At 36.0% G+C, this 144179-nt stretch overlaps 4 protein-coding genes across 4 annotated transcripts; 2 read left to right on the forward strand and 2 right to left on the reverse strand.

The window, feature by feature from the left end:
- Positions 1-24600: 24600 nt before the first annotated feature.
- Positions 24601-26319, reverse strand: LOC141659811 (uncharacterized). Its single transcript, XM_074466736.1, has 3 exons — positions 26222-26319; positions 25276-25785; positions 24601-24991 (listed from the first exon to the last, which is right to left on the reverse strand). Exons 1-3 carry the CDS (start codon positions 26317-26319, stop codon positions 24601-24603), a joined length of 999 nt encoding a protein of 332 aa, XP_074322837.1.
- Positions 26320-73460: 47141 nt separating this feature from the next.
- Positions 73461-75294, forward strand: LOC141661398 (transcription factor bHLH61-like). Its single transcript, XM_074468400.1, has 4 exons — positions 73461-74144; positions 74489-74659; positions 74756-74923; positions 75047-75294. The coding sequence occupies exons 1-4, from the start codon at positions 73476-73478 to the stop codon at positions 75131-75133; spliced, it is 1095 nt and encodes a 364-aa protein (XP_074324501.1). The 5' UTR covers positions 73461-73475; the 3' UTR covers positions 75134-75294.
- A 1444-nt stretch (positions 75295-76738) lies between these two features.
- On the reverse strand, positions 76739-80364 carry LOC141723404 (uncharacterized). Its single transcript, XM_074525191.1, has 2 exons — positions 79310-80364; positions 76739-77737 (listed from the first exon to the last, which is right to left on the reverse strand). Exons 1-2 carry the CDS (start codon positions 80288-80290, stop codon positions 76991-76993), a joined length of 1728 nt encoding a protein of 575 aa, XP_074381292.1. The 5' UTR covers positions 80291-80364; the 3' UTR covers positions 76739-76990.
- Positions 80365-85053: 4689 nt separating this feature from the next.
- Positions 85054-117346, forward strand: LOC141659812 (uncharacterized). Its single transcript, XM_074466738.1, has 8 exons — positions 85054-85469; positions 85645-85719; positions 87079-87283; positions 96003-96167; positions 96216-96422; positions 97347-97353; positions 97594-98788; positions 117007-117346. Exons 1-8 carry the CDS (start codon positions 85054-85056, stop codon positions 117344-117346), a joined length of 2610 nt encoding a protein of 869 aa, XP_074322839.1.
- The last annotated feature ends 26833 nt before the right edge of the window (positions 117347-144179 follow it).

A 144179-nucleotide genomic window follows, 5' to 3' on the forward strand; every position in this document is an offset into this window, starting at 1 on the left:
GACTAAGGAGAAGACGGTGAGAAGACCTAGGAGCACAAATACAACAAAGGAGAAGAAAAGTTTGTTTATACCTGTGATTCTCTAATTGAGTTGTAATATTGGATGCTAGTTTTCTTGTTTGTTGAACCTATTACTGTAATATCCGGGACATAGCGTGTAATTATTTTTATTAATAAATAATTATTAAATGATTATTATGTGATTTTTGGTGAATTAGTTGATGATTGGTGGTGATATGTGGATGTTTATATGTGGTAAAGTATAGGTATGTTAATTTTATTATGTTTAGAATAAAATATAGATAATTATGGTATTTTTCTGGTATTTTTGGGGTGTTATATGATTTTATATTGATTTATGAATTTATTAATTATTTTCGGAATAATTACAAAACTATTTTATAAAGTTGGGAATCATCTAACTTCAACCGTTTTTACGTTTTTACAACCCGAAACTTTTCCAAAAACTCCTTCTTAACCTAATTTGGTAATTCCGGACATTTTCCGTGTTTTAACTTTTTTGATCCGGATTACGGTTTGACCCGTGCGCGGCCCGACGCAAAATTTTCGATACGATAATCATTTCGATAAATCAACAAAACCCGTATTCTCAAAAGACGGGATAATATTACATTATTTTCGTATAAAGTGTTTTATAAAAAGCCCGATTTGGATAATTATCCAATACGGGATCAAATCGGATCGTTTTTGCAGTTACTTAGCGGCTAAGCAACTAATTTATCGATCCAATACGATCCAACACGAACCAATATTCCATAAATATAAATAGCCCTGTTCTTATTTCATTTTATTCGTATAATCATAATCAATCAGTAAAAATATAGAATTTACAGAGAAAACCCTAATTATTCATTACGTTCTTAAAAATCAAACTAAAAAACGAAGACGTTACCGAACTCGGAATCGAGCATGCCATATATCAAATCGAAGCTCTCGAAAAGCTCTTTCTGAATCAATCATCACTGTTGGTGCAGAAATCGAGGGTATTTTCTTATTTAATTATTTTAATTTAAATTTAATTATGATTAATATATGAATTTTTAATTTTGATGTTTATCATATGATTTGATGATTGTATCTTGTAGATAATTTTGTTCTGGTCATTTTGGTATATTATATGTTGAATCTGGAGTTCAATAACAAATAGAAATCTGGGTTTGATTCTTGAATTATAAAAATTAGGGTTTATAAGAGGTATAAATGTTCTTAATTGAATTTGGAAGTTTTTGATTCTGGGGTTATTGGATGAATTTGATGATATGAATAGCTTCATCTTGAATTGTAGAATCGATTCATGTGTTTAGTTTCACCAAACGATTGATAAATAATTTAAATCGAAGTCTTATTTATTTTTGTTTTATTCATTTTTAATTTCAATTTTTCAGATTATTTATGGTATGTCTGTTGATTTTGGTCTTGTGGGTAGATTGTAGGGATTATAAGCTTTGATTTAATATAAGGATGGTTGAATTTGGTTCGGTTTTTGTGCAAATCAAAAATTCGCCGGAAAAGCTTAGAGGAAGCTTCGAGTTTAGATCGGTTTTTATGATTAAGCAATCGATGGTTGTTGTTAAGGTTGTTACTTGTGACCTGGATGCACAGATACTTGCGACTACAGTATGTGTAGTTACTTGCGACCTTGCCTTAGAATCTTTCTTCTGCAAGATACTTGCGACCACAACATATAGAGATATATTTTTCCGGTCATCTTCTTCATTTTTCCGGTTTGGGGGATCCGATTGGGTTCCTCATGACCCGTTTCTCTGAATATCCGACCCAGTTTCAATCCATTTCAATTCTATTTTAATCTATAAAAACTGTTTCTGGAAATTTCTATTTAAAAATAATTCAAAATTCATTATTTCATGTCTAAAATTCATTTTTTATACCAAAATTCATTATATTAATTCTAAAAATTATGTTTATTTCAAAAATAAATCTTAATTAATTAATTCATTTTAGTTAATAATTAATTATTTAATTGATCAATTAATTTAAATATTAATTGATTGATTGATTTAATTAGTTATTAATTAATTTTAATTGATTATTTAATTAGATTTAATTATTTCTTTTGATTTAAAATTTTCGAAAAATAGTTTTGAACTTTAAAATATTTTTCTAAATTATGTTCAAGGCTCGATAATTATTATTAAATTATTTTAAAGTCAGATTCGGGTGTTCGAACCCTATTATTTAATTATAAAATAATTCGGAGACCCGTTTTAATTCCGAAAAATGTCAAAAATTCGTATTAAACAAATCGTTCGTTCGTTTAATAAGAAAGGAACGCGTCTAGACTCAGAAAAATATTCTGCTTCCATTAAAAATACTTTCGAGACAAAAAATCTTTCGTTTCGAAAGGTCGCTTAATTTTGTTAATATTTTTTAGTCACGTAATTATCGTAAAATTATATTTCGGCTCGATTTCAGTTTTGAACATACCGAGTCGAATGTTTTGACAAACTGAGTTATATGTTATATGAAATATGTGATACGTGCCTTATGTGTTTACGTGTTATGTGAATTATGAGTCCACGTGTCGATTAAACTTTATATGATTAAAGATGATCCTTATCTGTTATTATCGGGCGGGTAGACGATAAGGATAAACGTATAGACTGGACAATTATATATTGTCAGTTAATTGAGTGGTATCTTTTATGATAGATACACATAGCTCGAGGCATTCAAAGCCAGACATAGATTGTAAAAGTAAAGCCTGATTACGTGTAGTAATGAAATGAGTGGATTCAGATAGAGATAAACCTGAAATGATGATTGACAAGAAAGGTCAGGTAGCCTGCCAATGAAAATACAGATACATCAGGACTGAGTGATATGGCAGATAGTTAAAGATCAGAGGATTATCAATTGAGGCAAGTATTCCTAAACTTTCTTATGATATATTACAAATACTTCATTCCTATTCTAAGTTCAGAATAGTTAAATGTTTTTTATATTTCGCCGTAATTACTCTTATTTATGCAAGTACCTCTTTGATCTTGTTCCTTGATTATTGATTGACCTCTTGAGCAAATACCCATTATTTCGGGTTATTTGCGAACCCTGAATCATGATATTTTAAAATCAAAGTAATTTGACATCAAAATACTCTACGGACTAGATGGTTACGATGAGGGCCAGGAATGAGCTGGACCCTAAGGGCCATGGATGGCTGGACCCTTGATTTTAGGCCATAGTGCCTGGGTACCCTATATGTTGGTGGGTCTATGCAGTTGGGTATAGATGCATATGTTGGTTCTAGTGTCCAGTCTAATTTATTGTTGATCACCATTAATGGCATTCCTTCTTGGAAAGTTTACGATTGCAAAAACAAACAAAGATTTGATTCAAGAAATGAAGCGGTGAAATGTTCAATATTCTTTACGGAGAAGTGTGATTTATGATTAAAGGCCAATGAGGGCCGATGTTTTTATTCACTCAACTGTTTTAAATAAAGAAAGATGTTTTGAAATCATTTGAAGATTGTTTCCAGAAGTTTCTTTGATCTGATAACTGGAAACTAATTATGATACTTGCTGGGCATTTTTGGCTCACTCTTGCTTTGTGAATTCTTATTTCTTTCAGTATCAAATAAGGACAAAAGTGAATAGCTCTTAATAGACAGCAAAAGTGGAGAGATCCCAGCTGAAGGAATCTGGAGGTGTCAGAGTGAATAATACGAGGAAGTTAGGAAGAGGTAATAAAATTGTATGTAGTTATTATAATTTTAAAAGGTTAGATTCTTGTTTCATACCATAAACTGTAAGCGATCCGGAATAATGAGGGGTTATCTGTATATTTATTTTAATATACAGGTTTATATTTTTTAAATTTGTTTAGTGACACCCAATCATGACCCCGGATTTGGGGATGTTACAGTTGACATCAGATCCATAAGTTATTGGTCTCTGAAATAAGAATAGGTGGAATTAAGATAGGATTGACAGGTCATATAAGATAAGGAAGACCCTAAGTATACTCATTTTGAGTTCGAGTTGAGTGTGCATTAAGAATAACAGATTCGATATGGATTAGTAAGATAGGATATTGTTAAGATAAGTGGAAGGCGAATATATTCACGATATAGATATATTTAGTTCCCAGATCCTATAGTTGCGAAGAGTTGATAGCTCGATGGAGACTGCGTAAATTACCCTACTTTTCATATGGTTTTAAAGGAAAATGTGATTGATTTCTGTGATAATTTTGTACAAGGAAAGATAGAAAAGTTTTAGTATGATCCGACTTAAAATTATGTAGTAGGACAAGCTTCAGACTGGAGGTTATGAGTTGATTGAAGCTGATGAAGAGCCAACGTCGCAAGTTTAAAGGCACCACTGTGGCGAAAAGCTTCTTACCACTTTTCGGGCGCCGCGCAAGGAATGATATCTACCTTATTATATATACTGAAGATTAACAAGAAGATACACTATTATTTATGAATAGAATGTTGAATTTCGTTAACAGGTTGTAAATATGACATCAAGGATGACGATGAAAATATCAAAAATAGTACCAGATGCCAGCACTGGAGTTAGAGTTATGAATAAAGGGTATGCAACGGTAAATGAAATTTTTGCCGACTAATGAAGGTGAAATGAACCCAATAAGGGGTAGAAGATATACTGAAGTGGATGGACCCTTAGGTGGTTGTTTCTTCAGTTAGATACATTGTTGTGGTTGAGGAGAACAACAACCAACTCATATAGTAAGGACGACCAGATGTTTGATTTTCAAAATTCTAAAACAAGTTTTCGAAAAAGACTTTCTTAACAGAATTTCTAAAAGATCTTTACATAAAATGAGTTTTAATATTTGGTTGTCAAATTACTACTTGAGTTCTTATTGTTATAAGTATTAGATTACCTGGAAGAGTACTTGATTGAACTCAATTGTTAGTTCAGAGGGCCAAGTAGACCCGTTAATACGGAGAAGTTTAAAAAAAAATTGAAAGAAAAGTGCAAACCTTGTCGAATAGTATCAACAATCGAATCAACGTGTGGAAACGTTATTTATTCAATTTATGGAATTGTTAAAGTTTAAAATGAGTTCGTTAACCCGAAAGAAGCTCGAGGATGATTGAAGAAAATAGAGGAATCTTCCAGACGATTGAAGAAGAATAATATTTCTATCGACGGAGTCGAGGCGTTGCAGGATCAATGGTTACGCTACGCGACATAGAAGAAATTAGAAATTATGATTATAAATTCCGTAAGAACGCGATTATGGTCTTATTACTAAAGTATCAAACATGGAAGCATGACGCTAAAAATATAAGACTTACATGGCAGGGATGAAGTAAGAAGTTATGATGGCAAATTTAACGAGAAGACAATTACGCTCAAATTGGTAAAATGTTGAAGGTATTTTCAGAGGATATTCCAAATCTATCATTTGATGTGGATCTGGAATCTGTTACTCGAACGAGCCCTGAAAGTATGCATAAGGGAAACGTATATGGCAACCAATGGTGTCATTCTTTTCCACGACTGCGTATAATCTTCTTGATTCTTGAATACGTGTGAGCTTCTCTCAGTGATAAATATATGAGAGAAGAAGGAAAGAAAATTTATTATATCCCTTTCAAATTATTTCTCTTCTCAGAATATTTCTTTTTGATGCAGTGTTATGATATGACGCTTTATCGAAATGATGAAGAGTCTGGTGGGAGGCCACATAATCATGTGTTGTATGCCATATAGTATGAAAGACTGGCCATCTTGAGTACAAATATGGTAGTCTCATTCATATCTAAATCATCATTCATTTTTTCCTCTTCAATTGTGACTTATTGATTTATGGATCCTTCCGATTGTTTTCTTGTACTCTTATTCTTTACAAAAGGTTTCCAATCAGAATCACATACACAAATTCTCTTCTTGTGTAAGGTCTATTCTTTGAGCATTTTAAAAGAAGTGAAATGACCTCGTGTAGCAGATGGAGTGACATGTTGGGTATGAATAATTACAAGCCAATAAATGGTGGAAATTTTCGTGCAAAGAAGAATCACTATACCAATAACGTGGTTGTTACGAAGACATCAAATCAGAAGCAGAAATCTGTATACATGATACATTTCAAGTTTGAGATTTTATCATGAATTAGAATAATTAGAAAACCGTATGAGGTAATTTAACCATAGAAATAAGAAAGCAAAGTTATGTATACTAGACGAGGCAAACGATTGACGGGACAACAGGAGTAGATGAAGGAATTCTTAATAATAACCAGACAATCGATTAATACATTGTGAAGATGAAGCATACCTCAATCATGTGGGAGATACTTGTCATGAAGGTTCAAGATCAAAGAAATTCTAGTTCCAAATAAATTTTGAGCGTGTTCTTCAAGGAATTGTTAGGTTATTCAACTCAAGTAAGTGAGTTATGGTAAATTTGACGCCCATAACCGAGTCAGCGACGAAGGTTCTGTATAGGAAAATATAAATAGAGATAAAGAACTGGTGATCCAACTGCGTCAAATCTTTTAAGAAGTAACGCTTAAAACCAAATAAGTTTTCGTAGAATATGATAGTGTGGATTGAGACCATGTGTTGGTTATCAGAAATTAGACAAGCTAATGAAAAGAAGCATATATTCTCAAGAGTAGTAGATTTGTTTGATCAATTGAAAGATGTTGTATAGGTTCTTAAAAGTATCCATATACAAGTATGAGCCGTGGAAAATAAGATTAAAAGATATCTTTAGAACGGATTTATGAGCAGGTATAAGTGATAGGAATTGTTAATTAGAGAACTTAAATTGAAAAAGGAGCTAGAAGAATCTTGGAATAAATGAATAAAGTTTTTGAGAAACAGCTGAATAATTTTATATTCATTAGTGGAATTCTGAGATATTTTGAAGGAATAAATGAAAGGTATGGTTATGTCCCTAGTTTTATAAAAAGATGTATAAAGTTATTTAGTGACACCCAATCCTGACCCCGGATTTGGGGATGTTACAGTTGGCATCAGATACACAAGTTATTGGTCCCTGAAATAAGAATAGGTGGAAGTAAGATAGGATTGACAAGTCATATAAGATAAGGAAGACCCTAAGTATACTCATTTTGAGTTCGAGTTGAGTGTGCAATAAGAATAGCAGATCCGATATGGATTAGTAAGATAGGATATTGTTAAGATAAGTGGAAGGCGAATATATTGACGATATAGATATATTGAGTTCCCAGATCCTATAGTTGCGAAGAGTTGATAGCTCGACGGAGACTGGGTAAATTACCCTGCTTTTCATTTGGTTTTAAAGGAAAATGTAAGAACCCTGATTTTTGTAATATTTTAAAACTTCTGTGAATAGTAACTTGAGTTGATTAAGTAATACGTATGGGGATCATCATAAAATGAATAGTGGAATTTTGAGAATCCGAGATCATATTCTTGTTTATCGAGGAAAATAAGTGAATGTAAAAGCCGACGGAATTCGAAGATTCACGATTATAATACGTGTTTTCATATCTGTAAAGAATGGCGTAGAATCGGGAATACTACATGAAATAAATGATATATCAAGGTGTTTCTATGATCAAGAGAATGAATGGAATTGGTTATAGGATTATAAGCGAAAAAAAGAAATCGCTACGAAACAAGTCGTTATACATGGAAGCTATCGGAATGGAACGACGATTGCGTTTACGATAAATAAACGAATGAGAAATTAAATCCCATGAAAGTTGGCCATGCATAACCAAGTCCTAACTAGTAGTTAGGAGTGTAACTAGATGATTAGAAGCTAACTAGAATAGTTAGTGGAATAGTGTTGAATAGTGATGGGAGACAAATAAGTACACAAGCCATACTTCTCCCTTTTCTCACTTCACCACACAATCAAACCAACCCATACCTTTGCCAAATTATTGTCAAATCTGCTGCATACATCCCATATATTCATTATACACTCCCACACTTTAGCCACAAAAGAAAACAACCCTTTTTCCCTCACTTAAAGCTCTCCCATTTTTCATTCCAGCAGTTCGGATTTTCTGAGCAAGGGAGAAAGAAAAATTCATATCAAAAACAATACTCATTCAAATATCATGAAATTTTTACCATAGCTTCTATATATCATGGGTAAGCTTCGTTAAAAATTTCAGCCTCAAATTATTTTTTTTCAATTTTATAAAAATGTTTGAATGAGGTGCTGAAAAGTAACTCCGAAATTCTAACTTGTTTCTTGGTTTTGTTTCTTAAGGATCTAGCCCTTCTAAGTGTTTTCTAAGCAAACCAAGCCTCAATAATCCTAGAACTAACCTTACTAGTGTCAAAGAAGGTATAACTTTCAACCCTTTAAGGTTTTATGGTTGGTTTTAAGAGTTATGTTTGTTGTAGTGTTAAGATCCAAAGGATTGTGTTTGTTTAAGTTTGTATTGATTATGTTCTTACTAAAGGCTTGAGATGTTGAGTAGTAATCCATGTATGTGGTACTATATAGAGCATATAAGGTGTATGTGGGTGGATCTTGAGAAGTACTTGTGTTTATGATGGTTAAAGGTAGTGATTGTGTTAAGATCAAGTAGTAGAAATTGAGTTTGGGCATTCTTGCACTTGATCTGTTTTCTGCAGGACATTCGGCCATGAAAATGGTTAAAATTTGAAAACCACTGGCCATTAATAGATAGATCTTATTTTTTAGTTTCTATACATGTGTAAATCATCATGAGGAAATTTACGGTTTAGGAGTTATGGTCGTTTTAGTATAAAACATTTCTGCGATTAGCCAACTGCACTTAAGTCCACTTGCATGGTGATTTTAAAGGACTTAAAATAATTTCGAGATTCTGGAAAAATTATGAAAAATGGACATAACAGTAGAGAAGACTTTCCAAAAAGAATTTTGAGAAAATATTAATTTTTCGATTTTATAAAAATGTTTTGGTAAAGCGAGCGCAAGCGAGAAACGCATAAAAACCTAGTTTTGACGCGCGTTTTCTCACGTTCGAGCTTAAAACTCGAAATGGACTTTCTAAACTGAACGATCGATTTCAAAACTCGACCATGTTATAAAGTGAGAATATAAGTGTTGAGAATGTGAAGATCGGAAATTCGTTATACTTGAATATAAATCGATTTCAAAACTCGACCATGTAAATCTTAATAAGAGCGAGACGTTAATCGCGTACTAACTTAGACCGTTGGTTCTTGTTTATAGATCGCCAACCAAACACCAGAGACCATACCACTTCGATTACTCGAGGAAAGTTTTCGAAACCCTATCTCATACTATCCATGCTATATATATACTGTTGTGATATTGATGTCGTGATTTACAGTTCAAATATATATGCTTGTCTATGATATCAATGCATACGAATTATGCGATTGTTTACGAAAATAAATTTCGTTTTACATGAGTATGAGAAATTGAAACGTATTTCAAATATAATATATGATAATGAGAGTCGGAGATATTTTAATAACGATTTAATTCCGGAGAGAGCCGGACGCGAAAGATTTCTATTTCGATAAACAAAGTAGGTTTGTGTAATATATATATATCAAGCGAACGATTGAGATTTTGACTTAAACTTCGAGAAATATTGGTTTATTCATCTAAGGGACACCCTTACTTGATTGATTATTTTATAAAGCGATACTTAAGGGATTATTAAATATCCAGAAAGTATTTAAAAATGTACTGAATAGTTTATAAATTATTTCATGTTATTTAATAAAGATTTAACTATTCAAAGAGCAATATTAGGATACCAAATCCGGTTTTGATTATTTGATTAAGGTGTCTCCATTCGTTGGACCTTATTCAGAAATATTTTGTATTTAAGGTTTTTATTAATTCATTGAACCTTATACAGAGATGTTTTATTTATAAGATTTTATCAATTTATGGAATCCCTCTTAAATTATTATGAGACCTTAGATATTTAGTATCTTCGGACTTCTAAAAACTTATTTAAAAATAGACATAGTTCCCAAAGGTACTTTCTAAATTATTCAAAACTCTTGAAAGAGATTAATCATTTGAAACGTATCAAAACCTTTGGGAACTTAGTCTAGAAGCATAAGAGTTTTGCTTCCTCGTTCAATAAAGAACAAGTGAGTAATATATGTGTCACCCTACTACAGATAGGGATTTGAGAATGATTTTAAATTCAAAACTCCGACAACTCCCAAGGATCAATTGAGTTAAAAGTGATGAATAAATCATCTTATTTACTGGTCAACTTTAAATGACCTATTCCTTCGAAAAAGGATTTTGAATTCAAAGTGATGAATAAATCATCTGATTTAAAGGTCAACTTTTAACGACCTATTCCTTCGAAAAAGGATTTTGAGCAAAAGATATAATTGTTTTGGGACTGGAATGTGGCCTGCCCGGCACGGAGTGGTATCGGGCAGTGACCAGGCGCGGAGTGGCGCATTATGCAAGCGCGGAGTGGCGCATTGTACGGTTATATGGTCTATGTGACCATTGACTTTCGGACTTGCATGGCAATGGGCAACCACCGTGTAGTGTCTTGATGAGCCCTAAGGCGGCTAGGTTTGTATTCCTTCTACTAGTAGAGAAAATTTCGTATTCGGCTGATCACCGATACGTGGTTTATTCCAGTATAGTCCCTTTTCTTCCATTTTGGAAAAAAAACTGTTGTGAAATATACAACAGAGAGCCGATAAGGCTGAGTTTTAAACAAGGATATTGATGAATATATATCAAATCCATTTGAGAAATCTGTCGATAAGGCTGAGTTTAAATAAGGATGTTGATGATTATATATCAAATCCATTTGAGAAATCTGCCGATAAGGCTGAGTTTTAAATTGGGATGTTGACGAATATATATCACACCCATTTGAGAATTTTGGTTCGAGTAACATCTTGAGATTTTGAAATAAAATGAGTACGAGTATAAAATGATTTTGAGAAAGAGATGAATACAAGTATTCAGTAGATATACTATTGTAGTTGATTTTGAGAATACTATAAATTTGACAAGCATATAAACTTTCAGAACGCTTTGGAGATACAAAGTATAATTATTGGTTTTATTTATCCTTACATACTTAATTATGGGGATATATACCTTGCTGAGCTATAATGCTCACCCTTGCTTTTATATATCATATCACAACAGACTACCAGCATGGATCAGACCAAGACTGCTGTCCGTAGGCGGGTAAGGAACGCTCGTGAGTTCCATAGGCTTTTTGCGCGCCAGCCCCGTCAGGTAGATAAGTGGAGATGATTTATTTGATACTGTTTCCAAGCATATAACCTGTGTGTGTGTGTGAGTTTGAATAAAAGTTCGAGTAATATTATGAAATGAGAATTATTTAATTGATAAGTGATCGTAACGACCCGAATTCACGACCTTGAATTTGGGGGTGTTACAGAAAATGCGATTGATTTCTGTGATAATTTTGTATAAGGAAAGATAGAAAAGTTTTAGTATGATCCGACTTAGAATTACGTAGTTGGACAAGCTTTAGACTGGAGGTTACGAGTTGATTGAAGATGACGAAGAGCCAACGTCGCAAGTTTAAAGGCACCACTGTGGCGAAAAGCTTCTTACCACTTTTCGGGCGCCGCGCAAGGAATGATATCTACCTTATTAGATATACTGAAGATTAACAAGAAGATACGCTATTATTTACGAATAGAATGTTGAATTTCGTTAACAGGTTGTAAATATGACATCAAGGATGACGATGAAAATATCAAAAATAGTACCAGATGCCAGCACTGGAGTTAGAGTTACGAATAAAAGGGTATACAACGGTAAATGAAATTTTTACCGACTAATGAAGGTGAAATGAACCCAATAAGGGGTAGAAGATATACTGAAGTGGATGGACCCTTAGTTGGTTGTTTCTTCAGTTAGATACATTGTTGTGGTTGAGGAGAACAATAACCAACTCATATAGTAAGGACGACCAGATGTTTGATTTTCAAAATTCTAAAACAAGTTTTCGAAAAAGACTTTCTTAATAGAATTTCTAAAAGATCTTTACACAAAATGAGTTTTAAAGTTTGGTTGTCAAATTACTACTTGAGTTCTTGTTATTATAAGTATTAGATTACCCTGAAGAATACTTTATTGAACTCAGTATTGTTAGTTCAGAGGGCCAAGTAGACCCGTTAATACGGAGAAGTTTAAAATTTTCTCGAAAGAAGAGTGCAAACCTTGTCGAATAGTATCAACAATCGAATCAACGTACGGAAACGTTATTTATTCAATTTATGGAATTGTTAAAGTTTAAAATGGGTTCGTTAACCCGAAAGAAGCTCGAGGATGACTGAAGAAAATGGAGGAATCTTCCAGACAATTGAAGAAGAATAATATTTCTATCGACGGAGTCGAGGTGTTGCAGGATCAATGGTTATGCTACGCGGCATAACAGAAATTAGAAATTATGATTATAAATTCCGTAAGAACACGTTTATGGTTGAATTACTAAAGTATCAAACATGGAAGCATGACGCTAAAAATACAAGACTTACATGGCAGGGATGAAGCAAGAAGTTATGACGGCAAATTCAACGAGAAGACAATTATGCTCAAATTGGTAAAAATTAAAGGTATTTCTAGAGGATATTCTGAATCTATCATATGACGTGGATCTGGAATTTATTATTCGAACGAGCCCTGAAAGTATGCATAAGGGAAACGTAGATGGCAGCCAATGGTATCATTCTTTTCCACGACTGCATATACTCTTCTTGATTTTTGAATACGTGTGAGCTTCTCTCAGTGATAAATATATGAGACAAGAAGGAAAGAAAAATTATTATATCCCTTTCAAATTATTTCTCTTCTCATAATATTTCTTTTTGATCGAGATAAGCAGTGTTATGATGTGACGCTTTATCGAAATGACGAAGAGTTTGGTAGGACGCCACCTAATCATGTGATTTATGCCATATAGTATGAAAGACTGGCCATCTTGAGTATAAATATGGTTGTCTCATTCATATCTAAATCATCATTCATTCTTTCCACTTCAATTGTGACTTATTGATTTATGGATCCTTCCGATTGTTTTCTTGTACTCTTATTCTTTACAAAAGGTTTCCAATTAAAATCATATACACAAATTCTCTTCTTGTGTAAGGTCTATTCTTTGAGCATTTTAAAAGAAATGAAACGACCTCGTGTAGCAGATGGAGTGGCATGTTGGGTATGAATAATTACAAGCCAATAAATGGTGGAAATTTTCTTGCAAAGAAGAATCACTATACCAATAATGTGGTTGTTACGAAGACATCAAATCAGAAGCAGAAATCTGTATACATGATACGTTTCAGTTTGAGATTTTGGCAGGAATTAGAGTAATTAGCAAACTGTATGAGGTAAATTAACCATAGAAATAAGAAAGTAAAGTTACGTACACCAGACAAGGCAAATGATTGACGGGACAATAGGAGTAGATGAAGGAATTCTTAATAATAACCAGACAATCGATTAATACATTGTGAAGATGAAGCATACCTCAATCATGTGGGAGATACTTGTCATGAAGGTTCAAGATCAAAGAAATTCTAGTTATAAATAAATTTTGAGCGTGTTCTTCAAGGAATTGTTAGGTTATTCAACTCAAGTAAGTGAGTTATGGTAAATTTGACGCCCATAACTGAGTCAACGACGAAGGTTCCGTATAGGAAAATATAAATAGAGATAAAGAGCTGGTGATCCAACTGCGTCAAATCTTTTAAGAAGTAACGCTTTAAAACCAAATGAGTTTTCATAGAATATGATAGTGTGGATTGAGACCATGTGTTGGTTATCAGAAATTAGACAAGTTAACTAATGAAAAGAAGCGTATATTCTCAAGAGTAGAGGATTTGTTTGATCAATTGAAAGATGCAGTATAGGTTCTTAAAAGTATCCATATACAAGTGTGAGCCGTGGAAAATAAGATTAAAAGATATCCTTAGAACGGATTTATGAGCAGGTATAAGTGATAGGAATTGTTAATTAGAGAACTTGAATTGAAAAAGGAGCTAGAAGAATCTTGGAATAAATGAATAAAGTTTTTGTGAAACAGCTGAATAATTTTATATTCATTAATGGAATTCTGAGATATTTTGAAGGAATAAATGAAAGGTATGGTTATGTCCTTAATTTGATAAAAAGATGTATGCTATGTTAGTTAGTAGTATATGTATATATATCAGTATGATATGTTCCTAAGTATGATGAAATGATGAGATCATGGTGGTGGATTGATATGGTTGGTTGGTTGTTTGGTTGATTGTTGGTGTCGGCTTGAGTCCGACTGGTAATCTATAATATTAAAGAGATGCTGCCCAAATTTTTAGAAATACCCTACTTTTAAAGGCAAAAGTATACTTCCGTGTGTTATTAATATTCCTGTTGATACTCCAAATGATTGTGATCTCGGTTCCTGAAAGAAGTGGTTGTAGCCAAACTGACTTTATATAATTGGTCTCTGATTTCATTTAGCTAGTCATCACTTGGTTCGATTGATCAATTAAAAGAGTTAATTGGTCAATTTTACCAACTTATGGTCAGTTAGTTGGAAATCGATTCCAATTAGATTAAGTCAAATTTTGATGTAATTTTCAGATCCGAAATCAAAGCAATGAGGAATTTGGAGGTAGTAAGGACCCCAGTAGAATTCAGAAGTTTAGCAGAATTAGCGCGATGTTACTGTAAGTGAGCGAGGGTTTATTTAGATGAATATGCCCTTTTACAGTGGACAAGGGAATTAAAAAGTTATTTGCACATGTAAGTGAGAAGAACGTTTTCAAGAACTAAAGGTTCAAGATAAGAGCCAAGAGAAGGAAGGAAGAGGTTGAAGGAGAGATTAATAACTACATCAATATGGATGGATGTTGTTAGATGATCAAAGTGATTTTATCATCTGTTATAAGGTTTTATTCAAGGACTTGAAGGTATACCAATATAGAATGATGATGTAATAAGAATTATTCCAAAATACCGGAGAACTCGCGAATACAAGTATTTGATATAAGCTGACAATGTTAGCATGTGAACTAAAGAGGGAGATGTTTTGATTATGCAGGAAAGATGATGTATAGCGGGCATAGACCTCAATAATCTGAAACATATTTTCAATGCGAAGAAGCCAAAGATATGATAGAGGATAATTGGAGTTGATTAAAAATGAAAGTTGTGCGATTAGCGATTATGTGAGAAAGGCTAAGGAAGTAATTGTCAATGGGTTTTGATAGTTCGGCCGACAAGATTTCAAATAATTATAGAAAGCTTTCATTCCAGTATTAGCCACAGAATGGCTTATCTAATAATAACCAAATCAGTACAATTAGGAAGAAGGAATCGCTTATGTTAAGAAGAGACAATAAGTCATGAGAATGGAGAACTTGACTAGAAAGGCAAGTGGAATCAAAAGGATGATAAATAAATTTTATAAGATTTTCCAAGATATAAATAAGTTATGAACGTCAAGGTGCCAGAGCTAATGTAAGGAATGGAGTGAAACGCCTATAATCGGAGATAGGAAATTCATTCTGAGACTACGATTAGATATGGAAATTTAAACGAAGGTATTGATTAACATGGCATAAGAATGGAAATAAAAGGACATATAAGTAAATGTCATATTTATTAAAGAATCAAAGCCAGCATCAGAGGGTGAACCTATTATCGTAACCTTTTCAAAATTGAGTATAGCTCGTTACGGAGCGATATAGAGAATCACTTGAAAACCAGAGATGAAGCAAGCGTTATTTAAATTATTAAGGATAGGTTAACTAAACCCAACCATTCTTTTATTAACAAATACTTTACCTGAGGAATACGTTGATATTACTACAAGGAGATTGTGATGTGCTATTAAATTCAAGTATGGATTGGAATTGATCGGTATTATTAATCTTGTTGGACAGAAGTAAAGTAAAGAATTTGATGAAACATTTTTAAATTGAGATAGGGAATGCATCCCAGGAATACGATTAAGTACCAAGGGCTAAAAGAATTACCTAGTGACCATACATGAAGAAAAAATGGGGGAAAGCATCAGTTGAATCATTATTGATAAGTTATCCCGAACCTAGTCATTCTCTTTTATTAATGAACAAATTGTCCAATAAGTGGGTTAGTTGCTGCTTGAAGAAATGATGGTACGTCATCAGATCCAGGAATTGATTATAAATGATCAATACTATTTGATCGGGGATTTGACAGAAATAATTAGAAAATGGTGAATTATGTCGAACCAGGATAATATATACCACTCCTAGATGAACGAACATTAAGTAAGGCAGAACTAAGAGAGAGGAATTTGGCTAAACATCGTTAACTCAGGGGATTCAAGTTACTCCAAGAATATGATACAAGACATAGATGTCAAAGAAGACTTTCTAATAATATGGCATTAAGAAAAGAATAAACGGTATATGTGATTAGACATCAAGGGGGAGCATTGCAGTTAGTTTCATATGAGAACTCCTTAGAACTAAAATAAATGATAATATGGGTTAAAATATGTGGATAATATCTCCAAGATTAGTATATTTTCTTCTAAATAGTAAAAGCTTTTCGCTCGGCAAATATACTCGATTTTAATTCAAGGAAATTAAGGTATAATGATAAGTTTGTGTGTCAATCATATCCAGACGAGATTTTTTTCGTTGATTCTTAATTCTCAAGTAATTTCGAGAACGTTAGAAATTGAATACGCCAGAGTTTCAGTATACCATTCGCAGATGGACAAGAAGATTAAGAGAACGACGAAAGAACCTCGAATGCAATTGGAAGCGATTATGAACTAAGTTAACTGAACAAAGAAACATGTGGGAATGAGGTTCAACAACCAGTAACTATTGGAAATGTTTATGAGCACGAATTACTAGAATTAGAAAGAAAAAGAAAATTAATATGCGTTATGCTGGTCCTTTTGAGATAGTAAAATAGGCAGGATAAGTGGAAGTGAGTTGGCTTCACCGCCACCCATATAGCAGGTTCATAGGGTGTTTATATGTGTATACTCAGGAAGAATAATTTATCTCCAATATATATATAAGATGGAGACTTGAGTGGAGTTATATGAGCAACTAATAGAATAGGATGCCAGCAAGAGGCTGTTGAGTAATGCTTGATGTGGCGAGTTAAAATTTATGAAAAGTTGTAACGTTGAAATATCAACCTGAGAAAATGAAAGTGAGATACTTTAATGTATCATTATCTGATCCTTAGTGTGATTCTGAGGACAGAATCCTTTTAAGAGGGTAAGGATGTTATATCCAGGATATAGCGTGTAATTATTTTTATCATTCCTATTCTAAGTTCAGAATAGTTAAATGTTCTTTTATATTTCGCTGCAATTACTCTTATTTATGCAAGTACCTCTTTGATCTTGTTCCTTGATTATCGATTGACCTCTTGAGCAAATACCCATTATTTCGGGTTATTTGCGAACCCTGAATCGGGATATTTTGAAATCAAAGTGATTTGACATCAAAATACTCTACGGACTGGATGGTTACGATGAGGGCCAGGAATGAGCTGGACCTTAAGGGCCAGGGATGGCTGGACCCTTGATTTTAGGCCATAGTGCCTGGGTACCCTATATGTTGGTGGGTCTATGCAGTTGAGTATAGATCCGCACTATATCCTGACTGATCAGCAGGTTATAGTGCATATGTTGGTTCTAGTGTCCAGTCTAATTTATTGTTAATCGCCATTAACAACATTCCTTCTTGGAAAGTTTACGATTGCAAAAACAAACAAAGATTTCATTCAAGAAATGAAGCAGTGAAACGTTCACTATTCTTTTACAGAAAAATGTGATTTATGATTAAAGGCCAATGAGGGCCGATATTTTTATTCGCTCAACTCTTTTAAATAAAGAAAGATGTTTTGAGATCATTTGAAGATTGTTTCCAGAAGTTTCTTTGATCTGATAACTGGAAACCAATTATGATACTTGCTGGACATTTTTGCCTCACTCTTGCTTCATGAATTCTTATTTCTTTCAGTATCAAATGAGGACAAAAGTGAATAGATCTTAATAGACAGCAAAAATGGAGAGATCCCAGCTGAAGGAATCTGGAGGTGTCAGAGTGAATAATACGAGGAAGTTAGGAAGAGGTAATAAAATTGCATTTAGCTATTATAATTTTAAAAGGTTAGATTCTTGTTTCATACCATAACCTGTAAGCGATCCAGAATAATGAGGGGTTATCTATATATTTGTTTTAATATACAGGTTTATATTGTTTAAAGTTGTTTAGTGACACCCAATCCTGACCCTGGATTTGGGGATGTTACAATTACTCTTGTTTAACGTACTTTGATTATTATTCAGTTTATAAAGACTTGATTTATAATACCATGCTTTCATCGGAACCCATGGTGATGATGAGTTCGGTTATGGGCTAATCGTTATCGTGGGGTTCTAACGGATTTACTTATGGATTTCTATAGTTAATTGTTTTGATATCTTGGTGCATAGTGATTAATTGATATCCTAGTATAGGTTGTGCTTATTCATCTTATGTGCGTAGCTAACATATAAGATAGCGTGTTAATCTCTATTGAAGCGACGGTGAATATAGAGATTTAGAACTTGCCATGATAGCATAGGTTCATGTATTTGTTATGCATGATTCGTAGGTAATTTTAACCATCTTACTTGCCCTATGTAATCGCGATAGATAACTTGCGCATTAAACCGTTATGTTGTCAAATTCTATAGACATATATGGTCTCAACATAATTGGTGTCTATTCAGCTTCTATCTCTTTTGTGGATGTCTGGTAGTAGGGTATTCGTACAACGAAAGTTGGCGTTTACTAGTTTCGTGTTATCTAATTAGTTGTCATTACCATCACATGTTAAGGTTAAGAACAATGACTTTCAATAAAGTATTTAATGAAGTTAGAATCCCATGTTTGTCTCATATAGATAATTCAATCGTAATTCTCTTAGTTAATGTTAATTAGTATAATCTCTTAGTTAAATCAAAACTCAATATCATACATTGTTGCATAAGTGCATAATCTAAACTAGTCTCTGTGGGAACGAATCTGATTTATATCTTATACTACTTGCAAACGCATATACTTGCATGTAAAATTAGCAAGTGTTTTCGTCCTAACAATTATAAGTATGAGCTTTTTCGGTTTGTATATTCTATAACTCGTGTGAGGCACAAAAGTTTTCTAAACTCGTGTATGGATCATGTTAATATAACATGAATGAAGTATAGGTTATGTTGTGAGATTATCTTTTTTCTAATTTTGGATCGAATAAGAAATATATAATATTCGTAAATTGTGTACTTTGAAGTGATTTAAATTTTGGAATTCTACAATTGGTGCCATCAGCATAGACATTCATTATTATCTGACAAGATCATGTTAATCAAGTAAGAAAAAATTTAGTTCATTTGCTTTAGTTGACTTAATTTCTTATTTTGGGTTTCCAGTATTCACTGTAGTGATTGTTAGTCTTTTTCACCGCACATGTTGAAAATGCGAATGAATAATTTTTTTTAGAAAAAAAATAACTAATATATTTTGTTAAAAGTGTGATAAGTGAGTTACATGATTGTTGATCTTGGTGGAAGTATATGTTACGAGACCGATGATCTCATGAACGAGAAGTATGTGTCGTAATATTTAATGATTCTCGAGTTTGTTCAAATATTTTTCTTATATAAATGAAAGTTCTATATTTTTTATATCTAAATACATCTGAAATGTTTTAGTAGTACATCACATTTGGCCTTAAGATTTTCAGTTTGATCTTCGTTTTTATACACAAACACACACACACATATAGTGATAAATTGTTAATTTTTGATAATGAAGTAGTAATAACTATACATAATAATGAGTCATACTAATTAATACATGCATATTAAGTTAGATGCAATTAATACATGCACATTAAATGAAATAGTTATTAACATACAATTATGAGGGGAACTTTAGTAATATTAATAGGAATAAAATATCTCATTCAACCACCCAGTTGCTCTATTATCTATACTATAATATAATAACTGAAATGAGGTATATTTTGATATGTTTATTTTTTGTTGGTTTGGTTATCCCTATTTATGACCGATCATTAGATCGAAATACTAAAATAATATACACAACTCAAACTCTCAGGTTCGAACCCCGCCGACAGCAAATATATATATTATTATTTTACATTACTCAAGCTCCTAGGTTCGAAACCCGCCAACAATAAATATTTATATTATTATTTATACATACTAAAATAATAAACACTACTCAAACTTCCAAGTTCAAACCCCGCCAACAATAAATATTTAAATTATTATTGTACACTACTCAAGCTCCGAGGTTCGAATCCGAGGTTCGAACCCCGCCAACAACAAATATATATGTTATCATTTACATAATATTCAATTTTCATGCTTGAATCTCGCCAATAACAAATATTAATATTACTATTTATAAACATACTAATCTCTTCTATATATAATAGGAGAATATGTGTTATTTATTGGAAAATATGTTTTTTAGGGAATAGAACCTAGGTCTTACAATTGTTTTGTGAGAGCTTCAACCACTGTGCTACTTAAATCATATGTGTTGTTAATCATACACATATTATGTATGCTTGTGTGTCTTTAAACGAATAAATATTTGGTATTTCAATTATTGAGACTTGCTAATAACTTATAATTATATTTTTCTTTTACATTTGCTACTTTGTATCATATTCTTATATAAAATATTTTTTAAATTAACATCTATTTAATATTTCGTTAAATACACACGATATGTAGCAGGGTTAATCAAATTGAAATCAGGTATTATAAATTTACGATAGAATATATATAATAGTTCAATAGGTATATTTTATCCCAATTTATTACTGACAACATATATTTAATTTAAATTAATTATTAAATATACATACACTAAATTATATAATTTGAGTGGATCCATTCTATAATATTTATATAAATATAATCATATTAATCACGATAAATGTAAGAGAATTACTTCATAAAATTCTAAAAGGATTTATAAATTTAAACAAATAGTTATGACAATTGAGTTGAATTTATAAAAATAATTTTAATAAATAAATAAATATTATTATATAATTAAATATGGAGAAAGGTTAAAATTATTCACGAATAAAAGTCGCCAATGATTAAAATAACATTATATTAATTCTTATATTAGAAAACAATTCATGTATGACCTATATCACACATTCATCTATTACATATTCTCAAATACATATCTCAGGCTACATACATATATACCAATCTTGTACAGACACTTTAATATGATATCAATAAAGTTGGAAAGAGACATTGTCGATTCGAAATATAACAAGTTTCAATTACCGTACACCCATAAATATTGGACCTACACAAACTGCAATTAGTATCGACAAATCTTTAACTCAAAGATTACATCATAGCCATAATCATCAAAGATTGAAAAGAAAAAAAAACTTAAACAATACAAAATATTTCATCACTAAAATGTCTAAACAATCATTGGGTGCAAGTTGTTTCGAGTGATATTTTTACTACACTTCAAATAAATTATTAAGTACTATACATTTTATTTTCTAACAAAACTCATACTAAAGTTTTTTAAAAAATAAAAGAAACTTTTTTATGATAAATCTAAGAACAAAACTTTATATATAATTTTAATGGTCATATTTTTTTCTTATTTTTTTAATTTTTAAATATATTTACACCTATTTTTAAAATTAAAAGATGAAAAAACTGATACTTAGATCGTTTTAAGTGACCGCAAATGATAACTTGTAGAGATCGGTGAACAAAATAATATATGGCTCCATTTTAATAACCAGTTTAATATTTAACACAGTAAAAATATTATAAAAATACTTGATGTTATATCAAGAATATCATTCTGAAACTCTGTGCATTCCAAGTTAAAATCATAAATATATTTCATTATCCAACACTTTGAGAAATACACTGGTATATATATTTTGTGGTGCTTAACACTTACAAAAGTTGACGATAATAATGATTCCGTTACGAATTCGAAAAAACAGAAGGATCATGAATCGTCCATAAAGATGTTTTTTCTTTTAATATAAAAAGATATTATGAATTTTAGATCCATACTTTAGAACTTTACATTTTACAATTTGTTTTCCTTTTCGTAAAAAATATATAAATGTAATTGTATGTCATGAATAATTGTAATTTTAAGTTTTCGGTTTCATCCTACTTCTTCCACATTAGCTTGCATGATGAAGAATGTAGAAATTTCATTGCAAAACAATTTTTTTATTTGTTTAACATCTCACATCCAAAATGACAGCCGACGGGTATTTTGATGAGTACTAGAGAATGACCCGTGACTCTCACAGGCTATTATGCTAGTAAGGTTAATGGTCCAAATCTCATCAATTGTATATTATTTAATATTCGGATTTTCTATGGCGTGGGCACACAATAAACACAAACAATTATAATTTTGACCTGTTTTGATTGACTTTTATTTCTTAATAGTAGTGGACCCTCCCGCATTCACAACAATTACACCAATCAAAATACTCCAAATTTATGAATTTTAGTGTTTACCAGGTGCCCATGGACACACTAGACAAACCCTTTAATATTAACTAAAAGAAATGTGTCGTAATTTTAAATAATATAAAAATATTAATAAAGACCCATGAATCGCACGGGTTGTAAAGTTATACTACTCTATAATAACTGGAATGGGGTATAATTTGGTAGACCTTTTTTTGGCTGGCTTGGTTATCCTCGGTCATCACCGTCGGATCTTCGGATCTTCTTAATCAATTGATTAGAAAAATCCAAATAGTAAAAGAATATACACTACTCAAGTTTCTAGGTTCGAATCATGACAATAACAAATATTTATATTATTATTTATACACTATTCAAACTCGCAGGTTCGAACCCCGTCAACAGCAAATATTTATCTTATTATTTATACACTTCCCAAGTTTCAGTTTCGAATCCCGCCAACAACAAATATTTATATTATTATTTATTAACATAGTAATATGTCAATTGTTCAAATTTCACAAACCATGTGTTATTTAGCCTTAAAAAATAAAATCTTAATTATAATTATAAATAATATAAAATATTAATGAAGCAAGCTAGTCTATACTATAATAATAATAATATAATAATAATAACCAGAACGAGGTATATTTTGGTTCAACGGTTATCTTCCTATTTTAATTATTAAAAATAAAAATAAATAGTATTATATACATGTTAAATTACTATATTATTAAACTACTAGATATAGTCTTATTATCTCTCTAAACTACAACTAAAGTTTATCTTTCTAAACTACGATCACAGCTTCTTTCTAATTTTTTTTTATTATTATTATATTTTAGTTATTAAAAATAAAAATAAATAGTATTATAATTTCAAAATAAATAAATAAATAGTATTATATATTTGTTAAACTACTAAATTACTAAACTACTAGATATAATCTTTTAATCTTGCTACGACAAAAACTTATCCTATTAAACTACGACCACAATTTCTTCCTAATTCTTTTATTATAAATTTATAATTATTATATATTTATATAGAAAAAAATTAAAGTTATTATATGACTGAATAAATAAAATTTTAAAATTATTTAAATATTAGTGAACCTGGCACGGGATTTAAGTTAGAATATATAATAGATAAGAGCATCTTCAACTTGATGCACATGTTAGCTATAAAATCTACCTAGCAATCAAAAATTTGAAAATATACTTAATATGTAAAAAAATAACTCTCCAACCTAGACACCTGTTAGTAAAAATTTATATTGAATGAGCACCCATCATCTATATCAGATCCACGTCATTTCCTTCCAAAATAAATGTATTGTCCCTCTATAACCCTAGTTTATGTGTGTAGGTATACATGTATATATATATTCATAATTTAATAGTTATAATATATATTTATATTAATTTTAAATATTATATTTTAATTTTATTTAATGTTAAGTGTAAAATTATTTTATTATAAGATTATAAGAAATTTCATTGTTTGTTTTAAAAAAACCGTTACTAACTAAGTTTATTAATTATTTTTATAACTATTTTAAATGTAAATTATATATTTATAAAAATTACTTATAAATGATAATAACTAAAATTAGTAAATGTTTTATAATATATAGGTAATGTTTGTTAAGTAATTTTTCAGATGTTCAGATTGTTACAACTAATCAAAAAAAAGTTTTTATTAATTGTATATTTTATTATTAGTTGTTATAAATAAAAAAATTAAAAAAAATTATTAATAATTAATTTATGACCTCTTTTTTTTCAAAAGATAAATATAAAATATAAATAAAACTATTAAAATTTAAAATTAGCAATCAATATTATTTTTAAATATGATTAACCATTATAGCTAATATCATTAAAACAAAATTTCTTACCGATTCAATAAATTTTAAATAATATCTATTTTATAAGAACTAGACACACCTGTCTAATTAGTAGTACACGATATAATCTAATCAACTTCATAAATTATACAATGCATATTAAAGTAAAGTAGTATGCATTATATAATTCTTTTTTTACTCAAAACGGAGGAATTTATTAAGAAGCTAAATCGTTCACAATACACTTAGCAACCTCACCAGGAACATCACTCCTATTGAAGGTTCGATCTGGAAAAGAATATGAAGCCCTAGCCAAACTGTGGGCGGCCATATATTAGCAGACCATATATTAGCAGACCGTTTAATAAAGAACAACTCAACGTTGTTTTGCATGCCTAGAAGCTGTCTACACTCCTCAACCAACAAACCCAGGGAAGAAATCATGGGCACTTTGCTTCGAATTGCCTGCACTACTGTCAGACAATTCGACTCGATTATCACCTTCATACCCTCTGTCTTGGACCAGCTTAATGCCTCCTTCACAGCCATAGTTTCATCAAATTCCGGAGCCACTCTCCCCCAGTACCTGCATGTTCTAGCATACACCATCACCCCCTCCGAATTCCTGGAAATAACACATAAGCCGTAAGCGTTGTGTTCAATAAATATGGATGCATCAACCGATACTTTGACTTCATTCACTTGAGGGTTAACCCAGCTAGATACTTCATCTCCCATATTTTCGTTAGGAAAAAGAGCAATGTTTGTGAAACTCTGAGTTTGTTTCCACTGTGCAAAGTAACTAAAGGTCGACTTAATTATATTATCTACCTGAACTTGTTTCTACTGCCATACAAGCTCATTTCGGGCTTTCCAGATCCCTCAGCAAGCCATTGCCACATCACTCACCTCTCCTTTGAATACCTATTAAGCATATGCGAAAACCACTCATTAAAATCATCTGTCACGAGAGAGCCTGCAGCAAAATGAAGCTTATGCCAACATGTTGCTGCAACCGGACAAAACACTAAGGCATGGATTATCGTCTCTTCTTCCTCACCACAAACAGGACACACCTTCCGCATTGGAACTCGTCTGCAAAATAGCTGAGTCATCGTCGGAAGACAGCCAGCTAAAGCCCTCCAGCATACATGAAGCACTTTCGAGGGGACTTTAATTTTCCATAACTTACTCCAGACCCCTGAACTAGCAAAATCATTCCAGAACCCCTTTTGACTCTGAATCATCTTGTACGCACTACGGACAGAGTACAAGCTAGTCATCTCACCAATCCAATATAATTTATCCACATTAACGTCTGCTTTCAGAGGAATATTCAGAATGCAGTATGTTATCAATCGTGATTTAACACAAGAAGCTTCAGATTTGTTATGAACTCCATTATTGATCACATAGTAGCTTGAAATGTATTTACACAATTGAAGCTATACAAAGAAAAGAGAAATCAGATCTAACTGACTAACTAACTTTCTAATACCAACTATATAAATACTAACAATGCTATTTACAAATATGTCCTGATTCTGATACACTAATGCTGATGTGATCCTGATGTCGAAAGCTGTGATGTACTACTTATATCTCTGTTATTTTGAATCTCAGCAGCCCCCTCAAGCTAGGGATGGGGAAACTCATGCCAAGCTTGGACTTTAACATGTTAAACTGAGGAGATGGAAGAATCTTGGTAAACAAATCGGCTAATTGATCATTGGTGGGCAAATATGATAATTGAATGAGTCCTTCAAGCACTTTATCCCTGGTAAAATGGCAATCAATATTGATATATTTTGTTCTCTCGTGAAAAACTGGATTCCTGGCAATGTGCATAGCATACTAGTTGTCACAGAATAGGGTGATGGGTTGCAGATTAGTAATGCCAATGTCATCAAGTAAACGCACTAACCAAGCAACTTCAGAAGCAGCTGCAGCCATCGCCCGATATTCAGCTTCAGAAGAGGATTTTGAAACATTAGTCTGTTTCTTAGATTTCTAGCTGATGGGAGATGAACCGAGAAGAAGTAAATAACCAGAAATAGATCGTCTAGTATTGGGATAAGCAGCCCAATCAGAATCAGAATAGGCCTTGAGAGTTAAAGCATTTGATCCATTAAGGACAATTCCCTGGCCAGCTAAACAAGCCACATAGTGTAGGACATGCTCCAAAGCTTCAAAATGATGTGATCGTGGTAAATGCATGAACTGACTAAGTGTTTGCACAGAATAAGATAGATCAGGTCTTGTGTTGGTTAAAAAATTAAGTTTGCCAACGAGAGTTTCGTAAAGCACTGGATCAGCATAAAGATCCCATGTGTTAGCTGATAACTTCAAGTTTAATGGTAAAGGAGTAGATACTTTCTTGAAGCTAGTAAGACCAGAATCTGCCAGTAACTCTTTAGTAAATTTAGCTTGAGTCAGAGTTATACCAGACTCAGTGTAGCCAACCTCAAAGCCCAAAAAAAATGTAAGTAGCCAAGATCTTTAATTCTAAAACACTTGTGAAAATGTTCCTTGAAAGTCGTAATGGTATCAAGATTGGTACCTGTTATTATTATGTCATCGACATAAACGGCAGCAATTGTAATGTCAGTACCAGAACGCTTAGTAAACAAGGAATAGTCGTTCTTGGATTGTACATAACCCTGGCATTTGAGCTCATGTAACAGCTTTGCAAACCACTCTCTACTGATCTGCTTTAATCCATAAATGGATTTCTTCAAATGACATACTTTGTTCTCAGGGTTGGGCAATCCCTCAGGCACCACCATGTATACCTCTTCATGGAGCTCACCATGAAGGAAGGCGTTATTAACGTCGAGTTGAAATATCTTCCATTTGTTGTGAGCAGCTAGGGAAATAATATTGCGGACTGTTGCCATTTTTACAACTGGAGAAAATGTTTCCTGATAGTCGATTCCATACTTTTGATTAAAACCCTTCGCAACCAATCATGTTTTAAAACGCTCAATGGAACCATCTGCTTTAAGTTTAGTTTTAAACACCCACTTGCAGCCGATGGACTTCTTTCCTGGAGGCAAGGTTACTAAATCCCATGTATTATTACTCTCTAATGCTTGAAGTTCCAGGTTCATAGCTTGAACCCAACATGGATCAAGGGAAGCTTGTGTATAAGAGGTTGGTTCTTTTATAGAAGATGTGTGTAATAAAAAAACTTTGTGATCATTTAGAAGAGATTGGAAAGATACAAGATTACAAACATAATCATGTAAATGAGTCGGCTTATGAACCTGCCTAGAAGAACGTCTAACAACAGGTTCAATAACCGGTGGAGTATGAGAATGACTAGATGTATCAAATGATTCTGATGGATTATTTGTAGAAAATGATGAGGGAGATTGATAAAAAACATCAGGTATATCAACATAATGATGGGCCTCAGGATTAACATGAGCTGGAAGAAAAAATTAACGGGTATGGAAGGCAATGCAGTCATATGAAAGGGAAAGTTTTTTTCATGAAACTTCACATCTCGAGAAATAATAATTTTATTAGTAACTAAATCGAGTAACTTGTATCCCTTGGTAGCAGCTGGGTAACCAAGAAAGACACATGGATGAGCCCTGGGTTCGAGTTTGGTTCGAGACTTTTTAGAAGTGGAAATAAAGCATAAACACCCAAAATAACGGAGTAAAGAGTAATCTGGTGCACTATCAAACAAGATTTCATATGGAGTGATATTGCCTAATATTTTATCTGGCATTCGATTAATGAGAAAGGCTGCACATTATACGCAGTCTCCCTAATAACGAGAAGGTAAATTAGATTGAAAAAACAGTGCACGAGCAGTTTCCATCCAATGCTTGTGTTTACGTTCGACCACCCCATTTTGTTGGGGTGTGTCAGGACAACTAGTTTGATGTAAAATCCCATGAGACTGATAAAGTTCTAAAATTTTACCATGGCAAAGCTCTAGTGCATTGTCCGTACGAATGATTTTGACACTAGTACCAAATTGCGTGTGAATATGTCGAAGAAAAGTGTTCAGAATAGCAACAGTATCAAGTTTAGATTTCATAAGGTGCACCCAAGTGGCTCGACTAAAATCATCAACGATTGTCAAAAAATATTTGCAACCATTGTGTGTGACAGAGTGATATGAACCCCAGACGTCTAAATGAAGTAGTTCAAATATTTTTGAAGTATGAATTTCACTAGAAGTAAATGACAAATGATGCTGTCTTGCAGCAGGACAAATGGCACAAACACAATCAGATAAAGCATTTATATCTAAGTGATTTACAATTGTACTGAGTTTTGAATAAGGCAAATGCCCAAGTCTAAGGTGAAACAATTTATCTTCATCAAGCTTAGAATTAACAATAACATTAGCTACAGGTTGATGATGAATAATAGACTGTAAAGTTCTATTCAGTGTACATGACAAGGAAGGTTGAACAAGAGTGTGAGAGAAGAAGTCCTCATCAACAAAGTAAAGCCCATCAAACTTTTTACCAAGAATTTTTGGTGGACTCATTGAATGCTCCTAAAGCAGACAAGAATCACAAGTAAAAGAAATGATATGAGTAGTATTATGAACAAGTTTAGAAACTGAAATTAAGTTGAATTTGAAAGAAGGGATGAATAGAACATCAGTAAGTTCTATAAGATTGTTCAACTTTATATTTGTTAGGTCACACACACAATAGAAGGGGGTTGAATACAGTGTATACTACAACCAAATTGAATTAAGAACACAAGTATGAAACACAGAATAATCTTATTAATAAAATAGTATTACAATGAAACCGTTCTATATCAGTGATGAACAAATATCACGAGAGCTGGTAGGGTTACAATGAATAATATTCTCGATTAAGATAACACATATAGTGTAAACCCTATGTTGTGTTTATATAGACACACAGTTACAAGATAATCTTCTAATTGATATCGAATATGATTCTGTATCCTAAAATATATCAACTAGTTATCTTTTTTTCCAAGTATTCTATTCTTCAGAGAATTCTTCTCCATGCATATCTCTTCTTGTTTTAGTCTTGATCTTCTTTCCTTTCAATCAACCGCCTTCCTTATCTGAATGTCTTCTTAAGTCCTGATATTATCTCCTGATAAATATCTTCTGATATCTTAAGTTCTGATAACTTAAGTTATGATATCTTAAGTTCTGACTTCAGTATAAGTACTGATTTCGAGTTAAGTCCTGATTTGTCCTGTTAGTCAAGATCTGAAAACTAAACACAAATCATTATTAGACATGACATCACAAATATATCTAACAATCTCCCCCAACTTGTAAATTAGCATAATATACAAGTTCAATAGATATTTGATGATGTCAAAAACATTAAGTACAAATGCATATGAGAATTTGACTAGATAACTACAACTCACAGTCCTTGTAGCTTTACCATCCTTAAAGTCTGATATCAGCTTTAGCCTGTATATACTTCAAAATTTATCAGCTGTAGTTCTTGACTTGGCTTCAGTGTGTGATCTCTTTAATGTCAGGAGTTGTTCTGAGATGGTTCTTCAACAGAGTTCTCTCGGCATATTCAAGTTCATTCTGCATCCTCCTTTTTGCATTTTTAAGTTCAATTGTATCTTCACCTGTCTGAAAGATAGCAGCCCTGAGATCATTTATTTTTGCTTTCCTTATCTCCTGATACAGTCTGATGACATAGGCTTTATCAGACTCTAGATTCAATTCAAGTCCATTAATACCAAGAAATGTAGTGATTTTGGCGGTATTAGGCTTTATCTCAACTATATCATCATTATGAGCTCTGTACTTAGGATAATATGGCCTGTCACACTTTACAGAGTATAATTTCTTCTGTCTTTCAATATGAGACCTTATGTATTTGGCACACCATCTGTTGATCTGTTCTTCACTTGAAGTAGAAATAGCACATGTTGTAATTCTTCAAAGTACTTCAAACGAATAGCATCCTTTCTTATATGGAATACCCTCCCATCTATCATGAAATATAATATGATATCTTCTTTTAGCATAGAGTGGTAGACCATTTGTACAGACTCCAGTTGATTCAATCTTTCAGGAGTTGTTCCCACTCCTGGTTCACTCAAAGAGGTTGGATCAGAGGTAGTATTATTTACTCTCTTTTCTTTAGAACTACCTAATCCTGATTTATCTCTAGCTTCATTTCCTCGAATAACTCTTACTTCAAAACCAGGTAGTAGAATTTTTGAAGGTTTAACATGAGCAATGTCAGAGGTTTCCTTTCCTTTATCTTCTGATATCAAGCCAACTTGAGCTCTGTCAGAGGTTGCTTGCTTCATTGTCATATCAGAATTATCAAGTCCTGATCTTGAATAACATGAGCTATGTCAGAGGTTGTTTGAATATTCTTCTTCATCAAAAGCAGACTAGTATCTTCATCAGAATTTACTTGTTCATCCATGGTTGGCATATAGAATTTTACAGAATCATCAACTTTAGTTTTGCCCTTGAACCTTAGATTTACCTCTACTTGTGATTTGGCTTTGGATTCAAATTTGGTTGCCTCAGAGTTTGTCTTATCTTTAATCACAATGCCCTTAGGCTTTGGAGGTTTCTTTGCAGTAATAGAAGCTTTAGACTTGGATTTGACATTTTTTGCTTTAAGTCTAGCTTCTTCTTCCTTCAGACTTTCAAAGTCCATTCCTGGATTGTCTTTCAAAAATAGTCTTTTTGAAATTTCTTCATCCAGCTTCTGTAACTTGGGGTCTTGATAGTAGATTGTTGTTTCCTTCCCCTTAAGTTTCAATGTCTGCATAAACTTCTGTGATTCTTGACTTTCACCCTGTATCAGAACATCAGGCTTAGTCAGAACTTGCTTATCAAAACTTATTCTTTTATCAGCATCAGAGCTTGATCTCTGTATAGAAGTTCCTGCTTTCCTAAATGAAGAGCCTTTGCCTTGACCATGACCTCTACCCCTTTCAGAGTTTCCCTGGTCTTCATTAATATCATCCTTACCCTTCAGTGGTTGATCAGTTTTGCATTTGGACTTAATCACTTTCTCCCCCTTTTTGGCATCATCTGGTAGAAGGAGAGAGACAAGCAATTCCATAGAGTTTTGGATTTCATTGAGTTGATCTTGTTGAGAAGCTTGATTCTTTAAAATATCATATATTTGAGCTTGCTGCTTTTCTTGAGTCTTTTCTATATACCCAATGCGGTCAAAGGCTGGCTTAAAAAACCTGTTCTTTTCCAATTTGACATTCATGTCTTGCTGAATCAGGGTTTCTTGAATTTTGTTCACCTTGGCTTGAGTTATTGAGTGTTGACCTTGAAGGTGCCTTGTACTCAATGCAGTAACTCTAAGCTGCGCCTTGAAATCATCATTTATCAGCATTTCATCAGCTTTGGCCAGGTGCTCAGCAAGAATATTTGTAGTAGGAACAAAATCAACTTTGTTCCACTCCTTGATCCACTCATTTCCTCTTGGAGTTTCACAACAAGGTACTGGTGCATCCTCTCTAACAAATTTCTTGATTAGATCAGCTTTGCCTAGAACTTGTTGAGGTGCATGTCCTGAAGGACCAGCTGCATCAGCATTAAGATTAGTAGCAGCTTCACCAGTATGGTCAGCATTTTTAGCATCGGAACTTACAGAGCCTGCAGAATCAGCTTCCTCTGATAAAATGATAGTGTGTGAGGCTATAGAGGTTTCAAAATCATCCTCTAAGTTCTGATCAACATCCAAATTCTGATGCTCACCTAATATTTGATCTTCATTATCTAGATTCAGAAGAGGTGTTGTTGGAATATTTGCATTGAAATCAATATCTAAAATTGGTGTTGTTGGTGAAGTATGTTGAAGAATGGTTGGAGCTTCCAAGTACAGAACCTCAGGCACAACCAAGTTGTGAATATCTATTTCAGCACTTGTACCTGGGTCTTCAGCATGTACTTGTTCAATAATAGGAGACACAGGAGGTGTAGGTACTCTGTCTTGAGCAGTTTCTTCAGCTTGAATTGGTGATAGTGGAGGTGTAGATTCAGTGGCTTCAGCAAATTCTGGTTGTATAGATGGAAGGGATTCAATCACAATTAGCTCCTTTGGGATCAGAGATTCCTGATCCCCTTCCTTAGCTGCTGCTTCCACACCCTCTGAATCTGACTCAGCTATGTCCCTATTAGCTCTTTGTTTCTTCACTCTCTTCAAGGGTGGAGAGATTTTGGGAGCTTTATCATCAGAATGTATCTTTCTAAGCCTTTTGAGGGGCCTAGAACTCCCAGTTTCCTTTGTTTTCTGAGGAGATACTTCCTCAGCTACTTTTGCAACAGGTTCTGATGTTTGAACCTGTGCCTCATCTTCTGATTCATCTCTCAGAATCGTCCTCCTTCTTTTCTGCTGTGACTGAGGTACTATCTTAGTCATCTTTGCTCTAAAAGAAGAAGGCTGCACTTATCACAGGTTCAGATGCATGAACCCGTGCTCCAACTGTTTCCTCAAATCATCAAAATTTATTATTGACCATTATTAAATCAAAACATTCATCACAAGATAAAGTTAAAACTGATGAAGTAAAGATTAACAAATTTCAATTTAAAATATGCACAGTCACATAATTTGAGAAACAAAGACCAAATCTTGCAATTTAAAGGAAATTTCATTAATATATCAGATGAGTACATTTCATGAAATTTATCACTTACATGCAAAAATTACAAGATAGTCCTATTCTAAGAATTCTTAACATCAACAACCTTAGTCCTAGTCTAAGAAGACCTAACGACTAGCTCCTTCTGCTGCTGACGAAGAGCACTGCAAGACGGATGATCCGTTCTTGCTGACGGAGAGCTTCTCTCCTTTCCTCTTCCAGACGATCACAATGGAGATGATAGTCCATATAAAAGAATAAGAGGTCTGTGTGAACCTCTTGTAGAACTGAGTTCCAGATCTCTTCAAGAATGACAGTTACATGCCACTCATGTCGCCAATCATCACAACTCAACTCGATATTGAAAGTATCATAGTTCAGGAGCAAGTTGAAACGAACCATATTTTTGATGAGCATGTAAAAAGAGTAAGTTTGTGAGAAAATGGAAGATGTATTGGCTGGAATGAATACTTGGTTTAAATAGCCAATAGAATACCAAGAGACGCGAGGAGTATTTAATAGTTACAAGTAAAAATAATGATACCTCGTCTCCCTAGACCAATGTGTAATAATAACAGTCAGTAAAAGATCTAAAGCCAGAGTTAATGGGCACGAGAAATAATGAACAATTACTATGCACATGTAGGTTTTCAAGACATACACGTTAACCACTAACCCATAATGTTTATGACTGATTTACCTCACATAAACCAATATTCTGATAAAATATAACCGTTCAAGTATTGACCTAAAAATAAATCAAGGAAATAAATATTGCCACGTAAGCATTAGAATTTGATTATTATCAGAATTTAAAGGTCATCAGAATATGGCTTCTTAACTCAAAAAGTGAATGTTTATTTCTATAATTCTTCACACAAATACTGATATGGTTTCAACATAACTTAAACATCAGAACTTCCATCAGAACTTGTCCTCAGAATTTATGCAACTGACACTTAAACTGTTTATCTAAAATAACATGTATCACCACAGTAATTTTCATCATTCATATGGAGTGTAAGTGTGTGCTTTAAGCTAAATATCAGACAAAGAGTAAAGTCTGATTCACTTCAGTACATCTTAGAAATAAGGCATAACTAAGAACTTTGCTTAAAATCTGTCACTAGTCTGAAGTCTACTATAGAATGAGTTCATGCATGAGTCCACCTCAACTGTTTTGTGCTCATTTTATGCATCTTTTCAAATTCCTTTTTACAGTGGCTTCTCAGTGTAAGTGAGTCACGACTGCTTATTAGAATTTATGCTATTATCATAGTATTTCTCCAATAATCAGAGAATGTGAAAAGTCACCAAGAAAATTTTATTTTGCTTTTCTAATGCATATTACTTAATACCAGCAATGCACTTGGATCTTCCCTTCCACATATATTTTTCTCTAGATCTCAAAGGAGTACCTGATATTTATTTCTTTTCTTTTTCTTTTGATAAGTGAGACTTATCAGCACTTAGTACATCCATAACATTTACCAACATCAGAACTTAACAGATAAGAAGCACTATTCTAGTTTTTGACTTAGTAATAAGATACACAAAGTAAACCTAGCCAAGCTCAATATCAGAATTTGCTTGTGTTAAAAGATTTCCACATAAACAATTACTTCAAACATGAGATCTTTAGTATATTAAGGACTACTAGGTCAACATCTAGCACAGTTATCCTCATTGGATTGAATAGTCACAGAAACATTCATATCACTATCAGAGTTTAGAAATTCACATCAGACAACAATCAGTACTTAAGAAAATTTCAATCTAGGCACAGATTATATAAAGATAGTAATATCTGTAAATACTGATCATAAAGTCTGATGTATCAGAACATAAACTAGGCAGATTTAGAGAAAGAACCTAAAACCATTCCAAGTTCATTTACCAATCTTGTAAAAGTAGCTTCACATAGTGGTTTTGTGAAGATATCTGCTAGTTGTTGATCTGTTGGAACAAAATGCAATTCCACTGTACATTCCATCACATGTTCCCTTATGAAGTGGTACCTAATGCTGATGTGCTTTGTTATAGAGTGTTGAACTGGATTACCTGTCATAGCAATAGCACTTTGATTATCACAGTAAATAGGGATTTTAGAAAATTTTAACCCATAATCCAGTAACTAATTCTTCATCCAAAGAATCTGTGCACAACAGCTTCCTGCAGCAATGTACTATGCCTCTGCAGTTGATGTGGAAATTGACTTTTGTTTCTTGCTAAACCAAGAAACTAATCTGCCTCCAAGAAATTGGCAGCTTCCACTTGTGCTTTTCCTGTCAATTTTGCACCCTGCAAAATCTGCATCTGAGTAACCTATTAGCTTAAATTCTGATTCCCTAGGATACCACAATCCTAGATCAGCTGTACCCTTAAGGTACTTAAAAATTCTTTTCACAGCTGTTAAGTGAGGTTCTTTTGGATCTTCTTGAAATCTTGCACAAAGACAGGTAGCATACATGATATTAGGTTTACTTGTAGTTAGATAGAGTAATGAGCCAATCATACCTCTATAATCAGTTATATCTACTGATATACCAGTATCCTTATCCAATTTTATTGCAGTGAGTGGATGCACTTGAACAGTCTTGCATTCAAAATTTCTTCAATAAGTTTCTGGTGTACTTAGATTAACAAATAAAACTTCCTTCTTCATTCTTCTTGACTTGAAGGCCCAGAAAATAGCTAAGTTCTCCTATCATACTCATTTGATATCTTGACTGCATTAGCTTGGCAAACCTTTTACAAAGTATGTCATTTGTAGAACCAAAAATGATATCATCAACATATATCTGAACCAAAAGTAAGTCATTTCCATGGTTGAGATAGAATAAAGTTTTGTCAATAGTCCCTCTGTTAAATCCACTTTCCAGAAGAAACTGAGCTAATGTCTCATACCATGCTCTTGGAGCTTGCTTAAGGCCATAAAGTGCTTTATCAAGTCTGTAGACATGATTAGGAAATTTTGAATCTACAAAACCTGGAGGTTGTTCAACATATACTTCTTCTTCCAATTCTCCATTAAGAAAAGTACTTTTTACATCCATTTGAAAGACTGCAAACTTTTTGTGAGTAGTATAAGCCAAAAATATCCTTATGGCTTCCAATCTGGCAACTGGTACAAATGTTTCATCATAATCAATTCCCTCATGTTGAGAATATCCTTTTGTAACCAGCCTTGCTTTATTCCTTGTAATTATGCCATCACTATCAGTTTTGTTTCTGAACACCCATTTTTTACCAACAACTGATCTGTTCTTTGGTCTTGGCACTAGGGTCCACACTTTATTTCTTTCAAATTCATTTAACACTTCCTGCATTGCTTGCACCCAATCAGCATCTTGAAGAGCTTCTTCCACTTTTTTGGTTCAGTCTGAGAAAGAAAATAATGATAGAGACATTCATTTGATGTTGCTGTTCTAGTTCTAACACCAGCTTCAGGATTTCCAATAATCAAGTCAGGTGTATGTGCTTTAGTCCACTTCCTTGCAGATGGAAGGTGATCTCTAGAACTGGATGCTCCCCCATGATCCATTTAGTCTCCATCAACATTTTCTGATGCTCCCCCTGAAATTATGCTCTCTAAGTTGGATTGTTCAGAATTTGAGTTTCCAGAATTATCAGAACTTCGCCCATCAGAACTTGATGAATCAGAACTTGAAGAGCCTGTTCTAGGTTCTGATGCTTCTTGAGAAGTGGTTTGATCTTCAGTATGCTCCCCCTGCACAGGTGAATTTTCCTTTGGCGTAGTCACCACAGTTTCAATAACATCAGAGTTTAACCCATCAGAGTTTGCAGTATCAGGATTTAGACTATCAGAATTTACAGAATCAGAATTTAAAATTTCATTCTCAAATCTCAGCTGATCATGATCTTTAAAATCTTCAAGTCCAGTAATCTTCTTATCATCAAAAGAGACATTGATAGATTCCATGACTACCCTTGTTCTTAAATTGTAGACTCTTAAGGCTTTTGTGGAAAGTGGATATCCAACAAAGATTCCTTCATCAGTTTTTAGATCAAATTTGGATAGTTGTTCAGGATGAGTCTTAAGAAAAAAACAATTGCATCCAAATACATGAAAGTACTTCAGATTTGGCTTCTTTTTCTACACCATCTCATATGGTGTCTTTCCATGCTTGTTGATAAATGTTGCATTCTGAGTAAAACAAGCAGTCTGCACAGCTTCAGCCCAAAAGTAGGTTGGTAACTTTACTTCATCAAGCATAGTTCGTGCAGCTTCAATAAGAGTTCTATTCTCTCTTTGAACAACTCCATTTTGCTGTGGAGTTCCAGGAGCAGAAAATTTATGCTTTATTCCATGGTCTTTGCAGAACTCTTCCATGATCAAGTTCTTGAACTCAGTTGTTAGATATATTTGTGTGTGTTTAGTTTTCAGATCTTACTTAACAGGACAAATCAGTACTTAACTGGAAATCAGTACTTATACTGAAGTCGGGACTTAAGATATCAGAACATAAGTTGTCAGAACTTAAGTTATCAGGAGATAATATCAGGACTTAAGGAGACTTTCAGATAAGGAAGGCGGCTCATTGAAAGGAAAGAAGATCGAGCTAAAACAGAAAGAAATATGCATGAAGAAGAATTCTATGAAGAATATAATACTTGGAAGAAAAGATAACTGATTGATATATTTTAGGAAGCAGAATCATATTCGATATCAATTAGAAGATTATCTTGTAACTGTGTGTCTATATAAACACATACATATGGTTTACACTATATATGTTATCAAAATCAAAAATATTATTCTTTGTAACTCTAGCAGCTCTCGTGATAATTTGTTCATCACTGAGAGAGAACATTTCTTTGTAACAGAGTTTATTGTATTAAATAAAATCTGTGTTATGTTACTAAAGTTCTCATATTCGATTTGATTATAGTAAACACTGTATTCAACCCCCTTCTATAGTGTGTGTGACGTAACAAGTTGTATCAGAGCAATCTGTTAACATACATACAGTAAAGATCCAAAAATAACCATGTCTGGAGAAGCACAAACTCCAACCATGCCCACCAAAACTGAAGAAACTCCAAAGACTCAAATCCATAATCGATATGAGACTATTAGGGTTCCCATACTGAAACCTTCTGAGTATCCCATATGGAAGGTGAGGATGTCTATGTTTCTGGAAGCTACAGATCCAGAATACCTTGACAGAATTAATGAAGGACCATATAAGCCAACCAAGCTCTCTGTTGTAGTTGCAGATCAGCCACCACAGTCTGTACCAAAGGAGAAAAGTGAATATACAGTTGAAGATATCTCATCTATTGCAAAGGATGCAAAGGTAAGACATTTGCTGCATAGTGCCATTGATAATGTCATGTCAAACAGGGTAATAAACTGCAAGACTGCAAAGGAGATATGGGATGCCTTGGAGACAAGATGTCAGGGAACTGATTCAATTAAGAAGAACAGGAAGACTATACTCACTCAAGAGTATGAACACTTTGACTCAAAACCTGATGAGTCATTAACTGGTTTATATGACAGATTTGTCAAACTCTTGAATGATCTATCACTGGTGGATAAGGAATATAATCTTGAAGATTCTAATCTTAAATTCCTTTTAGCTCTTCCTGAAAGTTGGGACTTGAAGGCAACTACTATAAGAGACAACTATGCTCTTGATGAAACTACTCTTGATGAAATTAATGGTATGCTCAAGACTCATGAACTTGAGATGGAACAAAGAAGCAAGAGGAATGGGAGAAAGTCAAGGACAGTTGCTCTTAAGGCTGAGGAGGAATCCCCCAAAGTTGTTATCTCAAAGAAAGGCAAAGGAAAGGCTCTCATCACAAAGTCTGATACTGAGTCATCAAGTTCTGCTAGTGATGAAGATTCAGAAACTAAAAGTCTATCTGAGATGGATGTTGATGAAGAGATGATAAAGTTGTGTGCTCTAATGGTGAAAGGAATCACAAAGATTGCATACAGGAAATTCAGGAGAGGAAAGAAGTTTTCCAGGAAAAGTGGAAGTTCTGATAAGAAGGGATTCAGGAAATCTGAAGGCAAAGCTGGAAAGTCTGACAGAGGAGATTACTCAAATATTAAATGCTACAATTGTGGTGAGAAAGGCCACATATCTCCTGACTGCAAGAAAGGAAAAGGTGACAAAGGCAAGGCACTTGTCACAAAGAAGAAAAGCTGGACAGACACTTCAGATTCTGAAAGTGAGGTGAACTATGATTTGATGGCAAATGCTGATAGCAGTTCTGAAGCTGCTGAGTTAAAGGTACCTCAAACAACTTATGCATTTCATACTGATGATATTACTGAGTTGAGAAGATATCTTAAAACCATGTTCATTAGTTATAGAGATCAAACTTTAACATGTGAAAGATTAACTTCTGAAAATCTTGCTTATAAAAAGAGGAATGATAATTTAGAAAAAGAGTTAGTTATGTTCCATCAAACTCAGAAAGATAGAGATAATGCTTTCTATGTTAATGATGAAGTGCTTAAAATGAATGAATCTCTAAAAACTGAGTTAGAAAAGGAAAGAGAGATTATCAGGACTTGGACTAACTCTGGAAGAACAACTCAGAATTTGTCAAGTAGTGGAAACTGGAAAGAGGGCTTAGGTTATGGAGATGATAAGAATGATAAAGGAACTGTAGAAATTGAGCCTATAGTTGTTAAACAAAAGCCAAAGGTAAATCCTGTTAAGTTTGTAGCTGTAAAGTCTGATATTGATAAATCAGAAGTTAAAGAGAAATTAACTTCTGACAAACCAAAACAGGATAAGCCAACTGAAGTTAACATAGGCTTAATGACAAAGAAGCAGCTTAAGCATAAGCTGAAAGATGTTAAGAATATAAACAAGGTAAAGCCACCTAGGAAAAATAGGAATGGAAAGGAAGGTGTGAATAAAAGTAATGATTATAAGCCTGTTCCTAATGCTCCTAGAAAGAAATATTATAACTGTGGAAATTCTAACCATATGGCTTCTTTTTGCAGGAAGAATAAAAACATAAATTCTTTACCTTCAAAATCAGGAGTTAAGAGTCAATCTGTTAGATATAGGCCACAAAATCCTTGTTTTTATTGTGGTAGTTTATGGCATTCCATTTATACTTGTAAGGAATATCATAGTTTGTACTATGATTATTATCAAATAAAACCTTCTTTAAAGAAAGTTAACATTATTCCTTATAGTGTAAGTTCTGATGCAAAGTCTGATACTGTAAATTTTGATAAGAAAAATGTTAACTTAAACTCTGATGTTAAATCCGCTGCAAATGTTAACAAACTTAATAAGGCCAAAGGATCCAAGCAAGTCTGGATCCTTAAAACTAATCATTAGTGGTCTTTATGATTGCAGGGCAACAGGAAAAATATCCTAGTTCTGGACAGTGGATGTTCAGGATATATGACTGGAAATAAAGCCCTGCTATCAGACTTTATGGAGAAGGCTGGCCCAGGTGTTTCTTATGGAGATGGCAATATGGGAAAATTCTGGGATATGGCAATATCAATCTTGGGAATGTCATCATTGAAAAATTAGCTCCAGGTCTCAGGACTCAAACACAATCTCCTAAGTGTTAGTTAAATCTGTGACAGAGGTTATCATGTGGATTTCTTTGAAGAACACTGTGAAGTTGTAAGCAAATCTACAGGCAAAGTTGTTCTGAAAGGATACAGACATGGTAACATTTATGAAGCCAAACTTTTAACAAGTTTTGATGGTTTTGCAATCTATCTGTTAAGCAGAGCATCAATTGAAGAATGCTGGGATTGGCACAAGAAACTCTCTCATTTAAATTTTAATAATATAAATGAACTTGTCAAGAAAGATCTTGTGAGAGGACTGCCAAAATCAGTATTTGCTCCTGATGGCCTTTGTGATTCCTGTCAAAAGGAAAAACCAAGAAAATCTTCATTCAAGAGCAAGACTGAATCTTCAATTCTTGAGCCTTATCACCTACTACATGTCGATCAATTTGGTCCAGTGAATATCATGTCTATTTCCAAGAAGAAATATGCTATGGTCATAGTGGATGAGTTCACCAGATACACATGGGTGTATTTCTTGCACACAAAAAGTGAAACTGCATCTATCTTGATTGATCATGTCAAACAACTGGATACATTGGTTAAAGACTCTGTGAAAATAATAAGAAGTGATAATGGCACTGAGTTCAAGAATTTGATTATGGAAGAGTTCTGCAAAGACCATGAAATCAAGCAGGAATTTTCTGCTCCTGGAACTCCACAGCAAAATGAAGTTATTGAAAGAAAGAATAGAACTCTTATTGAAGCTGCACGAACTATGCTTGATGATGCAAAATTACAAACCTATTTTTGGGCTAAAGCTGTGCAGACTGCTTGTTTTACTTAGAATGCAACACTTATCAACAAGCATGGAAAGACACCATATGAGATGGTGAAGAAAAAGAAGCCAAATCTGAAGTATTTTCATGTATTTGGATGCAAGTGTTTTGTTCTTAAGACTCATCCTGAACAGCTATTCAAATTTGATCTAAAAGCTGATTAAGGAATTTTTGTTGGATATCCACTTTCCACAAAAGCCTTCAGAGTCTACAATTTAAGTACAAGGGTTGTCATGGAATCTATCAATGTCTCTTTTGATGATAAGAAGATTACAGGACTTGAAGATTTCAATGATCATGATCAACTGAGATTTGAGAATGAAGTTTTAAATTCTGATTCTGTAAATCCTAACAGTCTAAATCCTGATACTGCAAACTCTGATGGGTTAAACTCTGATGTTATTCAAACTGTGGTAACTACGCCAAAGGAAAATGCATTTGTGCAGGGGGAGCATATTGAAGATACAACCACATCTCAAGAAGCATCATAACCAAGAACAGGCTCTTCAAGTTCTGATGGGCCAAGTTCTGATAATTCTGGAAACTCAAGTTCTGATAATTCTGGAAACTCAAATTCTGAAGGATCCAACTCAGAGAGCATAATTTCAGGGGGGGCATCAGAAAATGTTGATGGAGACAGCATGGATCATGGGGGAGCATCCAGTGCTAGAGATAATCTTCCATCTGCAAGGAAGTGGACTAAAGCACATACACCTGACATGATTATTGGAGATCCTGAAGCAGGTATTAGAACTAGAACATCAACATCAAATGTATGTCTCTATCACTCTTTTCTTTCTCAGACTGAACCAAAGAAAGTGGAAGAAGCTCTTCAAGATACTGATTGGGTGCAAGCAATGCAGGAAGAGTTAAATGAATTTGAAAGAAATAAAGTCTGGAACCTGGTGCCAGGACCAAAGAACAGATCTGTTGTTGGTACAAAGTGGGTGTTCAGAAAAAAACTGATAGTGATGGCATAATTACAAGGAATAAAGCAAGGCTGGTTGCAAAATGATGAAACATTTTTGGCTTATGCTGCTCACAAAAAGTTTATAGTCTTTCAAATGGATGTAAAAAGTGCTTTTCTTAATGGAGAATTGAAAGAGGAAGTATATGTTGAACAACCTACAGGTTCAGTAGATTCAAAATTTCCTAATCATGTCTACAGACTTGATAAAGCACTTTATGGCCTTAAGCAAGCTCCAAGAGCATGGTATAAGACCTTAGCTCAGTTTCTTCTGGAAAGTGGATTTAACAGAGGGACTATTGACAAAACATTGTTTTATCTCAACCATGGAAAGGACTTACTTTTGGTGCAGATATATGTTGATGATATCATTTTTGGTTCTACAAATGACAGACTTTGTACGAAGTTTTCCAAGTTAATGCAGTCAAGATATCAAATTAGTATGATAGGAGAACTTAGCTATTTTCTGGGCCTTCAAGTCAAGCAGAATGAAGAAGGAACTTTTATTTGTCAATCTAAGTACAACAGAAATTTGTTGAAGAAATTTGGAATGCAAGATTGTTCAAGTGCATCCACTCCTATGGCCACTGCAATAAAATTGGATAAGGATACTGGTACATCAGTAGATATTACTGATTACAGAGGTATGATTGGATCACTACTCTATCTAACTGCAAGTAGACCTGATATCATGTATGCTACCTGTCTTTGTGCAAGATTTCAAGCAGATCAAAGAGAACCTCACTTAACAGCTGTGAAAAGAATTTTCAAGTCTCTTAAGGGTACAGCTGATCTGGGATTGTGGTATCCTAGAGAATCGGACTTTAAGCTAATAGGTTACTCAGATGCAGATTTTACAGGATGTAAAATTGACAGGAAAAGCACAAGTGGAAGCTGCCAATTTCTTGGAGGTAGATTGGTTTCTTGGTTTAGCAAGAAACAAAAGTCAATTTCCACATCAACTGCAGAAGCAGAATACATTGCTGCAGGAAGCTGTTGTGCACAGATTCTTTGGATGAAGAATCAGTTATTGGATTATGGATAAACATATTCTAAAATCCCTATTTACTGTGATAATCAAAGTGTTATTGCTATGACAGGTAATCCAGTTCAACACTCAATGACAAAGCACATCAGCATTATGTACCATTTTATAAGGGAGCATGTGATGGAAGGTACAGTGGAATTGCATTTTATTCTAACAGATCAACAACTAGCAGATATCTTCACAAAACCACTATGTGAAGCTACTTTTACAAGATTGATAAATGAACTTGGAATGGTTTCAGGTTCTTTCTCTGAATCTTCTTAGTTTATGTTCTGATACATCAGAATTTATGATCAGTATTTACAGATATTACTATCTTTGTGTATTCTGTGTTTAAATTGAAATTTTCTAAGTACTGATTATTGTCTGATGTGAATTTCTAAACTCTGATATTGATATGATTGTTTCTGTGACTATTCAATCTAATGAGGATAACTGTGTTAGATGTTGACCTAGTAGTCTTTAACATACTGATGATCCCATGTATGAAGTAATTGTTTATGTGGAAATCTTTTAACACTAGCAAATTTTGATACTGAACTTAGTTATGTTTACTTTGTGTATCTTATTACTAAGTCAAAAACTAGAATAGTGCTTCTTATCTGTTAAGTTCTGATGTTGGTAAATCTTATGGATGTACTAAGTGCTGATAAACCTCACTTATCAAAAGAAAATGAAAAAGAAAAGAAATAGAAATCAGGTACTCCTTTGAGATCTAGAGAAAAATACATGTGGAAGGGAAGACCCAAGTGCATTGCTGGTATTAAGTAATATGCATTGGAAAAGCAAAATAAATTTTCATGGTGACTTTTCACATACTCTGATTACTGGAGAAATACTCTGATAACAGCATAAATTCTGATAAGCAGTCGTGACTCACTTACACTGAGAATCCACTGTAAAAAGGAATTTCAAAAGATGCATAAAATGAGCACAAAACAGTTGGGGTGGACTCATGCATGAACTCATTCAATAGTAGACTTCAGAATAATGACAGATTTTGAGCAAAGTTCTTAGTTATGCCTTATTTCTAAGATGTACTGAAGTGAATCAGACTTTACTCTTTGTCTAATATTTAGCTAAATGCACACACTTACACTCCTTATGAATGACGAAAATTACTGTGGTGATCAATTTTGTTTTAGATGAACAGTTTAAGTGTTAGTTGCATAAATTCTGAGGATAAGTTCTGATGATTAAGTTCTGATGTACCCATATCAGTATTTGTATGAAAAATTACAGGAATAAACATTCACTTTTCGAGTTAAGAAGCCATATTCTGATGACTTTTAAATTCTGGTAATAATCAAGTTCTGATGCTGACGTGGCAGTATTTATTTACTTGGTTTATTTTTGGTCATTACTTGAACGGTTATATTTTCTCAGAATATTGGTTTATGTGAGTTAAAGCAGTAATAATTATTTATTTAGTGGGAACAGTTTTTTTTAAAACTGAACGTGCAAAGTAATCATTACTTATTTACCGTGCCCATTAACTTTTGCCTTAATTGTTGCATGGCTGACAGGTGTAAAAGTTTGTTCCACTGCTCATTAACTGCTGTCACGTGGGGTGTCTAAGTAAAAGAGATAAAAGATTTTCAAATCTTTTATGTTCATTTTTATTCTACTCACTCTCTCTCTTTTCTTATTCTCTCTCACATTTTCTGACGGTTTTCTATACAGATATTTCATCAAACACCTTTCAGGTAAACTAATTTCTCACTTATTTCTGATGGCGCCCAAGGATTTAATTATTGATGGAGCCAAGTTTGTACCAAATAACTATGCTGCAATCTTGAATAAGGCTGAAGCTCCATCAGATCTGCACTTTGTGCAAAGATTTTTTAGCCAATAGTGAGATTGGGTATGCTTTGACCCAACCTCAAACTATTTCAAGCAAACAAGTGCTGACATTTTGGTGAACTGGGCTTTTTGATGATGGTAGTGTTACTGGTACTCCAAGCATTGTTTTCACATCAGGAGATGTCGAGCATGTGGTTACTCCTGGAGAGTTCGTAAAGTTCTCTACTTACCTGAAGGTTGCACATTCTCAACAGTGGAGGATCCTGTCTTACATCAGCTTATGGCCAGATGGTTTGGGAAAGTTGGGTCAACTGAAAAGATCAAATATCAGAAAGGAATGGATCTTTTTCTTTGATTGTATCACTAAGGCATTCGCCAATAAATGCTCCAACTTTGATGTTATTCCCATCATGAGTCAGCAAATCGGGTATGCCCTTATTCATCAAACTCATTTTGATTTTGCAAGTGATGTGCTAGGTTTCATAGGGGATAGGATGACAGAGGATAGGAATGTAGTATACTTTGCTAGATTCTGTCAGCTTATATATACTTTTTGTTGTGCTGATGAACCCCAACTAGACAGTGATTTAATTCCACCCTTTAAGCTTGCAAAAAGGGCTTTTAATGATTTGTTAAATGCTGACAATAAGAAACAAGTGTTGAGACCCTTACAGATTCCTCAGTCAGTAAAACAGATCTTGGTAAATGCTGATCCACAAGCATATACATCTGTCTATCCTGATGTCCAACCCACCAACTCATCAAAACCAACCCAATCTTCATCCACACCTACCACAACTACACAAACACCTCCAACTTCTCAACCTCAACCAACTCAACCCTCCATCAGGACATATTACAAGCCAACACAGTCATCTCAACCTCACCTTCAGCATATCCAGTGAAGCCTTCATCTTCAAAACCCAAGAGGACTAAGATAGTACCTCAGTCTCAACAGAAGAGAAGGAGAATTGTTTTGAGAGATGTGTCAGATAATGAGGAACAGGTTCCCCTATTAGAACCTGTTGTTGTAGAAGCTGAGAAGATCTCTTCTCAGAAAGATACTGAAACTGGGAGTTCTAAGCCCCTCAAAAGGCTTAGAAAGCTAAATTCTGATGATGAAGCTCCCAAAGTCTCTACTTCTGCAAAGAAACTTAAAAAGCAAAGATCCAGGAGGGCTGTAAGTGTATCATCAGACTCTGGAGAAATTCTGGAAGTAGCAGCTAAGGAAGGGGGTCAGGAATCTCTGATCCCAACAGAACCTATAGTCATTGAATTACTTCCCACAACTGACTCAGACTTTACTCAAGCTCCAAAGTCTCCTATTCAAGAGCAAGAGGATATTCCAGAACAAGTGTCTACACCTCCTGTGTCTCCTATCATTAATCCAGTACATGTTGAAGACCCATGTACAAGTGCTGAAATAGACATACATAACTTGGTTGTGCCTGAGGTTCTGTAATTGGAAGCTCCACCAACTCAACTCACTCCACCAACAACACCAATTTTGGATGCTGATTTCAATACAGATATTCCATCAACACCAGTTCTGAATCAAGATGATCAAGATCAGATTTTAGGTGGGCATCAAAATTTGGATGTTGATCAGAACTTAGTTGCAGATCAGAATTTAGAGGATGATGTTGAAGCCTCTATAGCCTCACATACTGTTATTTTATCAGAGGATGCTGATACTGCAGGCTCTGTAAGTTCTGATACTGAAAATGCTGAAATTACTGGTGAAACTGCTTCAAATGTAGATGCTGATGCAGCTGGTCCTTCAGGACATGCACCTCAACAAACAGTTAACAAAGCTTATTTGATCAAGACGTTTGTTAGAGAGGATGCACCAGTACCTTGGAGTGAAACTCCTAGAGGAAAGGAGTGGACTAAGGAGTGGAACAAAGTTACTTTTGTTCCTAATGAAAAAATTCTTGCTGAGCACCTGGCTAAGGCTGATGAAATGCTGATAAATGATGATTTCAAGGCATAGCTGAGAGTTACTGCTTTGAGTACAAGGCACCTTCAAGGTCAACACTCAATAACTCATGACAAGGTGAATAAAATTCAAGAATATCTGATCCAATAAGATATAAATATAAAATTGGAAAAGAACAGATTTTTTAAGCCAGCATTTGACCGAATTGGGTATATTGAAAAGACTCGGGAGAAGCAACAAGATCAAATTTCTGAAATTCTAAAGAATCAAGCTTCTCAGCAAACTCAACTCAATGAGATCCAATCCTCAGTGGAATTGCTTGTCTCTCTTCTTCTACCTGCTGATGCCAAAAAGGGGGAGAAAGTGATTAAGTCCAAATGCAAATCTAGTCAAGTACTGAAGGGTAAGGATGATGGAAATAATGACTAGGGAAACTCTAGAATGGGTAGGCAAAGGTTTTTCATTAAGCAAAGCTGGAACTACAAGTCAAAGAACAAATTCTGATGCTGGGAGAAGAATAAGTTCTGATACTGGTAAAAGGATAAGTTCTACTGGACATCTGGAGCTTGATAAAGAAATTTCAAAGAGATTATTTCTCAAAGAAAATCCAGGAATGGACTTTGAAAGTCTAAAGGAAGAAGAAGCTAGACTTAAAGCATAAAATTTCAAGTCCAAGTCTAAAGCTTCTGTTGTTGAAAAGAAACTTCCAAAACCTAAGGGTATTGTGATTAAGGAGAGGACAATTTCTGAGGCAACCAAAGCCAAATCACAAGTGGAGGTAGATCTAAGATCCAAGGGCAAAGAAAAAATTGATGAACCTATAAAGGTGTACATGCCAATCATGGATGAGGAAATAATTGATGAAGAAGATACTAGTCTTACTCTGATGAAAAAGAAGATTTCTCAACCAACATCTGACATGGCTCAAGTTATTCAGAGTCAAGATGTAGTAAGTTATGATATGACAGTGAATCAAGTAACCTCTGACATAGCTCAAGTTGGCTTGATATCAGAAGATAAAGAAAAGGAAACCTCTGACATTGCTCATGTTAAACCTTCAAGGATGTTACTACCCATTTTTACCAAAGCTCAACAGACTCAACCTTTGAAGATTACATCAAGTGGTTTTGACGCAAGAGTTGTTACAGAAAAGGAAGCAAGAGACAAATCAGGATTGGGTAGTTCTAAAGAGAAGAGAGTAAACAATACTACCAATCATCCAACTTCCTTGAGTGAACCAGGAGTAGGAACAACTCCTGAGAGATTGAATCAACTTGAATCTGTACAAATGGTTTACCACTCTATTTTGAAAGAAGATGTTATGTTATACTTTATGACAGATGGGAGGGTATTCCAGATCAAGAAGAATGCTATTCCAATGAAGTATTTTGAAGAACTGGAACATGTTCTATTTCTACTTCAAGTGAAAAATAGATCAACAGATGGTGCTGCAGGTTATTTAAAATCAAATATATAAAGACAGAAGAGGCTTTACTCTGTAAAGTCTGACAGCCCATACTGTCCCAAGTACAGATCTCACAGTAGAGATATTGTTGAAATGAAGCCTATTACCGTAAAAATCATCACTACATTTTCTGGTATTAAGGGACTTGAATTCAATCTAGAGTCTGATAAAGCCTTTATCATCAGACTAGATCAGGATATAAGGAAAGCTAAAATAAATGATCTCAGGGCTGCTATCTTTCAAACTTGTGAAGATACAGTTGAACTGAAAAATGCTAAAAGGATGATGGTCAATGAACTTGAATATGCTGAGAGATGTTTGTTGAAGAACTATCTCTAAACAACTCCCCATATCAAAGAGATCAGAAATTGAAGTCAAGTCAAAGATCTACAACTGCTTAAATTCTGAAGGATATACAGACTGAAGCTGAAATCAGACTTTGAGGATGGTAAAGCTATAAGGACTGTAAGTTGTAGTTATCTAGTCAAATTCTTATGCATTTGTACTTAATGTTTTTAACATCATCAAATATCTGTTGAACTTGTATATTATGCTAATTTACAAGTTGGAGGAGATTGTTAGATATATTTGTGATGTCATGACTACTATAATTTGTGTTTAGTTTTCAGATCTTACTGAACAGGACAAATCAGTACTTAACTGGAAATCAGTACTTATACTGAAGTCAGGACTTAAGATATCAGAACTTAAGTTGTCAGAACTTAAGTTATTAGGAGATATTTATCAGGAGATAATATCAGGACTTAAGGAGACTTTCAGATAAGGAAGGCGGCTCATTGAAAGGAAAGAAGATCGAGCTAAAACAGAAAGAAATATGCATGAAGAAGAATTCTATGAAGAATAGAATACTTGGAAGAAAAGATAACTGATTGATATATTTTAGGAAGCAGAATCATATTCGATATCAATTAAAAGATTATCTTGTAACTGTGTGTCTATATAAACACAGACATAGGGTTTATACTATATGTGTTATCAAAATCGAAAATATTATTCTTTGTAATTCTAGCAGCTCTCGTGATAATTTGTTCATCACTGAGAGAGAACAGTTCTTTGTAACAGAGTTTATTGTGTTGAATAAAATCTGTGTTCTGTTACTTGAGTTCTCATATTCGATTTGATTGTAGTAAACACTGTATTCAACCCCCTTCTACAGTGTGTGTGACTTAACATCAGTGCCATTATCACTTCTTATGATTTTCACAGACTCTTTGACCAACTTATCCAGTTGTTTGACATGATCAATCAAGATAGATGCAGTTTCACTTTTTGTGTGCAAGAAATACACCCATGTGTATCTGGTAAACTCATCTACTATGACCATAGCATATTTCTTCCTTGCAATAGACATGACATTCACTGGACCAAATAGATCAACATGTAGTAGGTGATAAGGCTCAAGAATTGAAGATTCAGTCTTGCTCTTGAATAAAGATTTTCTTTGTTTTGCCTTTTGACATGAATCACAAAGGCCATCAGGAGCAAATACTGATTTTGGCAGTCCTCTCACAAGATCTTTCTTGACTAGTTCATTTATATTGTTGAAATTTAAATGAGAGAGTTTCTTGTGTCAATCCCAGCTTTCCTCAATTGATGCTCTGCTTAACAGACAGATTGTAGAACCAGCTTGGCTTCATAAATGTTACCATGCCTGAATCCCTTTAGAACAACTTTGCCTGTAGATTTGCTTAAAACTTCGCAGTATTCTTCAAAGAAATCCACATGATAACCTCTATCACAGATTTGACTAACACTCAACATATTGTGTTTAAGTCTTGAGACTAGAGCCACTTTTTCAATGATGACATTCCCAAGATTGATATTTCCATATCCCAGAGTTTTTCCCATGTTTTCATCTCCATAAGAAACTCCTGGGCCAGCTTTCTCCACAAAGTCTGATAGCAGGGCTTTATTTCCAGTCATATGTCCTGAACATCCACTTTCCAGAACTAGGATGTTTTCTTGTTGCCCTGCAATCACAAAGACCACTAATGATTAGTTTTAAGGACCCAGACTTGCTTGGATCCTTTGGCCTTATTAAGTTTGTTAACATTTGCAGCGGATTTAACATCAGAGTTTAAGTTAACATTTTCTTATCAGAATTTACAGTATCAGACTTTGCATCAGAACTTACACTGGAAAGAATAATGCTAACTTTCTTTAAAGAATGTTTTATTTGATAATAATCATAGTACAAACTATGATATTCCTTACAAGTATAAATGGAATGCCATAAACTACCACAATGAAAATAAGGATTTTTTGGCCTATATCTAACAGACTGACTCTTAACTCCTGATTTTGAAGGTAAGGAATTTATGTTTTTATTCTTCCTGCAAAAAGAAGCCAGATGGTTAGAAGTTCCACAGTTATAATATTTCTTTCTAGGAGCATCAGGAATAGGCTTATAATCATTGCTTTTATTCACACCTTACTTTCCATTCCTATTTTTCCTAGGTGGCTTTACCTTGTTTACATTCTTAACATCTTTCAGCTTATGCTTAAGTTGCTTCTTTGTTATTAAGCCTATGTTAACTTCAGTTGGCTTATCCTGTTTTGGTTTGTCAGAAGTTAATTTCTCTTTAACTTCTGATTTATCATATCAGACTTTACAGCTACAAACTTAACAGGATTTACCATTGGCTTAACTTGTTCAGTTCCTGTTTCACTTTTATCATCTCCATAACCTAAGCCCTTTTTCCAGTTTCCACTACTTAGTAGATTCTGAGTTGTTCTGCCAGAGTTAGTCCAAGTCCTGATAATCTCTCTTTCCTTTTCTAACTCAGTTTTTAGAGATTGATTCAATTTTAACACTTCATCTCTAACATAAAAAGCATCATCTCTTTCTTTCTGAGTTTGATGGAACATAACTAACTCCTTTTCTAAATAGTCATTCCTTTTCTTAAAAGCCAGATTTTCAGAAGTTAACCTATCACATGTTAAAGTCTGATCTCTATAGCTAATGAACATGGTTTTAAGATAAGATCTCAACTCAGTAATATCATCAGTATGAAAAGCATAAGTTATTTGAGGTACCTTTAACTCAGCAGTATCAGAACTGCTATCAGCATTTGCCATCAAGGCATAGTTCACATCATCTTCAGAATCTGAAGTGTCTGTCCAACTTTTCTTCTTTGTGACAAGTGCCTTGCATTTGTCATCTTTTTATTTCTTGCAATCAGGAGATATATGGCCTTTCTCATCACAATTGTAACATTTAACATTTGAGTAATCTCCTCTGTCAGACTTTCCTGCTTTGCCTTCAGATTTTCTGAATCCCTTCTTATCAGAACTTCCACTTTTCCTGGAAAACTTCCTTCCCTTTCTGAATTTTCTGTAGGCTATCTTTGTGATATCCTTCACTATAAGAGCACACAATCTCATCATCTCTTCATTAGCATCTATCTCAGATAGACTTTCAGTTTCTGAATCCTCATCATTATCAGAACTTGATGACTCAGTATCATACTTTGTGATGAGAGCCTTTCCTTTGCCTTTCTTTAAGACAACCACTTTGGGGGATTCCTCTTCAGCCGTAAGAACAACTATTCTTGACTTTCTCCCATGTCTCTTGCTTCTTTGATCCATCTCAAGTTCATGAGTCTTGAGCATACCATAAATTTCATCAGGATTAGTTTCATCAAGAGCATAGTTATCTCTTATAGTGGTTGCCTTCAAATCCCAACTTTCAGGAAGAGCTAAAAGGAATTTAAGATTAGTATCTTCAAGATCATATTCCTTATCCACTAGTGATAGATCATTCAAGAGTTTGACAAATCTGTCATATAAACCAGTTAATGACTCATCAGGTTTTGAGTCAAAGTGCTCATACTTTTGAGTGAGTATAGTCCTCCTATTCTTCTTAATTGTATCAGTTCCCTAGCATCTTGTCTCCAAGGCATCCCATATCTCCTTTGCAGTCTTGCAGTTTATTATCCAGTTTGACATGACATTATCAATGGCACTATGCAGCAAATGCCTTACCTTTGCATCCTTGGCAATAAATGAGATATCTTCAGCTGTATATTCACTTTTCTCCTTTGGTACAGTCATTGTTGGCTGATCTGCAACTACAACAGAGAGCTTGGTTGGCTTATGTGGTCCTTCATTAATTCTGTCAAGGTATTCTAAATCTGTAGCTTCCAGAAACATAGTCATCCTCACTTTCCATATGGGATACTCAAAAGGTTTCAGTATGGGAACCCTAATAGTCTCATATCGATTATGGATTTGAGTTTTTGGAGTTTCTTCAGTTTTGGTGGGCTTGGTTGGAGTTTGTTCTTCTTCAGACATGATTTTTTTGGATCTTTACTGTATATGTGTTAACAGATTGGCTCTCATACCACTTGTTAGGTCACACACACTGTAGAAGGGGGTTGAATACAGTGTATACTACAACCAAATCTAATTAAGAACACAAGTATGAAACACAGAATAATCTTATTAATAAAACAGTGTTATAATGAAACCGTTCTCTCTCAGTGATGCACAAATATCACGAGAGCTGCTAGGGTTACAATGAATAATATTCTCGATTAAGATAACACATATAGTGTAAACCCTATGTTGTGTTTATATAGACACACGGTTACAAGATAATCTTCTAATTGATATCGAATATGATTCTGTATCCTAAAATATATCAACTAGTTATCTTTTCTTCCAAGTATTCTATTATTCATAGAATTCTTCTCCATGCATATTTCTTCTTGTTTTAGTCTTGATCTTTTTTCCTTTTAATCAGCCGCCTTCTTTATCTGAATGTCTTCTTAAGTCCTGATATTATCTCCTGACAAATATCTTCTGATATCTTAAGTTTTGATAACTTAAGTTCTGATATCTTAAGTTTCAGTATAAGTACTGATTTCCAGTTAAGTCCTGATTTGTCCTGTTAGTCAAGATCTGAAAACTAAACACAAATCATTATTAGACATGACATCACAAATATATCTAATAATATTTCTAACATGAGTGACTTGGACTTTAGTTCCATCAGGGATAGTTATAAAATTTTTATCAGAAATTTCTTTAATGGTGTGAAAAGAAATCATGGAAGAACACATATGGTCAGAAGCCCCACTGTCTATAATCCAATTATTTGCACGAGATGAGGACAATAAACAATAAGAGGTACCTTCCAAAGTGCATTGCCAGAGTAAGAATTGTCCTGTTCAGAAATGTTGTTCTGAGCCAAAAGTTGCATAAGCTGATTATACTGCTCCACAGGAATCTTAGAAGAAGACTGTGATCCATTTCCATTATCAGATGATTCTTTGATAGACTGGGATTCATCAGTTGTATCAGTTGTAGTACAAGCTGCAAATTTCCTCTGCTGATTGGTTTTGAAACCAGGTGGATATCCAATCAATTTAAAACATATTTCCTTGCTGTGACCTGGAATTTTACAATGGTCACAAAAATGGTTGATTTTCCTTTGTTGAAAACCTGTTGAACCAGTTCCAGAATTGAATTTCCCAGCACAAAATGTTCTATTGAACTTTGGAGGACCTTGATAACAAGTGTTAGAAAACTGTCTAAAATTATTCTGACCAGCAAAAGCAACAAGCTACTTTACTATTAGCTTAGAAATCTCTTTATGCCTCTGTTCCTGGAGTAGCATTCGATAAACCTGTGGTAGGGTAGGTAGTGTATCCATCATCAATATGTGAGATCTCACATTAGCAAATTCATTAGACATTTTCATAAGGAAAAATATGAGCCTCTGATCCTATTGAAGCTGGAGAACCTTCTGAGTAATGTTGCAAGTACACTGTGCACATTCACATTTAGGTAAGGGTTTGAGATTATCAATCTCATCCCATATTTTCTTCAACTGAGTATAGTATTCAGAAATGGCAAGTGTATCTTGTGAAATCTGTAAAATTCCTTGTTTCAAAGCATATAACTGTACTGAAGATGCTTAACCAAAGCGCTCTTCAAGATCAAGCCAGAGAGCTCTTGCAGTATCAACGTACAGTATACTTGCTACAATCTGAGGATCTAAAGCAGTAATAATCCATCATGTGATCATACTATTGCAACAAGACCAAAACTTGTATTCAGGATCTGTAAGTGCAGGTTTAATGAGTGTTCCATCAACAAACGACATCTTATTCTTCGCCGTGAGACCTATGACCATTGAACGCTTCCAATTACCATAAGAAGTTCCATCAAAAGGTGTATTGACTAGTTTCATGTCAGTATTATCTGAAGGATGCAAGAAATACACACTAGAAGGATCTTGTGTCAATTCTATCTGATTCTTAGTTTGAGCAGTCATGAGTCAAATCAATTGAGAAACAAGTTCTGTTTTTAGAGTAAGATTCAGATAAATGAGAAGGACGATGATTTGAAGAGTGTTTACGATTGATTTAGATGTTTGGAGAAACTTAGATCGATTAAATCAAATTTTCAGAGATCTGAAATCGAATTCCGTACAATCAGTAACAAACTCAAAATGAAAACGAAGACGGAAAAAAATAGTATAAAACTATAATTACATATAGATTACACCAAAGATCTTCAGCAATCAGATTATCGAACAGATTACAGGTATTGTATAGAATGAAAACAAATCGTAGGATCAGATCAAGAAATTATGTAACGATCTTACTTGAATCGATGCGGAGACATAAAACGAAGAAGATGACAAGAATGTATGGCTCTGATACCATGTTATCAATCATGATTAATCACAAGAAGCTTCTGATTTGTTATGAACTCCATTATTGATCACATAGTAGCTTGAAATATATTTACACAATTGAAGCTATACAGAGAAAAGAGAAATCAGATCTAACTGACTAACTAACTTTCTAATACCAACTACATAAATACTAATAATGTTATTTACAAATATGTCCTAATTCTGATACACTAATGCTGATGTGATGCTGATGTCGAAAGCTATGATGTACTACTTATATATCTGTTATTTTGAATCTCAGCACAGTGCTTATCTTGTTAGGTCACACAACACTGTAGAAGGGGGTTGAAAACAGTGTTTATACAATCAAATCGATTTAATACAAGTATGTAACAAAGATCAAGTATATTCAATAAACTCTGTTACAATATGAACTGTTGTTCTCTCTCAGTGATGAACAAATATCACTAAGAGTTGCTAGGTTACAATGTATAATCTTCTCGATAATGATAACACATCTAGTGTAAACCCTAAGTTGTGTTTATATAGTACACAGTTACAAGATATATTCTAATTGATATGAAAATATAATTTTGTCTCCTATAAAATATATCAATCAGATATCTTCCATAAGTCTTCTAGTCCTCTAACTCTTTCCATGCATATCTTCTTATGTTTTAGTCCAGATCTTCTCTCCTGTAAATCAGACGCATTCCTTATCTAAAAGTCTTCCCGCACTTAAGTTCTGATATGACCTTAAGTTCTGACTTCCAGTAAGTCCTGATTTTGGTAAGTTCTGATATGTCCTGTTGTTAAGTTCTAAAAACTAAACACAAATCATATTAGACATGACATCTCAAATATATCTAACAATCTCCCCCAGCTTGTAAATTATGCAAAATATACAAGTTAATAGATTTGATGATGTCAAAAACATTTAAGTACAAATGCAATAAGAGTTTAACTAGATAACTAACTACAACTTATAGTCCTTGTAGCTTTTACCAATCCCACTGAGTCAATTTGAATCCAAAATGATTATTGACAAAGCTTAATATCAGCTTTTCTTCTTTATTCCTCAGGACCTGAGATAGTGTAGTCTTGACTTGCTTTATCTATTCATTCTGACTTCCAATCTGGTAGATTGCAGTCCTTAAAGCAGAGATATGGTTTCTTTCTAAACCATCACCCAGTCTTATTACCTTTGGATGAAAAGAATCTTCATTGTAGCATAGACATTTCTCATTCAGTATCACTTCAAGCTTAGCAGAATCATTCTTCAGTGGAATCTCACTTCCATCATCTTCAACAATATTTGGAATGAATTATGTAACCCTTGAACCAGAAATTCTAGCTTTCTCTCTTATGGTCTTCAATATGAAATTTGACCCCCTCCTGGTAATATTAGACTTTACCTCTAAAAGGTAATGAAAGAATTGAAGTTCTTTCAGTGATTTGTTTAGCACATCTGATTCTGACATTTGATATGTCCTTCCATCTCCAAGAAATAGAATCAGATTCTCTTTGACATTGTGCTTGTCATGAACATTCAGTACCACTTGAACAGAGATAACCTTATCAAGGTGTTTCTGTGTAACATCTTCAAGAGGTCTGTCAGTCAATAGAAATGGATCTCTAGTAGCAACTTCAACTCCTATCTTGATCTTAGCTTCATCAGAACCTAGTCCAGCCATGTCTATTGGTTCTCTAGCATTTAACCCAATAGTCATGAAATCAGACAACAATTGGCTTTTCTTTGGATCTGATGGTTTGACATTCTTCCATAAGAGTTTCTTTTTGTCAGCTACTTCCATCTTGTCTAAATCAACTTGAGCAATGTCAGAGGTTGATGTCTTGATGACTCTATCAGAACTTGTTGTTTCTGCTGTAGCTTGCTATTCTTCACTCTGAACAACTTGAGCCTTGTCAGAGGTTGTCTTGGATTCTTCAGTTATCTTCCTTCTTTTCAGAGTTTGAACATCTTCATCTTCAGCAAGAGTATAATCATTCACTTGAACCAGTTTGCACACAGGTTTCATTAGGATTTGAGGAATTTTCATCTCCTGTGGCTTTATTGGTTCATCCACTTTTCCCTTTCCTTTATCTTTGGGATCAATCTCAATCTGTGCTCTAGTCTTGGGCTTTGATGCCTCAGTATTTGACTTCTCCTTGATCACAATGCCTTTTTTCTTAGGCCTTGGAGGTTTCTTTGTAACAGAAGCTTTTGGCTTTAGATTTGTCTTTTCATCTTTAAATCTAGCTTCTTCCTCCTTGAGATTTTATAAATCCATTCCAGGATTATGCTTCAGAAATAATCTTCTAGAAATCTCTTCATCAAGTGTCTGAATCTTAGGATCTTTGTAGTAGACAGATGTCTGCTTTCCCTTGAGCTTCAAAGTTTGCAGAAACTTCTAAGAGTCTTGACTTCCACCTTGGATCAGAACATCAGGCTTTGTCATCAGAACTTGATATCAGATTTTGAGTTTGAGCACTTGCTATCAGATTTTGATTTTGAGCAGCTTCAGAACTTGGCTTCTTTTGAATAGAAGATTTGCATGCATCAGTAATTAGTTTCCTAGAAGAAACCTTGCTGCTTTGCCCTTTACCTTGAACTTAACCTCTACCCTTGCTAGGGTTTTCCTGGTCATCAGCTTCATCATCTTTCTTCTTCAGTACTTGATCATTAGAGCATTTGGACTTAACTATCTTCTCCCTCTTTTTGGCATCATCAGGTAGTAGGAGAGAGAGAGAGAGAGAGAAGAAGTTCAACTGAAGATTGGATTTCATCCAACTGAGCTTTTTGAGAAGCTTGATTCTGTAGAACCTCATAAATTTGGGCATGTTGCTTCTCTTGAATCTTCTCAATGGCTTCAACTTTCTCAGAAATAGGTCTGATAAACCTGTTCTTGTCTAGCTTCATCACCATGTCCAGCTTATTAGCCCTTTCAAGAAGTTGGTCAACTTTTTCATGAGTTTGAGAGTGCAGACCTTGAAGATTTTTGGTAGACAGAGCTGTGACTTTGAGTTGTGTCTTTAAATCAGAATTTGTGAGCAACTCATCAGCTTATCCAATATGGTCTGTCAGTACTTTGGAGCTTGGAATAAAATCTTATTCATTCCACTTCTTGGTCCACTCCACACCTCTATGAGTATCTTCCCAAGGAATAGGAGCAGCTTGCTTGACAAACTGTTCAATAAGTGCCTCCTTTCCTAGAGTAGGAGCTGGAGTATCTATTGAAACACTATCTCCAGAACTTGAAGAAGACTCATTATCCTCTAATAAGACTGGAGTATGTGAGGCAACTGGAGATTCAGGTACAACTTCATCTAAATTCTGATCATCAGAATTTTTCTCCAGAATTGGTGTTGTTGGTATCTCAGCATTTAAGATTGGAGAGTTGACTGTAGATGCCTGAGCTGCTATTATTGAAGCTTCCAGATAAAGAACAGTTGGTATATTCAGATTGTGAATATCTATTTCAGAACTTGCAGCTTGTTCTTCAACATTATCTGTAGCTTTGTCATGAATAGGAGAGACAGGAGGTGTGAGCACGGTATCTTGAGGAGTGTCTTCAGCCTGAATAGGAGGTGGCAAAGATTTAATCACAATTGGCTTTGAGATCAGAGATTCCTGATCTCCTTCCTCAGCTTCAGTAGTATCCTTAGATTGAGGCTTATCCATGTGCCTTCATGCTCTCATATTCTTTAATCTCTTTGATAGAGAAAGAGTTGCCTTTGCAGCATCAGAACTTACCGTTCTCTTTCTCTTCAAAGTATCAGAACCCTCAGCTTCAGCATTTATCTGATGGGTTGACCCTTCAGCTTCTACTTCTTTCTGAAAAATCACATTTTCAGCTTCAACAGTCACAGGTTCTGATGCATGAACATGTGTTTCTTCATCATATGACTCATCCCTTATAATCATCTTCCTTTTCTTTGGTGGAGGTTGAGGAACGGACTTTGCCCTCTTAGGCCTGGAAAATGAAGGTCTGATGGTAGGTGCTGATGGTTGTTGTTGTGAGGATTGAGCTGGTTGGAAGTATGTTCTGATGGTAGGTTGAGAGGTGGTTGGTTGTGTAGTGGTTGGAGGTGCTGATGGAGGTTGGGTTGGTTGGACATTAGGATATTTGGTAGTGTATGTGGTTGGGTCAGAGTTTACTAGAAACTGTTTGACTGATTGTGGAATTTGGAGGGGTCTCAAAATAGTTTTCATATTATAAGCAGATAATAAGTCAGTAAAAGCTCTTTTAGCAAGTTTAAATGGTAAAATTAACTCACTTGCTAGTTGGGGTACATCAGAGTTACAAAAGCTGTAAATAAGTTGACAGAATCTAGCAAAATATACAATATTTCTATCTTCTGTCATCCTATCCCTATGAATCCTAGTACAGCAGTAGCATAATCAAAATGAGATTGAGTAATCAGAGCATACCCAATTTGTTGACTTAGGATAGGTTTTGCATCAAAGTATAAACATTTGTTTGCAAAAGTTCTGGTGATGCAGTCAAAGAAGAAACTCCATTCCCTCCTTATGTGGGGTCTCTTCAACTGTCCAAGCTTTGCCAAAGTCTTTTCATATCCCAGATTGGCCATTAGTTGTTGAAGAGATGGCTCCTCAGCTGTTGAATAAGTGCAGTTTTCTGGTAGATGTAGAGCTTGGCGAACTATAGCCACAGTCACCACATGTTCATCCTCCCATGTTGTGAAAATTATACTAGGGGACCCATTTTCTCCACCATCATCATACACACCACTCCTCCAAAACTCCAGCACTTGAGTTCCTGAGAGTGTGTCTGGTTGGGTCAGTGCATAACCTATTTCACTTCGAGACAAAAAGTCTTGGATGAAGTGAAGTTCTGATGGAGCTTCATCCTTAGAGAGAATAGCTGAGTAGTTGTTAGGAACAAACTTAGCTCCATTGAAAATGATGTCTTTTGGTGCCATTTCTGTAAGAAATAAGTGAGAAAATATAGTGTGCACAAGGTGTTTGATAAAAGTCCTGTAAGAAAAAGCTTCAGAGAATATTAGAGAGAGAGAGAGAGAGAATAAGAGAGATTAGAGAAAGAAAAGTAGGTAAAAGATTATAAAATATTTTAACTCCCATATATATACTCTCTTTGTGACAACTGTTATGATTGAAACAGAACAGACTTTAGACACCTGGCATCATATCATTAGTCAAAACATTATTAGTGGGCACGGGTATTAAGCAGTAATAAATGTGCACATGCAGTGTTTCAAGGAAAATACGTTTCCCACTTACTAAATGATTATGACTATTTTTATCTCACCTAATTATATTTTGATAAAATATGACCGTTACAGTATTTACCAAAAATAAGTCAAGTAAATAACTAATGCCACGTAAGCATCAAGTTTCCATCATAATTTAATATTAGAACTTGACTATTATCAGATTTTAATAGTCATCAGAACATGGCTTTTGTACTCAAAAATTGAATGTCTGTTACTGTGATTCTTCATACAAATACTGACTTCATTCTTTAGAGTTTAATCATCAGAACTTGTCCTCAGAATTTATGCATGTAACATTTAACTGTTTATCTAAAACAACTTAATCACCACAGTAATTTTAATCATTCATATGGAGTGATAGTGTGTGCATTAGCAAAATATCAGATAAAGATTAAAGTCTGATAAACTCAGTACATCTTAGAAATAAGGCATAACTAAGAAAAGTGCTTAAAATCTTTCATTAATAATGAAGTCTACTATAGAACAAATTTATGCAAGAGTCCACCTCAACTGTTTGTGCTGATTTTATGCATCTTTCGAAATTCCTTTTTACAATGGCTTCTTAGTGTAAGTGAGTCACAACTGCTATCCGAATTTATGCTATTATCAGAGTATTTCTCTAGTAATCAGAGAATGTGAAAAGTCACCCAGAATAATTTATTTGCTTTTCTAATGCATATAACTTAATACCAACAATGCACTTGGGTCTCCCTTCCACATATTTACTCTAGATCTCAAAGAAGTACCTGACTTTAATTTTCTTTTCTTTTCTTTTCTTTAGATAAGTGAGGCTTATCAAGCATGTGGTTCATTCTTAAGATTTACTGACATCAGAATTTGACAGATAAGAAGCAAGAATCTAGTTTGTGACTTAGTAATAAACTCTGTTACAATATGAACTGTTGTTCTCTCTGGTCTTGGCACTAAGGTCCAGACTTTATTTCTTTCAAATTCATTTAAATCTTCCTGCATTGCTTGCACCCAATCAGCATCTTGAAGAGCTTCATCCACTTTCTTTGGTTCAGCATGAGATAGAAAGGAATGATAGAGACATTCATTTGATGTTGCAGTTCTAGTTCTGACACCTGCTTCAAGATCTCCAATTATTAAGTCAGGTGTATGTGCTTTAGTCCACTTCCTTGCAGATGGAAGTTGATCTCTAGAACTGGATCCTCCCCCATGATCTATGTTGTCTCCATCAGCATCTTCTGATTCTCCCCCTGTAGTTATGCTCTCTGAGACTTCAGAATTTGAGTTGTATCCTTTAGGATTTGAAGAATCAGAGTTTCCAGAATTATCAGCATTTGGCTCATCAGAACTTGATGAATCAGAACTTGAAGAGCCAGTGACAGATTATGATGCTTCTTGAGAGTCTTGAGTTGTGGTAGGATCTTCAGTTTGCTCCCCCTGAACAGGTACATTTTCCCTTGGAGTAATTACCACAGTTTCAATGACATCAGAATCTAACCCTTCAGAACTTACAGGATCAGGATTTAGGTCATCAGAATTTGCAGAATCGGAATTTAAATCTTCATTTTCAAATCTCAGCTGATCATGATCATTGAAATCTTCAAGTCCGGTAATCTTCTTATCATCAAAAGACACATTGATAGATTCCATGACAACCCTTGTTCTTAAATTGTACACTCTGAAGGCTTTTGTGGAAAGTGGATATCCAACAAAAATTCCTTCATCAGCTTTTAGATCAAATTTTGACAGCTGTTCAGGATGAGTCTTAAGAACAAAACACTTACATCCAAATACATGAAAGTATTTCAGATTTGGCTTCTTTTTCTTCACCATCTCATATGGTGTTTTTTCATGTTTGTTGATCAGTGTAGCATTCTGTGTAAAACAAGCAGTCTGCACAGTTTCAGCCCAAAAGTAGGTTGGCAGCTTTGCTTCATCAAGCATAGTTCTTGCAGCTTCAATGAGAGTCATGTTCTTTCTTTCTACAACTCCATTTTGCTGTGGAGTTCCAGGTGCAGAAAATTCCTGCTTGATTCCATGCTTTTTGCAGAACTCTTCCATGATTGAATTCTTGAACTCAGTGCCATTATCACTTCTTATGATTTTAACAGAATCTTTGACCAATTTATCCAGTTGTTTGACATGATCAGTTAGAGTAGATGCAGTTTCATTCTTCTTGTGCAAGAAATACACCCAAGTGTATCTTGTGAACTCATCCACTATAACCATATCATATTTCTTCTTTACAATTGACATGACATTGACTGGACCAAATAGATCAACATGCAGTAAGTGATAAGGCTCAAGAATTGATGATTCAGTTTTGCTCTTGAATGAATATTTTCTTTGTTTTGCCTTTTGACATGAATCACAAAGGCCATCAGGAGCAAATACTGATTTTGGCAGTCCTCTCACAAGATCTTTCTTTACAAGCTTATTTATATTGTTGAAATTTAAATGAGAGAGTTTCTTGTGTCAATTCCAGCTTTCTTCAATTGATGCTCTACTCAACAGACAGATTGCAGAACCATCAAAACTTGTTGAAAGTCTGGCTTCATAAATGTTACCATGCCTGTAACCTTTCAGAACCACTTTGCCTGTAGAATTGCTTACAACTTCACAGTGTTCTTCAAAGAAATCCACATGATAACCTCTGTCACAGATTTGACTCACACTTAGCAGATTGTGTTTAAGTCCTGAGACAAGAGCTACTGATTCAATGATGACATTCCCAAGATTGATATTGCCATATCCCAGAGTTTTTCCCATGTTGCCATCTCTATAAGAAACTCCTGGGCCAGCTTTCTCCATAAAGTCTAATAGCAGGGCTTTATTTCCAGTCATATGTCCTGAACATCCACTGTCCAGAACTAGGATATTTTTCCTGCTGCCCTGCAATCACAAAGACCACTATTGGTTAGTTTTAAGGACCCAGACTTGCTTGGATCCTTTGGCCTTATTAAGTTTATTAGCATTTGCAGCGGATTTGATTTCAGAGTTTATGCTAACATGTTGTTTATCAGAATTTATATCAGACTTTGCATCAGACTTTACACTAGAATGAATAATACTAACTTTCTTCAAAGAAGGTTTTATTTGATAATAATCATAGTACAAACTATGATATTCCTTACAAGTATAAATGGAATGCCATAAACTACCACAATGAAAACAAAGATTTTATGGTTTAAACCTAACAGACTGACTCTTATCTCCTGATTTAGGAGGTAAAGAGTTTATATCCTTATTCTTCCTACAAAAAAGAAGCAAGATGGTTAGAGTTTCCATAGTTGTAACATTTCTTTCTAGGAGTATTTGGAACAGGCATATACTTATTGCTTTTATTCACACCTTCCTTTCCATTCCTATTTTTCCTTGCTTCCTTTACCTTGTTCACATTTCTAATTTCTTTCAGCTTATGCTTAAGCTGCTTCTTTGTCATTACGCCTATGTTAACTTCAGTTGGTTTATCCTATTTTAATTTGTCACAAGTTGACTTTTCTTTGACTTCTGTCCTAGACTCTTTCATCTTTTCAGAATCAGACTTTACAATTTTTGCTACAAACTTAACAGGATTTACCTTTGGCTTAGCAGTCTGTTTAACAACAATTGGCTAAATTTGCACAGTCTCTTTCTCACTTTTATCATCTCCATAACCTAAGCCCTCTTTCCAGTTTCCACTACTTAGTAAATTGTGAGTTGTTATGCCAGAGTTAGTCCAAGTTCTGATAATTTCTCTTTCCTTTTCTAACTCAGTTTTTAGAGATTCATTCAATTTTAGCACTTCATCTCTAACATACAAAGCATCATCTCTTTCTTTCTGAGTTTGATGGAACATAACTAACTCTTTTTTTAACTAGTTATTCCTCTTTTTAAAAGCAAGATTTTCAGATGTTAATCTTTCACATGTTAAAGTCTGATCTCTATAACTAATGAACATGGTTTTAAGATATAATCTCAACTCAGTAATATCATCAGTATGAAAAGAATAAGTTGTTTGAGGTACTTTAATTCAGCAGTCTCAGGGCTGCTATCAGTATTTGCCATCAAGGCATAGTTCACCTTATCTTCAGAATCTGAAGTGTCTGTTCAGCTTTTCTTCTTTGTGACAAGTGCCTTATCTTTGTCACTTTTTCCTTTCTTGCAGTCAGGAGATATGTGGCCTCTTTCACCACAATTGTAGCATTTGACATTTGAGTTGTCTCCTCTGTTAGACTTTCCTTTGCCTTCAGACTTTCTGAATCCTTTCTTATCAGAACTTCCACCATTCTTGGAAAACTTCTTGCCCTTTCCGAATTTCCTGTAGGCTATCTTTGTGATACCCTTCACCATAAGAGCACACAGTTGCATCATCTCTGCATCATCATCCATTTCAGGTAAACTTCCAGTTTCTGAATCATCATCATCAGAATATGATGACTCTGGATCAGAATTTATGATGAGAGCCTTTCCTTTACCCCTTTTTGAGGCAGCCACTTTAGGAGATTCCTCCTCAGCTTTAAGAGCAACTGTCCTTGACTTTCTTCCATTCCTCTTGCTCCTTTGATCCATCTCCTCTTGCTCCTTTGATCCATCTCAAGTTCATAAGTCTTGAGCATACGATAAATTTCATCAAGAGTAGTTTCTGTAAGGTCATAGTTGTCTCTTATGGTAGTAGACTTCAAGTCCCAATTTTCAGGAAGAGCTAAAAGGAATTTTAGATTTGAATCTCAAGATCATATTCCTTGTCCACCAGTGACAGATCATTCAAGAGTTTGACAAACCTGTCATATAAATCAGTTAATGACTCGTCAGCTTTTGAGTCAAAGTGCTCATACTCTTGAGTGAGTAAAGTCCTCCTGTTCTTTTTGATTGCATCAGTTCCCTGGCATCTTGTCTCCAAAGCATCCCATATCTCCTTTGCAGTCTTGCAATTAATTACCCTATTTGACATAACATTATCAATGGCACTATGCAGCAAATATCTTACCCTTGCATCCTTGGCAATAGATGAGATGTCTTCAGCTGTGTACTCACTTTTCTCCTTTGGTATGGTCTTTGTTGGTTGATCTGCAACTACAACAGAGAGCTTGGTAGGCTTATGTGGTCCTTCATTAATTCTGTCAAGGTATTCTGGATCTGTAGCTTCCAAAAATATAGCCATCTTCACTTTCCATATGGGATACTCAGAAGGTCTCAGTATGAGAACCCTAATAGTCTCATATCGACGTTGGGTTTGGGTGTTTTGAGTTTCTTGAGTTTTGGTGGGCTTAGTTGGGGTTTGTGTTTCTTCAGACATGATTGTTTGGATCTTTACTATATGTGTGTTAACAGAAAAGCTCTAATACCACTTGTTAGGTCACACAACACTGTAGAAGGGGGTTGAATATAGTGTTTATATAATCAAATCGATTTAACACAAGTATGTAATAAAGATCAAGTATATTCAATAAACTCTGTTACAATATGAACTGTTGTTCTCTCTTAGTGATGAACAAATATCACTAAGAGCTGCTAGGTTACAATGTATAATCTTCTCGATAATGATAACACATTTAGTGTGAACCCTAAGCTGTGTTTATATAGTACACAGTTATAAGATATATTCTAATTGATATGGAATATAATTTTGTCTCCTAAAATATATCAATCAGATATCTTCTACAAGTCTTCTAGTCCTCTAACTCTTTCCATGCATATCTTCTTATGTTTTAGTCCAGATCTTCTCTCCTGTAAATCAGCCGCATTCCTTATCTAAAAGTCTTCCCGCACTTAAGTTCTGATATGACCTTAAGTTCTGATATTAAGTTCTGACTTCCAGTAAGTCCTAATTTCAGTAAGTCCTGATATGTCATGTTGTTAAGTTCTGAAAACTAAACACAAATCATATTAGACATGACATCTCAAATATATCTAACATATCTCTATCATTAAACATATCAGATATTAACTCTACATCCCAAGACTTGTTGTCCATATTCATTATAGACTCCACTTTAGCATCCTCCAGCCCCTGTGTATTGGATGAGATATACGGATCACCAACATCTATCAGCCACGGTTGATGAAGAATATTAATATCCTTACCCAAGCCAACGTTCCACCTCGCGCTAGCCTTCAGAAGATCTTTCGATTCCCAAATACTCCGCCAAATAAAACTTGGATTCCCTCCCACTTTCGCATTTAAAAAATCATCCCTTGGGTAATATCTGGCTTTGTAAAGGTGACTCACCAGGCTACCCGGATTAGTAAGGAGACGCCATGCTTGCTTACCAACCATACTGAGATTATAGTCTCTAAGATTTTTAAAACTCAAGCCCCCCATAGCTTTATGTTTTGTCAACTCATCCCAACTCGTCCAATGAATCCCTCGCTTCTGAGAATTAGAACTTTGCCACCAGAACTTATTCATGCCCCTTTCTAAATCACGAGTAATCTCCAACGGAAGTAAGAATACACTCATAGCAAATGAGGGAAGATCTTGCACCACTATTTTTATTAAAATCTCCTTACCACCCTTCGAGATAATGGCTTCATCCCGGTTATGAATTCTTTTCTGAACCCTCTCCTTCACAAAACCCAAAATACTCGATTTGTTCCTACCCAAAAAATTTCGCAACCCCGGGTAGGTACTCTGATCATCAGCCTCTCCCATGCGCAGAACATTACATATATATGTTCTATTATACGAGATGATATTACTACTGAAGAACACAAAAGATTTTTGAACATTCACCCGTTTCCTTGAAGCTTTCTCAAACTTCGCAAGAACTTCCAACACATGTCAAGCCTCGACATAATTGGCCTTACAGTACACATAACAATCATCCGCAAACAGCATATGACTGACAACTGGAGCATTCCTACAGATCTTTACACCGTGAATTAATTTTTGCTCTTCATAATTCCTTAGCATCGCCGACAAACCTTCTATGCAAATGATAAAAAGATATGGAGATATAGGGTCGCCCTGTCTAATACCTCTCTCAGGAAAAATTGTATTCATTTCGTACCCTCCATGTGAGAAATCATATGAAACTGAACGAACGCATTTCATAACTAATTGCACCCACCACTCATTAAAACCCGTCTTCAATAAAATGGCCTCTAAATAACCTCATTCCACCCTATCATACGCCTTGCTCATGTCTAGCTTTAATGTCATAGAACCCTCCCTTCCCCTCCGTTTACGCTTCATATAATGCATAATATCGAAAGACACCATTATATTATCTGTAATTAACCTTCCAGGCACAAAAGCACTTTGAGAATCACCAATAATCTCTGTCAGGAAGTTTTTAAGCCGATTCGCCATGAATTTTGTCACCACCTTGCTTACTACATTACAGAGGGAAATTGGCCTCAGATCAGTAACTTTCATTGGGTTTTTCTTCTTAGGGATCAATACCACATTTGTCCTGTTAAATTTCTCCATTCCCACTCCTCTACTAAAAAATTCTAACACGACCTTGTGCAAATCATGCCCAACGACGTTCCAGTTTTTTTGAAAGAATGCAGGCGTCATGCCATCCGGACCAGGGGACTTGTCTGGATACATTTGAAATAGAGCTCTTTTCACTTCTTCCCTTGAAACCACTCTAATGAGGTCCTCATTCTAGCTCTCAGTGATTGTACATGGAACATTCTCTATCACCTCCCCCCACTCGGAATCCTCAGCTGAATATAAATCTTGAAAATATGAACTCAGCATCTCCTACAACCCATGATCTCATCCTACCCAAACATCATTATCATCCTTCAGTCTCTGAATACTATTAGCTCTCTTTCTTGCACTAGCCGTAGCATGAAAATAGCGAGTATTTTGATCCCCTAATTTGAGCCAAAGCTGTTTAGATCTCTGCCGCCAAAATACTTCATGTTGGCCAAAGATTTTAAACAATTCTTTTTTCAGAGATCTAAATATATTCACAGATGCTTCTTCATTCTTGTAACGTAACTGATTTAACTGATTCTTGCACTCCTTTATACGTTCTCTAAATTTTCCAGTTATTTCTTTCCCCCAGATTTCCAACTTATCCCCACAAATACTGAATTTATCCTGAAGATCCATATGCACATAACCCTCCCAATTATCCTTAATAATTTGAGCACACATGGGTTCTGATATCCACGCGTTTTCAAATCGAAAGGACTTCTTCGACACCTTACCTATAACTGGCCTCGGCTCTAGATTAATTGGGCAATGGTCCGATGAGTAGGACGTGTCTTCAAGATTATACAGCTTCGCTCCATCAAAGTATGTTATCCAATCCAACGAAACAATATCTCTATCGATCCTTATTTCCATCCAATCAGTCGTACCCCTCCCTCTCTTCCAGGTATATTGTCTTCCTGTTAGCTCCACATCCCTCAGACCCGTATCTAACAACACCTCATTGAACCCTTCAACTAGCCAACTAGGGTAAGGAGCACCCCTATTTTTATCTTCCTGCGAAATCACATTGTTTAAATCACCTATAACGCACCACGGAAGGTTCGAGTCTCTTGCTAAGTTTCACAGCAAGTCCCAGGTTTTCCTTCTGTCAGACCTATTAGGTTCACCATAAAACCCCGTTAACCTCCAAACGCACATGTCTTCCACCCTCACTTCAGTATCAATATGATTCTTAGAGTAACTACGCAGCGTCACTTGATCAATGTCCTTCCAGAATAACGTCCATCCGGTCTTGTTTCTCCAATTATGTTGCAGTTATGGGCCTTTCCTATATGGGCTCCTCAGTTCGACGCCTCTTTGGGTCCATTAACACAAAATCCTCGCCCCCATTTATCTCCTGAATACTCGCCTCCGAATTCTCCCTTACAGCAATATCAATATTACGACTTTTATTTTGAAAATTATTTCCCTCATTAACAACCGGGATATCCCCAGAATCCCGCTCTTTTCTGTTAGAACCTGTTCCGCTAATTTCGTGATTGATCTCATCACCTCCACTATTCTCGCTACCATTCTTGTTGCCGCTATCTGTCGTCGGTGACTGAACCGTAGCTCCACCTTGCCTGAGCCATTTTGACCCAATTGTGTGAGTTTTCCTCCTGTGTTCAACCTTCATCCAAGCCCCGTATGGCTTTTCAATTTGCTCAGCCGGAGTATCAAACAATCTTTCACAGAACTTATCGTTATGTCCTATAATGCCACATATAAAACAGAATGTGGGGATTGCCTCATACTTAAAATTCACCCAGCACCATGATTGTTTTGTTTTCTTTAGCTTCATTCTACGCTTCAGTGGCTTATTGATCGGGAACTTAACTCGAATACGCAGATACTCACGCCACACACCCACAAAATTATAAGCATCTGACTCGAGGAACACCCCAATGTAATTCCCAATGTCCCTTACCACTCTTTCTGACATGAAACGAGCCGTCATCCCATGCAGTTGTATCCAAAGTCTAATATTATCCAAGTTCATCGTGCGTGGATTATCTCCTTCCTTAAGCCTCTCCAGAATCAGATGGAATCTACCAAAGGTCCATGGAGTCCCATCTAACACTCTCTTAATATCAACTTCATGATAGAACTGAAAAATAAATCTATTTCCCCAGTATAGGCCTCGCCCAGGCTTCCAGAGTGAAGCCATTTTGTGCTGCATTGCATGGAAATCGATTGATGATTCTGTCAAGAACCTCCCAACCAAGCACCATCTCATATCCACATCCGAAAAATCCGCAACATCTCCCTCATGCACCAAGCCCCCCGGATCTTCCTCTTCAATTGTTATTGACGCAAACTTTTCCTCCATTTCTGATATCGGATCCATAGCCGCTCTTGACTCAAGAGAATACAAGAAAAGGTTAACAAACAAGATACGAAACTAAAACGACAATATTAGAACATACCAACAATGTCAAAAGACAAGACTTCTTCTTTTGTTTCTATGCATTATATAATTCTAGTAATTAGCCATAACTATTTTGGATGAATATGTAATAGTAGTACAGCAGACTAGCAGTAGCGTGTACTACACTTGACTGGAAATATTCTCATGACGTCCTTTTTATTTTTGTTTCTGCAGTTACATGAATCTGAGAATTACAAAGTAACTACTGTTCTCTTTGGTGCTTTACGCGACTCTCAAGTCGTCTAAGATGCAGATTAAATGTAATATTACAGATAGAATAACTATATACATTAAGTAATGTATTGAACAATTTAAGAGTGATATTTAGGCTGCAAATAATTTACTAAAGATAATAAGTATATTCTTAACCATTCATCAATTTCTTTGGAAGATGACAGGGTTGCGTAAATCAAATTAAACTTTGTTCCTGCATATTTTTTATATTCCATTATGTAAGTGGCTAACAATAATTCTAATTAAATTCTAAAGAAAGAAGTAATAATCTTTGGTTTGTTCATTTGTATTTGGCAGCAGACAGCTGGGATGATCAGCTTTCAACAATAACTAGTGGGTATTACAAGTTTTGTACCTTTGACTAGATGCCTATATTAAGTACATTTTCCATGAGTTATCAATCCTTTTATAAAACTTGTACCATGCATTCTACTTGGTTTTCTGTACTGAGCCGTTTGTCTGGGGCTCATCACTTTGCTGCATCTTTCTCTTTTCCCTTGGTCTTCTGTAATCTGTTCTGTGATCAACAGAAGCAGGGTGGACTGATAAAGATTGACAATAACCCTGAGTTGTCAAATCTTTTTCCTTTTTTACCAGTTAAATGACAATACAAGCTCTCACACCCACAACTAATGTTTTATATCTGAGGACCACCTGGTTCCACCCTACTCAACTTAATTATTACTGTATTTTTTTGACTAAAATTTAGAACCTTTTAAAAGATTATGTTCAAGACATTTGAAGATGATCATTTAATTTTACTGCAGTTGGCTTCAACTTTTTATTTTCTAGATTTTCATATCTAGTTATATTCTAAGGTTCGCGCACTCTATTAAGAACACATTTTAGGGGAAGAATTCTATGAATAACATTGTTCCACAACAAAACAATGTATAGTTGAAAATTTGCAGAACAATTGTTTTTACGGATCTCACATATAAATTGTTATCAAAATCATATCATATATCTTAAATACCCTCAAAAGTAAGGACGGATTCATGTAGGGGTCAGTGCGAACACTTGCCCCACAGAATAAAAAATTAGCAATTTTTTATTAAAATTTTAAATTGTAAATATATATATTTTATGAAGTGCCCCTACTAAAATTGATAAGTGCTCCTATAATGTTGGTAAATATTTCATAATCTAAGTTATATCTAATTTTATTTATATGATCATTTATTGGAGATTAAATACATGAAATACTACTTTTTAGCACTTAAATATTTAAAAAAATCAAAAAATCTAATAAAAATGACAAAATAAAAACTTTGAATTTCGATAGCTGACACTTAATCATATAGTCAATTAAGGATATAGTGCCCCCACATAAGTTAGCTCTGGATCCGCCACCGCTCAAAAGTGATAATTCGAAAAGACGATCTCGTAGTAAACACATACTTTAAATTTTTGTTCATGTTTATAATCCCCTTTCCATTAGTAACTATTTCTTGGCACTTTGTAGATCAAATGCATACATTTTCTCCATGCAAATCTATATAATTACAATCAAAAAGACAAATGATGATGGTGCATACTGTGACTCTGTGAGTTTGGATTATATAGACATCTTCTATAGCAAAAGCCAGTGAATACTTCATATTTGAACTTTATTACTGTATAACAATTAATTGAAGCTGTTTTAAAACTAATTTTATTTATAGTTGATATGTTAGTTAAAAACAGAACTTGATAATGCCTAACATTTAAGCTTTAGCTGGATACTACTACTATGAATTTGCTACAATTTGTGACAAAAGTTCACAGTTTCATCTCTGGCTCCTGTAAAGATCGAGAAGTTCAGTTCACAGTTGGACAGGTGTCCCCCATTCCTGTCCAACGTGGCCTCTGGAGACATATTCTTGAGATCCGTGGTTGAATGAGATTTCTGAAATTATATTGTTTTTTCATGTGTAATGTAAGAGATTGTTTTGGTTATGTAAAATGATTATGTTTGATCCCTCACAGGTTAACAAAATAAACCTATATAATCACATGTTAACCCAATTACCCAGACAAACTGAAAGTATGCAACATTAAGTATGAAATCTGTGTACATCTTACTCTCTGTTATCTTATCGCAACGAACAAAGTTTATTCGCAAAAGCCTTGACTATTAAAGACAGAAAAAGTCAAACCAACTCGAAAAATGTTATAAAGTACTACAAGGGTAAAGTGTTGTAAGAGCCTCGGCTAGTAAAAAAAAAAAAAGACAAACCAATTCGAAAAATGCTAAAAGTATCAAGCAAAGGGTAATGTCTATATGTGTTTAATGTTCATAGACAAGCTTCACTTCAGTAATTCAGTGTATAAAGGACTAGGAAAGTTGGACAAAGTCTGTACTAAAAATCTTGAAGTACAAGACATCAAGCTACACAAAACAATAATACCACAATAACACTCACATAAGAAGGAGCAATATGGAATCTAATTGTCACAGTAACCAAAGCTAATGGACAGATCTATTTTTATGATCAAATAAGTGTATATACAAACTTTGAATAAAAACCAAAAGAGCTCAGAACTTGGGACATTGAGATTTTTAGAAAAGAGTGGCCATGAAATATAATTTATTCATGCAAAGAATCTGACAGTCTCTTTTTCTGTAGGCAAGATGACAGGGTCTTTTGGAGCTAGCTTCATCTTTACCTGTTTAACACATATTGTGGGTCAAAACTTTCCAGGATATGGGGTTCAAATATATCTTCAGACTGTCTGATTGAAGACTTAGGTGCACAAGAATAGTACTAAAAAATGAAAACTAAGAGAAAGAAAGGTAGATTCCAGATCAATCATGTGCTCTTGCTCATATTTCCCAAAAATAACATAATAAAACATTCTATTATGGTTATATTATATTACATAGTACATTGCTAGTACTATTAGGTATGAGATAGTAGCCCTTTTTTTATATTATAATATATTTCCTTGAACATTCATAATGTTGTCTAGCCTTCAGCTTCAGTCTATGAAGTTTGGTAAGAGTGAAGGAGATCTAAAGATGGAAAGTAGTCAAAATGCTTTATTTGAAGACTGCTTGTCTGCACCACCTCTAAGTGGAGTGAATGAACAACAGTTTTTTCCAAGTTATTTGAGCTGTGGATCTTTTAACTATGAGAGCTTAGATTTGGCTACATCAAATGTTTCATTCTCAGAGCTCATCACTTCATCCCAAATAGATTTTCCTAGCTTTGCATTTCCTTATAATGAGTTCTGCCCTTTCACTAATGGCTATCCAGGGCCAGAGGATGTTATTGATTCATCCTACTTGATCAAGAATGATCAACCTCCATTTCCAGTCCTACAAGATCATGAATTTAAATCAAGACCTGTGGAGGATGGACAAGTTTCTGAATTTCTCTCAAATGATTTTCGCGACAATGTACAGGAAAGGACTAATGGTAGCTCATCAAAGGATCATGAGAAGGATCAAGCTTCTGAAGAGAATGTACTGGTTTTCAATGTGGGATCATCTGATCAAGCCAGAAAGAGAAAATCTACGAAGATTGAAGGGCAGCCCTCTAAGAATTTAATGGCAGAAAGAAGGCGAAGGAAGCGACTAAATGACCGGCTTTCCATGCTCAGATCAATTGTTCCTAAAATTAGCAAGGTTACCCTCTCTCTCTCTCTCTCTCTCTCTCTCTCTCTCTCTCTCTCTCTCTCGCCCCCCCCCCCCCCCTCTCTCTCCCTCCCTCCCCCCCCCTCTCTCTCTCCCTCCCTCCCTCTCTCTCTCTCTCTCTCTCTCTCCCTCTCCCTCTCTGTGATCTCTCTTCCTCCCTCTCTTTCTGTCCCCCTCTCTCTCATTTCCTGGTAAAAGTGTACTGTGTAAGTTCACCACATGACACTGCTTAAAGAGTAGACTAAGGCTAGCCATATGTATGGGTGCATGTGTTTCTTAGAATTAATTCTGTATTTTTCTAAATGATTAACAAAGAATAATGTTTGAACAAGAAGATGGACAGAACATCTATAGTTGGAGACACCATAGACTATGTGAAGGATCTCCAGGAAAAGATCCACAAGCTACAAGAAGAGCTAGATACAGAAGGAGAAGGCAATAAACTGAACTTAGTGGGATCCTTTAACGATAATACATATGAAGCAATTCCCAAAAGCCCGTCTAAGGTATCCTTAGCAAGTGATTGTTATAGACAATTTGTTTAATCTATAATTATCAATTAAGGTTAGTAACATCTCTAAAATACCATATTTTCATATTAGTTTGATGTAGAAAGGAGGGACGGAAGTACAAGGATTGAGATATGCTGTGCAGCAAAGCCCGGATTACTGTTATCAACAGTGGACACTGTGGAAGCATTAGGCCTCGACATTCAACAATGTGTTATTAGTTGCTTTGGTGATTTTTCATTGCAGGCTTCTTGTTCAGAGGTATATTAATTCAAAAACTATGCAACATTTTACTTGATTGCAATTTGCACATATGCTACATGTTACAAGGATTCACAAGATGAGTAAATTTACTTAAATCCGTTCTAAATGATCATATCATAGGCGGTGGACAACCGGAGGTTTATAGGATGTGAAGATATTAAACAAGAGTTATACAGGAATGCAGGCTACGGAGGAAGATGTTTCTAGAAGAGATCCGCGACCATCAACATGACAAACATGTCTGGAAATATTTTCGAGAAGCCGAAGCAAATGGGATGTCGTTATCTATTGTCATATTAGCTGTAACGGTGTTATCGTTTTCTTATTTCTGTTGTTTCACGCGCTAATATGTTTTAATAAAGTCTTATTTCGGTGATTTGGAGTGTTTTTTTAGCATAAGGCAAAGGAGAATGTTATAGTAAACTTAATAAAAAAAAAAGGGATAACGTACCGTCTCCAAGTTGAAGAAAAAGGGTCATATTATTATTAATAAATAAGAATAATTTAGGTTGGCTGAAGATTTAATATAAGATGTGGCACCCAGAGCAACAGAAGTTGGAGAATGTTGTTGAAATGTAGTAGTACATTACTACATTTACATGTGAGAAATCGAGGGGACAGAATATTTTGTGCTTGCTTTAAGCCTTTAAATTGAAGCAAACAAAGTAGGAGTCGCTATTGTATGGCTATATAAGTCCTAAAAGCACTTCAATCAAAAGAGTATGTTTGTAGAAAGGGATGTAGACATTTTGGCGTTTTCTTATTACCAAAATTCCTACACAGTATTGATCATTATTTATATAAAAAGCTTTTGAATCCTTTGTATACAAATTGTACATGAATTTACTGTTTCTACTGCTATTCTCACTGTTAATAAATTATATGGCATAACATCTATCTAATACTAGTACATAATTAAACATAATGCATCTATTCAATGTAAAACTTTAATCATATATATGAAAACAAAGTCATAATCAATGAGCAAATCCAAGCTGTTATATTTAGTACAAGCACCAAAGTACCAGGGTTTTAAGTTAGGGGGTGGTCCGATTATCTACCACTCCAACCAGAACGAAACTTCAATCCATCATCCAATATATAGAGGTCTAGACACACAAGTCCCACATAGAAAAGTTAATTTGAAATGACATTATATGAAGCATATGACAATATATCAGATATCTCCGCAAAACTCATTCATGTCATTTATGCCAACTTGCATGCACCCGGTTTGGTGCCTTCATATTCTAGCCCGTCCTGGAAACCCCCACTCGGCCTACCTAGCCCGCCCATTTGGCTACTTGCTGGTTTGTAACATAGAATGTCAACTTCAATAGTTTGATGGTCAAACAATGTAAAGTATATGTTTATGAAACAAATACAAGCACCAAGTAACAACAACTTTTTTATGTGTTTTGGCTAATTCATAAGAACAGCTAGTTCCTAGTGTTGCTATATCAGTGTCAGGAGAAACTAGAAAGTAACAATGACAGGCTTGAATTGCGTTCACAAAATATTGTACCATTTAGATTGATTTTTCTTGCTTGAAAGAAACCACAATTGGATTTTATTTTAGTATATAGGTTTTATAGCGTATTAAAAGAAATCATAAAGTGGAATATAGATATGTGCCTTCTATGTAGCAGATAACCCTATGAATTTAAAGCTCCACTCCCCAGACTTCACGTCAATTTGAAGCATTTATAACATCAATACAGTTCTTCCCACAGACGAGAGTGACTATTATAGATTGGGTAATCAAACAAAGCCATGTATCCATACTGAAAACTGATCAGAGCCAAAGTTAAATGTATTAAGGGTTTTTTGATTTTTTATTTATATTTGTGGGGATGGGGTGAAGAAACAGCCTAGACATTAAGTTCAACATTCCATATGTCATTTAGCAAAAAAAATCCAGATGTCCAACTTTCCTGATGCTTATATCCATCCCCTAACTGTAAAACTGAATACAAACAGATGTCGTTTCAACTGTGAACTAAGGCTACTTATTTGACTAACTCTCAGGCACTCACTATCAATTTTCAAAGAAAGAGTGATAGTCTATTCATCTTCATTTATATCCTCATCGCTGTAGAGAACATCATCATCATCATCAGGAAAGCTGCTCAAGTCATTGGCCTGCACATGTTGGAACTCTTTTATAGCATCTCTTGCATCAAGCAGCAATGCGTTTTTTGCAGATTCGACAGCATTTTTCTGAACACGGCACTCCTTTCCATCTAGAAGCTTCAGACTGGATTTTGCAACCTTTGCGGCCGCTGCCTTTCTCTTTGCTTCCCTAGCATGTAGCTGGTCAATATATTTTTCATGCGCTGCTTTGTTCTTAATCGGCTTTAGAACTGGCGGACTTTCAAGACTGGTCCCATTCAAGCTATTAAATCGTGAACACTGCATTCTGCGGGCTGAAGAAGATGGCTCTTGGCATCTTCTAAGGAGTTTAGAGTCCCCCTGTTTTGGGGTAGAGTAGTTTACCCCCTGCCGTAAAGCATTGAAAGATGGACTTGCTTCGGGCTCAAGTAAAGAGAATATGTCTGCATTTTGATCTCTGTTAACCTGACACTGCTTTTGCAGTAACTGTCTCGTAGTTTTCTTCACAAGGTGACTCTTTCGTTTAGTGTATCCAGTCCTTTTATTCTTCGGTCTTATTGAATCAAGCAACTTTGAAGCAGAGTATGCAAGGGGTGACGACTTAGGTAATCTTGCTCTTGAACGAGGTTGAGCTTGACGGGGAGTCAGATGGTCAGCATGTATTCTATTAAAACAATCTTGTGCAGATTTACCAGGCACCTACAAGAAAGTTTGTAAGAACTTAATAGGTAGAAGGGTAAAAATGCAGAGAACTAAAATGTTCCATTTATTGAAGACAATCATAATTTATAGCCTACTATGAGGTCATATGTTGGCACATTTAAATTGTGAACTAACTTAAATAAAAATTGGCGAATGCAACAGACGGGAACAATCTGTATTCTGACAAATCCAGATTTCAAATAAAAAACTAAAAAAACTTTGCCCTGTAAAAAATGACTTTGCCCTTTGGTCTTACAAAATAAAATAACAAAGGTGCATAATTGTGAGGATATCACACACGAAGAATTGGATACCAGGGAGGGGTGGGGGAATCCTGCAACAGATATTGCTTGGAAACTATAAACAATAATACCCTCACTATTAGAAGAAATAGAAAGCGAAACTACCCAATTGAGAAATTAAATCGTTTATGGACAGAACAAGTTAATCTTTGAAAAAAAAACACGCGCATTGCGCACATAGTTGCAAATATTGAAAACTACACTATAGTCCAACACTCTCTTTTTTTTTCTTTTGCTGGACATGGGGGCCAAAATTACCTCTAAAACAAAACGAATAAATGAATCTATAAAGAAATAGACAAGAAATTCACTTCAAGCACCCAAAAAAGGTTTGTGGCGATGATGACATCTCAACTGGATCAATACACTTTTGTTTGCTAAAAAAGATCATTTTACTTTAATGAGGCATATTTAATATTTAGCAGAAAGCAACATTAAATCTACTTATTTAGTGAGGTTCCATTCCATTTAAAAAATAGTTTGGTGTGCCTACATTAGCCTCAATTCTCCACTTCCGGAATCATACTTGAAGTTACTTTATGAAAGCTCAAAATCAAATAATGTAAATTTAATAAACACAAAAAACTTTGTCCTAGGTTATCCTTCATTCCCCTTCATCTATTTCCTTTAAAACAGGTGTTTATGACAGCTCGAAATGTTTTTAGGGAGGGCACAGACCTATCCTTACCAATGGGCAGGTCCACCGCTGGTTATACACTCCTACGTAATGGTTCATAATGTTTGCAGATGAAAGAAACTCAAAGTGCGAAGGACATTGCTTTGAATTTACCTTTATTGATCTATTAGAGTCACAGACTAACAGTGATTGCAACAAGGGTTACCTAGAATGAAAAACAATCCGATTTACAAGAACACGAGTACTACCCTTTTCAGCTTGAATATCAATGACCAAAAGTTCCATTGATCTTTGATTTTATCAACCCCTTTGTATAAAATTATAAGTTTAAATTTATACACTACTGAACATCTAGTTTTGTAAATTGTTAGTTTTTCTTGCTAAACTTGGCAGAAAAAAGTTTGCACGGTTGATAAAATGTCAGATTAGAAATATTATGCATCACAAGCTTGGTGCATTTCAGATAGACTTTAGTTTCATGAAACATACTTACGGTTTGCAGCTTATACAGTGATGGATAACGTACATGCCAGACAAAACAAAGACTATGCGGTCTGAAAATGGAATGCACAATAAATATATAACGAGCCAGCACAATACATGTATACGGAGCCAAAGAATAAGAATTACCATTTTAGCAACTTTCTTCCAAAAGTGAGGAGTGGGGTTGGCAGCATAATAAGCTTTCTGCAATGCTTCATTTTGCTCCTTAGTCCACCCAGAAGCTGTTCCCTGATTTTCACAGCCATCTTCAACTTGATTCCTTTTCCTCTTAACTCCAATGCTCTTCTGTTTTTCCACAACAGCCCTTGCCACTCTTTCCGCTCGGGCCTTCACGGGAGCTTTACTAGTAGCCCCCACTGTTTCTTGGTCAGATAACCCTAAACCTGATTTAGAAACCCTTTCAACACTCAAAGACCCACCGTTTTCCAAAACCTCAGCTTCCGAATCCTTCTCAGCTCCATCAATTCCAATCCCGGTACACTTCTTACCAACTTTTCGAGCATTTCCCGGGTCTGAATTGCCTGTCTTCTTCGTCTCACCTGCAGCTAAACCAATCACCACATCTGCACTTAGTCGATTAGACAGCCCCCCTTTCCCGAACAAATTAGCTCTCACCTTTATCTTCTTACCCCTCGTATCCTTGCCCTCTCTCCTCAACTCATCGAAATTCAACCGTGAACTGACATTTTCTTTACCAGACAACCTCGAAGATCTTCGTAAAAAGCTCGAACCATCACCACCAGCCTCCAATTTCTCAGATCTTTCAAAACCCCCATTCTCCTTCTCACACCCCTCTTTCGCAATTTTCGATTCTTTCAACACATTCCCAGCTCCAGAATTCCCCAATTGCGATGCTTTCACACACTCCTTCGGGGTTGAGACACAAGAACTAGCTTCAAAGAAAGATCCCATTGTTCCCTTTCGTCCAAGAATTGGGGTTTTCGGGTCCTCCGATTCGTTTTGAGTTTTTTTCGCAAGAAGCCTCGAAGATCTTCTTAAAACGGAGGTGGGTTCGGCTTGAATCATTGTATTGTTGCCAAGAAACCTCGGGGAGCGTCTTAAAACGGTGGCGGTTTGGTCTTGCTTCTTGGAATTTCGTTGCGGCATTTCGACAAACACCTCTCTGCGTTTCAAATTGGGTTTGGTGGATAAGAGGGGGAAATTTATAATTCAAGCATTCAAAATAGTTGAATTTATGCGCACGTGAACGTAGACATTTGGACGTTTGGGCTAGGGTCCAATTCAATCTGTATATGTTTCAGGCCCATGTTGGTTTTACACATGGTTCGTGACTAGTTAAGTATTAAGCCCGCTCATGGTATAAAATCTTATTTCAAATTTGGGAAACATATTTCATCCAAATAAATGATTCCCTACAGATTTACGATACATTTATTTTGAAAAGGTCCACATTATCATTTATACTGTATATATTTAGAGAGAATATGTTATTAACAATAAAAAATAATCATATTTTAAGTATCGTCATGATATGATCATATATGTGTTGTATGATATTTTTTGAAAAACAGAAATTACTGCGAACGGCGAAGTCAGCATGTAATACACAAAGGGGCACGCAATAAAAATTTTATATAGCTGGAAAAATTTTGTTCCTTTTAGTTTTGGTAACCGAATATAACTAAACAAATAGAACTGAAAATATTGGGGGCGCATACTGGTATATTATGTATTGATATTATCAAATTTGTGTATCATATGCAAAAAAAATATTATTTTTAAAAAAGCTGGGGGCACGTGCATTTCAATTCCCCCACATGGCGCCGCCTCTGATTCTAGCTGCGAAAAGAGCCATCAGTGAACTTTCTTCTATTTCAGGAAAAGTTAGATTGACTCTTAGACCTGTTGATATTTTGGTAAACAGCTTAAATAGAGAAAAACATATATGTATTGATCTCAAATGAGTTTCCCCACTTAGCCGTTTTTGTAATAGGTGTTTATAGTTGGTCAGACGGTAACTAAGGCAGTTGAAGAAAATTTTAACAAGTATGATCATACTTGAAGGATAATCAACACAATTTTATACAGTTTACTTTTGATATATTTGAATGTTTGATTACTGATATAGTTAAATTTATGAGAATAGTATAGAAAGTCATGAATAGGAATGCAATGACGGCGGGATCGATTGAACACGTGTTTTGACGATTAGGTTTTGTGATTTTAATAGGTTTGTTGACGTAGCTTGTTGCCCAAAAAAAGAAAAAATAAAAACCATATTTCAGACCAGAACAAAAAGCAAAGATACTTTTATAACATCCAAATTTCAATTCAAATAAAATACAACCTGTTTTGCCAAAAGTATATATATTACTAAAATCCATATTTAGGTGATTATATGGGATTTAATCTTTTAAGAATTTTAGAAAATCTAGATATATTCAGTCGAATATATTTAACAAAAAGTTTAAAATTTATTTTCAAGTTGGGTGTTTTCAATTTAAATTTTAAAATTCATTAAATTGTGGTATATTTATTTCAATTTTAAATAATATTAAAATCTGACCATTTAAAAAAACTACTATATTTGATTTGTTTTAAAATGGGTAGGGTGATAATCATTGTTTTTTACTTATCTGTACAGGTCTCGGGCCCATTTTAGGTTTAAATTGTTTATGGTGACAAGTTAGCACACTCACGATAACAATTTCAATTATGATATTGTTTAGTATAAAAACTTTTTCTGAATCAGGGGCCATCCAGAAAAAATGATATATTAAAAAATCGAAAGTTGAGATACTTGTATAATTTTTAGATTTCAGTTCATAAAAAAAGGAAAAAAATATTTTTCGCCAAAATTATATTTTTTCCCAAAACTCAGATTTAGGTAACTATATACTATTGAGGCTTTAAAATTTTCAAATTCAAGTGCACTTAATAGGGTATATTTAACAAAAAAAAATTATTAGTCTTTCAAAATTGGTGATAACAATTTTATTTTTAAAAATAATATATATTGTCGATATTCAAATTAGATTTTAAAAAATATGATGGTTTTAAGAAATCTACCGGTGCATCTATTTTTTTTTAAAATCAACTTAAATTTTAGGAGATTTTGGTAAATTTACTTTCAAACAGACTCAACTCAAAGAAGCGTGATTGTGTGTAGCATCATTTCGATTGCCCCTATAACTAAAACTAGTTTTATATCCATAAACGGTTGTTAATTAATTAAAAATTATATTTAATATAATACTATCATACTTTCATACTTATAAATTCAGACTGTATAATATGAATAATTTAATTGCTATCCAAAATGGATTTCAAATTTGGGATATAATTGACTATAAAGTATAAATCAATCAATAATAATGCACCATGTATTTACATAAATTTCATCAACAAAAGTATTTAAAATTATCAAATCACCGATATCACATTATTTAAGATCAAATTTTTATAACTAATTTGATACCTATAGCACTACTCCTATAATATAGTCTTTTTGATAATTAGTAAGTGCATGTTTGGGTATTTACATTTCCCACTTATATGGCCTAACATCTCATTCAGTGTTTTGAAGCCTATTTGGCAAAAAATGAAAAAGCTAGTATCCTAGTCATTTTGGGCCAAAATGAGAAAGTAAGACTAGTTAACTTTCCGGTTTTCTTATTACGGTTCTTCCTTCTTTCTTGAATATTGAAATTAATATTTGCTCCATCTCAATTTATTTGTCCTGGTTAATTTTTGATGATTAAATTGACTCAAATTTGACTAAAAATTTCACATATTATATTATTGAAAATATTTATAAAAAATATATTAGAAGAAAGTATGTTTAATCTACTTTAATCGATCTTTTTAGTTTTTCAAAATAATTAAAGAATGAGTTTTTATTAACGGTCAAAATTTGGTCTATTTGACTACCAATATTCAATCAAGATAGTTTTTATTCATATCTGTTGTTATCTTTATTATTTTTTTACCAGTTAATATTTCAAAATTATTGTTTTTAGATTTTGTCCTTTTTAATCTTATAATCATGTAATTAAATTTTTATATTAACAATTTTATTTTAAAAAATATAAGTTATAAATTATGATTTATCAAATACATAGAAAACTTAACAATTTTATAAGTAAAATTATCCAAACACCTAAATAACTTATATATTATGACTCATCAAATACATAAAAAACTTAACAAATTTATAAATAAAATTATCCAAAAATAACGTAAAAGTAATAAATTACATACACTTTTCAACTTTAAGTAATAAGTTATATTTTGTAAAAAAATCTCAAAAAGGCCCTAAATGTTACACCAACGTATAAAAATCTAAAACGAAAAATGTTTGGCTTCGTAGAATCCAAGCATCCGGCATCGACGAGCAACATATTTTTCACAAAAATCTACTGAAAACCCGGATTCGATCGGGACAAAAACTCGACCCGATAAAGGCGCAAATTTACGGTAATTTTTAATAAATATTCAATTAATTTTTGGATAAATTTATTTTATCTAAATTTATTTTAAAAATAATATAATTATAAAAAAGTTAAAAAAATTATATTAAAATTATTTTAAAAATATCTAGCAGTTCAGCCCCATCCGACTAGAGCCGACAATTTCGTACACGACACGAAAACGACACGAAAATAATCGGTTTGGATTGACATTTTTGGTACACGAACACGAAAGTACACGGATGAATTTAGTGTCGGTTTTGGGTTTACACTTGGGTACTCGACACGAAATGAAAGTATACGAAATAAATAAACATTTAAATAAATATATCAAAATTATATGAATACATACATCTTACAATAATATCTTACATATAATATTTATAGGAAATAAATATAAAATAGATTCAAATTTAAATTTCATAAGACTTGACTGCACTTGAGTCTTTATGACTTAATGACTTAAGAATCGACTAATAAAAAGTTAATATTTAAATATATATTCTATTTATCTTTATTTTTATTATTCAATTTAAAATCACACGAAACACGACACGAAACGTACACGAAATGAAGGTACACGAACACGAAACGAAACGAATTCTTAACGGTTCAGGATTGGGTTAGGCCTTCATGATACAAAACACGAAAGTACACGACACGAAAGTACACGAAACGAAGGAATTGCCAGCTCTACATCCGACCATATTCATTGGGCCAAATAGCCTAGTTAGTTTAAACAAAAGTCGGTTTAATCCGGTCCAGCCCCTGATTTCAAAAAAAGTCTAACCCGGTTCGCCCCGATATCGACATGATCAGGTTTTTTAGAAAAAATGACAAAAATACCTCTTTTTAAAGGGTTTGTGACAAGAATACCATTTTTTGAAATGTTTGGCCAAAAATACCTACCCCATTCATATTTTAAAATTGGATGTTACTAATACGCATATTAGAAATGGGTAACTTGTGTAAAAAATAAAAAAAAATAAAATAATAATTTTAGATACGCATTCATGAGATGCGTATCATAACTTTCCAATACATGTAACGCATGTCAGTAATGTGTATCATGTTTCTGTTCTTTTTTTTTATTTTTTTAGTTTATTTTTATATTTTTTAAAATAATACTCATTTCTTAAATGCGTAATAGTCTTACCTATTTCTCAAATGCGTATAAGAAATGTATTTCAGGCCATATCTTTCAAAAAAGTGGTATTCTTTGTTATAGCCAAAATTTGGTAATGGATCATTTCGGGTAAACTGAAATCAAATTGGGGCAAAAGGATGAAGGGTTAGGTTTGAGGCCGTAACGCATGAGGGGGGGACGCTTTCCTTTAATGAAATGCAAGATATGGACTATGTTTGGGTTTAAGCTACAACATAACAGAAGTGGACGCGTCTTAGGGGTAAGGCGTGCCCTAGTTAAGTGGAATGCACTACATGGCTTGTTTGGATGAACAGACTTGCCCACGCCCAGAACAAGGCAAAGGGTTTGTCCTCGCTCCGGGCTTGTCCTCGCTCAAGACAAGGCCAATGGCTTGTCCTCGCTCTGGGTTTGTCCTTGCTCAGGAAAAGGGAAAGGGCTTGTCCTCGCTTTGGGCTTGTCGTCGCTCCGGGTTTTTCCGCGCTCCGTACTTGTCCTCGCTCAGGACAAGACAAATGGTTTATCCTCGCTCCGGGCTTGTCCTCGCTCCGGGCTTGTCCTTGCTTCGGTCTTGTCCTCACTCAGGACAAGGCAAAAGGCTTGTCCTAGCTCCGGGCTTGTCCTTGCTCAGGACAAGGCAAAGGTCTTGTCCTCGCTCTAGGCTTGTCCTCGCTCTGGGCTTGACCTCACTTCGGACTTGTCCCAGCTCTGGGTTTGTCCTCGCTACGAGCTTGTCCTCGCTCAGAACAAGTCAAAGGGCTTGTCCTCGCTCAGGACGACGCAATGAACTTGTCCTCACCCGGGACAAGGGAAACAAGAACAACCTCAGTACAAGGAAAATATGGAGAAAGTAATGAAGATTATTTTTACTAACATATTTGTTGTAGGTACTATTTCAAGAATTCCTTCCTTGAGTCGGTCAAGGAGGGGGATGCCCGTGAAAAGTTTGAAAGCCTCGAAGGGTATGCCTGAAGATTGAAGGTTTCCTCCTGTATTCAACGGGTGTCCTCATTTAGGATGCGGGGTGAACATTGGCGTGTGCTTTGGGAGATCTGTTCTTGTATTCAACGGGTGTCCTCGTTGGAGAACTTTGAAGTCATCCTGCACTTTGCACCCAAGAGTTTGGGATCACCTGTCCTGTTATCTAGTGGGTTATCCTCATTCGGACGCGCCCGGGATTTGGGGTGAACCGGGGCTATACCTGCGTCCGTAAATCAAGGGAGATAGCTGTAGCGGAGTGTTATCTTTGCGTAGGGAGATGCACTATCCTTGAAGTCCTACGATTACGAGCGGGTCTTGGGCCTTCGCGGTTGGGCCTCATAGTTGGACATTCCTAAAACTAGCGGAAGATGGATTCTGGAGGGACTTCTACCGGGCCTAGGAATGAGAGTATAAGCCCATTAGATTTCTTGTTCCCCAAGAACTACGTCAGGCTTGATCCCTATATAAAGGGTACGTAGGCACATTGAGAGGGTAAGAAGTTGAGAGCTGATAAGGAGCCACCACTTACCCTAATCAATCTCAGCCACCAATTAACGCACAATCACCACACACCACTTGATTTTACGGCAAAGAACCACCGTCACAGATCTTGATTCCAGTGAGAAACTTCAAATTTTATATTTACCAGATTCCTCTGTCAACAAATTGGCGTTAGAAGGAGGGGTGCTGATCAAGATTGTAATCTTAGGAGGAAAAGATGTCTTACAATCGTGATGAAAGTTCTTATGATGGAAGTGATAAAAGATTTGAAGGAGATGGTGAGGGAGGCTACACTCAGCATGAACCCTACGTGCCCAGAAACGTAGTAAATCCTCCATAAGCCCCGAACGTGAGAGGAACACCACCAGTTCTCATCAGCAACGCTGATATCTTGGAGCAACTGTATCGCATGGGGATACTTTCAACAACTTTAACTCGAGGTTGAACACGGTGGAGCGTCGTAATACAAGGAAAGGCCGTGGCTTCCCCGTCACGGTCATGCTGTGGAGAAATCCCCCATGGTCGAAGGAAACACCCACGATGTTAGTGGCCAAGCTAATAAAGGAAACCCTCAAATCCCTCCATGACGCCTGGAGTATTCTGATGATGTTGAGCCCATTGTGGAACTTGTCGACGAGGACACTGATGGAAGATAGAGGCCTTGTATCGACAATCAGATTGATCCACATCCTCATAGGTCTAGACGTACGATGGATGAGCGTCGTCGTGCGAAGAATATCCACAATCAAGATGAGGAAAGAAGAGATTTTTCAACTCTGAAGAAAAGACTTGGTATAAGGTTGGAAGATGATGATTTGAGGATGTTGTTATTGATATAGAAAAAGGAAGGTAATGATGGAGAAGCGAGTTCCCGTGACACAACGTATGTGCCCCTTACATACCCAAGGGATGATAGGGTGTGACACAGGGAACACGAGCGTACACGTCCACGTGGAAGATTTGGAAATTATGGTAGGAGTTATCAAAGGAGTGGTTATGGAAGGAATGGATATCAGCGAGAAAGAGTGCCATATCATGGAAGACGTGAGGGCGTGCCCTCAGCTGGAGAAGCCCCCACCATTTTTCCTATAGCTTCTCACAGCGCTACGGGCAATGGATCGAGGACGCGTCCTCATTGGGTAGACGATGTCCGAATTCAAGATATATTGTAAAATAATGGCGAGGCTCAGAGACGCGACCAAGAGATAACTCATGTACAAAGGGAGGTTCAAAATCAGGATGGTAATATATCGCAGCCACAGCCTCACGGAGAGGGGCGGCAAGATCCACTGGTACACCCTGGGGTAACCAGGGGGAACAGCAACAACACCAACAACCAAATATTCAAACCATCTCTGAAGTTGAAACGTTCAATGTGGGTGATTTTAAGAGGTTGCTCAACCATCTTGAAGGAGGAAGAGTGACAATAACTGCGCAAGCTCCATCCCCCTTCTCCGATGTTGTAAGGGAACCGCGGTTACCCGCTGGATACGGGAACACGACCAATGACTTATGTTTTAATGGAAAATCCGACCATGTGGAATTCCTGGGACGCTTCAACATTGAAATTGATGTATATCAAGTACCGGACTTAGCACAATGCCGACTTTTGGCAGCCACTTTTTTTTAGAGAAGGGGCTTAACAATGGTTTTAGAAACTTGTGTCAGGAATTATCATATTGTGGGAATAAATGAAAACTTTGTTTTTGACTCAGTTCCAAGCCGATGTGAAGTATACTCCGCCTATTACCACCTTGGAAAATATAAAATAGAAAGAAGGAGAAAGTTTTACTTCATACTTCAAGAGGTTCAATGCAGAGTCTACCTTGGTGAGAGGTGCAACAGACGAGACAATGAAAATACTTCTCATAGTTGGTCTGTGCGTGGGAGGATTTTTGGAAACACTTGCAAGGAAAAGACCTTGTGTCATTAGCTGACATACTTAAGCAAGCTGAGTCCTTCAAGGCAATCGAGCAATCGCTTGCTGAGACCAGAAAGAATGATAACACATGCAAGTCAAAGGGACGAGCTAAGAGGAGAGAAAGATCTGCAAGTCCAGAGTATTGACGAAATGCTCGAAGTCCCAATAGAGTCAATGCTACCAGCTCGCGAAGATAATGAAGCCCATGGTCGAACTTTTAATATGGGAAAATGGTTCAAGGATCAGTATTATTGAGGAGGTTATGATGGAGCATGAAGGAGATGTGGTGCAACGTGAAGTGAATGGAGAATGTTAAAAGCAATTGATGATATCAAACATAAACTATCATAAATTCATTTCAGAACTTATACAACAACGAATGTTGATGACAACATCAACGGAGGATGAAATATCAACGGATGATAGGATATCAACGGATGATGATTTCAACGAATGGCGATGTCAATCGATAATGAAATCAGTATTTATCACATAAGTTGATCTTTGAGGAGGAGAAGGAAACATGAATTTCAAGTGGGTGAAGGACTTTATCTCTGAAGCAATAGTATAGGTTTTCTTGTTTTTAATAGAATATGATTTCTTATACATTGGTAGTTGTGCTCTATATAAAGCACGGATTAGGTTCATGCTATATGCATTGCGACATTGTTAAATCTTTCATATAACCTAGCAGCTCTCAAGGATATTTGTTCATCCTTTTCGAGAGAGTACTTGTGTAATAAGTTTTTATAAGATTAATATAAAAACTGTTGATTTTGTTGAAGCTTTCTAGAGTTGATTATATTAACTGTATTAACCCCACTCTACAGTTGATTAAGGGCTTAACAATTGGTATCAGAGTTTGCTGTTAACGTACAAACAGTTTAAGATATGAAGATTAATCAACCATGTCAGACGAAGGAGAAGAAGAAATATAGAATCTGGATCCGAAACCACAACCCCCAGCCACATCACAGATACGCAACAACATGAGTAAGTATGAAACAATCAAGGTGCCCATCCTGAAAGTGTATGAATATCCAGTCTGGAAAGTCAGGATGGTCATATGCTTGGAAGCCACAGATCCTGAATATCTGAACAGGATCTATGATGGTCCTCACAAACCAATGAAAGTAGTTGTTTCGCTTGCAGGAAAACCCTAACTGAGATCTATGACAGATTTCAGAATTTGCTGACTGACTTATCCCTTGTCAACAAAGAATATGATTTGGAGGATTCCAACTTGAAGTTCCTACTTGCTCTTCCTGAAAAGTAGGACTTTAAAGTCACATCAATCAGGGATAACTATCAACTTGACATCACACCTCTAGATGAGATCTATAGAGTTCTGAAAACTCATGAACTAGAGATGGAGCAAAGGAGCAAGAGGAAAGGATCAAAAGCTAGACTAGTTGCACTCAAAGTTGAAGAGAAGCCAAATGAGAAAGCTAGAAGGAAAAGCTACTCCAAAGGGAAAACCATGATTGCTAAGTCAGATACTGAATCATCAAATTCTGATGATGACTCAAATACTGATACTGAATCAGATATTGATAGTGATCACAACAACAATGAAGATATGGATCAAATGGCTGCCCTACTGGTTAAAAGCTTCAAGAAGATGTTCTACAGAAACTTCAAGAAAGGGAGGAGATTTTCCAGAAAAAGTTCCAGTTCCTCAAACTCTGATTAGAGGAACAACATAAGAGATACTGATTGGAAGGAAGCTAGATCTGGAAAACCTGACAAGTCAAAAGAGAAATGTTACAACTGTGATGGACTTGAACACTTTGCAGCTGACTACAGAAAACCCAGAGCTGAGAAGAAACAAGCTTTGATCTCAAAGAAGAGAAACTGAGATGATTCATCAGACTCGGATGATGGGATCAATTATGCTCTCATGGAAAATGCTAATGTTGAGACCGACAATGCTGAATTAAAGGTACCTCAGTCTACTCTTACGTTTGATACTGATGATATCTATTAATTAAGATTATTTCTTAAGACTCTGCATGTTAGTTTTAGGGATCAAACCTTATAGAACAATAGAATCAAGAGTGAAAACTATGTGCTTAATAAAATGAATGATTACCTAGAAACTGAGTTGCTTTCCATGCTAGAAATTCAAAAAGAAAAAGATAATATTGTTTATGTTAAAGAAAAATTGTTAGAAAAACATGCTTATCTAGAAAAGGAGCTAGCTAAAGAAAGAAAAGTCATTAAACTTTGGACTAACTCTGGAAAAGCAACCCAGAAAATCTTAGAGAATGGTTGTTGGGGATCAGGATATTCAGGTAGATCTAATTCTGATAAGAAAAGTGGAGAAGAAACTGAGAAAACAGAATCAATAAAAACTGATAGTCAGGTCAAATTGAACAAGGTTCAAACAAAGACCATTAAGTTTAATCCTAGTGCTGATAATGTTAAATCAATTCATGAGGAAGGTACTGCCTCAACACCTAGATCAAACTTAATTACTGAAAAGAGTGAACAAGTTCACATAAACTCAGTAAATATTGGTTCTTAGATTACAGACTCTATATGCTTTACCAACAACATATCCAACAAAAAAATTTTCATCTGCTTTAGCATCAAACTTTCCATTTTGATCAGTTTGATTTCTCAAGATATAACATTTGCAGCCAAAGAAATGAAGAAAATTTAGAGCTGGTTTCTTGTTCTTGAACAATTGGTAGGGTGTCATACACTTTGCTTGATTAACTAAAGAAATATTATGAGTGTAGCATGCAGTATTTACAGCTTCAGCCCAGAAGTATGTTGGTAACTTTGATTCTTCAAGCATTATCCTTGCAGCTTCAATAAGTGATCTGCTCTTTCTTTCCACTACTCCATTTTGTTGTGGAGTTCTTGCTGCTGAAAACTCATGCATAATCCCATTATCTTCACAAAATGCTCTCATAACAGAATTCTTGAACTCAGTTCCATTGTCACTCCTGATTCTTCTAACTTTGAAATCTGGATGATTGTTGACTTGCCTTATGTGATTGATGATGATTTCACTAGCCTTATCTTTAGACTTTAGGAAATATGTCCAAGAGAACTTTAAGAATTCATGTACAATTACTAGGCACAATATTTTCCTTGAGATGGACAACACTTTGACTGGTCCAAACAAATCCATATGTAGCAATTGCAGAGGTTCTTCAATTGTTGAATCAAGCTTCTTCCTGAATGATGCTTTAATCTGTTTCCTTTCTGGCAGGCATCACACAGTCCATCCTTAGAAAACTCCACTTGAGGAATACCTCTAACCAGTTCTTTCTTGACAAGCTCATTCATTGTCTTGAAGTTTAGATGGGACAACTTCTTGTGCCACAACCAACTTTTGTAATATCCGGGATATATCGTGTAATTATTGTTGCTATTATATAATTATTATATGTGTTCAGTATCTATTCTGTGAGCTAATTGTTAAGTGTTATATGTACTTGAATATTCGAAAATAATATTAATTGAGTATTTTAATTTTTATATGTCCAAAATAAAATATAGATAATTGTCATATCTTCCTAATTATTTTTATGTTGATTTATAGATTTATAAGAATCATATGAAATTTTTAAAATCTTTTTCCGGGTAATTAAAATTTATTTTATAAAAACGGGAACCAACCGACGTCAACCGTTGTTACGTTTTTGGAACCCGAAACTCTTTCGAGAACTCCTTCCTAACCTAATTGTAATATTCCGAGCATTTTCCATGTTTCGACTTTTTCGATCCGGCGTACGGTTTGTCATGCGCGGGTCCCGGCGCAACATTTTCGATACAATATTCGTTTCGGTAAATCAATAAAACCCGTATTTTCGATAAACGGGAGCTTTTTATTAAACTATCCCAATTATCACTTCGTAGTACGTGTAACTGGGTGCTGAGACCAAGACCGCAGTACAAGCTGTACTGATTTGGATAATTATCCCGAAAACCGATACCATTTGGATCAGTTTTTATAAATAAACGTACCATTTTATATCCGGAATGATCCAACGGGATACTAATTTTCCGTAATTATAAATAGCCTTTTACCGTATTTTATTTCGTATAAAAATCATTTGCAGACAGATAATTATATAATTTTACAGAGAAAAATCTTATATTCATAAATGTTCTAAGAATCAAACAGCAAAACGAAGGCGTTACCGATCTCTGTTTTTAAAGCTTGAGTAACCAAAACGAAGGATTTGAGGTGTTCTATCAGATTCTGAGCTTTGTTTCACTGCAGAATCAAAGGTTTAATTTCTAAACATTTATTTATTTTTGAATTTATTTTATTAAAAATATGAATTTTTGTTCGGATGATTGTTTGTATGATTTGATGATTGCATGTTGTAGAGCTTGTTTTCCTGATGATTTTCATATGTCATACGTCTGATTTGGAGTTCAATAACATGTTCAAATTTGAGTTTGATTTTCGAATTTTAAAATTAGGGTTTATAACCCGTATGAATGTTCTTAATTGAAATTTGGGGGTTTCTTATTCTGTGATAGATTGATGTTGTGTTATAGTGGGTTGTGTTCTCTGTGAAATTAGCAATCCAGTCGTATAAGTTTCATGAACCAATGAGGTCTGTAGAGAAGGGAGTTGTGTTTTGAATATTTTCGATGTTCGCCGGAAACCGGCGATGTTCTTGGCCAATTTCCGGCCAAAACATGAATGATTATAATGATTTGATTGCATTAATATGTTCCTGGTGAGGTGTAGTTGTGATCTGGACAGTTTGGCGGCCTGAGGTGGCCGGAATCGTGTTCTCCGGCCACACTCCGGCGAAGTCGACGGCGGAGTTGGTAAAATTGCAAACAGGCCCCTGTAGTTTTAAAAACGATGCAGTTAGGTCCCTGAAGTTTCCAGACTTTGCAAAAATAGGATTCCTGTTTTAAAAATGTTTAAAAATCATATTTCCCATTTATTTTTATTATAAAAATTCGTTTTTAATTTCTGAAAATTCTAAAAATTATTATTTTAATTCCGAAAATTATTTTTAATTCACAAATAAATCTGAATTAATTAGTTAATTAATTTCAGTTAATTTTTAATTAATTAATTAGTTAATTAATTCGAAAATTAATTGATTAATTGATTTAATTAATTATTAATTGATTTTTAATTAATTATTTAATTAGATTTAATTATTAAAAATGATTTAAAAATTCTGAAAAATAGTTTCGAGCTTTAAAATATTATTCTAAATTATTTTCAAGGCTCGATAATTATTCTAAAATTGTTTCGGAGCCAGAATTGGCCAACCGAACCCTGTTTATTAACCCGAAATTGATCCAACGACCCGTTTTAATTCCGAAAAATGTTTTAAAAATTATTTTAAATACCCGAAAGCACATTAATGACCCGAGACTTCTTTATAAATGATATGTCATTGATTACGTGATGTATTATGTGTTATACGTGACCTGTTGTTTGACTATCGGTCTATATATTCGGTGTTTACTTCGTTATTGCATAGATTTCAATCCGTTAATCGGATTTGGGTAAAACGAAGGGTAGATAGAAGTGTGTGTTGAATAGAACTCTATGAGTTGATGATTGATAGATACTTATGATATGTGAGCAGAAAAGGCAAGACGTAGGAAAGGAAAACAGATAGTTGAAGAGTAAGACGGTTGTGATTGGAAGTCAGTGCAGAGTAGTAAGCTAATACCAGGCAAGTGTTCTGAACTTTCTCGAGACATTGTAATTCTTGATAGTCTTGTTGACATTGCAAGTGCTTTGAAGCACGGAAACCTAAACCCTGATTTCAGTTATTGTTCTTGAGCCATGAACCATATTCTTTCTAAGCCATTGATTATTGTAAACCCAAACTCGAACCTCAAGTATACGATACTATTCCATAAATACATGCAAACAAAATCCCAAACACTGAACTGAATTACTTGTACATTCAACCATTGTATCCTATATTTTGAGAGCCCAAATCTTTGAAACCCTGAAATATTGATTCTTTTGTTATCCAATTCTTTCATTACCCAACGTTCAAGCTTTTAAACTACTTATTTGATCCTTACAAAGATTGAAAACCTTTCATTGTTAAACACTCATTGTTGTTAATGATTTTGGTTATTGTTTATTATTGCATATTCTGTTATTATGTTAAAATTGGATTGTTTTTATAAAATTGTGGACCAGATTCGTGGTTGAGGAAGCTGAGCTAGTAGGCTTCTTTTGGGATAATTTAAGTTTGTAAAAGTTTGTATTAATGTTTGATACTCAGTGTGAGTTTGAAATAGTTGGGATTTGAACGATTTGTAATATATTAGTGTGTTTGGCTTGTGTGCATACTTTAACCTGTTGCGGTCCGTGGTAGTTGATAAGTAGGGTCACTGCATATATTATTATTATCTTTATTATTGTTATAAGCAGGTTATAATTAAGGTGTGTGTGTGGACCCTAAACTTCTGACCCGGGTTTGGAGGGCGCCACAGGTTTGGTATCAGAGCTACAGGTTATAAGTCACTGACACAAGCCTAGGTTAACGGGAATGGGTAGAGGGTTAAGATTAGAAGTAAGGCATAGGATGAGAGAACGTTGAGAGGTTGAGTGCTTCGTTATATCGGGTATTAGTATAGTTTGTGTTATGGAATGAGATTCTTATATTGCGATATGATTTCATATAGCAGAGATGGTCGACTCTTTTATTCCGGTATCAGCTGATCACTCAGAGCCTTCAGTTGGAGTGCCGTTTTCGCATCCACGTCCTGTTGTTCCACCAGCATTGGTTATTCTACCTCCACCGGTGTTGCAGCCCGTGCCACTGCAGGCTATTCCACCTCCAGGCATGAGGCCACCTGTCAGAGGACCCCCACCAGCTGATTCAGATTCCACTGGGCATTCAGTAGCGAGTGCCCCATTCCAGTCTACATTGCCCCCAGTTCCTTATTACCGGTATGAGGCTCTTCTATTGGAGCGTGATTCCTTGTTGGCTCAGATTAGAGAGTTACAGCATATCATCAGGACTACATATGTTGATCGTGGTGTGAGGGAGCTTCAAGAGGAGATTCATGTGACACGGAGGGTTTTTGAGGCTAGGTTACATGGAGCTACACTACCTGGAAGAGGCCCTGATGCACTGCTGGGCTGGGCTACTGAGGTGATGGAGGACTTTGAGAGACTGGCAGGACCAGAGTTTCCTTGGAGCTGAGTTAGAGATTTTGAGATGAAGATGCTGAGTAGTGTTGTTATGATTATGTAGTATGGATAGTAGTGTGTAGTGTGTATCAGTAGACTCTTGAGTTGTATTTATAGACTAGCTATGCTGACTAGTGAGTAGGTTGTTGTACCCTTTTTGCTTTTACTTTCGAAGCGTCTTTACGCTTGTACTACCCTAAAACTTTTGATCTATATATATCAGTACCTTTTTCCTTTCCAGCACTGTCATTTATTTTACTGCACCTGTTTTACCTTACCTTATTCATTGCACCAGTTATACCCTGTGATGCCATGTACCCTGTTTTCCATAACTGCTTATATTCTGTAAAGAAGCATGCAATTTATTTAATTACCACTGTTTTAAAAAAAAAGAGATATTCCTGTTTTACAAAACTTTTCTTCTATGCAAGTATTTGATTCAAAAGCTAAATAAATTGATTGATTCTTTACAGAAAATGCCTCCCAAAAGAAATACCCGCACCAACACCCGAAATGAAGAAACCAACAACAACAACAATCAAGATGATACAAACCCGAATGTGAACCCAGGACCTATGGACCCAGCAATAGCCCAGATTCTTCAAATCTTGGCCCAACAAACAGTTCACCTAGCACAAAAACAACAAAGACAGACCAATCCCCAGGTAACTTTCAAAACTTTTCAGGCAATAAACCCACCAGAATTCAAGGGTTCCTTAGAGCCAATTGAAGCAAATGTTTGGTTAAAGGAAATAGAGAAGGCATTTGCCTTAGTAAAAGTAAAGGAAGAACAGAAGGTTGAGTTTGCAAGTTACTATCTGAAGAATGAAGCCACCTATTGGTGGGAGATGGTGAAGACATTGGAAGGTACGGATGTTATTACTTGGGAAAGGTTCAAGGAATTATTTCTAGAAAAGTATTTCCCTCAGTTTGTTCAGGATCAAATGGAGCTGAAGTTTTTAGAGTTAAAGCAAGGGAATATGTCGGTAACAGATTATGAGGGGAAGTTTGAGGAATTGTCAAGGTATGTGCCGTCGTATGTTGATACTGATAGAAAGAAAGCTAAGAGATTCCAGCAAGGCTTGAAGCCATGGATCAGAGGGAAGGTAGCTATTTTTGAATTAGATACCTATGCCGGGGTTGTACAGAAGGCTATGATCGCAGAGACGGAGAGTGAGATGTTCCAGAAAGATAAGGAAAGCAAGAAAAGGAAAGTTGAAGGAAGTGAGGGTCAATCACAAACAGGGAAGTTTCCAAATTTTAAGAAGGGCAAGTTTCAGCCAGGGAGAAATTTTAATTTCAGGAGACAAAATACAGGAGACGGAGGCCAGGGCAATCGTCCAGCTAATGTGAATCAGCCGAATCAGTTGAGATTAACTTTTCCAGATTGTCAAGTATGTAGAAAGAAGCATGGAGGAGTTTGTAACAAGTTGAATGTGGTATGTTTTAAATGCAACCAGAAAGGGCACTACTCGAGGGAGTGCCGAAATCAGCCAGCAAGAGAACCAGCAAATAAGGATCAGCCTATCCGGAATCCAGCAGTAAAGGTTCCAGTCATTGGATTTACATGCTTTAAATGTGGGAAGCCAGGACATATGGCCAGGGATTGCAAGACACCAGCCCCAGTCAGTAATGTATTGAGGATTATGGGATCTACCCCAACAGTGAATGAGACTTCAAGGGCTAGAGTTTTTGACATGTCGGTGAAGGATGCGATCCAGGATACGGATGTCGTGGCAGGTATGCTTAATGTGAATTCTTTATGTGCCAAAGTGTTAATAGACTCGGGAGCAACTCGATCGTTTGTTTCACAAGATTTTATTAGTAAATTAAACTGTCCAGTTGAGTGCTTAAATGAAATAATGACTGTGGAATTAGCAAATCAAGAACGTGTAACTGTAAACCAAGTTTGTGGAAATTGTGAGATTGAGATTTCTGGTAGTAAGTTTTGTGTAGATTTGATACCATTTAAGTTAGGAGAATTTGATGTGATATTAGGGATGGATTGGTTATCTAAGCATGATGCTCAGATAGATTGTCGAAATAACAAAGTAATGGTGAAAACGCCAGACGAAAGAATAATAACGTTCAAAGGTCAGAAACAAATAAGGAAATTCTTAACAATGATTCAAGCCAAGAAGTTACTACGACAAGGATGTGAGCATTTCTTAGCATATGTAATCGACAGAAGTCAGGAGCCAGCAAAACTTGAAGATATTCCAGTAGTGAATGAATTTCCAGACGTATTTCCCGACGAGTTACCAGGACTTCCTCCAGATAGAGAAATTGAATTTGCGATCGACTTAGAACCTGGAACAGAACCGGTGTCCAAAGCCCCGTACAGAATGGCGCATGTTGAGATAAAAGAGCTAGCAAGGCAATTGCAAGAATTGTTAGAGAAAGGAGTAATTAGACCCAGCGTATCCCCGTGGGGAGCCCCGGTATTATTTGTCAAGAAGAAAGATGGAAGCATGAGACTGTGCATTGACTATAGGGAACTCAACAAGCTGACAATCAAGAACAAGTATCCGTTACCCAGAATCGATGATCTGTTTGACCAATTGAAGGGAGCCAAGTACTTCTCCAAAATTGATTTAAGATCGGGATATCATCAACTAAAGATCAAGCCAGAAGATATACCAAAGATAGCTTTCAGAACAAGGTATGGGCATTATGAATTTCTAGTGATGTCTTTTGGATTGACCAATGCCCCAGCAGCGTTTATGGACCTGATGAACAGAATTTTTAAGGAATATTTGGATAAGTTTGTTATTGTGTTTATAGACGATATTTTAATCTATTCCAAGACGGAAGAGGATCATGCGGAACATGTGAGAACGGATTTGGAGATTTTAAGGAAAAAGAAGTTATATGCTAAACTCTCGAAGTGTGAGTTTTGGCTACAGGAAGTTCAGTTCTTAGGACACATAGTCAGTAACGAAGGGATCAAAGTGGACCCGATAAAGATCGAAGCAATTATGAATTGGGAGAGACCGAGAACACCCACTGAGGTAAGAAGTTTCCTAGGATTGGCGGGATATTATCGTCGATTTGTTCAGAATTTCTCAAGGATTGCCACATCATTAACAAAGCTTACACGAAAGAATGAAAAGTTTATATGGAACGACAAGTGCGAAGAAAGTTTTCAGGAGTTGAAGCGAAGATTAATCACGGCACCTGTTTTGTCACTTCCAGACGATCAAGGGAATTTCGTAATTTATAGCGATGCTTCTCATAAAGGATTAGGATGTGTTCTTATGCAGCACGACAAGGTGATTGCTTATGCATCAAGGCAATTGAAACCACACGAACAGAAATATCCTACTCATGACTTGGAGCTAGCAGCTATAGTTTTTGCTTTGAAGATTTGGAGACATTATTTGTATGGAGAAAAGTGTGAGATTTTCACGGATCACAAAAGTTTGAAATATATATTTACCCAGAAGGAACTTAATATGAGGCAAAGGAGATGGTTAGAATTGATCAAGGATTATGATTGCTCGATTAATTATCATCCCGGTAAGGCGAACATTGTAGCAGATGCGTTAAGTCGGAAGGAAAGGTTAAATGTGTTATCTGTACCTGAAGAAATATATAAAGAATTTCAGAAATTAGAATTGGAGGTTAGAATTTGCAAGCCTAAGGAAGCAAAAGTGTACAGTATGATTTTCCAACCAGAGTTATTGGAGAAAATAAAGAAATGCCAGAAAGAGGTAATGGATCAAGATATAAATAGTTTGGTAGGTGAGGAATTATGCACGCAACAAGATGATCAAGGTATTCTTAGGTTTTCTTCAAGAGTTTGGATTCCACCAGTGACGGAGTTAAAGAATGAAATTTTACAAGAGGCACATAGTTCAAGATATTCCATCCATCCAGGGAGTACCAAAATGTACAGAGATTTAAAGAAGAATTATTGGTGGCCAAATATGAAGAGGGAAATTGCGGAATGGGTTAGCAAATGTTATACCTGTCAGAGAGTTAAAGCAGAGCATCAGAGACCAAGCGGATTGCTACAGCCATTGGAGATTCCAGAATGGAAGTGGGAACATATTACCATGGATTTCATAGTTGGATTACCAAGGACAAGGGCTAATCATGATGCCATTTGGGTTATAGTGGATAGACTTACCAAGTCAGCTCATTTTCTGCCTATAAATGAAAGATTTTCGCTCGACAAGTTAGTCCATATGTACCTAAAAGAAATTGTAGTTCGTCATGGAGTTCCAGTGTCTATCGTATCTGATCGAGATCCAAGGTTTAATTCAAGATTTTGGAAGAGTTTTCAAGAATGTTTGGGAACAAAATTGAATATGAGTACGGCCTATCACCCGCAGACGGACGGCCAAAGTGAAAGAACAATCCAGACAATCGAGGACATGCTACGTGTTTGTGCTATTGATTTCAAAGGAAGTTGGGACGAGCATTTACCCCTGGTAGAATTTGCTTATAACAACAGTTATCACACCAGCATTGGGATGCCACCTTATGAAGCCCTTTATGGACGTAAATATAGATCTCCATTATATTGAAACGAAGTAGGAGAACGCAAAATACTCGGACCTGAATTGGTGCAACAGACAAAGAAAGTTGTTGAAATTATCCAGAAGAGATTAATAGCCGCACAAAATCGTCAGAGGAGATATGCAGACCAGTCAAGGAAAGACATGGAATTTGAAGAAGGGAGCTTGGTATTATTGAAAGTATCACCGTGGAAAGGACTAACGAGGTTTGGGAAGAAAGGGAAGCTAAGCCCAAGATATGTCGGACCTTTTGAGATCCTAAAGAGCGTTGGCAAAGTCGCTTACAAATTGGCATTACCTCCGCACATGGGGCACATTCACAATGTTTTTCACATATCAATGCTTAAGAAATATAATCCAGACTCCAGGCATGTAATAAAATATGAGCCAATAGAACTTCAAGCAGATTTATCATATGTAGAGAGTCCGATAGAGATTCTAGAGGAAAAAGAGAAAGTATTGAGGAATAAAGTGATAAAGTTAGTAAGAGTATTGTGGAGAAACCCAAAGGTTGAAGAGTCAACCTGGGAGTTAGAAAGTGATATGAGAGAAAAGTACCCTCATTTGTTTTCTTAGAGATTCTGAGGACAGAATCCTTTTAAGGGGGGAAGGATGTAATATCCGGGATATATCGTGTAATTATTGTTGCTATTATATAATTATTATATGTGTTCAGTATCTATTCTGTGAGCTAATTGTTAAGTGTTATATGTACTTGAATATTCGAAAATAATATTAATTGAGTATTTTAATTTTTATATGTCCAAAATAAAATATAGATAATTGTAATATCTTCCTAATTATTTTTATGTTGATTTATAGATTTATAAGAATCATATGAAATTTTTAAAATCTTTTTCCGGGTAATTAAAATTTATTTTATAAAAACGGGAACCAACCGACGTCAACCGTTGTTACGTTTTTGGAACCCGAAACTCTTTCGAGAACTCCTTCCTAACCCAATTGTAATATTCCGAGCATTTTCCATGTTTCGACTTTTTCGATCCGGCGTACGGTTTGTCATGCGCGGGTCCCGGCGCAACATTTTCGATACAATATTCGTTTCGGTAAATCAATAAAACCCGTATTTTCGATAAACGGGAGCTTTTTATTAAACTATCCCAATTATCACTTCGTAGTACGTGTAACTGGGTGCTGAGACCAAGACCGCAGTACAAGCTGTACTGATTTGGATAATTATCCCGAAAACCGATACCGTTTGGTTCAGTTTTTATAAATAAACGTACCATTTTATATCCGGAATGATCCAACGGGATACTAATTTTCCGTAATTATAAATAGCCTTTTACCGTATTTTATTTCGTATAAAAATCATTTGCAGACAGATAATTATATAATTTTACAGAGAAAAATCTTATATTCATAAACTGTTCTAAGAATCAAACAGCAAAACGAAGGCGTTACCGATCTCTGTTTTTAAAGCTTGAGTAACCAAAACGAAGGATTTGAGGTGTTCTATCAGATTCTGAGCTTTGTTTCACTGCAGAATCAAAGGTTTAATTTCTAAACATTTATTTATTTTTGAATTTATTTTATTAAAAATATGAATTTTTGTTCGGATGATTGTTTGTATGATTTGATGATTGCATGTTGTAGAGCTTGTTTTCCTGATGATTTTCATATGTCATACGTCTGATTTGGAGTTCAATAACATGTTCAAATTTGAGTTTGATTTTCGAATTTAAAAATTAGGGTTTATAACCCGTATGAATGTTCTTAATTGAAATTTGGGGGTTTTTTATTCTGTGATAGATTGATGTTGTGTTATAGTGGGTTGTGTTCTCTGTGAAATTAGCAATCCAGTCGTATAAGTTTCATGAACCAATGAGGTCTTTAGAGAAGGGAGTTGTGTTTTGAATATTTTCGATGTTCGCCGGAAACCGGCGATGTTCTTGGCCAATTTCCGGCCAAAACATGAATGATTATAATGATTTGATTGCATGAATATGTTCCTGGTGAGGTGTAGTTGTGATCTGGACAGTTTGGCGGCCTGAGGTGGCCGGAATCGTGTTCTCCGGCCACACTCTGGCGAAGTCGACGGCGGAGTTGGTAAAATTGCAAACAGGCCCCTGTAGTTTTAAAAACGATGCAGTTAGGTCCCTGAAGTTTCCAGACTTTGCAAAAATAGGATTCCTGTTTTAAAAATGTTTAAAAATCATATTTCCCATTTATTTTTATTATAAAAATTCGTTTTTAATTTCTGAAAATTCTAAAAATTATTATTTTAATTCCGAAAATTATTTTTAATTCACAAATAAATCTGAATTAATTAGTTAATTAATTTCAGTTAATTTTTAATTGATTAATTAGTCAATTAATTCGAAAATTAATTGATTAATTGATTTAATTAATTATTAATTGATTTTTAATTAATTATTTAATTAGATTTAATTATTAAAAATGATTTAAAAATTCTGAAAAATAGTTTCGAGCTTTAAAATATTATTCTAAATTATTTTCAAGTCTCGATAATTATTCTAAAATTGTTTCGGAGCCAGAATTGGCCAACCGAACCCTGTTTATTAACCCGAAATTGATCCAACGACCCGTTTTAATTCCGAAAAATGTTTTAAAAATTATTTTAAATACCCGAAAGCACATTTATGACCCGAGACTTCTTTATAAATGATATGTCATTGATTATGTGATGTATTATGTGTTATACGTGACCTATTGTTTGACTATCGGTCTATATATTCGGTGTTTACTTCGTTATTGCATAGATTTCAATCCGTTAATCGGATTTGGGTAAAACGAAGGTTAGATAGAAGTGTGTGTTGAATAGAACTCTATGAGTTGATGATTGATAGATACTTATGATATGTGAGCAGAAAAGGCAAGACGTAGGAAAGGAAAACAGATAGTTGAAGAGTAAGACGGTTGTGATTGGAAGTCAGTGCAGAGTAGTAAGCTAATACCAGGCAAGTGTTCTGAACTTTCTCGAGACATTGTAATTCTTGATAGTCTTGTTGACATTGCAAGTGCTTTGAAGCACGGAAACCTAAACCCTGATTTCAGTTATTGTTCTTGAGCCATGAACCATATTCTTTCTAAGCCATTGATTATTGTAAACCCAAACTCGAACCTCAAGTATACGTTACTATTCCATAAATACATGCAAACAAAATCCCAAACACTGAACTGAATTACTTGTACATTCAACCATTGTATCCTATGTTTTGAGAGCCCAAATCTTTGAAACCCTGAAATATTGATTCTTTTGTTATCCAATTCTTTCATTACCCAGCGTTCAAGCTTTTAAACTACTTATTTGATCCTTACAAAGATTGAAAACCTTTCATTGTTAAACACTCATTATTGTTAATGATTTTGGTTATTGTTTATTATTGCATATTCTGTTATTATGTTAGAATTGGATTGTTTTTATAAAATTGTGGACCAGATTCGTGGTCAGACCATATAATGGTCAAGTTAGGCCAATGTGTGCCTTGGATCCAGTAGTTAGAGCAATGCTGTGTGCCTTGCTCGGGGTTAGTGCGTGACTGATCAGCAGCCTAACCTTGGCTTTTAAATTAAAAGTATAATATCCAATTCTAAATCATAATCCAATGTTCACTTGATATCATAATCATAGTCACCTGATGATCATTATTCTCAGTTTTGTCATTTTGACTTGCTGAGCTAGTTAGCTCATTTGTGCGATGTTGTTTATATTCTTTCCAGTTAAAAAGGAACCAGTTGGTAGCGAGGATCCCCAGTCCAGCGCGAGAGCTAGGGGTTCAGGTTGAGGAAGCTGAGCTAGTAGGCTTCTTTTGGGATAATTTAAGTTTGTAAAAGTTTGTATTAATGTTTGATACTCAGTGTGAGTTTGAAATAGTTGGGATTTGAACGATTTGTAATATATTAGTGTGTTTGGCTTGTGTGCATACTTTAACCTGTTGCGGTCCGTGGTAGTTGATAAGTAGGGTCACTGCATATATTATTATTATCTTTATTATTGTTATAAGCAGGTTATAATTAAGGTGTGTGTGTGGACCCCAAACTTCTGACCCGGGTTTGGAGGACGCCACAACTTTCATCTTGACTTGCTTTACTGAGAAGACGAGTGACAGATTCTACATTTGATGAGGTGAAGTCAGCTAGGTACACATTTCCTTTTCTCACTCCAGTGAGAACCACTTTGTTTCTCCTTTTGTTTGACACAACACATGCTTCTGAATTGAAGGTTACTGAATTGCCCTTATCACAAAGATGGCTGATACTCAGCAAATTATGCTTGAGACCATCCACTAGGGCAACCTCCTCAATGATGACATTGTCTTTTGAAATCAAGCCATATCCCACAGTATAACCCTTGTTGTCATCTCCAAAAGTAATACTTGGGCCAGCTCTCTCCTTGAACTCTGTGAGTAAGGTAGAATCTCTAGTCACGTGCCTTGAACAACCACTATCCAGATACCAAAGATTCTTTTTATTTCCCTACACACATCAAAACCAAATCAAGTTGATTTTAGTATCCAAATTTCCTTGGGTTCTGCCTTGTTAGGTTTTTTCCTTTATTTCTTAGGTTTGATCTCATTTGACTTGGGAATATCAGATTCATCCTTAGTCATCTGAGTTGGACCTTTGAAACCAGTCATTAAAACAGAATTATCATGCACATTTTGATTAACAGGAAAGGCATATTGTTTGCAAACATGTTATTCCAATAAGGCATGCTAAATGGCATTTGAGGCATACTAAATTCAACATAATAAGGATTAGGTGCAAATGGCATATTAGCAAATTGTGCATTCATATTCTGTGCAGACATAGCATTCATAGGCATAGAAGGTATGACATTCATGTTGGGAAAAGAAGATGGTACATATGTAGGAGTAGGCATAGCAAGTTTGTAATTAACAGACAGATGATTAACACTACCATACTTAACAGATTTTTATTGGAGCATATTTATTAGGTGTGTAGTTGTTATGTTTGTTAATCCCTACTTTCCCATTTCTATTGTTTTTCTTTTTAGGATCTGTTTTAACCTCAATCTTTTCTAATCTGTCATTTAATTGCTTGATAGACAGATGACCAACATTCACTTTCTTCTCCTTCTTCACTTGACTTGATTCTCCTGGAACAAAGTTTTTGGAAACTGATCCATACTTTTCATTTAACTTGGCAAGTTTGGCTTTGCTCACAGGTTTGCTCACAGCCGACGAATGAGGATTTGTGTCACTTGACGGATAATCCTTTTGATTGTCTGACGGATGACTCTCATCATCCGTCGAGTCCACATCTGTTAGTAATCCTTCAACCAAATTGGATTCGAGCTTCTCTTTACTCTTTTTCCAGGCTGCATCACAAAAGGACTCAATACCTTAAACTTTTATGATTTGAGCATGAACATCTCTAGATGATTTCCATGCCTTAATCACCTCATGTTCTCGTTCAAGTTGCTTCTTCAAAATCTCTTCTTTTTTCAAGGACTCAGTTAATTCCTCCTTAGCAATCTTACATTCTATTCACAATTTCTCAAATTCAATAAATTGAGACTCTAGCACATTATTCCTCTCACTTAAAAACAGATTGTTTTCTTTGATTTTAGCATTTTCCTTAGTGAGAGACTTAAGTGTAACACACAAATGATATAATTTTGTAGACATATCATTAATTGCATCATTACACTCAGCTTTAGATAAATGTGCTAGGTTAGTGGTGATTACCTGATTACTTGAAGAACTTGTTTCTATTTCATCAGATTTGGCCATTAGGACTAGAGTTACATAGCTGACATCTTCATCCTCATCCAAACCATCTGTTGCCCAGTCATTTTTTTGTGTAATAAAAGACCTTTCCTTTTGTTTGAGAAACTCAAAATACTTCTATTTATAATCCACAGGCTCAAACTTCATCTTACTGGAATCTGACTTTCTACACTCACTGGAAAAATGCCCTGCCAAGCCACATTTAAAACATTTGAATTTTGATTTATCCACCATGTTTCTATTTGGCTTAGTTGCTCTAAATTTCTTCTTGAACTTGAGCTTGGCAAATCTTCTGGAAAGGAATACAAGATGTTCATCAATATCATCCATATCATCTTGGCTCAAAGAATCTTCATTTTTAGCTACCAGCCTATTACCCTTGTTTTCACAAACCTTTCTAGTAGACTCAACAGCTTCTACCTTCACTTCCTTCTCCTTTTCCAACTCAGCAACCAGTGCTATGGACTCTCCTTTCTTCTTTCCTTTCTCCATCCTCTCATCTTGCTCTATTTCAAGCTCATAAGTTTTCAGGATGCCATACAGTCTCTCCAAGGTAAACTCCTTGTAATCCTGAGAATTTCTCAGTGAGACTGTCATTGGTTTCCATTCATTTGGAAGAGATCTAAGGAACTTGAGATTGGAGTCTTTTGTCTGATAGACTCTTCCATGCAACTTCAGAGCATTTAGTAGCTTTTGAAACCTACTAAATATGTCAGTGAGAGTTTCACTGTATTCACAATGAAAGTGCTCATATTGCTGAATTAGCAGTTGCATCTTATTTTCTCTAACTTGCTCAGTACCATCACAGATAATTTGGATGGTGTCCCAACCCTCCTTGGCTGTCTTGCAATTGATGATGTTGTCAAACATGTCAACATCAACTCTATTGAATAAAATATTCATGGTCTTTTTGTCCTTTCTGACTTGCTCAATATCAGGATCTGACCATTCATGCCTAGGCTTGGGGACTGAAGGTTCATTGCCAGTAGCAGCTCTCATTGGAACATGAGGACCTCTCTCTATGCAATCAACATAGGCCTCATCTTGAGAAATAAGATGTAGGTGCATCTTCACCTTCCAGTGATGATAATTGTCTTTATCCAGAAATAGAATTTTGACTCCAACATCCTTCTTGTTCATCTTGCTGTTTTGTTGTGATCTTTAAACTCTTTGTACTTCAAGAGCTTGCTCTGATAACAATTGTTATTCCCTAACAATACAACAAGAATTACAGAAGGGGGGTTGAATGTAATTCTGGCTTCTTTTGAGATTTATGAAAAATGGTTATAACTCAATTTATATCTAACTATTTGATTTGAAAAGTGCGGAATACAGAGTTAAGTTAATCAAACATAAAGTAATAAAAACTCAGGTCTTTAAAACTTTCAGGTGGATTTGAATGTATCCACCAGATATATATATATATATATATATATATATATCAAGAGAACCCTGTGAAGGTTGAATAGTTCACAGCTGCTTTAGAAGTGAACAAACAAACTACAGAAAAATTCTACAGAATACAGCTTACAGATGTTTCTCTGCTGAAAATGTGTTTTCTTGGTTTTTGTTATTGTTGTTCTACTCGCTACACTTGGTTTATATATCACCAAGTTTACATAGAATAAGACAAGATATAAAACAAAACCTATCAAGTCTAATCCATGCTACTTCACTACTCTATTCCAGCATCTTTGAATATATTCATTGTTAGATATATTTGAGATGTCATTTCTAATATGATTTGTGTTTAGTTTTCAAAACTTAACAACAGGAAAAATCAGGGATTACTGAAATCAGGACTTATTGGAAGTCAAAGCTTAATATCAGAACTTAAGGTCATATCAGAACTTAAGTGCGGGAAGACTTTCAGTTAAGGAATGAAGCTGATTTACAGGAGAAGATCGAGACTAAATCAAAAGAAGATATGCATGGAAAGAGTTAGAAGACTGGAAGACTTGTAGAAGATATCTGATTGATATATTTTAGGAGACAGAATTGTATTCCATATCAATTAAAATATATCTTGTAAATGTGTACTATATAAACACGGACTTAGGTTTTACACTATATGTGTTATCATTATCGAGAAGATTATACATTATAACCTACCAGCTGTTAGTGATATTTGTTCATCACTGAGAGAGAACATCAGTTTATATTGTAACAGAATTTATATAATATACTTGATCTTTGTTACATGTTAGATATATTTGATAATGTCATGGCTAATATGATTTATGTTTAGTTTTCAGATCTTACTTAAACATGATAAATCAGTACTTACTGGAAGTCAGGACTTAAGGATATCAGTACTTATATTATCAGGAGATAATCATCAGAAGATGGATATCAGAACTTAAGTACTGAAGGACGTTCAGATAAGGACAGCAGCTGATTAAAGGAAAGAAGATCGAGATAAGCATAAGAAGAGATATGCATGAAGAAGGAGTTCTATGAAGAATAGAATGCTTGGAAGAAAAGATATCTGATTGATATATTTTAGGAAGCAGAATTATATTCCATATCAGTTAGCGATTATCTTGTAACTGTGTAGTATATAAACACAGACATAGAGTTTACACTATAAGTGTTATCATATTCGAGAAGATTATTCAATATAACTCTAACAGCTCTCGTGATATTTGTTCATCACTGAGAGGTAACAGTTCCATACTGTAATAGAGTTTATTGTTTCAATAAAGTTTGTTTTCTATTACTTGAGTTATTAGAGTTCGATTTGATTGTACTTTACACTGTATTCACCCCCTCTACAGTGTGTGTGACCTAACAAGTGGTATCAGAGCCCTTCTGTAAACGCACATACATTTTAAGATCCAAACACAATCATGTCTGACACAGAAACTCCAACTAAGCCTACCAAAACTGAAGAACCTCCAAAGACACAAATTCAAAGTCGATATGAGACCATCAGAGTTCCCATACTGAGACCATCTGAATATGCCATATGGAAGGTGAGGATGACCATGTTTCTGGAAGCTACAGATCCAGAATATCTTGATAGAATCAAGGAAGGACCTCACAAACCAACCAAGCTCGCTGTTGCAGTTGCAGGTGAAGCAGCAAAGACTGTACCAAAGGAGAAGAGTGATTATACTGCTGAAGATATAGCATCAATTGCTAAGGATGCTAAGGTACGACACTTACTGCATAGTGTCATTGATAATGTAATGTCAAACAGGGTAATTAACTGCAAGACTGCAAAGGAGATATGAGATGCTCTGGAAACAAGGTGTCAGGGAACTGATACAATTAAGAAGAACAGGAAGACAATACTCACTCAAGAGTATGAACACTTTGACTCAAAGGCTAATGAGTCATTGAATGATTTATATGATAGATTTGTCAAACTCTCGAATGATTTGTCATTGGTTAATAAAGAGTATGATCTTAAAGATTCAAACCTTAAATTCCTGTTAGCTCTTCCTGAATGCTGGGATTTGAAGGCAACGACAATAAGAGACAACTACAATCTTGATGAAACAACTCTTGATGAAATTTATGGAATGTTCAAGACTCATGAACTTGAGATGGAACAAAGAAGCAAGAGGAAAGGAGGAAAGTTAAGGACAGTTGCTCTTAAGGCTGAAGAAGAATCCCCCAAGGCAGCTACCTCAAGGAAAGACAAGGGTAAAGCTCTTTTCACAAAGTCTGATACTGAGTCATCAAGTTCTGAGAGTGATGATGACTCAGATTCTGAAAGCTTACCTGAGACTGATGCTGATGAGGAGATGATGAAGCTGTGTGTTCTTATGGTGAAAGGGATCACAAAGATTGCATACAGAAAGTTCTGGAAGGTAAAGAAGTTTTCCAGGAAAGGCACAAGTTCTGATAAGAAGAATTTCAGAAGATCTGAGGGCAGAGGGGGAAAGTCTGATAGAGGAGATAATACCAATGTCAAATGCTATAACTGTGGAGAGAAAGGCCACATATCTCCTGATTGCAAGAAAGTGAAGGGTGACAAAGGCAAGGCTCTTGTCACAAAGAATAAAAGCTGGACAGACACCTCAGACTCTGAAAGTGAGGAGAATTATGCTTTGATGGCAAATGCTGATAAAGCAAGTGCTGAAAGCAGTTCTGAAGCTGCTGAATCAAAGGTACCTCAGACTACTTATACTTTTCATACTGATGATATTAATGAGTTGAGAAGATATCTTAAAACCATGTTTGTTAGTTATAGAGATCAAAATTTAACATGTGAAAGATTAACTTCTGAAAATCTTGCTTTTAAGAAAAGAAATGATTTCTTAGAAAAAGAGTTAGTTATGTTCCATCAAACTCAGAAGGATAGAGATGATGCTTTTTATGTTAGGGATGAAGTGCTAAAAATGAATGAATCTCTAAAAACTGAGTTAGAAAAGGAAAGAGAGATTATCAGGACTTGGACTAACTCTGGCAGAACAACTCAAAATTTGCTAATTAGTGAAAATTGGAAAGAGGGCTTAGGCTATGGAGAGGATAAGAATGATAAAGGAACTGTAGAAATTAAGCATGTTGTTAAGCAAAAGCCAAAGTTAAAACCTGTTAAGTTTGTAACTGTAAAGTCTGATAATGAGAAATTAGAAGTTAAAGAGGGATTAACTTCTGACAAACTAAAACATGAAAAGACAGCTGAAGTAAACATAGATTTAATGACAAAGAAGTAGCTTAAGCATAAGCTGAAAGATGTTAAGAATACAAACAAGGGAAAATCACCTAGGAAAAATAGGAATGGAAAGGAAGGTGTGAATAAAAGCAATGATTATAAGCCTGTTCCTAAAGCTCCTAGGAAAACGTGTCATAACTGTGGAAATTCTAACCATCTAGCTTCTTTTTACAGGAAGAATAAGAACATAAACTCCTTACCTTCAAAGTCAGGAGTTAAGAGTCAGTCTGTTAGATATAAGCCACAAAATCCTTGTTTTCATTGTGGTAGTTTATGGTATTCCATTTATACTTGTAAGGAATATCATAGTTTGTACTATGATTATTATCAAATAAAACCTTCTTTAAAGATAGTTTCCATTATTCCTTCTAGTGTAAATTCTGATTCAAAGTCTGATAGTGTAAATTCTGATAAGAAAAATGTTAACATAAACTCTGATGCTAAATCCGCTGCAAATGTTAACAAACTTGATAAGACCAAAGGATCCAAGCAAGTCTGGGTCCTTAAAACTAATCATTAGTGGTCTTTGTGATTGCAGAGTAACAGGAAAATATCCTAGTTCTGGACAGTGGATGTTCAGGACATATGACTGGAAATAAAGCCCTGCTATCAGACTTTGTGGAGAAAGTTGGCCCAAGTGTTTCTTATGGAGATGGCAACATTGGAAAAACATTGGGATATGGCAATATCAATCTTGGGAATGTCATCATTAAAGAAGTAGCTCTGGTCTCAGGACTTAAACACAATCTGCTGAGTATAAGTCAAATATGTGACAGAGGTTATCATGTTGATTTCTTTGAAGAACACTGTGAATTTGTGAGTAAATCTAAAGGCAAAGTTGTTCTGAAAGGATACAGGCGTGGTAACATTTATGAAGCTAAGCTTTCAACAAGTACTGATGGTTCTGCAATCTATCTGATGAGTAGAACATCAATTGAAGAAAGCTGGAATTGGCACAAGAAACTCTCTCATTTAAATTTTAACAATATAAATGAACTAGTCAAGAAAGATCTTGTGAGAGGACTGCCAAAGTCAGTATTTGCTCCTGATGGCCTTTGTGATTCTTGTCAGAAGGCCAAACACCACCTCCCAAACACCACAGCAACCATCAGAACATACCACTCATCCATCTATACCTCAACCATCCCTCAGAACATATCTCTAATCATATCTCTCAACTTCACAGACAGTTCAACCTTCATCCTCAACACCTACTGTAAAGCCTTCATCTTCCAAGCCAAAGAGAACAAAGACTGTTCCTCAAACACCTCAGAAGAGAAGGAGGATTGTTTTGAGAGATAAATCTGATAGTGAGGAACAGGTTTCTACATCAGAACCTGTTGTCAAAGAAGCTGAGAAAGTTCCTTCTCAGAAGGATTCTGGAATTGGGGGATCCAAGCTTCTCAAACGGCTTAGAAGAATGACTTTTGCTGAAACTCCCAAGAAATCCCCACCTTCTAAGAGATATAAGAAACAGAGAGCTAAAAGGCCAGTTTCAGATGATGAGGAAGCAGCAGCTAAGGAAGGGGATCAGGAATCTCTGATCTCACAAGAACCAGAATCTGCTGAAGCCACTGCTTCTCCATTAACTCCACCTCAGGAAGCTACTACTGAAATGGCAAATACACCATCTGTGTCTCCTGTTCAAAAGACTGTATCTCCTGTTGATCTAGGCACAAGTGCTGAAATTGATATTCAGAACCTGGTTGTGCCTGAGGTATTTTACTTAGAAGCTCCAACAGCACTTCATCCATCAACAATACCTGTCTCTGATGCTACTCAAACTCCAGAATTATCTACTACACCTTCTCTGCATCTAGATGATGATGATCAGATTCTAGATGATCATCAGAATATGGTTGTTGATCAGAACTTGGAACCAGATCAGCACTTAGAGGATGATGCTGAAGCCTCAATCGCTTCTCATAATGTTGTTTTATCAGAAGATGCTGATTTTGTAAGTTCTGATGCTGCAAATGCTGATGAAACTGGTGATGCTACTCCAAATGTAGATGCTGATGAAGCAGGTCCTTCAGGACATGCACCTCAACAAACTGTTCTTAAATCTGAACTAGTTAAGAAGTTTGTTATCAGAGAAGCACCAGTGCCTTGGAGTGAAACTCCTGTAGGACAGGAGTGGACTAAGGAGTGGAACTCAGTTACCTGTGTTCCATCTGCAAAAAATCTTGCTGAGCACTTGACAAAAGCTGATGAAATGTTAATTATTGATGATTTCAAAACACAGCTTCGAGTCACTGCATTGAGTACTAAACATCTGCAAGGTCTTCATTCCACTACTCATGCAGAAATACATAAAATTCAGGAAGAATTACTCAAGCAAGAACAAGTTCAGAAAATTGACAAGAAAAAATTCTTCCAACCTACCTTTGACAGAGTTGCTTATATTGAGAAGACTCAAGAGAAACAATAATCTCAGATTGATTATATTTTGAAAAATCAAGCTTCTCAGCAATCTCAACTTGATGAAATCCAAGCCTCAGTGGAATTGCTTGTCTCTCTTATGTTACCTGCTGATGCCAAAAAGGGGGAGAAAGTAATTAAGTCCAAATGCAAAACTGATAAGACACTGAAGGGGAAGGATGATGAAAAAGATGACCAAGGAACCTCTGGAATGGGTGGAGGTCATAGTCAAGGTAGAGGTTTCTTATCAAGAAAAGCTGAAATCACAAGTCACAGAACAAGTTCTGATGCTGGAAAAAGAATTACTTCTGCTACTGGTAAAAGGATAAGTTCTGATGAACTTTTAGATCTTGATGAAGAAATGTCAAGATAGTCATTTCTTCAGGAAAATCCAGGAATGGACTTGGAGAGTCTAATGGAAGAAGAAGCCAGACTTAAATCAGAAAAAGTCAAATCTAAATCTGAAGCTTCTGGTAAAAAAAAACTTCCAACAATCAAAGGCATTGTGATAAAAGAAAAGACAAATCCTAAAGCAATCATGGTTAAATCACAACTGCAGATAGATCCAAGGTCCAAGGGCAAAGAGAAAGTTGGTGAACCTATCAAGGTTTATGTGCCTCTTGTGAATGAAGAAATTACTGATGAAGATGCTGATCTTGCTCTGACTTTAAGAAAAGTTTCTAAGACAACCTCTGACATGGCTCAAGTTGTTCAGAGTCAAGAGATAGTTAGTTCTGATAAATCAAAGACACTCCTACCAGGATTCACTAAAGCCAAACAGACTCAACCTTTGAAGACTGCTGCAAGTGGTTTTGAAGCAAGAGTGGTTACTGGAAAGGAAGCAAGAGATAAAACTGGATTGGGAAGTGCTGATGAAAGAAGAATACAGAACACTACCAATGATCCAACTTCCTTAAGTGAACTAGGTATTGGAGCAACTCCTGAGAGATTGAATCAACTAGAATCTGTACAAATGGTTTACCATACCTACTTGAAAGAACACATTTTGTTGTACTTCATGACAGATGGTAGGGTTTATCATATAAGGGAAAATGCCATTCCACTGAAGTATTTTGAAGAACTAGAGCATGTATTATTCTTACTTCAAGTGAATGACAGAATAACAGAAAGTGCTGCAAACTATTTGAAGAATCAGATTCAGATATTTTGTTAAGTCTGACAGCACATATCTTCCAAAGTACAGAGATCACAAGGGTGATATAGTTGAGATGAAGCCCAACACTGCCAAGATTATAACTACCTTTCTGGGTTACAGGGCTGTGGAATTCAATCTTGAGTCTGATAAGACATATTTGATCAGACTGGATCTGGACATAAGGAAAGCTAAAATTAATGATCTCAGGGCTGCAATCTTTCAAACTGGTGAAGATTCTGCAGAACTTAAAGATGCTAAAAGGAGGATGATTGATGAACTCAGATATGCTGAGAGATGTTTGTTAAAAAATTATCTCAGAACAACTCCTGACATCAGAGAGATCAGAAGATGAAGCCAAGTCAAGATCTACAATTGCTTAAATTCTGATATGAATACAGACTGAAGTTATTATCAGAAGTTAATGATTGGTAAAGATTTAAGGACTGTAAGTTGTAGTTATCTAGTCAAATTCTCATGCATTTGTACTTAATGTTTTTGACATCATCAAATATCTGTTAAACTTGTATATTATGCTAATTTACAAGATTGGGGGAGATTGTTAGATATATTTGATAATGTCATGGCTAATGTGATTTATTTAATTATTGTAACCCTAGCAGCTTTCATGATATTTGTTCATCACTGAGAGAGAACAGTTCCATATTGTAACAGAGTTTATTGTTTCAATAAAGTTTGTTTTCTGTTACTTGAGTTATTAAAGTTCGATTTGATTATACTATACACTGTATTCACTCCCTCTACAGTGTGTGTGTGACCTAACACGGAGAATTCATGGATCAAGGGGGAGGTTCTTCTTCTCGGAGTCAACTTCCATCTGTAAGAAAATGGTCCAAATCACACACACCTGACTTAATCATTGGAAACCCTGACAGTGGTGTAAGAACAAGAAAAGATAATCTGAATGAATGTCTCTACCATTCTTTTCTATCTCAAACTGAACCTAAAAAGAATGAAGAAGCTCTGCAAGATGCTGACTGGGTCACATCAATGCAAAAGGAACTCAATGAGTTTGAAAGGAACAAAGTCTGGACTCTTGTGCCAACACCAAAGAACAAATCTGTAGTTGGCACAAAGTGGGTGTTCAGAAACAAAACTGACAGTGAGGTCATTATTGTAAGGAAAAAAAATACTGGTTCCAAAGGGTTACTCAAAATAAGAAGGCATTGATTATGATGAGACATTTGCTCCAGTTGAAAGGTTAGAGGCAATAAGGATCTTTCTTTCTTATGCTGCTCACAAGAAGTTTAAGGTGTTCTAAATGGATGTGAAGAGTGCATTCTTAAATGGAGAACTCGAAGAGGAAGTTTATGTTGAACAGCCTTCACGGTTCATTGATCCAAAGTATCCAGATCATGTATACTTACTGGATAAAGTACTATATGGATTGAAGCAAGCTCCAAGGGTCTGGTATGAAACACTTGCTCTATTTCTGCTAGAGAGTGGTTTCACAAGAGGTAAATTTAGTAAAACCCTCTTTTATAAATACCATGGCAAGGACTTGTTGTTAGTACAGATATATGTTGATGATATCATTTTTGGATCTACTAATGATAAACTCTGTGAGAGATTTGCAAAGCTAATGCAACCCAGGTATCAAATGAGTATGATGGGAGAATTGAGTTACTTTCTGGGGTTACAAGTTAAACAAACTGATGAAGGAATCTTCATAAATCAATCCAAATACACCAGGAACTTACTCAAAAGATTTAAGGAATACAAGACTACTCAACTGCATCAACTCCTATGGCCACTGCAACCAAGTTAGATTTAAATACCGGTTCTTCAGTAGATATAACTAACTACAGAGGTATGATTGGCTCACTCCTATATCTGAATGCTAGTAGACCTGATATCATGTATGCTACATGTCGCTGTGCAAGGTTCTAAGCTGACCCTAGAGAACCTCATCTATTAGCTGTGAAGAGAATTTTTAAGTATCTCAAAGGCATCATGAATCTGGGATTATGATATCCTAGTGATTCAGATTTTAACATAATTGGATATTCAGATGCTGATTTTGCAGGATGCAAAATAGACAGGAGAAGCACTTCTAGAAGCTGCAAATTTCTTGGAGGCAGATTGGTTTCTTGGTACAGCAAGAAACAAAATTCAATTTCCACTTCAACTGTAGAAGCAGAATACATTGATGGAGGAAGTTGTTGTGCTCAGATTTTATGGATGAAGAATCAGTTGCTGGATTATGGGTTAGACTATTCTTATATTTCTATATATTGTGATAATCAAAGTGCTATTGCAATGACAGGAAATCCAGTGCAGCATTTAATGACTTAGCACATCAATATCAGATACCATTTCATAAGAGAACATATAGAAGCTGGTACAGTTGAATTGGTCTTTGTTCCAACAGATCAACAAGTAGCAGATATATTCACCAAGCCTCTCTGTGAAGTCACATTCACAAAATTGGTGAATGAATTGGGAATGATTTCAGGATAGTTCTCAAACTCTGATAATTAAGTCTGCTGATATTTTTGAAGTATGGTATCTTATTATTTGTTAGTACTTGTTAGATACTGATTCTTATGCTAAATGCTTAATGCCATGATAACATGCAAATTGTGCTAAATGATCTTATGTGATAATTGCATGTCGAACTACTGATTATGCTTATAAACTCTGTTATTAGTTAAACTTGTTTTGACTAATAGTTTATGTCAGTAGTTGATAAATCCTGATACTAGTAATTAAGATACTGGTAATGGTCAAACCATGATTGATTGTTATACTTCATTGATTATTTTGAATTTATTCGAAATAAATTATTAACAATATTTTTAATTAATCAGCGAGTGAGTGGAATATCTTTTAATTGCTTAAATGGGTTAACTACTGATGCAAGTATCCGCTGATACTTGAGAATTTACATTGGGAATAGGAATATGAAGAGAGAGATGAATAAGAATATGAAGAGAGAGATTAATTTTTACTTGCCTAGATATGCGTAATCGTGTATGCTTATTATGTCTAATTATTGCATGGTCAATCAAAGAGTCTCTTCAGTTTCTACTTTCTTTTTTTATAAATACAACCCTCCACTCTCAAATCTTCTTATTGCTTTCTTCATAATTCAACTCACCACTTTCTCATCATTTCATTCACAATTTTACTCATCAAAGTGGATCAATTCCAGTTTTACACATGCAGCGGTGGATGTTATCTATCGATGTTTAATCCTCGTGATGAAAAGATGTACTTTGATCCATATGGACATATGGTTCGTATTCGTGGTGAAGTTTATCACCCAACTGAATTTCCAAATTTAGTCTATGATCATCTCTCTTGGGATGATCAGTTGGAACTATATTTTTTTACCGCAGAAGTTCTTCTTAAAAAAGAACTCTGTGCTGAACTGGCAGAACATGCTCGTCAAGCAGCTCTTGAACTACAAGAGAATATCATCTCTCTTGCAGGCATAATGAGTAGAATTTATCACCGCCGAGCTCTCAAGAAGAAAGAAGAGATGAAGAAGAAAAAGTTAGGATAAATTCTAGGAATAGTCTAGTTCTTGTTAGGACTATTTTCTTGAATCTGCCTTGTATTTTTCTCTTTCATGAATAAATGAAATTATTCTATCTTCTTTTGCTTCATAAAATGACTTCTTGATTTCTTGTATGTGTGCTTAAATGTTCTTAAATGTTAAATGTTAAATCAGTACTACATGCTAAACATCAGATTTTTTTCATAGTTCATGTGAATAAATTAATCTCTGTTTAAGTTTCATATGATCACTTCAGTACAGATTGAGCATTACAGGAAGTAATCAGAAGTAACTGTTGTTAAAGAAGGAAATTTAAGGAAGATTTAATTCTTGATCATTCAGAATTATAATCTTTGAGTGTTGTTTACCATTCAAAATCCTTTTGAAACTTTCTTTTTCTCATCAAGAAAGTTGTCCACACTAAATCTCAAATTTCAGATATCTTATATCTTAAATTTCTTTTTACAAATGAAACACTTGAATTCTTTTCTCAAATATTGCCAAAAATCAAGTGTCATAATTCTTGAATTATGTTCACCACTCAGAAACAACATTAAATTGGTTAGTGACTACTTGCTGAGGTAGATCTTGATGATACTAACAGAGACACAGAGGTTTCATCAGTTTTTACTGAAGACTCTATGATAGCTTTCATTAGACACATTGAAGTGTTAGTTCTTTGCAAGAAGAACAAAGGTTTGAGATCATGGTACATGACAGTAACCTGATCAAATCCTCTTCAAATCAAATGAAGGTTCTCATTATTGATGAACAACAACTGTCATAACCACAATATCTATTGTGAGCCCAACTGTGAATTCACAAGGTATAAATACTGGTGTTACTTTATCAACATTTATTTTAAATACTGATTTAGTTCTTTCAGCATTTATAGTATATTTTTCATGATATAAATCATGTTGACATGATTATATCTAGACCTTAGTTAAGGACTCCCTCTAGTTGTATGATCATATATCACCCTTCTTTAGCCACCTCTTATTTCTGTAGGACAATCTTTCTGAGCCTTTTTCTGTGAGATGTGTGAATTGATTGAGTGAAAAACAGAATTAAAGAGAGGCAGGATCCTTCCTGGAAAAAGGAGAGGTATATGAGAGCTAGGAATTAGTAATCCTTGTGAGGAAGCTCTGACTATTAAAAGTCATGAGATGTGTGGTGTGAGAAGTAGTGAGACTACTGTATAAGAATAGAGAGATTACGTTTTATTTGCTATATGTTTACAGATGCTCAGATTACTAAAGGAACAGATGTTGAACAGCAGTCTGTTGAATCTCAAGAAAACTCTGATGTATCAAAGGCTATTAATTTCCCTGCAAGTCTAAGTACCGATACTTTCTTGTAGTTCATACATTCTACTATTCCACCACATGAGATAATCCCTATTTTTGTTGAAAAAAAGTCCATTCATTCTTCTTTTTCACTTGAAGAAATCCCTGTTGTTGCTGAAGATGTAGTAGCACAACAGTCCATTCATAAATATTCATCCATTTCAGAATCACCATAGCATTCTACAGGACCTGCACTCCTGGAAGTTAATCCTGAAGCTCCAATTCATTTAGCTACAATACTTGAAGATGTGGAAATAAATGCTAAAGGTGTTGAAGCTTCTGAAGCCACTGGATCAATTTCTCATTCTATTCTGCATACTGAAGCTGACAATAAAGTTCAGAAATTAGTGCAAGATCCAGCTGCTATTGAAGAATCTAATGATGGTAAAGAAACTCATATTTCTAATGCTATGTTAGATCTTGAGGATGATCTTTTCTTTCCTGAAGATATGCCTATGCATGTGAGACAATAGAAAATGAAAGAGTTAGATGCTAAGAAGAAATATGATTATTTTGGTAATTTCTGGAATGCTTATTGGAAAGATTATACATATCCTATTTCCAGAACACATGTAGTTGAACATCTGGAAACAGCTGAACAAAAGATTACAAGTCCTGATGTATTGAATCATCTGAAAGTATCAACTTTAGTTGTCATATCCTTACACACAACTCATGAAGCAACTACTACTCAAATTAATCCGATTATAGAATCATTGATTGCTTCAAAACTGCTTACTCATTAGGAAATTCAGAAACAAATTTCACCAGTAGTTACCGGACAAACTGCCATCGAAGCCAGTCAAGATAGATTGGAAGCTTATCAAGCTCAAATGTCTAATCAACTTACCGAAGTACAGAATTCAATGGAGCTAATTATTTATCTACTGCTTAGTGATGATGCCAAAAAAGGGGAGAAAAATGATAAATCTAAATGCAAAAAGCTGTCATTCATAGAATGATAGGTACTGATAATGAAAATCCTGATGGAGGTAATAAGGGGGAACATATGGAGAGTAAAAGAAGAAACAATAGGAATGAAAGAAGAGTTGAAGAATTTATTGTGACTACTAAAATGCTACAATCTTCACTAGTCACACCTGTTGCTGATGAAGACCAAGGTATTCTGGAGAAAGAAGCTGGTGCTGAAGCAAGCCAATATCTTCAAACTCTAAAAGTTAAAGAAAGAAAGACAACTCTATTCTACAAAGATCCAAAGATTCAATTATTTGATTCTGAGGTAAGTAGAAGAATATTTGCAAAGGAAAATCCTGGAGTTGATCTTGAACAGCTAAGGTAAACGGAGGAAGACTTTAAAAATTCTATGAAGATAGCAAATGCTGATATTGCAATTATTTCTCAAGTACTTTATGAAGATGATCCTTCTAACAGACCAACCAGAGGTATAGTTATAAGGGAAATCATTCAAGCAGAAGATGAAAGATCTCTAAGATCACAAGCTATTGGGATTGCTGACATGAAGCTTAAAGGAAATGAGAAGATAGAAGAAAAGTCAAGGATTTCAAAGACTAAAGACAAAGCTGGAGTTAGTATCTGAGGAATTAAAAATCTTAAACTCTGATAGATTTATTATATATAGGAGTTTAAGCTCTTGATACTAAAGAAAATTTACTTGAAGCATAAATCATTCAAACTAGTCAAAGAGGGAAGATTTCTGGAAGCATTCTGAGCTGAGGAAGTGAAGTTAACCTCTGACATTGCTCAAGTTAAAAAAGCAGTTCAGGAAAAAGAGTTAAAGTCCGATATTCAATGAAGCAAGATTAAATATACATACTTGATTCCTGCATTTAGATAGTTTTGACATCTTCTATTGGAACTTTTCCATAATTCCATAATGAACAAGTAGGGGGATATTGTTAGAAGTAATTGATGATATCAAACAGAAACCATCAGAAGTTCATTTTAGAACTTGTACATCAACAGATGCTAATGACAACATCAACAGATGATGAAATATCAACGGATGATAGGATATCAACGGATGATGATGTCAATGGATAATGAAATCAGTATTTGTCATATTAGTTGATCTTCGAGGAGGAAAAGGAAACAAAAATTTCAAGTCGGTGAAGGACTTTATCTCAGAAGCAATAGTATAGGTTTTCTTGTTGTTAATAGAATAGGATTCCTTATACATTGGTAGTTGTGCTCTATATAAAGCACATATTAGGTTCATGCTATATGCATTGCGATATTGTTATATCTTTCCCATAACCTAGTAGGTCTCAAGAATATTTGTTCATCCTTTTGAGAGAGTACTTGTGTAATAAGTTTTTATAAGATTAATATAAAAACTGTTGATTCTGTTGAAGCTTTGTCGAGTTGATTATATTAACTGTATTCACCCCCCCCCTCTACAGTTGATTAAGGGCCTAACTAGAGCTGAGCAAAACCGAACCGAAACCGAAAAATCGAACCGAACCGTGCTAATTCGGTTCTGTCCTAAATTTTTCAGAAATTCAGTCTATTCGGTCCGGACTGAATAGACCGATATAAAATTTGGTTCGGTTCGGTTCTTTTAACAAATATTTCGGTCCGGACCGAATAGACCGAATAGACCAAATCATAAATACTTTAATTTCGTATTATATATATTTTAAATATATCTTAAAAATTATAATCAAAATTTTTAATTTCTAATTATATTTATGGAGTATTAGAACTCTACATATCACATTACTTTAATTATATTTTAAATTTTATAATTTGTGATTTAATTTTTAATACAATTTTTTTTTTGAAAAAAATTTCGGTCTATTCGGTCCAAAATCGGACCGAACCGAATTATTTCGGTTCGGTTCGGTCCGGTCCAAAATATAACTTCGGTCCGGTTCGGTCTAAGAAAAAATGACTATTCGGTTTTTCGGTTTATTCGGTTCGGTCCGATTTTGGACCACACCGACCGAATGCTCAGCCCTAGGCCTAACAGAGAAAGGTTGGAAGGAAGGGGTGGATCCTTTCAAATTTTGAATAACCCTCCTGAGGTTGATGCTCCCCCAAAGGAGGATGCGCCCTCAAGGAATGAAATGCTGAAAAGTTCATGGGAGGTTTATGTTCTTCTAAAGGAGGGCGCGCCCTCAAGAGGTGCAATATTGGAAGCCCTTTCTTGTCCCGATATTGATATTTCTCCAAGGGAGGACGCGCCCTTAGGCTATGCAATGGATGAAACTTTGCCTTGTCCTGAGGTAGATGCTCCTGGTAATGAGGACGTGCCCTCAAGTGAAAAGATGCTCCTGGTAATGTTCTGGTCACGCCTCCCCCTCAAAGCGCACTCTTATATAATGTTGTTCTCAGGAGAATGCCTAGTATGCTTATTATTATTCTTAGTTCATTAATGGAATTTTTTATTGAGGATCTGTCAATGATTTGGGGTATGCGTAAAAAAAGACTATTATGGGATGAAATACTTGAGGATAATCCCCATAATATTGTCATAAGATTATACTTTGAAGTATGAAATGCCTTTTGAGAGGTGCACACTTTTGTATAATATCTCTTATTTCTTATGCCGAGTTAACTCATGAAAGCTTAGAGATGTGGTGCATAAGTGGTAAACCTCTCTTTGTTGAGAACGCGCCTTCATAGAGGAAGATGCGGAGGACGTAGACTCGTGAGATTGAAGGATGACACAAATTTTTGCATGGATTTAGATATTAGAATTTCAATTTTGTTTTCAACTTTATATGGAATTCGGGGGTAGTTGCTATAGCCAAAATTTTGTAATGGATCATTTCGTTCAAGAACGGGCCACTTAAAATCAAATTGGGGTAAAAGGATGAAGGATTAGGTATTAGGCCGCAACGCATGAGGGAAGGGCGTGACCTCATTTAATGAAATTCAAGATATGGACTATACTTGGGTTTAAGCTACAACACAGCAGAAGTAGACGCATCCTAGGGGTAGGGCGCGCCCTAGTCAAGTGGAATGCACTACATGGCTTGTTTGGATGAACAAACTTGTCAACGCTCAGGACAAGGCAAAGGGTTTGTCCTCGCTCCGGAAAAGGCTCGCTTCGGGCTTGTCCTTGCTCAGGACAAGGCAAAGGGTTTGTCCTCGCTCTGGGCTTGTCCTCGCTCCGGACTCGTCCTCGCTCCGGACTCGTCCTCTCTCCGGGCTTGTCCTCGCTCCAGACTCGTCCTCGCTCAGAACAAGGCAAATGGCTTGTCCTTGCTCCGGGCTTGTCCTTCCTCTGGACTTGTCCTCGCTCAGTACAAGGCAAAGGGCTTGTCCTAGCTCCGGACTTGTCCTCGCTCCGGGCTTGTCCTCCCTCCGGGCTTGTCCTTACTCCAGACTTGTCCTCGCTCTGGACAAGGAAAAGGGCTTGTCCTAGCTCCGGGCTTGTCCTCGCTCAGGACAAGGAAAATGTATTATCCTCGTTTCGGGCTTGTCCTCGTTCCGGGCTTGTCCTCGCTCGGGCCTGTCTTCGCTTCGGGCTTGTCCTCGCTCCGGGCTTATCCTCGCGACGGGATTGTCCTCGCTAAGGACAAGGCAAAGGGCTTGTCCTCACTCTAGGCTTATCCTCGGTCAGGATGATGCAACGGGTTCGTCCTCGCTCAGGACAAGTCAAAGGGGCTTGTTATTGCTCAGGATGATGCAATGAGCTTGTCCTCACCCTGGACAAGGAAAACAGGAACAACCTTTAGGCAAGGCAAACATGGAGAGAGCAATGGAGATTATTTTCACTAACATATTTATTGTAGGTACTATTTGAAGAATTCCCTCCTTGAGTCGGTCGAGGAGGTGGATGTCCGTGAAAAGTTTGAAGGCCTTCAGGGGTATGCCTGATGATTGAAGGCCTCCTCATGTATTCAATGGGTGTCCTCGTTTGGGATGCGAGGTGAACATTGGTGTGTGCTTTGGGAGCTCTATTCTTGTATTCAACGGGTGTCCTCGTTGGAGAACTTTAGAGTCATCCTGCACTTTGCACCCAAGAGCTTGGGATCACCTGTCTTATTATCTAGTGGGTTATCCTCATTCGGGGGGCAGGGACGCGTTCAGCATTCGGGGTGAACTGAGGCTATACATGTGTTTGTAAATCAAGGGAGATAGTTGTACCAGAGTGTTATTCTTGCGCAGGGGGATGCACTATCTGTGAAGTTCTACGATTACGAGCGAGTCTTGGGACTTCGCGGTTGGGCCTCATAGTTGGACATTTCTAAAGCTAGCGGAAGATGGATTATGGAGGGACTTCTACCGGGCCTAGGAATGAGAAGTCTAAGCCCATTAGATTTCTTGTTTCCCGAGAACTATGTCAGACTTGATCCCTATATAAAGGGTACGTATAGGCTCGGGGGGTAAGACGTCTGTCTATGATTGTTTTTATGGCATCACGTAGTGCCCCGAGCTTAGATAGACATATTTTCCTTAAAATCAGGGAAATGACCAAATTCGAGGATACAATTGACTTCGAGAAAATCCATTCCAGAAGATACCTCCTTATAAGATACCTCTACTTGAGATGCTTATATGTGAGATACTCTTTATTAAATAAATACAACTGGTCTAGGAGGTACTGCATGTCCGCATCCATCTAAACAAAGACATCACTTGTTTTATCAAAAAAAATTATAATTTTTAGAAAAGATCCTTGTCGAGGTTAGTCGCTCCGTAAGTCGCTCCTCTTAGAGAGGACGCACCCTCCAATAATGAAGATCTTGTTGAGGTAAGACGCTCCTCTTAGAGAGAATGCACCTTCCAAGGATCAATACCCTTGTCGAGGTAAAACATTCTTCTTACAAGAGGACGCGTCCTCTAAGTATGAATACCCTTGTCGAGGTAGACGCGCCTTATATAGAGGATGCCCCCTCTAAGGATAAATGCCCATATCAAGGTAGATGTGCCTCTTGCAAAGGAAGCTGCCGCTAAGACTAAAGACCCTTATTGAGATAGAAGTTGCCCGTAGAGAGGACGATCACTCCAAAGACAAACACATTTGTCGAAGTATAGACTCCTTTTAGATAGGTTGCACCTTCTAAGGATGAATACCTTATCGATAAAGATGTTTATCTTACAGAGGACACGCCCTCTAAAGATACAGGCTTTGTTGAGGAATATGTCGCTCTTATATAGGGGCCCCATCCAAAGGTGAGGTGATGGAATAAGACCCTCAAAGTTTCGACTTTGGTTTGAATTGATTAATCACATTCTTTGTAGAAAAGATGAGATCATTGGTTTGGATTATTATTTGGCAAGAAGTAAGAAGTTAACTATGAAGCGGTAGTTGAAGGAATTATACTTGCATCGTTGGTGGAAAGATCACTCTCACTGACAAGGCGTGTCCTTTCAACATTAGAGGTTTTCTCAACCTCCACACTTTAATTTTTCTGGGTTATCCATATTCTTAACTTCAAAAGCTCTATTCTGGATAACTTTGGATTCAATTATTTATACCTTAGAAAGTTTATATGGTTTACTTGCTGAAACTCTTTAGAAGATTATTTATTACTTTAAGATCAGAGAGGTAGCATTATGTTCTGGTCACGCCTCCCCCTCAAAGCGCACTCTTCTATAATGTTATTCTCAGGAGAATGCCTAGTATGCTAATTATTATTCTTAGTTCATTAATGGAATTTTTGATTGAGGATCCGTCAATGATTTGGGGTGTGCGCAAAAAAAGACTATTATGGGATGAAATACTTGAGGATAATCCACATAATATTGTCATAGGATTATAATTTGAAGTACGAAATGCCTTTTGAGAGGTGCACACTTTTGTATAATATCTCTTGTTTCTTATGCCGAGTTAACTCATGTAAGCTTAGAGATGTGGTGCATAAGTGGTAAACCTCTCTTGGTTGAGAACGCGCCTTCATAGAGGAAGATGCGGAGGACGTAGACTCGTGAGATTGAAGGATGACACAAATTTTTTCTTGGATTTAGATATTAGAATTCCAATTTCTTTTTCAACTTCATATGGAATTCGGGGGTAGTTGCTATAGCCAAAATTTGGTAATGGATCATTTCGGATCAAGAACGGGCTAATTAAAATCACATTGGGGCAAAAGGATGAAGGATTAGGTATTAGGCCGTAACGCATGAGGGGATGACGCGCCCTCATTTAAGGTACAACACAGCAGAAGTGGACGCGTCCTAGGGGTAGGGCGCGCCCAAATCAAGTCGAATGCACTACATGGCTTGTTTGGATGAACAGACTTGTCCACGCTCTGGACAAGGAAAATGGCTTGTCCTCGCTCCGGAAAAGGCTCGCTCTGGGTTTGTCCTCGCTCCGGGCTTGTCCTCGCTCCGGGCTTGTCCTCGCTCCGAGTTTGTCCTCGCTCCTGACTCGTCCTCGCTCAGGATAAGGCAAATGGCTTGTCCTTGCTCTGGGCTTGTCCTTACTCCGGACTTGTCCTCGCTCAGGACAAGGCAAAGGACTTGTCCTAGCTCCAGGCTTGTCCTCGCTCCGGGCTTGTCCTTACTCCGAACTTGTCCTCGCTCAGGACAAGGCAAAGGGCTTGTCCTAGCTCCGGGCTTGTCCTCGCTCAAGGCTTGTCCTCGATCAGGACAAGACAAAGGTCTTATCCTCGTTCCGAGCTTGTCCTTTTTTCGGGCTTGTCTTTGCTTCGGGTTTGTCCTCGCTCTGGGCTTGTCCTCGCTACGGGATTGTCCACGCTCAGGACAGGGCAAAGGGCTTGTTGTTATGGATTAAAACTAATATATATAATTGCTGTAATTTATAATAAGGAACGTGAGCTTTGAGGCTCGATTTGGCTGCTCTCGTGTTTCGTAGCTTAATTCTGCCTTTACGAGATGCCTACGTATCTCTGTGAATTAGAGAATCAAGCCAAAAAACGTAGTTCTAATTTGTGGGGTGAGGCCCCTTATATAGATGTTGGGAGTCCTTGAATTGGACTTGGTATAGGAGACTTGGTGGGCAAGTCTCATAATTAGAATGGACTTTGGAGTCCTAGATAGTAGGAAACTGATTCCTTATCCTTTTAGGTCCCCTTGAGGCTAATCTATAAGGATTTATATCCTTATCGGGACTCTTCTCAATAGCTGATTTTTCCCTTATTAATTAATTACGAAATTAATTAATAATCAGGGCTTTTGGGCCTTCTTTATTCCATCAGGCCTGATCTGGTCCATCAGGCTTAACCTTTCTGGTCTGAGTATCATATATCTTTTTATTGGGCCTAGCAGCCCACACCTTGCAGTATTTAATTATACTATCATAATTTATTTATCCCTATCATTTGCCCCCCAACTTTTGGGAAACATTGATTAGGTTTCGCAGAAGTTAAGTCTGTTTATTCCCTTACAGGGTTTCGTTTTCGCGTAAAGTGTGGAGCGACCTACACATTTACAATTGAATTTTCCTTTTATTCAGGAATTATCTTAATTTCCAGGAATTTTTCCCTTATTTCCGGGATTTTTCCCTAATTTTCTGGATTTTTCCCTAATTTCTGGATTTTCTCTAATTTTCTGGGTTTTTCCCTAATTTTTGGATTTTTCCCTAATTTTCTGGGATTTTTCCTTTAATTTCTGGGATTTATCCTTTTTTTCTGGATTTTCCCTTAATTTCTGGGATTTATCCCTATTTTTATGGATTTTTCCCTTAATTTCTGGGATTTATCCTTTTTTCTGGATTTTTCCCTTAATTTCTGGGATTTATCCCTATTTTTCTGGATTTTTCCCTTAATTTCTGGGATTTATCCCTATTTTTCTGGATTTTTCCCTTAAATTATGGGATTTATCCCTATTTTTCAAATTTCCAGCCCTTTTTCGACCAGGATCCTAGTCGAAATTTCGACCTGGATCCTAGTCGAATTTTGGGTCAATCTTTCAATCCTAGTCGATGCATTTCGACTAGGATCCACGACCTGGAATTCGACCAGGATCCTAGTCGAACTTTCGACCTGGATCTAGGTCGAAAACTTCCCCACTTTTTAGCTCCTGGTCTTGAGCCTCGACTAGGATTTCGACCAGGATTCTAGTCGAAATTTCGACCTGAATCCTGTTCGAAAATTTTTTGGTTTTCTTGCTTCCTGGTCGAAGGATTTCGACTAGGATCCACGACCTGGAATTCGACCAGGATCCTAGTCGAACTTCGACCTGGATCTTTAACCCCCATTCTTGAAAGAAGCTTGGTTTATTCGACCTCATTCCTGGTCGAAGTTTCGACCTCAATTCAGTCCCGTTATTCCGGCTATTTTCGGGTGTCTGCTCGAAAGATTTCGGGCAGGATTTACGACCTGGATTTCGACCTGGATTCTGGTCTTTATTACCCGTTATTTTCGGGTGTCTGCTCGAAAGATTTAGGGCAGGATTCACGACCTGGATCTCGACCTGGATTCTGGTCTTTTTCTAGCCTTCTCCATTGGGCCTTACATCTTTTAGGGCTAAAATTAAATTTTCCAAATCCTAATTGGATTTGGGCCTGGCTTTCTCTATTGGGCTTTTTCAAATATTACTGGGCCCCTCTTATTGGGCTTTACCAAATATTATTGGGCCTCTTTATTGGGCTTTACCAAATATTACTGGGCCTCTTTATTGGGCTTTACCAAATATTACTGGGCCTCTTTATTGATCTGGGCTTAATATTGATCTGGGCTTAATACACCCTGTTTAGAATGCTCTAGAATTCCTAGGAATATTCTGGAATATTCCTTTTTCTGGGCTTTTTCCTATGGGCCTTTGTCCTTAATGGGCTTTCGTCCCTTCAACTTCCTTTTCCTCTTATATAAAGGAATGAGGAAAGGCTACTACTCCTCACCTTCTCATTTCTAAGTTTTCTTCTTTCTCCTCCTGCTAAGATTCTCAGAGCAATAACAGCAAGTCGGAGCTCAAAGCCTTTTTTCAGGAGTGCTTCTTCAGGTAAAATTCCTCCCTTTGTTTTTCGTATCTATTTTTCCATTGTGTGCCGTTTTAAGATAGCCTGTTTACGTGCCCCCTTTTTTTTTTTTTTTAGATGGCTGACAAAAAAATGACTCGCCTGGCCAAGATGAACGTGGCTAGAAAGTCCAACGAATTTCCTATTCGATCGAGGTATACTTCCTTAATCGACATGATCAACACTCGAAGGGACGAGTACCCGTCTGATGCGCATCTGGACGCGCACGATCATATTAGTGCTTTACGGGATCCCAAGGAGCTGGAGAAGTTGAGCAGCTGCTTCAAAATCAAGGAGCCTTTTAAGCTGGTTCTTGCGGGTCCGGCCGACAGGGCCTGCCAGTGGAAAAAGGACGCACTATGCGTCTATAGGGATACTCTAAGGGCAGGTATCAGACTCCCTTTTCATCCGTTCATTCCCTTGTTACTGGCTGATGTGGGCGTCAGCCCTTGCCAACTCCCCCCCAACTCTTGGAGGCTTATTCTGTGCTACCTGTCACAATGTGCCAAGCACAAGGTCCCTACTTCTGTTGCTGTTTTCAGGAAAATTTTCCAGTTCAAAAACAGCCCTGATAAATGTCCGGGTTGGGTTTCTCTAAACCAGCGCCCCACTATTCCCCACATTATGAATGGGAAGTCCATCCCTGACAATAACTTGGGGTGGAAGAAAGATTTTTTATTCGTTGTTTGGGAGGGTGGAGATTGGGGCACCCTGTTTCGATCGTCCTTCAGGCTTGCCGTCGATGGGAGCCCAAATGACATAACTTTGTCTGAGGAGGAGGCTAGAGCTTTCAACCTCCTTACACAAGATAATGGGACTTCCCATTCTTGGGATCTTATCCGGGAGTCCGTTCTTGTAGAACGCGGCCTCTCTCCCGTCCCTAAGAAAAGTAAGTTTCCTCCCTTATATCTCGCTCTCTTTTCTTTATTTCATTTTCTATTCCGCTGAGTTTTCAACTTTGCTTGTTGCAGTGGCTGAGAAGATTGAGGAGGCTACCAAGCCTAAAGACCTGGAGACAACCAGGATGAAGAGGGCTGGAAAGGTCTTTAAAGACCCACGCCTTGGTGACCGATTCCCTGAGTTCCTCCTTCAAGCAATGGAACCGGGCGAGGAAGGGCCCAGCCAGGTTTTGCGCACCAAGCAGAGGCCAGGGGCCTATTTTCAACCTGCTTGGGGGATCCGGGGCAAGGATTCAATATTGGGCAGCACGACCCTGTCCAAGGAATAGTCTAAGCACTCCATCTCCCCGGTGGACTATCAAGATTTTGTCCTTCAACAGGACTTAGAGGGGAATGAGCTTTTTGGAGCCCAGGCTTTGGCGACGGTATGTCCTTTACCTATGCCCTTCATACTTGCCTTTTCATGTTTCTTTTCTCATACTTTTGCTGCTTTTCTTGCAGGCTAACGCCCATTTCCAAGAGGCAATTCACCAAGCTAAGGATTGGAAGGTTGGCCTGGAAGATGCTAACAAGAAGTTGGAGGAGGCCAACCAAAGAATAGAAGCCCTTGAAGCTCAACTGGCCTCTTCCACTTCTAACCTGGAAACAGCCCGGGCCGAAAATGTTATTCTGAAGGCACAGAAGGATAAAGCCTTTGATGGCTGGATGGACACCCAGGAGTTCAAGGACTTGATGGTGGAGCACGATGCCCTCCTACACCCAGTTAGCTATAAGGAGGGCTGGGATGCTGCTGTGGAGGCCGTCCAAGATGAATTTCCGGGAGTCCTAGAGCAGTCCTCCTTCCCTTGCCCTGTGCGAGTTCCGGAGCTTGGGGGTATTACTGAGAAGCTTGTTGATATGATCAAGGACGGAGAGGAGGAAGATTCTTCCGAAGAGGAGTTTGAGCCTGTCACTAAGAAGGCCAGGGTGGAAGAGCTTCCAAGAGCAGCGCCTCAACAGCCAGCATCTCCCGCAGAGGGAACCTCTACAGGGACTTCGGAGGGGACGACCGAGACGTCCGAAGGAACGACTAAGACATCCGAGGAGACTTCGGATAGTGGTTCCGAGGAGTCTCAGCCTTACAAGGCCTAAGTTTTTTTTGTATATCTTCTTTTTGAACTTTATTCATATCAGAACTTGTTACCCTTCAGGGTTATATTCCATATGCTGTTTTCCTTATTTGCCTCTTTCTTCTTTACAATACTTAATATGCACTTAAACTTTAAGCACCCTTAGATTGAAATAATTTCAAACTCTTTAATACGAAGTCTGGTTTTCCAAAACCTTATATAGCATGGGTTCGACCTTAGATTATCTTACACATAGTAAACCTTCAGGTTTTGTGCGTGCCAGGTTCTCGGGACTTCAAACCCATCCATAGTCTCCAGCTTGTAGGTTCCTCTACCCTGAACGCTCTTGACTCTGTACGGCCCTTCCCAATTCGGGGCTAGCTTTCCTTTTTTTCCGACACCAGAAGCTTCTATCTTTCTCAAGACTAGGTCACCTTGTTTGAAAAACCTCTCTTTAACCCTGAGGTTGTAGTATAATGAAGCCTTTTTCTGATATTCTACTATCTTTGCATGTGCTTTATCTCGCACTTCATCGATTAAATCCAGGGCTAACCTCTGCCCTTCCTCATTTTCTTCTGCATTGAAAGCCTGAATCCTTGGAGAGGAATGTGATATCTCTACCGGAACTACTGCTTCTGCCCCATATGCCAACATGAAGGGAGTTGCTCCTGTCGTGACTCTACAGGTAGTCCTGTAGGCCCATAATATTGGAAGTATTTTATCCACCCAATTATTTCTTGACTTCTCGATCCTCTTCTTTAGTCCATCCAGGATTATCCGATTTGCTACCTCTGCTTGCCCATTGGCTTGCGGGTGAGCCACAGAGGTGAATCGTAACTCAATTTCATTTTCTTCACAATACTTCTTGAATTCCTCATTATTGAATTGTGTTCCATTGTCAGTGACGAGGATACGGGGAATTCCATATCGGCACATAATGTTTTCCCACAGGAATTGTGCAACCTGCTTAGTTGTGATTTTGGCCAAGGGTTTGGCTTCGATCCACTTGGTGAAATAATCAATGGCTACAATCAGAAACTTCCTTTATGCCGTGGCCATAGGAAAAGGCCCTAGAATATCCATTCCCCATATAGCAAAGGGAATAGGCGAGTTGATAGAGGTCAGCATCTCGGGGGGTTGTCTAACAACTGGTGCATGCTTCTGACAACGATCACACTTCTTCACATATTCTTTGGCATCAGCCATCATTTCTGGCCAATAGAAGCCTAAATGGGTTATCTTATGAGCCAAGGCCCTGCCCCCCAAGTGTTGCCCACAAATACCTTCATGCACTTCCTCAAGAGCCAAGCGTGCCTCGTCGGGCCTGAGACACCTCAAGTAAGGAACCACGAAAGATCTCTTATACAGAATTCCATCTATCAAGGAGTACCTTAGTGCTCGAATTGTTTACTTCTGTGCCTCAGTTGTATCGCTTGGCAACCAACCGGTCTGAATGTGAGCCTTGATGTGATCAATCCATGACGTCCCCAAGCCTATGGGAGCCACAAGCTTAACATCTATGCTTCATGTCTTCAAAACACGGAAGTACACACTTCCTGAACTTTCTTCAATCTCAGATGAAGCAAACTTTGATAGCGCATCTGTCTTAGCATTTTCTTCCCTTGGAATGTGTTCAACATGGCACTCATTAAATTGGGTCATCACAGCCCTTACTAGGCGAACATACTTAGCCATCGTATCATCCCTTGCCTCAAATTCTCCCTTTACCTGGGATATGATCAGCTTTGAGTCTCCGCGGACCTTTAAGTTTTTGACTCTAAGTGTCCCAGCTAGACCAAGGCCAGCTATCAGGGCTTCATATTCTGCCTCATTATTTGTTGTTGGGAAGTCTAGCTTCATAGCATACTCAATTAAGAACCCATCAGGGCTTTGCAAAACCAATCCTGTTCCACTGGAGTTTGTTTTTGATGCTCCATCAAAATAGAGAACCCAATATTCTTTCTCATCCTTCTTTTTGCCCCCATTATCGACTTTCTTGTCTTGAGGTATGGCATCTTCCTGCCCCCCGACTTCTTGGTTGGGTATGGTACATTCCACCATGAAGTCAGCTAGTGCCTGGGCTTTTATTGCCGTACGTGGCTTATACTTGAGATCGAACTCTCCCAGCTCTATTGCCCACTTAATCAGTCTCCCACTTGCCTTGGGACTGTGAATGATATTTCTCAGGGGCTGATTTGTTAGCACTTCAATCTGGTGAGCTTGAAAATAAGGACGCAGCTTTTTTGAAGCCATTACCAAGGCTAAAGCGAATTTCTCAATAGTTGAATAATTCAACTCAGCACCATGCAAAATTTTGCTGACATAGTATACGGGTTTCTGGACTTTCAGTTCCTCTTTAACCAACACCGCGCTCAAGGCGCTCTCTGAAACAGCCAAGTACAAGAATAAAATTTCACTCAGAACAGGCTTGGCCAACAACGGAGCCTGGGCCATATACTTCTTTAACTCTTCAAATGCCTTCTGGTTTTCCTCACTCCATACAAAGTCTTTGATGTTCTTTAGTGACTTGAAGAATGACAAGCACTTGTCTCCTGACTTGGAGATGAATCGTCCTAGCGCAGCAACCCTTCCTGTAAGCTTCTGAACATCCTTAACAGTTTTTGGTGGTTCCATGTCCAGGATCGCCTTTATTTTATCCGGGTTAGCCTCAATTCCCCTCTTTGAGACCATCAGTCCCAAGAATTTTCCAGATCCTACTCCGAAAGCACACTTCGTAGGATTCAACATCATCTTGTGGTACCTCAGGACCTCAAAAGCTTCCCTTAAATGGGCTATATGATCAGTCTTTACTAGACTCTTGACTAACATGTCATCAACATAGACTTCCATAGTCTTACCAATAAGATCCTTAAAAATTCTATTCACCAACCTTTGATAGGTGGCTCCTGCATTCTAACCACTCCGGAAATTGAATTTCCTCAATGAAACCAGCCTCTAAGAGCTTTTCTACTTCCTGTTTTATAGCCTCTTATCTTTCCGGGGCAAAATTTCTTTTCTTTTGTTTCATTATCTTCCGGCTTGGATCCACGTTTAGCTTGTGAGTAATTAACTCCGGGTCTATGCCTGGCATATCAGCTGCTGACCATGCAAACACATCATTATTTTCTTGCAAAAATTTCACTAACTTTCCTCTAAGGGGCTCCTCTAATGTGGCTCCGATGAAAGTCTAAAGGAACCGAAACCAATTCTTCTGCTGGCCTTCCTCTATTCTCATCATTTTCTCGAACATCCATATCTTCAATAGGAAGAAACTGCCCCCGACTCCATCTGCCCTCAAAGAGGCCACATAACAGCTTCTAGCCATTTTTTGATCTCCTCTCTCTTCTCCAATCCCGTTTCGGGTGGGAAACTTCATGACTGAATGGTAGGAAGAGGGGACTGCCTTGAAGGCATGTATCCCTGTTCTCCCCATGATATCATTATAAGTTGAACTAGCCTTTACCACCACGAAATCCAGCATCTGCGTTGCTTGCCTTGGTTCCGTACCTATGATGGTCGGCAATTTGATTATCCCTTCTACAGGACATTCTACTCCAGCAAATCCATATATCGGCATGTCGGTTGGTGTCAACTGGGAGTCGTTATACCCCATCCTTAGAAAGGCGTCGTGGAGCAAGATATCCACAGAAGCACCATTATCCACAAGGACCCTCTTAACCGGGCTATATCCTATTATCGGTGTTATGACCAGCGGGTCGTCACGGGGAAACTTCACACCCTCTAGGTCGGAATCATCAAAAGCCAATGTTACTTCTGTCCTGGCCCTCTTCGGGGCTTCTCCAACAATATGCATAACATCCCTAGTATATGCCTTTCTGGAATTTTTGGACAATCCAGCAGCAGTTGGACCTCCAAGGATCGTGTTTATCACAGGTCCTCGAGGGCGTCGCGGTCCTCCAAAAATCGCATTTATAACCGGCCCTCTGGGTTGGGGATTTCGCCCCTGATTGTCTTGGTCCCTCCTACGATCTTCAAAGTTCTTCCTTCCATTATTATTTCTGTCCCCTCCATCTCCAGTATACTTGTTCAATCTTCCTTTTCGAATCAAAAACTCAATTTCATCTTTCAATTGCCTACACTCATCGGTGTCATGGCCAACATCTTTGTGAAACCTGCAATACTTGCTCTTATCTAGCTTGGCGGGATCAGCCTTCAAGGGCTTAGGCCAGCGAATATCTCTGTCTTTCTCAATCTCCATCAAAATCTGACTTCTAGGAGCATTCAGCTTAGCGTATTCAGTGAACTTTTGCCCAGGTCCTCCCTTCTTGGGGGTCGAATCAGGGTTTTGTTCGGTTCTAGGATATTTGTCCTTTGCAATATATTCTAAATCAGTTTTCCGCTTCTTGCCTCCAGTGGGCTCATTACTTACTACGGCCTTCCTCATACTTTCTTCAACCTTGATATACTTCCCTGCCCTTTCTTGGAGCTGCAACATGCTTTCAGGGGGACGTTTGGCCAAGGACATCTTAAAAAACTCGTCCCTAGTTCCTTGTTACAGTGTTATCATGGCTACCTTATCATCAAGGTCCGGGACTTTTAAAGCCTCCTTTGTGAAATGATTCAGGTAATCTCTCAAGGATTCCTTAGCTCCCTGCACAAGACTCATAAGAGATGCTGAACTTTTCTCATGGACTTTTCCACTGATGAATTGCTTAATAAAAGCCTGACTTAATTCTCTGAACGATCCAATAGAATTTGGGGGCAGGCGACTGTACCATCTTTGAGCCATACCCGAAAGGGTTTGAGGGAAGGCCCGACACTTTATAGCATCATTCACGGGTTGCAGCAGCAGTGCATTAAAGAATGTCCTAACATGATTAGCGGGGTCTCCCGTGCCATCATAGGCTTTGATAGTGGGCATCTTGAATTTCCTTGAGATATGGGCATTCATTATCTCTTCTATGAAGGGTGGAGTTAGATCATCAGGATCTCCAAGGGGAAGGAGATTGCTTGGATCAGTTCTTGGGACAGCAGCCCTTCTTCGTACCGGACCATCCAGGTCTATGACAGGAGGAGGATTTCTCCCCCTAGGAGGTATCTGGGGTCTGGTGGCCTGGTGAGCCTCCAAATCACGCCTTAGCCTTTGGATTTCAGCCTCATGAGCCCTGATCCTTTCCTGCACTTCTTGGGGATTCGCTCCTGGGGTGCTTTGGGGGCGTTGCCTTCCATCGGCCATTGGCTCTTTTCCAGGATGCCTCCTTCTCAGGGCCACTTCATCATCCGAAGATTCGGAGTCTCTCTCAGTGTAAGGACCAGAAAATTCCCGATCCTCAGGGATAGGACCCAAATCTCGTATATAGGGGGCGACTGCCCTCGTGCTTCGCTTCGCCCAGCATACCCGCTTCCTCCAACCTCAGGGTGAAGGGGCATCCTTGAATAGTCGAGGGAGTTGTCCCTTGTGGCTGAGGTTGAGTTGCCCCTATCTGGGCTTCCCCCTGAGTAGATGCATAAGTTAAATGGGGTGGAACCTCCACGGTTGAACGAAATCACCTGGGTTGTCTCTGATGGTGTTCCTTCCTCTAGAGCTCTAATTGTTCTCCGTGTTCTCGCCATGGTTGTTGTTGTGCTTTCCCACAGACGGTGCCAAATGTTATGGATTAAAACTAATATATATAATTGCTGTAATTTATAATAAGGAACGTGAGTTTCGAGGCTCGATTTGGCTGCTCTCGTGTTTCGTAGCTTAATTCTGCCTTTACGAGATGCCTACGTATCTCTGTGAATTAGAGAATCAAGCCAAAAAACGTAGTTCTGATTTGTGGGGTGAGGCCCCTTATATAGATGTTGGGAGTCCTTGAATTGGACTTGGTATAGGAGACTTGGTGGGCAAGTCTCATAATTAGAATGGACTTTGGAGTCCTAGATAGTAGGAAACTGATTCTTTATCCTTTTAGGTCCCCTTGAGGCTAATCTATAAGGATTTATATCCTTATCGGGACTCTTCTCAATAGCTGATTTTTCCCTTATTAATTAATTACGAAATTAATTAATAATCAAGGCTTTTGGGCCTTCTTTATTCCATCAGGTCTGATCTGGTCCATCAGGCTTAACCTTTCTGGTCTGAGTATCATATATCTTTTTATTGGGCCTAGCAGCCCACACCTTGCAGTATTTAATTATACTATCATAATTTATTTATCCCTATCACTTGTCCTTGGTCAGGATGACGCAACGGGCTTGTCCTCGCTCAGGACAAATCAAAAAGGCTTGTTCTTGCTCAGGACGATGCAATGAGCTTGTCCTCACCCGGGACAAGGAAAAGAGGAACAAGCTTAGAACAAGGCAAACATGGAGAGAGCAATGAAGATTGTTTTCACTAACATATTTGTTGTAGGTACTATTTGAAGAATTCCCTCCTTGAGTCGGTTAAGGAGGGAGATGTCCGTGAAAAGCTTGAAGGCCTCTAGGGGTATGTCTGATGATTGAAGGTCTCCTCCTGTATTCAACGGGTGTCCTCGTGTGGGATGCGGGGTGAACATTTGTGTGTGCTTTGGGAGCTCTGTTTTGTATTCAATGGGTGTCCTCGCTGGAGAACTTTGGAGTCATCCTGAACTTTGCACCCAATAGCTTGGGATCACCTGTCCTATTATCTGGTAGGTTATCCTCATTCGGGGGACAGGGACGCGTTCGGCATTTGGGGTGAACTGTGGCTATACATGCGTTTGTAAATCAAGGGAGATAGCTGTAGCGGAGTGTTATTCTTGCGCAGGGGGATGCACTATTTGTGAAGTTCTACAATTACGAGCGAGTCTTAGGACTTCGCGGTTGGGCCTCATAGTTGTACATTCCTAAAGCTAGCGGAAGATGGATTATGAAGGGAGTTCTACCAGGCCTAGGAATGAGAAGTCTAAGCCCATTAGATTTCTTGTTACCCGAGAACTACGTCAGGTTTAATTCCTATATAAAGGGTACGTAGGCACATTGAGAGGGTAAGAAGTTGATAACTGATAAGCAGCCACCACTTACCCTAATCAATCTCAACCACCAATTAACGCACAACCACCACACACCGCTTGATTTTTCGGCAAAGAACCACCGTCACAAATTTTGATTCCGGTGAGAAATCTCAAATTTTGTTGTTACCAAATTTCTCCGTCGACATTTTTATTACATTTTCTAAAAAAAAGTATTCTTGGTCATCACCCGGTTTTTTATATCCTTAAACCTCCATTTTCAACAGACATACATAGCTGCATACCGAGTTGCAAGAACAATATGATCCTACATATAGCGTGTTCCAAGAACAATATAATCCTGCATGGATATGCTCAAAAATTTTGAGCTCGGCTTAAAATGTACTTCGTATGTCTCATTCATTTTATAATTTTTTTTCATTATTGTACTTTTTAAAATTAGTAACATTTAATAATATAAAAAATAATTACATTCACTTGCCTTCACTATTTCATTCCACTTTACTGACGGCATGCGTGCATCTAAAATTATCAATCTCATCACTTTACCCACTTTGATTACATTTCCACATAAAATTACAAATTTTCTTAATAATCTCTGCATCAACCTTCAATGTATACTCCCTTCGTCTCTGCATCAACCCACTTTTTATTTTTTTTAACTATTTTCTTCTTCTAAATAAAAATATAATGTTTAAAGTTTATATAAAAAAAGTATAAAAACATTATGAATTTATATTTCAAAATAAACATAAAATACGTGTCAAGTATGAGAGAAAAACTGTAAATAAATGAATGGATCGGAGTTAATAAATTTAATGGGACATGAGGAATAGAACATTTGTTAAACCTCGGGTCTTGCATCGAATATTTAAAATGTAATTAAATAATTAGGAGTTAAAACACTTTTATCTCATTTTTTGTGTGGAAGTTTGAAATGATAATGTGTTAAATTTACATGATCACTTGCTTTTATTTTTTCTAAAAACTTGAAAATATAATTACGATATAAAGGGCCTGTTTGGCAACCACTAAATAAGTGGCTTATTGGCTTATAAGTATAACACCCTCCAAATCCGGGGTATAGATTTGGGGCATTATTAACAACAATTACCAACTATACCTGCACAAGCGGAATATTAATATAATAATTACCCCGAACTATCACTACTCAGGATCTTTTAAGGGTTGAGTTTGGAAACAAGAATCATGCACTACACTTTATTACAAACCCAACTAAATAAAACCTGTCTCAAGAACTCTCTTTATTACAAAACTTTATTCTATCTACAGTTTCACTACGCAATCTTTTATTCAAACTACACAAAACTTTTATTCAATCCAACATTACTACTTATCCTGCTACACCTGATCTGGCAATTCAAAGCTCTCTTCGGGAATAGGAAGGAACACTCTTGGTATAAGAGGGTCCCGCTGCTTGACTCGCTTCTTGACTATGCGGGTTCTGATGGGTTTCATTCTCTACCTTAACTGTAAAACAATAGGAGTGACAATAAAAGAAATGAGCCAAAATTGCTCAACAAGCCTGCAACAATATATATATATATTATAAAGAGAGAAAAATAAATGAACCAATAAGCTGCTGGTTTGAACAACCATCTGTATCTGTATATGATAATAATTTGCCAATGATGGCGAGTGCCAAATGAACAAGACTGGAAACAAGAACCAACATATGCACTATAATCTGCTGATCAGTCAGAATATAGTGCGGATCTATACCCAACTGCATAGACCCAACCAACATAAGGAGTACTCAGGCAACTGTGGCCTATTAATTAATGGTCTGGGAAAAACCCAGCCTTTATAGTAACCATCCAGTCCAAGGCTGAGCATCCGGAACAATCGGTATGCTATTGATATATCCCAACACCAGGATATACCGGAATATATGTAGGGTAAAAGAATTGAAATATGAACAGGGAATTCAATAAATTGGGTAAATCAAGAATTGAAATGAAACTGGAACAAGTAATAATAAATGGACAACAGTGTATATGAACAATGATTATCAAAGAGAATTGATATGATAGAAAAGAAATATAATTCACTATTCTGAATTTAGAATAGGGGAAAAACTTGCCTTGCGCGTACTTAACCTGGTTTAATTCACTGCCTTCTGACCCTAGCTTGCTCTGCCTTGCTAACACTGAACAAATCATGGAAAGATAGGTGTTTAGATAACTTACTATATACGTGTATCTTGAATTGATATCACGCAACCTTATCAGTCTACCCATGCGTTTCTATCTGACTCGCATATATATATATATATACATACATTTATACAGCACATCTATTCATATAATCACATAAAGCACGTAGCACGTAAAGCACATAATTAATTTCTAGATTTATAATTATTTTTAGAATCAATTCTAGGCTTATACCTGCATTACTAGTCTTATCTGATTTTATTATAATTTTTCGGGATTTATTCGGCTCAATTATATCCCTACTAGGACCTACGAACTATCAATTATCACCAAACCACTCTTTTTCAGAAGAAATTATAACTTACAACTATTTTTATTGGATTCGTCTCATTTTTCTGAGTCTAGGGGTCTTCGTTTCACTTAAATCGGACTAACGGTTGAATTGTTATGAATTAAACACTGATAATTCAATTTATTATTCAATATAGATAATTATTACAACCTTTTAAATCCTAAAATAATTTTTAAATAATTATTTAATAAAAATCAAAGTCAAAAATAATTTTTTTATAATTTTTGGAGTTAAAATGAAGAAGTTACGATTTATTGAAAATTATGTGATTAATTATCGAAATAATTAATCACTTTTTAAATATTGAATAAATAAATAACTAATAAATAATTAATAATTGCTTATTTAATAATTTAAAATAATAAATCTCTAATTATCAGGATTAATCACAATTTATTATAATATTTATAACTTATCGATATTTATTCGATTAGATCGATTATTTACAAATAATCAATCGATTCTATTAACGGATACGCTATTTATCGAATATCTACTATGTGCTCGAATTATAATCTAACTCAACGATTAATTACTCGTATAAATACGAGCTACTCGCAATCCTCACATAATTATCGAACTGTTACATTATTACTGAAACTTATACGATTCGTTAATCAATTAATTATCGGTATTTAATTATACGATACAAATAATCACTACAATATTATTCGAATAACTATCGCTCGAATAATAATTTTCATTATCGAATCATTACTCGTAGTAATAACTAATTATCGAATTATAAATCATATTATTTAATTATTTTTAATCCTTATTTATTAATTAATTACCTAATTATTAATTAATTAGATAACTAATAAATAATTAGATAAATAATTAAATAATTAATTAAATAATTAAATTCGAATTTATAAATTAATAAAATAATTTAGAAATTAATAATACTATTTTTCAAAATTTAGAACTAATTTTTAATTAATTATTAGAATTTTTAAAATCTGATTTTGATTTACTAAAATATAAATAAATAATTAATAAATCAAAAACACAATTCAGGGAATTGGTTTCAGGTTTTGGGGATCAAACCCGGGTCGATTTCCGGGTTGGAACCGGGTCGTACCCGGGTCGACGAAGAACACTCCTGGCTGCCCAGAAACCCGACGCCGGCGGGGATTTTCCGGTGAAAATCCGGCGAACCAAAACAACGTCCAAACATCACGGTTCCAAGCTGGTTTTGCTTCGTTCTTCACCGAAAATACCACAGGGACGTCCTCCTCTTTCATTCGTCCTTCCTCCCCGTCGAACCAGACCGGCGAACACGAACAGCGGCGGCGTCGCCGCTTCTCCGACAACCAAGAAACGGACACCAACAGGCACGAAACCGGTGTCGTTCGACTCGCAAAACAACGATCTAACTGCTCGTAATCATCAAAACATCCAACAACAACTCAATCACAAAACCCGAATTCAAGAATTAAACCCGAAAATACAAATCAAAAATCAAGAAATCAAACAACAAAAACGGTTACATAATCATAAACTACGAATCACCAGCTTCAATTTGACTACTTACATGAACGATTTGGACTCCGGAATCACCCTCAAATTCGCGATTGATTCTGCTGCTGTTCTTCACAAAACCCTAACCCTAATTCCCCTTTTCTGATTTTCTTTTTATTTTCTGATTTTTAATTATAATTAACTGATTTAATTAATAGTAATTCAGGTATTTATATTTATGAAAATAATACCCCTAAGTAAAATTAAGGGTCTAATTACACTCCTAATAAAAATATTTGGCCCCAATTTTTATAATTTTTGGGTATTAATAATGAATTTTTAAATATCCAATAAATACAAAATAAATACTAAAAATTCCCAAAAATTATGAAAAATACAAAAATACAAAGAAAAATGATATATGATAATTTCATAATCATATAAAAATAAGAATGTGATTTTTGTGGGGTTTTTGGTACCCGAAGGGGTCCGGAAAAGTCATTTTTCGCGAAAAAGGACAATTTGTAAAACGTCTAGGGGTTCAGAATAGCGATACGGTATAGGGCATTTTTGGCAAAATAGGGCCAATGATTTTGTTTGAAATACGGGCTTTTTAAAACATAGTTTTGAGCTGTACAGGTTTTGATATAATATATATAACTGACGATAAAACGCTCAATAAATATCCAAAACACGTTTGGATCAAAACATCCAACACATAACACATAGCAGTTAGGGTTCAACGACTTAACATATTTAATCACATAATAATATACATAATTTATTATTATTATAATATAATACAAGCGTAATTCCTCGGTCGTTACATTCTCCCCCCCTTAACAAGATTCTGTCCTCAGAATCTAATTATGCAAATAACTGAGGATACTTTTCTAGCATTTCACTTTCAAGCTCCCAGGTTGATTCTTCAACCACTGGGTTTCTCCATAAAACTCTCACTAATGACACAGACTTATTTCTTAATACCTTCTCTTGCCTATCTAGAATTCTTATTGGCTGTTCTACATATGACAAATCTGCCTGAAGTTCTACTGGTTCATACTCTATTACATGCCTTGTATCAGGATTATACCTCTTAAGCATAGATACATGAAATACGTTGTGAATGTGCTGCATATAGGGTGGTAGAGCTAACTCGTACGCAACCTTCCCAATTTTCTTCAAAATCTCAAATGGTCCAACGTATCGTGGCTTCAATTTCCCTTTATTGCCAAATCTGGTCAATCCTTTCCATGGCGATATTTTGAGCAATACGTGTTCTCCTTCCTGATAGTCCATATCCTTCCTGGCTTGGTTTGCATATCTGCTTTGTCTGTTTTGTGCTGCCTCGATTCGTTTTTGAATAAGATTAATCTTTTCTTTTGTCTGCTGAATTAATTCTGGACCCAAAATCTTGCGTTCTCCAACTTCATCCCAATGCACGGGTGATCTGCATTTCCTCCCATATAATGCTTCATACGGTGGCATTCCAATACTGGCGTGATAGCTATTATTATAAGAAAATTCCACTAGGGGTAAATGTTCATCCCAACTGCCTTCAAAATCGATCGCACAAACTCGTAGCATGTCTTCAATCGTTTGAATTGTCCTTTCACTTTGGCCGTCAGTTTGTGGATGATAAGTTGTACTCATATTCAACTTCGTTCCTAGACATTCTTGGAATTGTCTCCAAAATCTTGAATTGAAACGAGGATCTCGATCCGATACAATTGATATTGGTACTCCATGACGCATCACAATTTCTTTGAGATACATGTGCACTAATTTGTCGAGCGAAAATCTTTCATTAATTGGTAGAAAATATGCCGACTTCGTAAGTCTGTCAATGATTACCCATATCACATCATGATTTGCCCTAGTCCTCGGTAGTCCTACCACAAAATCCATCGCTAAATGTTCCCATTTCCATTCTGGAATGTCTAATGGTTGCAATAACCCACTCGGACGTTGGTGTTCTGCTTTAACTCGCTGGCATGTGTAGCATTTACTCACCCATTCTGCTATCTCCTTCTTCATATTCGGCCACCAAAAGTTTTCCTTCAAATCGCGATACATTTTCGTGCTTCCTGGATGAATGGAATACTTCGAATTGTGCGCATCTGCATTATTTCTTCTTTTAATTCTGCCACGTTAGGGATCCAGATTCTTGACGCAAAACGTAAAATTCCTTCATTATCTTTCTGAGTTGTAATCTCTTCTCCTGTTAAGTTATCGTCTTGACTCATCACTTCTTCTTGACAACGGCGAATCTTTTCCAGCAATTCTGGTTGGAAAGTCATAGCGTAGATAGTTTCTGCAGATTCATTAGGAATACGAATTTCGATTTCCAATTTGTCGAATTCCCTGGCCAATTCTTCGCATGAAGTCAACCGATTCAATCTTTCTTTTCTGCTTAGCGCATCTGCTACAACATTTGCTTTTCCTGGATGATAACTGATTGTAACATCGTAATCTTTAATCAATTCCAGCCATCGACGTTGTCGCATGTTTAGTTCCTTTTGCGTGAAGATATACTTCAGACTTTTATGATCCGTGTAGATTTCACATTTTTCACCGTACAGATAATGTCTCCAAAGTTTCAATGCAAAAACAATTGCTGCCAATTCCAGATCATGCGTAGGATATTTCTGTTCATGAGGTTTAAGTTGTCTCGACGCATATGCAATGACGTTACCATGTT

Source organism: Apium graveolens, chromosome 5 (genome assembly GCF_009905375.1).
Source record: "Apium graveolens cultivar Ventura chromosome 5, ASM990537v1, whole genome shotgun sequence".
In the NCBI taxonomy this organism is placed as follows: domain Eukaryota; kingdom Viridiplantae; phylum Streptophyta; class Magnoliopsida; order Apiales; family Apiaceae; genus Apium; species Apium graveolens.

Bases quoted from the DNA above. Each gene is read 5' to 3' on its own strand.
- LOC141659812 (XM_074466738.1), top strand. From the start codon at position 85,054: ATGGCTTGTTTGGATGAACAGACTTGCCCACGCCCAGAACAAGGCAAA. The intron at 96,168-96,215 runs GTGAAGACATTG...GAAAGGTTCAAG, and splicing joins CCACCTATTGGTGGGAGATG to GAATTATTTCTAGAAAAGTA. The intron at 98,789-117,006 runs GTTAGAATTGAT...TTACACATGCAG, and splicing joins AATATGAGGCAAAGGAGATG to CGGTGGATGTTATCTATCGA.
- LOC141659811 (XM_074466736.1), bottom strand. From the start codon at position 26,319: ATGGCTGCAGCTGCTTCTGAAGTTGCTTGGTTAGTGCGTTTACTTGAT. The intron at 25,786-26,221 runs GTATGCTATGCA...ATACATTTCAAG, and splicing joins ACCCTATTCTGTGACAACTA to CTACTATGTGATCAATAATG. The intron at 24,992-25,275 runs GTGAGTGATGTG...TGTTATTTCCAG, and splicing joins AATAGGTATTCAAAGGAGAG to GAATTCGGAGGGGGTGATGG.
- LOC141723404 (XM_074525191.1), bottom strand. From the start codon at position 80,290: ATGCCGCAACGAAATTCCAAGAAGCAAGACCAAACCGCCACCGTTTTA. The intron at 77,738-79,309 runs GTAATTCTTATT...ACTTTCTTGTAG, and splicing joins GGAAGAAAGTTGCTAAAATG to GTGCCTGGTAAATCTGCACA.
- LOC141661398 (XM_074468400.1), top strand. From the start codon at position 73,476: ATGTTGTCTAGCCTTCAGCTTCAGTCTATGAAGTTTGGTAAGAGTGAA. The intron at 74,145-74,488 runs GTTACCCTCTCT...TTGAACAAGAAG, and splicing joins TTGTTCCTAAAATTAGCAAG to ATGGACAGAACATCTATAGT. The intron at 74,924-75,046 runs GTATATTAATTC...ATCATATCATAG, and splicing joins TGCAGGCTTCTTGTTCAGAG to GCGGTGGACAACCGGAGGTT.